The 144,179-nt window shown below is 38.6% G+C and overlaps 1 protein-coding gene and 2 non-coding genes across 4 annotated transcripts; all 3 read left to right on the top strand.

The window, feature by feature from the left end:
- Positions 1 to 30,825: 30,825 nt before the first annotated feature.
- EFEMP1 (EGF-like fibulin extracellular matrix protein 1) lies at positions 30,826 to 95,659 on the top strand. Of its 2 annotated transcripts, none has more exons than XM_037047952.1 (11): positions 30,826 to 30,940; positions 32,181 to 32,268; positions 37,453 to 37,501; positions 37,672 to 38,082; positions 80,333 to 80,455; positions 84,243 to 84,362; positions 85,337 to 85,456; positions 87,224 to 87,343; positions 91,899 to 92,022; positions 92,106 to 92,301; positions 95,036 to 95,659. In XM_037047952.1, the coding sequence occupies exons 2-11, from the start codon at positions 32,188 to 32,190 to the stop codon at positions 95,195 to 95,197; spliced, it is 1,506 nt and encodes a 501-aa protein (XP_036903847.1). In that variant the 5' UTR covers positions 30,826 to 30,940; positions 32,181 to 32,187; the 3' UTR covers positions 95,198 to 95,659. The 2 variants fall into 2 exon arrangements, with proteins under 2 accessions (XP_036903847.1, XP_036903848.1); XM_037047953.1 differs by having other exon boundaries at positions 32,142 to 32,268.
- Positions 95,660 to 109,241: 13,582 nt separating this feature from the next.
- On the top strand, positions 109,242 to 109,386 carry LOC118989058 (U4 spliceosomal RNA). Its single transcript, XR_005066940.1, has one exon. It is a non-coding gene; the product is annotated as a U4 spliceosomal RNA (small nuclear RNA).
- Positions 109,387 to 112,125: 2,739 nt separating this feature from the next.
- LOC118988989 (U6 spliceosomal RNA) lies at positions 112,126 to 112,232 on the top strand. The gene has a single exon (XR_005066893.1). It is a non-coding gene; the product is annotated as a U6 spliceosomal RNA (small nuclear RNA).
- Positions 112,233 to 144,179: the final 31,947 nt, after the last annotated feature.

Genomic DNA, 144,179 nt, shown 5'->3' with positions numbered 1-144,179 from the left:
CATGCAGAGTTCAAAACAGTAGTTATAAGTCTGCTCAAGAAACTTTGGCTATCAACAGCATAAAAATGATCTAGTCAGAAATGAAGGATACAATAATGGAAATTAAGAATAATTTACAGGGAATCAGCAGTAGGATGGATAAAGCCAAGAATCAAATCAACAAACAGGAATATAAGGAATCATAAAACAACCAATGAGAACAGCAAGAAGACAAAAGAATCAAAAAACAATGAGGATATTGTAGAATCTCTGGGACAACTTCAAGTATACCAACATTTGCATCATGGGGGTGCCAGAAGAAGAGAGAGAGCAAGAAATGGGAAACTTATCTGAAAAAAGAGTGAAAAACTTTCTTAACTTGGTGAAGGAAATAGACATACAAGTCCAGGAAGCACAAAGAGTCCCAGACAAGATAGATCCAAAGAGGCCCACTCTAAAATACATAACTAAAATGCCAAAGATTAAATACAAAGAAAGGACCTTAAAAACAGCTAGAGAAAAGCAGGTACAAGGGAGCCCCAATAAGACTGTCAGCGGATTTCTCAAAAGAAACTTTGTAGGCTAGAAGGGATTAGCAATAGATGTTTAAAATGATGAAAAGCAAGGACTTACAACCAAGATTACCCTATCCAGTAAATCTATCATTTAGAATCGAATGACAGATAAAGAGCTTCCAGACAAGAAAAAGGTAAAAGAGTTCATCATCACCAAACTAGAGTTATATGAAATGTTAAAGAGTCATCTTTAAGAATAATAAAAAGAAAATCAAAACTATGAATAATAAAATGTTGATAAATACATATTTATCAAAAATCAAAGCTAAAGGACAAAATAAACAAACAAGCAGAACAGAAGCAGAATCAGATACAGAAAACATTTTGACAATTGTCAAATAGGGGGGTAGTGAAGGGATTCAAGAAAAAGGTGAAGGAATTAGGAAGTACTGATTGGTAGTTACCCAATAGTCATGGGGATGTAAAGTACAGCATAGGAAATAGAATAGCCAAGAAACACATATGCATGACCCATGGACATGGACAATAGTGTGAAGTTTGCCTGAGGGAGTTGTGGGAAGCGTGGAGGGGGACAAAAGGAAATAATTTGGGACAACGGTAATAGCATAAATAATAGAATATAATGTAAAAGAAAAAACTAAATAAAGAGTGGAAAATTTAAACATTTTTATCAGGGCTGTGGTAAAAAGGCACTTTTATTGATTGCTCACAGGCAAGTTGGTAGAATTCTGTTGCAAGCAACTTGACAATATATATATACAGATAAGTTTTAAATGTTTATACCCTAGATCCAAAATTCTCATTTTAGGGAAGTTTTTTTTTTTTTAAGATTTTATTTATTTATTTATATTTAGAGGGGAAGGAGAGAGGGAGAGAAACATCAATGTATGGTTGCCTTTCGTGCATCCCCTGCTGGTAGTTAGCCTGCAAGGAACCGGCCTGCAACCCAGGCATGTGCCCTGACTGGGAATCGAACCGCGATCCTCTGGTTCACAGGCCCGCGCTCAATCCACTGAGCTACGCCAGCCAGGGCTAGGGAAGTTATTTTTAAAAATATAGACTAACATAAAGCTTTGTGCACAAAGACATTTATTGCACCATTATTTGTAATAAAAAAGTAGGACATATTGAACATGGAAAAATAATTAAGAAAATATTAATATAACCTCTCAGCAGAATATTATGCAGTCATGAGAAATATTTACAAACTTTGGTAAACAGAAGACAAACATATATTATAGACACACACATATATATATAACATTTGCTTTTAACTATGCCTATAAAAATAAACAATTCATCTCTACATATAAAAATAAAAGGAAATATTGGGTAAAACTTTTCTTTTCACATTTTCTATATTTTCTATATTTACTCCAAAGAGCTTCATAAGGAAAATTTTTGATTTAAATTAAAAAAATACAAATTTTAAGATAAAAGATTAGAACTGAGGCTCAGTATTCGTGACCAAAATTACATTATGCCTGAGGGAGGTCAGATGTGAGGAAGGGATTTTGGTGTCATTAATAGGCATTGAATTCATTCATAATTAATTCATTCAGTGAATAGTTACAAAAATTGACTGTGGGAGGGAGAAAGGGAGTCATAGAAGTCATAGTCAAACCAAGAGAATCATCTAGTCTGCATCATGCAGGAAGAATGAACCCCAGGGGAGACCAAGATGTAATTTAAGAATTAGAATAATATAGCAGCAGAAAATTCATAGGAAGAGGAACTTTCAACAAGGGAAAAAAAGATCAGAAATTTTAATGCTGCAGAGATGCATTGAGGTCAAGTTAAATGAGGAGAGAAAAAAATTGCACTAGATTTAACAAGTTAAAGGCTAATTGGGAAACCAAGGAAAGAAATCAAATCCCAGAGGGTGAGTGGTGAGGAAATGGAGGCCATAGGTACAAAGGGAGATGAGTACGGGCTTCAGGTTAGATCAAGGGTCACTTGTCTGTCCTTTACAAAATAGAAAAGACCAGTATGAGTTTAGAGGCAAGAGGAGGAAACAGACAGATATAAGATTCAAGATGTAGAAGTAGCCCCAAACTATCCTGGCCCCTGCCTGCTCCCAGTGGTGAAAGGCTGACCACATACCTGCACCTCAGACTGTAGCTTCTAAGTACCTCTGGACCCTATCTCTAAACCATACCTCAACACAAATTGTGTCTTCTAATAAAGCCATGCTTACACTACTCCACACATGTGCCCATATGGCTCTTCCCTCCCTCTAGGTCTGTTCCTTCTCTACCTCTTTCATGGGTCCTCCTCTGCTACCCTTAAGCCAGGGTCCATCCGTGGTCCTTGTATTAGTCTCCTAGGACTGCGGTAACAATTGACTCCAATTGACTAGCCTAAAACAATATAAATATACTCCTTCACAATTTTGGAGTTTAGAAGTGAAATCAAGGTGTTGTTAGGGTCATGCTCACTGTGAAGGCTCTAGAGAAGGTCTATCCTTACCTCTTCCTAGCTTCTGGTTGCTCCTGACAATACCTGACATTCCAATCTCTCCCTCTGTCTTCATATGGCCATCTCCACTGTCTGTGTTTCTGTATTCTCTTCTTAGAAGGACATTTGGGCCTACCCTTATCCATATGACTTCATCTTAACTAATTATGTCTACAAAGACCCTATTTATGAATAAGGTTACATTCTGAGGTTCCAAGTTGACATGAATTTGGAGGGGTGGTTACTATTCAACCCAGTACAATCCTCATCCATCCTTCATTCAGAGAATAGCCATTCCAGTGTGGTGTCATCTACCCCTCCATCCATCTACTCTCTGCTCATGACTCTGGAATTCACATCCCCAGCCTGAATCTTAACTTTACTCTCTGAACCCCTATTTCCTGTTTCCCACTGGAGTGGGAAAATTCATGAGACCTTTAAGCAAAATGCATCCACTTCAAAAAGAGAGCTCATGGTGCTCCCTGAGATTTCTGTTTTAATTCATGATAAATCCATCTTGTCTCCCAAGTGAAATACCTTGGCATTATCCTCAACTTTCTTTTCTTCCTAATCTTCCTTCACATCTGATCAGACAATAGACCTATGGATTCGATCTTACAACCCTCACTCAAATTTGACCTCTTCTTTCCAGCTCTACTACTAAGGCCTTGGTCTGGGTTCTCAACCTTTCCTTAGACTCTTCAGGCAACAAAAAGGTTCTATTCAGTAAAATATTACAGAGCATCTACCATGGGCTGGTGCTGGGCATACCAAGAATGATTGAAGACAACCTTGCCCTTATGTGGCTTTCAGTTTCAGGTGGTCTCTGCCACCAGGGTGAATGGATTTTTGTGTTAGAAACCAAATCCGATAATGTTATGCTGTGGCTTACAACTCCCTTTTGACTCTCTTTTTCCTACGAAATGAAATGCAAGTCCTCCCCTAGTCATAAAAGACATTTCATAATCTGCCTCCCCAACTGCCACCCTCCCTCTGTCCTAGTCCTTTGTCACTGTCATGGGGAGCTTCTCACTTTTTGTAAATCCATGGCTAAGAGGAGTGCTTTCCTTGACTTAATGTGTTTTTCTCTTTTCCATGCCCTGGCAAGCCTCTGAGTGAAGTTCAAATGATGTAGCAAGGTGGTCTAGTTTCAGGTTTGTTTGTTGTTTTTTTCTTTTTCACCTTACCGTCTAATTTTCCCAATACCATTTATTGAATAGACTATCTTTTCCCCACTGTATGTTCTTGCCTTCTTTGTCAAATATTAATTGGCTATAAAGGCATGGGTTTATTTCTGGTCTCTCTGTTCTGTTCTATTGATCTACATGTATGTGTTCATGCTAGTGCCATGCTGTTTTGATTACTATGGCCCTACACTATAGCTCAATATCAGATAACATGATTCCTCCAACTTTGTTCTTCTTTCTCAAGATTGCTGTGGCTATTCAAGGTCTTTTGTGGTTCTGTATGAGTTTTTGGATTATTGGTTCTAGTTCTGTGAAATAAGCCATTGGTATTTTTATAGGAATTGTGTTAAATCTACAGATTGCTTTGGGTAGTATGAACATTTTAACAATGTTAATTACCCTACTTATGAGCCCTGGTACATGCTTCCATTTATTTGAATCTTCTTCAATTTCTTCAGTGGTATGTAAAGTACAGCATAGGAAATAGGGCAATAACCTTCGATACCTATGTATGGTGCCAATTGGGTACTGGAAATATCAGGTGAGTACTTTGTAAAACATGTGGCTGTCTAACCATTATGCTGCACACCTGAAAGAAATTAATACAAAATAATATTGACTTTAAACTGTATTTGAAAAATAAATAAATAAAATTAAATTAAATTAAATCAAAATAAATAAATGAAATAGTTTAATGCTGAATTCACGTTTCCTTTGTGTTTTTATACTATGTAAATAGAATGAATATTGTGCTTAAAATACATTTGTGAGAGAACAAAAAATAAATATTTTTTAAAGATTAAAAAAAATGAAGTTCAAATGACCCCTCCTTTCCTACTTCTCATCTAATCCAACGATCCCTGGGTCCCCACAGGACTTTGTTCTAATCCCTATATGATCACTGTTACCACACTGTGTTGTAATTTATCCTTTAACTTTTCTGTTTCTGTCACTAGACCATGAGCTCACAGCGGACCAGGAACAGGCAGTACTCATTTTTCTCGGTCGGATGAAGAGGATTATGAATGCAGCCATTCACCCTGCCCGCCGCTTATCTGAATCCTACCCAAAATCCCAAGCTTGACTCAATCCCAGCCCCTTCCCCAGACTTTCTCAGGCCACTGACCACAGGTCATGAGTGTCTCCCTCCTCTGAACACAACTTACATTCTGCATCACCAGCTTAGCATTTACAACATGGCACTCTGTGCTATTAAATGTCCTTCTTTGCCTCTCTTATGCACTTAGAAGCTTTTCTTTCTTTTTTTAAGTTTTATTTGTCTTATTTATGCCATTACAGTTGTTCCTGCTTTTCCTCCCTTTCCCCACTTCCACCCACCCTACCCTGCTGTGCAGAGATTGTGTGTAAATGCTCTTTGGTCAGTTCCTTCACCAGGTCTCGTCCGACCCCACCTCCTTTCCAGTAGCTGCCAGTCTGTTTTATGTATCTAAGCTAGAAGCATTTTTTTCCCAAAAGTTTAGCCCAATTACTTTGTATTGTGGTATGTGTTCCTTAATATTTGCTGATTAGTAAATCTTTTAGAGGATGAAATTTAGAGAAAGTGAGAAGCAGTGGGACCTAGGACAGGTGGTAGTTTTAGCTTCTGGAAAGATAGGGCATATTTCCTTCCATGAAACTAAAACAATGAGAAGGAAGATACAGGAAAATGATAAAGGAGAACACAAAATTTCTGTATAAAAGAGCCTTGGTCTTATAAAAATAATCATAGAAAAATAACCTATTAAGTTAAGTATACCACACAAATGTTAAATAAATAAAACAAATCAGAATTTGTAAATTATACACAGTGAAACACATCATATGCATATTTAACTTTTGTAACATCACCTCTACAGGCTTATCAGGAAGGAGAGAGTGAGAGAAAAGGAACTGTGAAGCACGGACAACTCTGCCCACTCTTCTCTTAAAGGAGCAAAGATGCTAATTCAGACCCACATCCCAGGCACCTCTCATGGGATAAGCAGCTCATGATGCTGAGGCTGACTGTCAGGTTTGAAGATACACCAAGCCAGTCTCTTCAGTGATCTGTCTGTACAGAAGAAACACTACCTGTATAAAACTTGTTAGGAGAGAGAGAGAGTGCGTCAGTATCCAATGCAGCACATATTTCTGACTCAGCGTACCAAAATTTATGGCAGATTTGAGACTTTCAAGGATATGAACTTCAGTAGTTTTTACATTGTGTGTTGATTAACTTGAGCACCTAATTCCCAAGTAAAAGATCACTCCACTGGTTAAATCAAATGTCCTCTACTGATGCTTAAACCCCCATTAGGAGCTCTTGTGGTACTTGCTGTTTACACTGCTTATTTTGACATTTGGTCATATGCTGTCTTATGGTGCTATTGAACTGCTGAGTATTCAGATAGAAGTGTGATCACCTCATCCAGACTGTAAGTCGGTGACAGTCATCATATCTTAATCTTTTATACCCCACAATGTATGCTGCACAGTACCAAGAATAAAGCAAAATATTCATTTATTATTGAAAGGTCATTTTATCGGTGCCATTTCCTCTGTAATCAAACTCCAAGTCGAAAAGAAATAACGAAATCTGTGAGTTTCATATTCTCTATTATACTTTCTAGGGTACACTTAAGCTTCAAAATGACTGAAAGGAGAGAAAAAGCCCTTGTCTTGCCCCAAATTATTTATTAAATATTAAACAACTGTTACCATATTCGAAGGCATGGAGAGGTTTAGTATAAAGGGTAACAAATAAAGGTACTGTCATCAGCATTTTTCTAGAGAGATAATAAAAGAAGCCATTGGGAAAGAGGCCTGCCTTTTTTAGTGGCCTGGGAAGGAACATCAAATTAAGCTGAGATCCAACCACCCCATTAGAGAAAATAGAAAACAACAAAGCAAAATCTCCCAGGATTCATCAACAAAATATAGATGTATGAGGAGATTAATTGGGATTTCTTCAGGTTTAACTAAACCACCATGTATCATCTCTAATTTAAAAACAACATTTTTAAAGTAAAATGAACCTCTCCCTGCTGGTTCCTGACACACTATATCCTTAAATCCTTTCATTTTTATGAATATAACTCTACCCACAAGGCAGCAGGGACTCGATGAAAGTTGAGCAATTACTGAGTGTCATGGGATTATAAAGATAAGCTATTTGGATAATTTAAATTAAAAAATAACTCCTCTTTATCTCTCGAGTGGGTTTTGGGAACTGGTTATTCGATAATTTGGCAGGTCCGCAACTCACATTATCAGAGTAGACATTTTAAATGTGCTTCTAACATTAGAAAATTATTTCAAACTATTTTCAACATGTTCTATGATGAAGGGATAGAAGGTTAAAAAGTAAGTTTGCTGCTATTTTTACTGTACTGGTCAGCTAGCTCCTTTTAACTCTTGGGTCAAAGTTTTTGGACATTAAAACAAATAAATTCACTTTGTTTTTTCAGGCATAAATGATATGCCTAATGAGCCTCAGAGAACAGAGGTTACTCATTCTGGTTATGTTTTACTTTCTTGCAAACACATACTCATGTTCAATTGAACTTCCTCCAAGTGATTTTTAAGTATTAAAGGTTAACACAGCCCTCCTTTTTGAAGGATATTTTGGGCAACTGTTGTGAAACAAAATGCAAATTAAAAAAAAAACTTATGTTAAATAAAAAGAAGTACTAGTCAAGAAATCACCCAAAGTTTAAGTTCACACAAAAACAAACTAAAATGAATGGTAGGTGAGCACCTCATAATGTTGAACAGGAAAAACATTCAGAACTCTCGACAACGGGTTCAAATTTCCTGACCTCCTGCACAACCTTCCCTTTCCATGTCTTTTTTAGATTCTATCAGGTCTTGTTTTTGTCTCCACAATGAATTGTCATTTATCTAGAATGAACCAACCAGAAATTTAAAACAAACAGGATGATGTTTTCCTATGCCCGCTTCTCGGTTAATTTACAGGTGGTTATTGAATGCCTACTGTGTCCCTAAAACTGTGTTTCACTTGCCATGGACATAAGAAATATGTCACAAATGTTGATTAGAATTGTGTAACTTCTTTCTTATGAAGCAACAATAGCAAATTCCAGACTTTTAGAAACTTAGTGTATAAAGCAACTTCCAGCACATCAAAAAGATAATTCTGATTCAATCTCTAACTTCCATGTTCAAGTATAACCACAGTAAATACTCTGATGGTAAGGGGAAAAACACTATAAAATCTGGATGCTCCTAAGAAAGTCGGATCCTTTCATTCCACTTTTAATTTCAAATGTATTCTATTACTGACTTCTAAAAAATGTAACTAATAATTTATATGTCCTATCAAAAAATAACCTACTACCCTACATTATAAATAAACAAGAATTGAAATCTCTTCTTATCTTATGCAAAAACAAGCATGGGATCTTGAAGGATCAACATATAAATGCAAATCCTCTGGTATTTCCACACAGGTCTGTAGACCTGTGAGCTGTGAATTCTAACTGGAAGTTTAGTTTTACATTTCAAACAGTGAATCTCTAGCTTGCATGGAAATGATTCTACAGAGGCAGAGAAGCTTGATGAGAAACCACCATTGCCTCTACAAAGAAGAGCCTAGTGCTCTTCCACAGAGGTTATACGTGCCCCCCTGTCTCCACCCTCACAGTCCACATCCCTGGGGAAAGAAAGGTTCATTTTTCTCTTCCAGATTAATGCGTGTCTGTTTCTAATTCTCCACTAGACCACCAATAATTGTGCCACAATGGGGAATTTGATATATGCAAGATTCTGATTTTAGAAAAACAGAAAGAATATGTACATGGGGTCAGCAAAACTTTTTAGCTCCCCAGGGTTTCCTATTCTATTGCCTTATTTTAGAGTATCCTGAGAATTTTTAAGAGAAAATGATATCTTGCAAAGTAGGTACTGGCAAATAAAACCAAGGAATTAAAAGTTCTTCCTCTTTCCAAAAGTACAAAGAAAATTAAGGTACTTTCAACAGCACAAAACCATTTAATAATTGGTTTTCAATATTATGGAGCTAATAAGTATGATTATAACTTCTATTCAAACATAATCATTTTCATTGGTGATATTAACTTCAGCTTTTATTTTATTTTTTGACAAATTACTTAGATGATGGGACAACAAGTGAACTATTGGAGAAAAAATAAAATTAGAGTTGTAGTTCTCATGTGTCATCAAGAAATATTCTAAATAAATTATTTATTTCAATATTACAAAATGAAAATATATGTGGATATTTGAATACTCTTGAACTGGAGCAGGACTTCCTAATTTCAACACCAAAAACAAATCCCATACAAGGAAATATTGATAGACTTGACTGTGTAAAAATTTTAAATTTCTAGATTTATAATTTCATAAATATATTACACAACAAACAACAACTTTGTGCTGGATACTGAAAATTCTGAACAAAACATTTTTTAAAACCTTTTAGAAATATACTTTAGATGGCAAGAAAATAAAGAGATTCTTCAGGAGCAAAAATGACTTAAAGGATGGAATCCAGAAAGTTCATCAAGTTCTCAAATGTGTAGTTGCCTAAAGGCCTTCACTAATTTTTGCTGATTTCTGGAAGTTCAGAGATTTCAGTAAGGAAGGTAGGAAAGAACAAAAGAAGAAAGGAAAGATGATCCAATAGAAAAATAATGGAAAGACGTGAAAAGGCACTCCTCAGAGAAGCATCCACAAATGACCAATAAACTGATGTGCACCTTATCAGTGATCAGCAAAATGCAAAATACAACCACAATAAGATACCATTTTTTAGCCACCAGTGGTTTTAAAGTCTGATAATATAAAATATTACAATATTACAACAATAATATGGAACAATAGAAGCTCTTAAACTCTGGTGGGACTATAAAATAGTACAAGCCCTTTGAAAAGTAATGTGGCTATTTTTTTAGCAGAATATATGCCTACCCTGTGACCCAGCAGTTTGAATACTAAGAATACACTCCTTAAAGCACTGGGAGATATGTACAAGAAGATTTAAAGTAGCAGTCTTTTAATAATAGCAAAAAAACTGGAAACAACAGAAGAATGAATAAATAAACTGTGATATGGCCATATAGTAGGACACCATACACGCATTAAAAATGATGTGTTAACATTGATGATTCTCAATGGATAATGTTAATTTAAAAAAATAAAAAGTCACAAAGAATTCATAAAGTATAATTCTAGTTAACATAGTTCAAAACTATACAAAATTAAATGATACATTAAGAATTGTATATATGTGATAAAACTATAAAGAAAACAAAACCAAAATTAAGGAAATTGGTTATCTCTGGAAAGAAGAGGAAATGTACTATGATAAGAGCTCATAGAAACTTCAAAAGTTTTAGAAAAGTACTATTCTTCAACTGGAATGTAAATACAGGGTTACTTGCTTAATGATTATTATTCAAACAGTATAGATAGATACTGTTTGAATAGTAGATAGATAGATAGATGTAGCATTTATGTATTCACTTATACAAATATATTTAATTTTTAAAATAAAAGCTAAACATTTAAAATATATATCAAAAAGATCACAAACACTAAAAGGCCAATGACAAAGTGAAAAATCTTTTATCAAAACTAATACACAAAGAGTTATTACATTTTTTAAACTCTATAATATATCTAATCAAAGATCAAGCTAAACATTGAAACAGAAAATCCATTTAAAAATTATAGACATGAAGCAAGTAAATACATAAAAAGGCATTAAATATTACTAGTTATGAATGAAATTAAAGGAACCATGTGATGGCATTTTCAATAGTGAGGACATCAAGGATTAAAAGAAAAGAATAGTATGGGCTCTGGCTGGTGTAGCTCAGTGGATTGAGCACGGGCCTGCGAACCAAAGGATTGAAGTTCGATTCCCAGTCAGGGCACATGCCTGGGTTGCAGGCCAGTTCCCAGCAGGGGCCGATAAGAAGCAACCAAACATTGATATTTCTCTCCCTTTCTCCTTCCCTTCCCTTCTAGAGATAAATAAATAAAAATATTTTTTAAAAAAGAATAGTATGGGAAGAAAAAAATCACTTATTCAATAGGAAGGACTAGGTATTGATGTATTATTTCTAGGGAACAATTTAGCAACAGATCCACAGCTTCACCATATGCTCACTATTTCACCTAGGAATCATGCTGCTAGAAATAAAAAGTTAAATGCATAAGACTTATGTATAAAGACACCAAGTAGAAAAGTTTTTATAAAAAATATAAAGTTGGAAACAATTTGAAAATCCAACTCACATCAGCAGCCATTAGATCAGGGGGTCCAATGGGCCACCCCTGGCTTCTCTGGGTCACACTGGAAGAAGAATTGTCTTAGGCCACACAGTAAATACACAAAGTACACAGTAAATACACACTAAGAACTGATGAACAAAAAAAAGGTCTGTGCATAATTTTCATAATATCTGCCACCACAGATAAAAAAAATTCCTCATATAATAACCTTAATTATGCAGTGGCCCTTCTGATCATCTTTTATAATCATCGAGCAGGTCTCAAGTTTGTGATCACTAATATAGAAAATGTACATATCTAAGTAATAAAACTTAGTAATAAAACTAATGTTTTAAGTAAATTTATGACTTTGTGTTGTGCCACATTCACAGCCATCTTGGGCTGTATGGGCCTGCGGGCCATGGGTTGGACACCCCTGCATTAGATGATAGTACAGATACCTCATTGTGAACAGGAAAATGTGTGGATAATAATATTAAATGGAAAAAACAGTTGTAATATAAGTGGACACAGTGTGACATCATTATATATATATGTATGTATGTATGTATGTATATATATAATGTATATATGTATGTATATATATAATGTGTATATATATATACACATACATACACAAATATGTGTGTGTGAAAACCGAGATATTCAATGATACACATCAAAATGATAATGTTAATACTTCTTACCTCTGGTTGATAGGATTTGAGGTGATTTGAATTTGTCCTTTTACTTGTCATTATTTTCTTACCTTCTACAATAATCATGTATAATGAATAATTTTTAAATAAAAACATTTTAAATGTAGTACTTAGAAAAATGATATTTTGTATAAACAGCACCAGAGGTAAACAATTATGAGTGCTTAAACTTCACATTTCTCTTTGTGATGAACTAATCTGGCACTTTTCAAAGGGAAGACGCTGAGGCTCAGGAAGTAGTGCTGTGGAATCCAACGGCAGAATGTAATGGAAGCCACTAGTTAAATGACTTTTAAACTCCCTATTGGGGCCACAATTTAATACAACAGAGTAAGGAAGTCATAAAAATTAAAATCCAGTATCAGGGAACAAACTAGAAAATCTGCAGAAATCTAACATATTTTTAAAAAGTTATCTAGAGTTCAGTGATGGTATACATTAAATACGAGAACTCTACATTTAGGATGAGGAATTTTTAAGTTGTAAATTGTTTATACATGTGCTTCCATTATGGGAGTTTGATATATCCCCTGACACTATACAGTTAATAATGTAATGAGAAGAAAAACAAAAGGAACCTAAGAGACCGTGGGGATTAGTAATAGGACGTAGGGACTTTCACCTCTAGTTCATTGCTTGGAACACAGCCTACATCAACAAACGACTCAGAATTGCAGCCTACACTTCATTCCCAGTGATTGTACGGTCCCCCTTGCCTGGAGAAAAAGTACGCAGTCCAAAGAGCAATCTACCAAGGTGGCACTTCTATTAGGACCTTGAAAATACTGTAGAAATCAAAGGTCAATCCTGATTTTCACCCTTTCTCTAAATAACTATGCATGTATTAAAAGAGGAAATGAGAGAATGAAAAATTCAGGGATACAGGTGGCTTAAATTCAAAGTTTTACCTTTCCCATAAGTGCTAGTATATTTAATTAAACACATTAAACCATGCCATAATTAGAAGGCAAACGTAATCAGTCCAAAATATTTTAATTTTTATTTCAAATTTGATGCCCTAGTCTCCAAAGTCCAAGATTTCTGTTATATTTAAAGCATGGTTTAAACCCCCTAATGAGTACCTTCAACTCATATATTTTATATTTTCATAGAAAAACATTTTCCCAATAGAGTTGAGTTTTCTATCAGATAATGAACAATTATGCCACAACTTGCTAACAAATGCTCTTTACAATTCTTTATGGTGAAGACCCAATTAGTTGTGTCGGTTTGACTCATGCTGGCTTTCATTCAGAGACTGAATTTATGTGGCGAGACCTGTTCTTTCCTAGAGATATAACTCTGGTGATTGAATAATGCTAAGTATACATGGCTAAGATCCCAAAACCTGACAAATTGGATTACTGCTTGTAGAAATCTAAATTCCAGTTGAGAGCATCTCACAGTTCCCAAGGGCCATCACAAACTGTAATCACAAATGTTGATTATTCATGACTAACTAAGACAAAATTAGTAGGTAGGGGGGTTACAGGGGCAAGGGTGGGAGGTCATTGGGAGAATAAATCTGTCAGCTGTTTTGGTTAAACATAACATTCAGAAGCAACTCATTCAGCTATAAAATGATCTGGTAAATTTCTAACAGCAGGTTGTTTTTTTTTTTTGTAATTTACAAAATGCAGAGACCTTAACCAGCATTATACAGTAACATTACATGGTGATAAGAGCCTTACAAAATTCAATTGTGTCAACCCCCTTTCCCACCAAACTTCTAAAGAAAATTTTATAATCAGAAAAGAATAAACAACAAAGATAAAATCAATAAAGTCACTTAAAAGAAAAATTTCCTAATTCTAAGTCAATTTTGCCTGATTCCAGATGTTGACTTTTTAATTTTTCTATAAATCAGATTTCAGATTTGAACATGAAAATAAACTATGTTCTATATACCAGACACTTTTTAACATACTCATATGCTAATGATGCCACAGGTAGATGTGCACTTGAAGTGCTGGGGTCCCATTTCTCGTGTGATCGTGGATGTGCACTGAGGCAGCCATGGCTCCTGATAGTTCCCTTATGACCAAGGGCATTTGCCTTTAGACATATTTCTCTATAAAGAGTTAATTTCATTCAGGTAGCAAACCTGACTGCTTAATATCGACCATGGGAACAAAGTTAAATGTAGCCTTAAGAGGCAGAGCCTGATCAGTCTCAGCATTCAAGGCCTCAGCTTCCTCATCTGTACAATGCAAACGGTAATGTTTCGAAGCATTGTTGTGAAGATTAAGTGTAGCTCCCAATAAGCCTCAAAAATTCTGGCTCTTACTAGATCACAAAGCCACAAGCAGATAAAGTAAAATGACGTAGTTGTAGGAATGCTTTGCTTTGTTGGTTCTCTACTCATTATTGCCATTTCAAATTTAAGAGTATGTGCTTCTCCCTCCCGTGGTTTACTTCTCCAATTTTCTTGGTAAAGTTCCAAGAAAACATTACAGTACAGGCAGGCTGCTTTGCCGAATATTGTGAAAGCAGAATTTTTATTAATCAAATAATTTTACATGTATAAAAGAGGCGAGGGAATCCTGTAGCTAGTGTCTTTTATAGTGTCATGAATTTTTGTATGAAATGAATAAGCTGTTTTCAAAAATTAGATTCTTGTGACCAGCTTTCTTTACAGCAGTAACTATAACTGCTTGTAAGTTCACTCAGCAAGTCCCTGCGACAGAACTTTGGAGGAATTCAGCAGATCTCAGGCAGATATACCATAATTCTTGAGTTAGCCTTGACCACAAAAAGATACTTCTTTTTGGAAGAAACATTTGTATCACCTAACATTATTTTCTTCACAATACTCTTGGAAAATAAAAGTAACACATATCAAGAAAGGTGTATGATGGTAAACCTATCATCTGTTGTTGTAGCTAACCTATAATTCTAAACTAATCCTATATGTTTAGTGACATACAAACTTCAAGTGTCTCATAAGTCAAATCAACTTCTTGAGACAGCAACCACTGTCTCTATTCTGTCATTTTTCATTCACTCTTCAACCTGCTGCAGTTTGGTATCCACTTCCCCTCCTCCCATTAAACTGCCCTCTTCAAGGTCAAATATGACTTGTTTCTAAACGCAGTCACCACGTTTCAGTTTAAGATAAATGTACGTGCAATCCACTTATACAGAGCCACACAGCCCAGATTGTCTGGTGTGGCGAATAAGAGCCTCCTGACCCAACCCCAGTTTGTCTGTCCAGCCTCCACTCCCCTTTTCCTACCCAACCTTGCTCTCTCTACTCCATTCCGACTGAACTGCGTACAGCACCCCTGGAAGCTCACTGAGCCTTTTGTGAAAAGCCAGTTCCTTCATGCCCTGCCCTGGCTAACTTGACACCTAAGAACTTGTCTTAGACGTCCTTCCCTCCAGGAAGCAAGACTCTCTTGGCCTCCCAGGGTAGAGTGCCTTTTCCTTGCACTCTCTGTGTGACTCCATCCCATGGCATTGTCACTTCCTGCTTACACGTTTGACACCCCTCAGGACTGTGATACCCTTAGGGGCAATAGTGGGGAACTCAATGCTGAGTACATGGCAGGTGTTCTACAGATATTTGTAGAAAAACTATGGGATCGATACAATTTTTTAAAACAATATTTAAAAATAAATAAATTACACACATCCATACACACGAACCATCCAGATGATTTTACAGAGACATTTGGCTGTTTTACTTTCTATCCATAAAATTCAATTATAGCAACCAAGCATATTTAATCATTTCAAATAAAATGCATTACCAGTTAATCAGCACATAATCACCTAATTAAAACTAATTACCAAATTAAACACTTCTATCTTTGTATGGCAATAAAGCCAATAATTTAGTGTACATTACTGACCATAAATGGTTTGGTAACTAGTTTTATTTCTCAAAGAATTTATTGACTTAGCAGACTATTTGAAGAGCATACAGTCACTGGTTTTATGGTGACTTTATAATTCAGGAACAGTCTATCAGTCAGTTTTAAATATATGACTGAGAGCTTTCTCACATACATGTTACCTCCACAGAGTGGAAGCTAATCAGACTTAATGCATTACCACTTACAAATAATAGAAAATACACATTCACTTTCATTTGCAAAGGACTTTTGAGTTGGGTGGTATCTTAAACATTCTGTGTTTAAATCTCAATTGTTATCTAAATGAAATCATGAAATAAAAGACTAAAACACAAACCTTGTTTTCATAAATTTGTGCTTTAGACATTCTAATTGGAAAGATAAAAACATATACAAATGAACCCTACTGTATTTCCAAGGTTCACTGAGCAAGCAGTCTCTTCAGGTTTCTGGACTTCTGCCAAGATGGAGGTGTAGGTGAAAACACTGTGCCTTCTCCCACAACCAAGTTTGAATACAACAAAGGTTTAGTAAACAAAGACACAGCCAAAGAACAGAACATCGAACCATACGAAAGTCCAACAACAATGAACCGTTCACCAGGACAGGTAAGGGGGGTGGAGCCAGCAGCAGAGCAAGGTCAGGCAGGAAGGATCCCCCTACCCGGGCATGCAGGCAGCCGGGGTAGCGTCGGGTGGACCCAGTGAGGGCACAAGGCGGCAGGTTGACTTCGGTCACACATTTGTGCACAGATAAACCAGCAGAGCAGTGAGCAGTGAAACAAACTGAGCAAGCCCCAGCGGCAGACCCAGCGAGGACGTAAGGCAGTGGGCTGACCCCGGTTGCACGTTCGTGCGCAGTGGAATGGACCATGCGGGTGCGGGCCTGGTGGCGGCGGAGGGAGGCAGCAGAGGGGACTGCCATTGTTTTCCTTTGGCCCTGCCCCCACATACAGCGTCACAACCCAGCAACTGAGTTGCCCCGCCCTAGTGAACACCTAGGGCTCCGCTCCTCGTATGTAACAGTCACGAACAGTCCAAATTGTGGCTCAAGAAGAACTCAAAGCTCCAGAGCCGATAACTCTAAGTGAAAAAGAAATAGTGAACCTCTCAGATGCACAGTTCAAAATACTGGTGATCAGGATGCTCACAGAGCTGGTTGATTTTAGTCACAAATTAGAGGAACATATGAAGGTTGAAATGAAGGGAAATACACAGGAAACCAATAGTGATGGAAAGGAAACTGGGACTCAAATCAATGGAATGGACCAGAAGGAAGGAAGAGATGACCAAACAGAAAAAAGTGAAGTTACAAAAAATTCAAAAAAATGAGGAGAGGCTTAGGAACCTCNAAAAGAAGATAAAAATATAAACAATGAAAGGATAGCCAACTCACAGTTTTTAACAACCACACCTAAAAAAAAGCAAACCAAGAGGACAGCTAGATCAGGAGCAGAACCATAGAAATGAAGAACACATGGAGGGTTAGCAACAGGGGAGTGGGAGGGGGAGAAGGGGGGAGAAGATACAGAAAATAAGTAGCATAGATGATAGGTAGAAAATAGATAGGGGGGAGGGCAAGAACAGTAGGGGAAATATAGAATCTAAAGAACTTGACACACGTGCTCATAAACTAAAGGGGGAATGGTGGGGGAAGGGGTGTGCAGGGTGGAGGGGAATGAAGGGGGGAAACAGAACAACTGTAATGGTATAATCTATAAAATATATATTTAAAAAAAAGAAAATCATAGCAAAACAGAATCACAATAGGTAGCTGCTATGCATTCTTTGAAGAGAATCACTCCTGACCAGAGGGTGGCAGGAAGGGAGCCATATTCTTCAGAGCACCATCAGGGTGTTCAGTGAGATTCTTCAGCTAAACCACAGCTTCCAAGAAAACACTATTTACTCGGTAATGTATCCAACACACTTTTGTTGGGAACCTACTCCATGGCAAGCATGGGCACAAAAGCAAAAAGGTGCAAAGCAGCGCCTGCCCTGCTGGAGCTTGGTGTGCGTGTAATGGACATTGGACAGTAGCTTATTGCTAGAAAAAAGATATCTTCATCTCTAAACACCCTAATAATATGCTTTTATAATTTTCTTTTGTTCTTATAAACTGCTTCCAAGATCTGAACAACTATCTTACAAATATGTGGAGCATGTATCTCAAAAAATGCCTTTGATTCCTTCAAAGAGGTGTGCACATTGTCTGTCTCCCCTCCAAAATAAGGGTGGGTCGGAGACTGGACTTTCTTCTCTGTATCCCCTGACACCTATCTCGGGGCCTGCAGTGAAGCAGATGCTCAAGAAAAATGAAGGGACAAATATTATAGATAATATTTTATAGGGGTGAATATTGTATATTGTCAAAAAAACAGGATTCCAGACCCAGCTCTGCTATTAAATGTGTGTGTTTTCCAATACATTTCTTCATTTATATGATAGTGGAGGGGGATTAAAGCTCCAGCTCTGAAGTATATTCATAAAAAAATACATGAATAGTACACAAGGTCAAACAGTTCAAGATTTAGGGTCTGTTTAATGTTGCGGGACCTTTGATAAATATGAGAATATGGGAATCAGACAAGTCTGAAAAGTGATCCTTAGGCTAAAATATAGAAGACTGAAATCCAGTTCTTTTTATACGACTCTGAAATGTTTCATTTCATTTAAACTAATTATTAACTTGTTCAACTCCAGTTTCGAGGCTCTTTATGGAAAAATCAGTAAGAATGAAAAAGACAGGCCTGGCCTTATTTTCTGTGACCCTGTTGTTACCTAGTCTATGTAAATGCAATGATGTTGGTTTAAGAAATCTGGTTTTCCTACGCATCCTGTAGAAAAATAAATGAGGGACTGAAAGATGGTAGGGAGGAAAGACACAGGGTAGATGCTATGGGAAGAGAGGAAAGGTGATAGGCATTAGGCATACCAATAAGAGCTAGCCTGTAGATAGAATCGCAATTGTTCAAAGATTCTTGACTCTGCAGTGGAAGTTCAAAATCTTTCTACCTTCATTACTAACCAGTAGATCATCCTTGCAGACTAATGTATAACGTGACATAGAGATACATGTGCCTGTTTTTCACTGAAATTCAGGCATATGAGCTTGGTGAACAGGGAGGGTGGGCCAATGGGAAGGTGATTCCTAGAGCAAGTCCAAGTTTGATTCAATAAAAAAGACACAGTAGCCCAAGGAAGAAGAAAGGAGGGTAGCAGCATGTCCTGAGGTAGCATGGCCGCTCAGATTTATCCCCTTAGCCAAAGCCTCACCCTTTGATTCCTAAGGAAAGGTTCTGATTAGAGAAACTGTTTCTGCTACCAACTATTCCCGTTGTGATGTCCAGTGCAATGCCACTTTGGTACCCGTGTGGCAAAATGTGGCTCAAGAGAGGGCATGAGACATTCCCTCTACTTCTGCATGAGTGCAGGGCAGTTTCAGATCATTGGAGGCTCCAGAACACAGTTCATATTGGAACCTCATGGGCTCCAGCCCACCTGTGGAAGCTGCAGTGCCCAATGGAGCACCTCAGGCTTCATCCCCAACAGAGTTGTGCCACTTTGCAGGCTCAGTAGCTCTCAGCTGTCAGCAGAAGTGAGAAGGATGCCTTCTTGAGCCCATGTAACACACCCCCCAGCCCCTCACAACCCTTCACCCAAGCCTGCCTTTCCCAGAAGGAGAAAATTTGGCACTGAAGGTCCTGCAGTAAAAAACAGACACCAAGACTGGAAAGACTAGAAAACAGGTTGTTATTATCAGTGCAGGTGTGCTGTGGCCCACACTTACTTCAGTAACAAAGAACTAAGGAGACTAGCCCTGCCCTCCAGCAAAGAGGTCTGGACAAATCCTACTCTCTGGGACGACTTAATATCCTGGGCCTCCACTTTTTCATTTTTCTTTAATAAACACATGTGAAGAACAAACTATAGCCACTCATCTGAGAGCAGAGGATATTGAGATTAACATGATCTCAAATCCTCAAAGAGTTTTGGTCCTGTAAGCAAGACAGACATATAGGTGCACATACATGTGAGAATCATAGACTGTAAGTCAGTGTAATAAAAACAGAAATACCTGTGGTGCTGTCATAGTAAAGACATGTATTTAACCCAATCTGTAAGTGTCATAAAATGAAAAGGATCATTTTCCTGTTAAGGCCGGACTTTCAGTCAACTAAAGTGCAGCATGATTATTATCCAGGCAATTATGGCTGCCCATTCCATTCAGTGATGACCAGAACCTAGCACTAAAGATTTGTCATAAGAAAATCAAAGACAAGCTTTACAAAACATTACACAATATGAGGAAATGTTTAAAATATAATGTTGAGAAATAAAAAAAAAATATATGAGATCTCGTACATGTGTTGCCCTGGCTGGTGTGGCTCAGTGGATTGAGTGCCAACCTGCAAGTCAAAGTGTTGTCAATTAGATTCCCAGTCAGGCCACATGCCTGGGTTGCAGGCCAGGTCCCCAGTGGGGGACATGTGAAAGGCAAGCACATATTGCTGCTTCTTTCCCTCTCTTTCTCCCTCCCTCACCCTCTAAGAATAAATTAATAAAATATTTAAAAAAATAAAATCTTGTACAAGTGTATAATGTATATGCTCCAAATTAGCATCATTGTTATTTGCATATACACAAATATGAGGAAGAAAGGTTAAGAAAGAGTGAACGAACATACAGACAAATCTAGAAAGAAATAGAACCAAATGTTAACACTGGTTGCCTCTTAGAGTAATAATATTTAAGTCATTTCCATTATGGCTTCATTTCAGATTTTAATTTAGATCTTTATTTTTCCTATATTTTTAAATGTCCATATTGAGCATATATTATTTTTTATCAGAAAAAAATAAATATTGTTTATAAGAGTAATTAGAATGAAGGAAACTACAGAATGTTTAGAAAAATAACAAATTCCTTTTAAATGTTAGTAAATCACTGACAAAAAGCTGCTGATCAGAATTGTCACTATTAAGCCTGTTGTTATACTCTTTTAATACACAGGGTCCAGCAGAAGTAATGCCTGCATGAGTGTGGTTGGTAGGGTGATAATATGGGTGTAATAATCTGTGTTTTTAATTTGAACATTTCACCTAAAATGTCCTTTGGGGTTCTTGGGTGTGATATTGCTATGTTACAGAATTACATGCTCAGGATTTTGTAATAAAATATTTTGTAATAAAAAGGGGCATTATTCATGCCAGAACCTGTACTTCTACAGAAGAAAAATAAGTACTATTTTGTCTAAAATATAGCTGATTCATATATTATTTTCAAATTGCTATTTATTAGTTAGCTTCAGCCTAGAATTTCTGAGAGTGTTTGAAAGAAGACTATTTGACAGAAATTCACATCTGTACACAACACAACCCCATTTTCTTCATTGATTAGATAGTTCCTTAGAAGAGAAAATTATCTGTTAATAAAGTAAAAACTTATGTCTAAACTAAGTCTTCATAATACACAGAGAAGAGGAAAAATCAGCAGTAATTCACAGAATTTGCCAGGTATTTAAAGCAGCTATCTGAAGGTTTAAGATTAAGAGTCGGTTTCATTTAAGTATCTAAGTGTGATCAGTTTAACCATGTGTCATTTGACATCCCATGCAGTGCTTAACATCCTCTCTCCCAGCTAAATAGTCAAGAAAAAGATGAAAAGGATGAGGACAAAAATGACACTAATAAGCGTTTCTGATACTCGTTCCACAAATATCTGTTGAATGCCTAAGAAGTGTCAGGCTATCCTTGTTTCCTCAATAATACAAAGATGCAGCTAACACTCTCAGTTCCCAGGCAGGTGGGACTTAGGTAGGCATTAGTATAGTATATGGGCAGTGATCTGGAAGCTTAAAGCACAAGCAGATTTGGAGGGGTCACTTTTGCCCAGAGTTCAAGGGGCTCGGTGATAAGCTGAAATAATATAAAAGGTAATGTCTAGGAAAGATACCAAAATCCAAGTCAGGCTGCCCAGGTGAATTGTCATTCCAAAGGAGGTGGAGGCTGAGAGGGGGGCTCCTAGGAGGAGGCAACAGGACAGAAATCAAAACAGACCAGAGGATTTGTAGGAAAGAGCAGGTGGAGAAATTTTCTGAGGTAGAGTGCACTGTGCATAAAGTTTCGTAGGGCATGTTCTGCAATGTGGACTGGAAGGCAGGTGGACAAACATACCATATTTTGCCATGTATAATGTGCTCCCATGTATACTGCATACCCACGTTTTTGGCCCAAACTTTCAGGAAAAAAAATCTTTCATTTAAATTTTTTAATTCAATGTTTTACTTATTTATATTGAGAAACTAAACCACTTATTGTATTCCAGGGTATTGTTTTGCATGGAGACATCATTATTGCTGTCTAGAGTTATACTTTTAATGCATAAGCATAAATAAAAGAATTGAAAACATTTATATAGATATGAAATTAGTACTACCCATGTAGAAGGTGGTACTTATTTTCCCTCAAAAATTTGGGCAAAATGTGCACAATACACACGGCAAAATACAGTAGTCCTGCCTTCAAGAAGATCACAGCTTAACACAAGAGAGAGGTAACACCCATTTAATTCTGCACATGTACGTGTCAGCTCCACCCAGCATCTCCCTAAGCCTGGAAACATGCCCCAATCAAATGCTCAATTCGTGTTATATGGATGGCTGATGATAATGAAAGTTACGTCAAATACACAAAAGAGGCTGCAGATAGAGAGATAGGGCAGGGAAGCTGAATGCTCCAAAGATGAGGAATGAAGACACCTGGTTCTAGTCCTTGGCTCCGCCACTAACTAGGATTAACTTGGACAAGTCATCTAAGTTCCAAGCTTCATGATGGAGTTGGAGCAGATGGGTACTCATATTCCTCTTTTCTTATTTTTCCTTTTTACCACAAAATGAATTCATTTATTTTAAATCAGATCAGAAGATCCTTTCAGATTCTGCCATTCTTTCAACAATTGAAAAAATTTAAGTGTTTTATAACTCCTGGCTTTTTAAAAAAGTATAATTGAAGCATCTGCCTGAAGAGTTATTTTTAAAAACACTTAAATCTAAGCACTATCTTTGCAGTATCTCCCCTGTGGGTATGTAAACTTTTAACCTCTTACCTTAAGTAGACTTTCCACATTTACCCTATTTAATCAACAATAAATGTCAGAGATGTCATTTCTTGTACTTTTTTTCCATTAGCAGCATACTGTAATTCCAAGTAGAAAGGTGGGGTGTTGTGTGGGTTGTTGGGGTTTTTTTGCCTTTTTACATTCCACAGTGAGAAAGATGTTAATGCTAGTTTATCAAAATAATTTATACCTTAACATTCCTCTAAGAGCAGAGAAAACATAGCCTCCATTCCAGCTTAGGCTTTGGTCTAAGCAGCGCCATTAGTCTAAGATATGACACACTAAGGAAAAAATTATAAATCAATATTACTAACGCTATTACACACTTTTTAATTCTAGATTTCAATATACGCAATGTTTTTTTATTTTGTTTAAACCAATGCTTCTTAAAAAATTAATATAAATGTTTTAAAGACATTTAAAAACCAATTTTGGTGCCTATGATCAGTATCAAGGCACAAGATTAAGTATCCACAAAAAGACAAATGAGGAGGATTTTCTATTTTAATAATGATCTACAAAGTGAAGAAAAAACAATTCAAGTAAGGTAAAATAAGTTAGCAGGTAGAACATCAAAAATTATAAACGTCAACAAAACATGAAAAGATTCCAAAGTGGCAAAAGTGGGAGAGTGATCATCTGTTTATTCAAATTACATATAGAAATATAATTACTAATTTTCAGGTGTATCATTTCTAATTTTCTGCACTATAAAACAATCACCTTGAAACTCCATCAGTTTTGATTAGCCAAACAAATTTTCTGGAAAAGCTAAGTTTGAAAGGAAAGAAGGAGAAACTTGTAGCCAGAAACAAAATAAAGCTTCACATCTGTGTCCGCATCTGAAGTTCCTCTGTAAGATCTGATAACTTATTAGAAAGCAATTTTTTTGCAAGGCAGTGGATTTACATCATACGTTTTATCTCTCCAGGGAAATTCTAATTACTGGTTCCAATCATTTCTGATTGATTTGTTTTTTATTCATCCAAGGTATTCTCTGTGCTATGATGAAATCAAGCCTTCAATAAAATTCCAAAAATTTCAGAACAATTTACAAGCTCCAGATGACTGAAAGTTTTCTCATGTCCACTTGGCATTCAGGAATAGAGTTTCATCAAATATATTCAGAAGAATACATCTGGCACTCACTAAAACAAAGAACTCACCAATGACATGCTTGAGGCAAATTAATGTCACATAAATGCAAATTTGCCAATATTCTTTGAGGCCAAGGCTGTGATCCAACCTCCATGTTTTTCAATGAGTCCTCTTGTAAGGCCCAGGCCACCAGTTACATGGGTTAATGTTTGGGGCTATTGTAGAAATCAGTTTAAAAATAAACATTACCTTCTGTGTACAGGTTTATAATGATGTGTGTGTGTACGTTAGAAAAGACTTAGCATCTTCAGAAAACCGACTTAAATTCATCTTTTCTCTTAGCCTTGTGCTGACTCCAATTCAGTGACAGAGACAAAGAATCAAAGAATTTTAGCTCTAAGAAGAATATTAGAGGCTACCCTTCCAAGGACTTATTTCAATAATAGCAAGTAAAACAGAAATTGTCATGTAAAGTCACCAGAAGAAATCTTCATGGATAATAATGGTCAACTTAGTTTTCAAAAGTATTGAATTTTTAAGTTTTAATATGAAAGCAGCCCAAGAAAATGATTTAATAACATTATCCTTACAAGAGTGTGTTACAGAGCTATAATAGTCAATGATCATTTTTATCATCTTCCTAAGAAACTAGTATTTGACAAATAAACACTTTCTATGAAAAGCAAAGCCAATTCTGACACCATCATTGGCTTCTCATTCAACAGCTTCATAAGGGAATATACTTTTACAAAGCAACTATACCGAAATATTGCCTAGTTGGCTACATGGCCAGCAATTGTAGGCTAATTCTGTGATTCATAGTTTGGTTTCTAGAACGCCAGGGATACGCAAGGAGTCCAGTTAGCCTGCACTTTAACCCACCACTCTTAGAATTGAGCCACGTGATAAGATATCTTTGATTCAGATACACATTTCAACGCATAAAGAGACTTAAAATATAATGAACAGCCATCATCATCTCTGAATCTCTTCTGAAATTGTGATTTTCCCCCCCACCAAAGAGAATTTCAAATCTTTAAAATCTCGGTTTTTCCTGAGCTCACAGCAATTTAGCAAGCTGGATTTATTGCAATCTCTAACTGCAGTCAGCTCAATCTATGCATCAGTTTGAACCTCTGTAGTTGTACTACATAGAAGGAATCATTCATGCTTCTTTTCTGTCCCTGCAATCCTAAATTCAATTGGTGGTGGGGAAAGAATAACAGAGAGGAGCATTTCCAGCAGGGGTTCTGGCATCAGACAGCCTGCTGTGGCCCCGCCCCACTCTGATGGTCACTGGCTGTGTGGCCTGGGCAAGTTACTAAACTGTTCTGTGCCTCCATTTCTTATTTAGTAAGATAGGCATGAATAATATTAGCATTGAGTTGTCACATATGAAGTACTTAGATCCTGACACAGTGTAAGCACTACATTAGTGTTATTTGGTACCATTCATAATCAGGAAGAAAGTATAACGTTTATAAGCCACTTAATATTCAAAAATTTAGGTATCCTGGAGCTATTTTATTCTAAAAATACCATCATCTCAGGAACTTGTTCAGTATGGCGTCACACATTTCTACAGCCCAGTCATCAAACTGCAGCAAATTAAATGTCCAGACCCTGCTTCTTCCTAAAATCCCATAAACTAGAGATACGTATGACCAAAATATGAAGAAAACTTTAAACCTTAGTAACTTCTTTTGTATTCTACAATGACTCTGATTGACTAAACTTACAGCATAAACTGAGTAGCTCAGTGTGATTAATAATAACAGCAGCAGCAATAGCTTTATGCACTATGGGCTTTACATGTGTTATCGTATTTAATGCTCACAAAATCCTCTATGAGACAGGAATCATCCTCATTCCTCATTGAATGGATGAGGAAACAGAGGCCCAAAGAGATTAAGTAACTTTCCCAAGGCCCCATAGCCAATGAGTGACACAAGTAAGACTTGATTGATTTGTTTTTTATTCATCCAAGGTATTCTCTGTGCTATGATGAAATCAAGCCTTCAATAAAATTCCAAAAATTTCAGTAAGACTTGAACCCAGGCTCCCTGGATCCAGGCCACACACTACACTGCGCCTTCCCTGGGGGTTATCTTAGGGTAGAGCTACTATTTCTAAGCAAATCACTGTGACTATAGGAAATCTGATACTAACAGCAGAACCTGGGCCACAGGCTCACCCCCAAAAAGTCAGAGGGAAAATAAGCTCCATACAAATCATATGGACCAGATATTCTCTAAGTCAAGCTGTGGTGTCTGGATTCAAGGACAGTAAAAATCAGTGAGCAAAGGACATAAATGAAAAAGGGGCTCGGGCAGATGCCCCAGCTCCTGGCCTGCCTTGTAGTTCACAGGCCTAAATCCTAGAGTCTTGACAACTCATGCAGAATAGGTTGTCTTCCAGTCAGGGTACTCTGTATATGTCCAGTCTCATGAGCACATGGAAATGACCTGAACCACTCTAGAAGACAGTAATTCTGTCACATTGCCGGCCCCAGTTGCCAGGTTCTGGGACTTGACATTCTAGTTGTACTGGCACTGGTACATTTCCACTTATTTTTAGGACCTAAGAGTTTTTTCTTTGGAAAACTTAGGGGCATTCTATAGGCAGAGCTGGTCATGGCCGGCCACCATAAGGGCTGGTTTCTGAAGAAAAACCTGGATATTTATTAATAGAAGAGGGAATGAATGAGGAACGGGCAAAAAGAATGTGGTAAATGAAGGGTAAGTTACAATGTGATAACAAGAGATAAGTACAGTATAATAACTACAGCTAACTGTGTCACCCCAGTTAATGTTTATGTAGAACTGACTCAAAGAAGTTAAGCCACTGTCATGGTTACTCAGCTAGGGTACAGCAAAGTCTAGGCAAGAACTCCTGGCTGCCTATCCTATTTTCTCTCTACTATACCTTTCCTATGAACATTTAAGTTCGCCTAAAACTGAGAGGTTTTGCAGAACACAGACCCTTCACTGAAAAACTGGAAAAGCGCTAAAAAATAAGGGCCACATTACGAATTTCATGGTACCCTAGGGAGCTTTGCCATCATGGGCCCTTTCCTCCATTAAAAAAAAAAAACATTTTGTGACTACAATGGTAAAAAAAAACAAATATAACCCAAGCTGGATGATATCTACTTTTTTCTTCTGACTTTAAAAGAAGTAAAACATTATGGAGAACCCCTAAAAGTATCATGGGTCTCAGGGTCAGTCAGGCCTGTGAACACACCACCCGAGACCCAGCTTTTCTGCATGTGTTGGCCATGCACAGCGTGTAGTATAACTTTCGTGCATAGGCTGGCTTACCTCTGCATTGCAACGTGGCTGCCAGTAGCAACTGAAGCAAAGGGCTTCATTGCTCCCCTCCACTGTGAGCTTGGAAAGCCTTTCCCCTAACTGTGGAAAAGAAATCTTCCCTTCAGTTCTGATTGGTCTGCAGGGGAACCATGGCCTGCCCTAAGAGCTAGAGAATGCATTACTGACTTTATCATCTTTAGACTCATCAGGAAATACTCTTTGTTAGGAATAGGAATATACCTAAACAATATTCAGTTATGTTATCATGCAGGAATGGCCTACTACAGCCTCTCATACCATAGGTTCCAATATCTAAGAAGAATCATTCACATGTACTGGATATTTGCCATGAGTTTCTCACTCAGTTCTCACAACCTTAAAAAGCAGAGTGATATCTTCCCTATTTTACAGAAACAGGAACTGAAGTTGAAGATTTATTTATTTATTTAGAGGGGAAAGAAGGGAGAAAGAGAGGGAGAGAAACATCAATGTGTAGTTGCCTCTCACATGTTCCCTACTGGGGACCTGGCCCACAACCCGCATGTGCCCTGACTGGGAATCCAATCTGTGACCCCTTAGTTTGCAGGCGGGCACTCAATCCACCGAGACACACCAGCCAGGCAGGACCTAAAGCCTAGAGAGCATAAAAGATTTTCCTAATGTTTTTAATAGTACATAAAAAGAACAACACAGAATTTTAAAAAATAATAACAAGCCCTGGCTGATGTGGCTCAGTGGATTGAGTGTTGGCATGTGAAGCAAAAATAATAATAAATTAGACTTCATCAAATTTAAAAATGCTTGCTCTAAGAGACAACATTGAGAAAATGGAGAGACAAGGTAAACACTTGAGAGAAATACACAAAAAATGTATATCTGACAAAGGACTTACAGGAAGACTATGTTTTAAAAACCGTTACAACTACTAATAAGACAAAAAATAAAGAAATGATTTAAAGATTTGAAAGGGCTCTTCACAAAAGATCTATTAGTGGACAATACATATTAAAAGTGTTCAATATCACTACCCATCAGAGAAATGCAAAATAAAACCAAAGTAAGATGCCACTTACACACCCTGAATAATGGCTCCCATTATAAATGACAGTACTGGGTACATACGGGCAAGGATGTGGAGCAAATGGAATCTCACACATTGCTGACAAGATAATAAAATGGTAGTTACTTTGGGAAACAGTTTGACACTTTCTCATGAGGATAAACATACCCCTACCACATGGCCTAGCAGTTCTACCCCTAAGCATTTACCTAAAAGAACAGAAAACATGTCCATACAAAGGTTTCTACGTGAATGTCCATGACAACTTTATTCCAAAACAATCTAAATGTCCATCAACGGGTGAACAGATAAATAAATTAGGGTATGTCCATATAATGGAATACTATTTGGCAACCAAAGGAATGAACTTCTGATACATATAACAGCAAGGATGCATTTCAAAACATCCTAAGTGAAGAAAACCAACACAAAACAATACACACTCCAGAATCCCATTTCTAGAACTCATGCCAAGGACAGATTGCAGAGGAGTAAGGGTATAAGCAGGGAGACCTAGTAGGAGGCTGTTCGTAATCCAAACGGAAGGTCATGGTGGCTTAGACCATATTGCTCACAAAAGAATTGATGAGAAGGGCCCAATTCTGGATGTTTTGAAAACAAAGCCAGTGAAGGTTTCTGGAGAATTGAATGCAGGGTGTGTGAGAAAAAGAAGTGAAGGGATAACTCCATAATACTGGACCTGAACAAATGGAAAGATGAAACTGCTTTTAACTGAGATGGTGAAGCAGGTGGGGAGAGCAGGTTGGGAGAGAGCTGAGAGTCAGCAGACCTCTACAATCTGAACACCCAGCAAGTGTCCAGATGAAGATTACAAGTCAGCAGTTGGGTATACTGGAAGAGTTCCAAGCTGGAGATAGAAATTCGGGAGGTTTAACCCACTATTTCTGACCAAAGGATTGAGACTAGGTAGAAAGAATTCAAAAGAAATCAAAGAAAATGTCTGGACAGGTCTTTTCACTGTATAAAATTAAAGATCCAGTTTTGTTTTTGTTTTTGTTTTTTAATTTGGAGCTCATTAACGACTAGGAAATCAAACTTACTCGCATTTTGGTAGTAAAAATCTTCAGTATTATTAGCAAAACCTCACATACTCAAGTAAAGTTCAGGGTCGTGAAGCTCCTCTGATCTTGCCCAATATTGTATGGCTTGCAACCAGACTGGCAAGGTGTGGGCAACCTACCGCATACCCCAAAGATAAGGGGAGAAGACAGACTTCCACCTGACAGCCGGTCTCTTGCTCTGTCTACCACCTTCCCTGCAGCAGAAAAGGAAAAGGAACAGTTCCCCTACCTCCCACCCTCCGCTTCCAGCTCTGGGTCGAAGCCCTCACTTAATGTCTTCAGTTTACAAACTGTCTTATTAATGAAATTGTACTTGGCTCTTTGACGGCCTTAGAAGCAAACTATTAATCTGATTTGAGAGCTGAAGGCTTTAAGAGATAACTTCAGACTTTGTAGTATGATTTGAAGAAGCCAGGGAAAAAAATGTTTTTCTCTCCAGATTCTTGAAATTCCACCATTAATACGAAAGGTGAGAGTGAAATGCCCAACTTTGAATGACCAGTATTGGGCACTCCCACATGTGAACCAGTGCAGAGAAGAAAGGCAGTAAGTGTGTGAGGAAAGGGGTCCATAAAAGAGGGAGGTTTGAGAGACCAAAACAAGCCCCACCTCACAATTGTGAGAGTTCCACTTGGGCAATTCCCAACACCTGGAACACAGTAGGTCACACATATTTGTTGAATGAATGAATTATCCTTTTGCTACATTTGAGGAAACAGACCCTCCTTCACTCTAAACGATCAAATAAAAAGCATCTGAAAGAAAAGTCAAAAGAATTGGTTCTCTGAGTGGGATTAACTTTTTTTTTTAATTCACTAATGGGGGGTGGGAAATTAAGCAGTTTCCCAGGACTCAGAAGCTCTCCTCCAGAGATGTTTTTCCCTCCACAAGCACCAGAAATTGCCCGGTGGCCGGCATCACTAAGGCTGATTCAAACCCCATAGCCTATTCCAAATGTGCCATCTGCAGCCTGGGGTTCAGAGTGTCTGGGAACTGGGGAAGAGAGGCTGGCAAAAAAGGGCAGGTGGCGTGGCGGAGAGAGACCCCGCGGAGGGGCGCGGACCAGCCCCGCAGCGCGCTCTCCCGCCGGGCTTGCAGTGCTTGGCTCAGCCCACGCGCCTCCCTCAGCCCTCTCCTCCGCCCCCCTTTGCCCTCCCCTTTCCCTCCCTTTCTCCTCCTCCTCCTCCTGCCTCCTGCCGCTGCGGCTGCTGCCAGAGCTCGCCAGTTGAGACCCACGGGGCTGCCCTCCCCTGCGCTCTCCCCTCGCTGCCCGGGCCCGGAGCGCAGCGCGGCCGCGCAGGTAGGAGCCCCCGACGCGGGGGTCACACCGTTGCACCCACTACTCGCCGGGCCGAGCACCGGCGAGTAACTGGGTGACCTGAGGGGTGCAGTGTACCCGAGAACTGCCCCAGCCTGTGCAGGATGTCTCAGGCAAAGAGGGAGGTGGAGGTGTGCGGTCTCGGAATGCGATCTGTCAGCATGTGCGATACCAGGGTGACATCTGTTTGTATGGGCATGTGTGTGCGCGCCAACAATCATCAGACAGGGTTTTGCCCATAAACGTGGTTTTGAAAATCTCAAGGGGCCAATGTGAGAGATTTAAGACGCACCTGGATTCCAAAGGAGCTGGGTAGAAGCTGGAGCGCTGAGCAGCTCCCGGGACTCCTGCCTGTTCGCCTACTGTTAAGAAAAGGGACCTCGCTTCCCTGGAGGCTCCAGGCTGGCCACCTCAAAACTGGTACCTCGGACTTCGGTGTGGTCCCCCGGTTCCGGCCCTAGGAAGCCCCAGTCCTGAAGGTAGCATGTCGGAGACCGAGGGACTAATAAGGCACACGGGAATCAGAGCTCCTCCACGCAACCTGATTCTTTTAAACAAAGCTGCGCGCAGAGAACGGCGTGGAAATAGCCCTTGGAGAGTTTGTGCTGGGGATGCGAGAAGGAACCCTGAGGGGCAGGTATTTTAGAACTGGGAGGAGATTCCTCCCCGCCTTCCCCCCAGGTTTGTTTCGGTGTTTTGTTTCACTTCTTACGTTTGAGGCCAAGGTAATTCGTACGGCTCACAGGTATTTCTACTGAGCTGTGCAAAGACCTTAAGTGGCTGGAAGTGAACTTACAGAGGAAAGCTTCAACGTTCGAGGGAAGAGAGGGTTTACCGCCCCACTTCCATTCGCTAAATAAATAAATAAATAGCCCATCTCTTTTGAAATTAGTTACCCTCTATTCTTCCGCCCCGTTCTGGAGCCTGTTATGTAGGTGCAGTATAAAAGGTACGCCGTATATCTTTTATATACGTTGAGCACAGCCAGATGGAGTGGAATGAAATGTAACTCCGCACCCTGGTTGCGGACGCTCGGTGCCTCCTTTGGCCGCGGGAAGGTTGAGGAGGGGGAGGGGAGGGGAGAAAGTGGCTTGCGAGTTGGTTGTGGTGGAGCCTCAGCTTCCCCCACCCTCCCTTCCTCGCTCATGACTTCACAGCCAAAGTTTTGTTATTTATTCCGCAGCGGATCCTAAGCATCAGTTTGTCCTGTGTTTTCTTTGAGATTCACGATGTCGAGAGCCCTTTTCCTAACTATGCTGACTCTGGCACTGGTCAAGTCACAGGACACCGAGGAAACCATCACGTACACGGTAAGGGGTGATGGAATATGAGATAAGTGCGGTTCAGCGGGATCTTGTGACACAGGGGGACTTTATCCCCTTCTGCCTGGGTGTGCGGGGCTGCACTCTGAGGAGGGCAATAAGTTAACGCGTTGGCATGGCGCGCGTTTAAGATGCCTTGTAAATTGCCAGTGGTACTTTCAAACGTTCATTTAGGTCACCAGTTGAGATAGGGACCAAAATGTAACGATTTCTGTAAGGCCCCAAAAAGGGAACCATTTAAAACAAAAACCAAAGTAAGCTACATATTTCCAACACATTCAATAAATTAATGGGTGTAAGGAATTGGAAAGCTTGGATTCCTGTATACATGCAGATGAAACCAAAACCTGCAGAGTAAGACTCAAGTCAAAAAAGAAAGTTAAACATCACAAAAGCACTTTGCCTCATCTGTGCATGCAGCTTCTGCTCTCAGGTAAGTGGCCTTTCCTTAGTTTATAAAGGTTAATATTCATTTACAGTGTAACTGATAACTCATATAAATGCCCTTGAGGTAGACTGTATGTGTTGCCAGGACATGGTGTTTGCTCAAGTGGTTTCCGAATGCATTGTGTGAAACTTGATTTTGCATTTTCTAGTTAGTATGTCATATATCCAAATAATACTTGATGAATTAGTGAATAACCTGGGCATAACCAATGCTTACTAAGATACTGAAAACACCATCTGACTCTCCCACTGCCGGGAATGGAGGTGGTGAAAACAGAGGGCACTTCTGGGGAGTTTGTGCCTCTGTTTTCTGTTTTCTGCTCTTTAATCGGTGTTGTGAGGAAAATGATATTTGTCCTGGGTCAGAGAATGAAAGACATATTTTTTTACTTGTTTCCAATTTAAAATTAAGTAATCCTGCTTAAAAGAATGTGCAACATTTTTAAAAATGAAACTCAAAACTGAGTTCATGTCACTTACTGATAATCGACATTATCTCACTTTTTTGGTGCCATACGATCCCCAGAGTGTTAGGTATTCGTCTGGCAAATGTGCCTTGTTGTGGTTTAGATCAACTCTAAATCAAATAGTGTTTAATATACATACTTTGTTAACTTCATGGTAAGTGTAATTGCTTCCTCTGCTGAAGAGAAATAAATACATGCATTGTTTATCTTCAAATGAACATGTTTTGTTATTCAGGCTAAATTTACTACCTTCTTAGGGAGGTAAAATTAAATTAGTGACACACTTTTATATTCATCTAATAAGAGATGTTATGGCTTTTATAATTGCTTATCTTATAACCCCTTCCCTTTGCTAATCACCTAAATCTGATTCATCTTTAGCAGAGAAAGTTCCCTATGGATTAAACACTGTTGTTTTAAAACTACGAACTAAGGTTCACTATTATGACAACAGATGTCCCAGATCCAACATCCTGCTAAGATTAGGTCTATTCTCTCTCAAATTGTGTGTGCCTCGTGATTCATGGTTAAAGGACAAGATGTAACTATTTTTTTAATATCCCACTGTGGAGACATTATCTCCTTTCATTCTCACAGCAAAGTATGAGGTAAGTGGCGTCAAATTCCTTTTGCTTAGTATAGAATTGAAGGTCTGACTGAGTAGCTCACTTGCTTAAGGCTACACAGCAAGTGGTTAAGCTTAATTCACTTTAGGCTTGTATAATGGTAGATCCATGTTAAAGGTACTGGAACTAAATACCTAAAACAAACTGGAAGTCCTTTCTATTAGCATACAGATTATTATTCAAGTGAACTGTCATTGGAAGACACTTTCTAGAAGGACAGGCTTGTATCCACAACATAGCATTCCCCTCTATATCAAAGACAGGGTCCGTTCAGTTGTTTATTCGCCAAGTATCTGCCACATGCACAAGGACCTCTCATTACTCTCAAACAGTCTTATTTGGATTTTTTGTTTGTTTCTTTTTTTAAAGATTTTATTCATTTACTTTTAGGGAGAGGGGATAGGGGAGAAAGAGAGGGAGAGAAACATCAATGTGTAGTCGCTTCTTGCACACCCCATACTGGGGACCAGGCCTGCAACCCAGGCTTGTGCCCTGACTGGGAATCGAACTGGCGACCCTTTCATTCGCAGCTCACGCTCAATCCACTGAGCTACACCAGCCAGGGCTCAAAAGATCTTATTTGTTTACTAAGAAAATTCAGACCTTAACCTCAGAGAATTTATCCTGGGAAGATAATATTGAGAATTACGAAGTTTCTAAACAAGTACAAATAATATTATTATACACATTATTCAAGTTGCTAAAGCAGTAGAAAAGGAAGGAGATAATGAATGTCAGTGCTGCCATATTGGAGGAGCTAGAACTCTGTGCTGGTTCTTGATGGAAGGAGTGATTTTGAATAAATCTGGAAAGGCTGAAGAGGCACCTGAATCAGAAAAAAAAAAAAAAGTGACATAATCAAAGTCTAGAAGTCAAAACAACCAAGACAAGTCCAAAAGGTGACAAGGCCAGACGGGCTGGAGCTGGGTAGTAGGGAGAACTGGAAACTATAGCCATGGAATATTAGGGGACTGTGGGCCACTGTGACTGATCTCCTGGATGGAGAAACAACAGCACCAAGGGAGCAAGAAAGGTTGCCTCGGAGGCTGTGTGCAACCACGTAGAGATAAGGAGACCAGCTAAGGAGCCTTGCCTACTCATGAGGCCAGGAAGGCTTATACTGATTCATAGATACAGAAGTGAACACAAAGTCAGCAGAACTGAAGGAAAATAATTGGGAAAGTCAATGCTGGTGTCAAAACTGTAATTCTGCATCCTGAGAATGGTGGTAGTGCCTCAAACAGTGTTGGGAAACTAGGAAGAGTGAGTTTGAGAGAGTGAGGTTAGTGTTTGCCCTGTGAGGTCTCAGATATCAGTAAGATATCNTGCTGGTTCTTGATGGAGGGAGTGATTTTGAATAAATCTGGAAAGGCTGAAGAGGCACCTGAATCAGAAAAAAAAAGTGACATAATCAAAGTCTAGAAGTGAAAACAACCAAGACAAGTCCAAAAGGTGACAAGGCCAGATGGGCTGGAGCTGGGTAGTAGGGAGAACTGGAATATTAGGGGACTAATACAACTGGAATATTAGGGGAGAACTGGAATATTAGGGGACTAATACAACTACACTTGCTGTGTAGCCATGGAATATTAGGGGACTGTGGGCCACTGTGACTGATCTCCTGGATGGAGAAACAACAGCACCAAGGGAGCAAGAAAGGTTGCCTTGGAGGCTGTGTGCAACCACGTAGAGATAAGGAGACCAGCTAAGGAGCCTTGCCTACTCATGAGGCCAGGAAGGCTTATACTGATTCGTAGATACAGAAGTGAACACAAAGTCAGCAGAACTGAAGGAAAATAATTGGGAAAGTCAATGCTGGTGTCAAAACTGTAATTCTGCATCCTGAGAATGGTGGTAGTGCCTCGAACAGTGTTGGGAAACTAGGAAGAGTGAGTTTGAGAGAGTGAGGTTAGTGTTTGCCCTGTGAGGTCTCAGATATCAGTAAGATATCTACACTGATCCCTCTGTCTGCATTCAGCTAGTCACTTGCCAAGTGTCTATTGTGTGCATAAGTAACTCTCAGCTCTATCAAAGAAGTTTGTTTGTTTTTTGTTTATACCTCCTAAAGCATCTTTCTTCTTTACTCAAGAAGTAGCCCATGCTAAGTGAAGTAAGCCAATCACAGAAAAACAACCACTATATGATTTCACTTACATTTGGAATCTAATGAACAAAACAACAAACAATACAAATAGACTCATAGATACAGAGAACAGACTGACAGCTTTTAAAGCAGAGGGGTACGGGGCAGGATGAAAAAGGTGAAGGGATTAAGCAAAAACCAAAAACCCATAGGCAGACAGCATGGTGACTATTAGAGGGAAAAGAGCCAGGGAGGTAGAAGAGGGTACAGGGAGGATGAATGGTGGTGGAAGGAGTCTTGACTTGGGGTGGTGACCAAACAGTGCAATACAGAGGTGGTGTATTGTCGAATTATACACCTGAAACCTATCTAATTTTATTAACCAATGTCACTGCAACAAATTCAATAAAAAATAAAATAAAGTAAAATAGAAAGAAGTAGCTCATAGATGAACTGCATCAGAATCACCTGGGGTGCTTGTTAGGAATTCAGATTCCAGGCCTCCTACTCAGAACTCGATCTTTTGGGTGGAACCAGGAACCTGCATTTTAACAAGCACCATGGTGATTCTTAACCATATCACAGTTTGAAATTCACTGACCTTCAGTAAGAATTCAGTTCCCATCTGTCCCAAAGAAAAGCTTCCCAGATTTAGACCTACCTATCTCTAACCTCATCCCTACCCACTCCAGACTACCTACAGCTCCTCCACTCTTTAACGAGTTCATCTTGTAAGTCCTCATTCACTTGTGGTCTCCCTGATAGTGCCTTTCCTTCCTCCCTGTTCAGCCCATCCACATCCCTGGGCAGAGTCCGCCACTTTTTCTACATGCATACTGGTGCCATGACACCTAACATCTTGCTCCAATTTATCTACCCATCTGTCTCCTCTTCTGGCCTATAAGCTGCTTGAGGACAGGGACTAGGATTCCCAGGGAGTAGGATGGTGCCTTGTGTGAGAAGGTACTTGACACGTGATTCAGCGAGTGAACAACAGGAGCTGTGGGGACTGAAATGAGGAAGCAAGCCAATGTGTGAGGGAGGCTGTGGACTCGGCCACATGGGAATAATAAGGAAAGCCAGGCTCTGGTCTGCTCTAAAAGGACTTAGGGAGAGAAGGAAGAATCAAGGGCTGAAAAAAAAAGAACTCTGTCAAAAATATTTTCTTTTGTGGAGTGGGGGATGGCAATTTACAATGTGAGAGAAGAGGCAAATAAAGCAAAAAAGAGCAGAGCAGTCAGAGAGATGGGAGATTAGTATCAAGGCAAGGAAGAATTCCAAGATGGTCATGGGTGACCCTACCACACACAACAGCAGAGTTGAGCCAGCTGGTGATTGAGAAGGGATGCCTGAAATAGGACAAGGTACAGATTTGTCTTTAAAAAAAGAAAAGAAAAACTAGATAATACTAAACCACTTGTCTCATCATCTATCTGGGACTCTAGCGCAAAGATTGTTGCCATAATAATGAAGCTTTTAGACTGACTTGCTAGGGACTGGATCCACTAACTAACTGTCTCCTGGGCCCATCCTGGTGTTTTCTTCACAGCAATGCACAGATGGATATGAGTGGGATCCTGTAAGACAGCAGTGCAAAGGTGAGCCAACTTCAAAGAACCCCCATCTGAACATAGCTTTCTGTGTTACTCTTCGTCTCCCATCCTTCTTCCTGTCTGGTTTGTATTACACCAAAAAGGCATGAGCCTATATGTACATGTTCGGTTTCCCCCCTAAGAAGATTCCTGACTTCTGTTATTACTGACCACAGATATTGATGAATGTGACATTGTCCCAGACGCCTGCAAAGGTGGAATGAAATGCGTCAACCACTATGGAGGATACCTCTGCCTTCCTAAAACAGCCCAGATTATTGTCAATAATGAGCAACCTCAGCAAGAAACACCAGCAGCTGAAAACATAGGTGCAGCTGCAAATGCAGCCGCAGCCTCGGTTACAGCTGGGGGCGTAGCAGCCAGCGGCATGGCGACCAGTGCAGCAGTGCCTGGGGCTGGTTACATCGTCAGTGCTGCTGCAGTGGCAGGCCCAGAAGTGCAGCCTAGCCGCAATAATTTTGTCATCCGTCGGAACCCAGCTGATCCTCAGCGCGTTCCCTCCAACCCTTCTCACCGGATCCAGTGTGCAACAGGCTATGAGCAGAGTGATCATAACATCTGCCAAGGTAAGCATAGCTTCTTATACTAACGCATGCAACCTCGCGGTGAAAATAACAACTCACCAATTTTGGACAGCTTCCTACATGTGCCAGACATTGTGCTAAATGCTTTGCCTGCATTATCACGCTTTGTCATCACAATAATCCTAAAGGGAAGTTGCTGCCCACATATGCATCGTAGTACCAATGAGGAAACTGTCGCTCAGACAAGTTATCAGTGGTTCTCAACCTTAGCTGCACATAGTTAGGGTCACTTGGGAGCCTTCAAAACTCCCCTCTATCTAAGCTACACCCCAGTCTAATTAAATAACAATCTCAGGGGTCGGTTCCAGGCATCATTATTTTTTTTTAAAGCTCTTCATGTGGTTCCAGTGTGCAGCCAAGTTTTAGAACCAGGGGTCACATGGACGGTGAGTGCAGAGCCAGCCTTCCAACCCAGGCGGGCAGGGCCAGAATCACAGCTGTCCAAAGGAGCCGTTGGATTATTCGTGGGAAGATGAAATTGTTCTGTCGAGCTACTCCATAAATATTCCCTTTTGAGTTCTCAAGCTCTCTTTTCATTGAACGTACCACTGACATCTTTTCCTTATTGTGGACTAAAGAAATGGGGTTCCTGCTTCTCAGTACCTTTAAGGGAGGGGAGTCTCAGCCTCTCACATCATGTCTTTTAAAGCTGTCATTGAACACATTTCATTCACGTCACTTGCACCATGGCACCATCTGCCTGAGTTTTTCTGTTTATTTTCACAAAGAGTACACATCGCTCTGTATTCTAGAAACAGCTATAGACTCATGCTAGCAATGCAGTTAAGAATCTTGGGCTTGGAAGACATGTAGGATATTAGCTAACTGGACTGTGCCTAGGGCATCCTGTTTCCCTCTTCCTACTTAACAGTCCCTTCCAGACCTGTCCGACCTGGAGATTGTGTTACTGAGATAAGCCATAGGCGTCCCAGACTCCTTTTTCACGTCAGAGTCGACTGAGTAGACCCCGTATCATACCCTAATGCCTGGGACATGCTGGTCCATGGAAAGGGCCCAGGAGTTCTTCCCTTCTGCCTGCTCCTGGGTGAGGAAGAGAGCCCCTTCCTCCCTCAGCACTGAGGGGTTCAAGTGAGATCACCTGGCGGCTGCATTAAGTGAAAAAAGCATCTCTGGTCCCCTGGGCTGCTGCCCCTTATTTGCCAGTGTTGAGTTTTATCTTCCACATAGTAGACTTTAGACAGCTTATAAATGAAGTAAGAAAACCTATCATGCTATGACTTTTATTAGTTTATATTTTGTGTTCAAATTTTAAGTACCCCACAAGAAGCGCTAACCCACGCTGCCATGGTGTTACTTTTCAGAGAGCCCATCTATATTAGCATCTGTTTCATGTTACTGTCATGCATCAGAATTCCAATATTGGTGATGAATGCCTCAGCATCTGCTTAATATTCTGATGTTTAATTTAAGGCTATGTCAAGGAGATAACTTCCTGAGGTTACTTTGTATATGTATTTGAGTGAATATTGATAAAACTTCTTGATTATTTTAAGATACCAATTTTTAATTGTTATTGAAATATATAATTATATTGGAAGGTTTGGTGGTATTTTCCCTGAAACTGTCATGTTTTAATTAAATTTTTAATGTATGACTTTTATATACTGAATTATTTTTTACACTTCAGGTGTTTATTTTACTGGTTCTTAGGAGGGAAAAAACTGTAAATGGATGGGTTATTTCTCAAAGTTGTTTATGGTCCATCATTGACAATTGAGGAATTCAAGAATGATGCCTATAACCAAGTGAAAAGGTTCTAGAATAAAATATATTCAGGATTTACAACATTTATGGGTTGCTTACAATAAGTATTGGTAGATACTGTATCATAAAATGTGAATAATATCAATGAAATTCTGTTTACTTTTTCTTAAAAAGATTCAGACTATCCTACAAAGCAAGTTACTTTTCACATACTAAAACATTTGTAATTCTTCTCTGGGAAATTTTTGTAGTTATAAGCTACAACTGTTAGATGCCTTGCTCATTGTAGATGCTGCATGTGTACTTATTGATTGCACACAAACTGTTCTGCATAATTCAACCAATTTCTAAACCTTGGTCAGGGGCAGTCTGCATCACTGGAAGCAGTGTTAAAAGTGTTTTGGATGACTTCAGGCTTAAATTGGATTTCTTCCCACCTCACAAGTTCACAGAGTGCCCACAAGTGTGGATTTACTTCATTGTTGATAAAAGGGGGTTCTTTCACATGATAACAGGATAATCTGTCTAGGAAATCTGACTAACATAAGTCACACTTACGCCCGTGTATTACTGAGCGGATCAAACACGCAGTCCAGCTTCTTCTAATTGCCTACAGATGCGTGACATTCTCATTCCAGGCCAGCAGCACAAAGTCATGTCTTATAACCAATGTTGAATTGTGGGGACCTCTACTTAAAACAGTAATGCGCTCCAAGAACCTCAGTTACTGACATCATTGTGGGGTTTGAGGAGCCTTCTGTTTTAATAAGATCTCCACTCCCTTTTAAAGGTTGAATACTTGAGCCCAATAATCCAAACACATTTACCACAGCCACTGGACTGGAATAAACGAATGCCTGCAGGTGCCATATTTGTATTAAAATCATTTCTTTTTTTCCACATATATTTTTCAACAGGTACAGTTTATTGTTACATAAACTAAAGCTGAGAACATCTTTATGTAATGGCTGAAATCTGTACTGTACTTCAATGTTAAAGTCAACTGTGCCTTTAAATCCACTATTACCAATCATAGATGGCACCTAATAATGTAAATGCCACTAGATATTCTTAAATATGTTCTCCTTTATTAATATATATTTAATTGGTTCTCTGTGCTTTAACATTTAGTGAAAATATGATCCTTTTACTCCTTTTCTTACGTTTTTCCAGAGTTTCTCAATTTTATACAAAAACAAGGGGTTTAAAATGCAACATAACACCCATGTATCAATTCATAGTGAGCACTTTTTTCTTCGGGTAATTTTTGTTAACTTAGGGTAATGCTGGGGAAGCCACTCACACAGAGAATTCCAAATGATAGGTGATAGCTATAAATTTACATGAAGACCATACCAGTGTTACATACATGGAGTCATGTATAAATAAAGTTGTATAGACTAATAGTTTCTCCATGAGCTATCATCGGCCTCAAAGCCAACAAATATTCATCTACCCCAAAAGAAAGTTGGATGAATGGGAAATATACCGTAACCCACTGATGGCTCACTTTGGTTTTTGACATCTTTAGTGCACAGCCTCTGTGAAACCTTCCTCAATAGAGATGGAGTAAGAGATCACTAAGCAAAGTTGGGAAAGGATTTTTTAAATCACACATAACTTTCTGAGAGGCCCGTTCTCGTAAGAAGAAAAAACCATTTGGGAACTGACAAGAGCAAGCACTGATTGCCCATTTTGAAGGAATTTGTTCGTGTAATTAAACTTTTGTAAAATCAAACATAGGGTATTTTGTATGACTGGTAATTAAGCCATTACTAAACGCATTCAGGATTTGTAGGTATTATTACTAACTTGCTAAAGAAACTGTGCCATCAAAAAATAAACTCAATACAAGTGCTTAATGAAGCTGACTGTGGAGCCAAACCCACAATGCAGTGTCTGGCTTGTGTTATATAACGTAAGAAATGTGAAAACATAACCTAGAGTTTACAAACATCTTTGTCTATCTGAGACTGTTCTGGTTTGAAAATGAAAGCCCCATGACCCTGGAAATACCCGAGTCCTGGGCAATAGGATGGTGACCACCCCAGCACTGCCCCAATAACCAAGTCTCCTGTACCTCACAGCTAAGACTGAGAGAGTTCAAATATTAGAGCCATTTTTTCCCCTCAGGTTAAGGCATTGTTTATCAATGGGGCTGTTTTCTTTTTTTTTTTAATCTGTTTAAATGTTCAAAGTCTAACCCTCATTGACTTTTATGTACCTAGACAGAGCCTTTCTTTTGAGTTGTCAGGATCCCACCAGCCAGTCTGTCAGTGAGCTGGTTTCCACATCATTCTAGACTGCACGTGTAGGGTCCCTAGACATCTGCATCTGCTACTGAGATGCCTGTCACTGTCACACCAGAGTTACCTCATCTTGCCACATTACTACAAGGAAAGGTATTTACCGCACAGCCAGATTTAATACCATGCTTCAACTATAAAGTTTTGTTTGCCAAAATTTTTGTTTTTTAAAATTTTTAGCTATAGTTTCAATGCTTTTATTTTATTTTTATCTTTTTTACCTATGGCACAGGAACCTCTGAAATTTTTTTAAAAATACCTTTTATAAAGCCTAAAGGAATCAAAATTTATACTCGGCTAAAAAAACCTACACAGTTGGGAGCTATCTATTATCTTCCACACATTTGTTTATAAACATAAGGATAACCAAAACAGTATTTCGAGTTATTACCTATACATCTACTTTAGAAAACAGAAACTTGAACTAACACGTACAGATTCTCAGATGGTAGGGACATCTTTCTTTGACTTCTTTCATTTGAAACTTAAATGATCTCATATCCAGAAGAGGATTTACAAACTATAGTGCATTTGAGTGGCTTAGCAAACCGGCATTGTCATTACCAAACACCTTCCAAACACCACCCTTTTTCTGATCCTCACTAATGTCCTTAGGGTCTCTGCTTGCTTTTGTTAGTTTGTGAGGAAATGCCTAATTTTTGTTACATATAATTATATAGTACCCCCCAAAAAAGACTTTGATCTCAGAAAATAGATATTTTGCAAAAAGAAAGACTATAATTGAGTAAATTATCATATTAACAGAAATACATCAAGCAGAAAGTAAAATGGGTATTTCGCCTGCTTACAGTTCTTCATTGTTAGTAGTTGTTAATTGCCTTTGAATATCTAAAATTTTTCTAAAGCCACATCAATAAATAGGAGTTAAGTTTATAGAGAAAGGTTAATTACTTTTTAAATAAGCCGATGCAGGATAATAGAAATGATTGATTTCCTCCTGAAAAATCTAACAGTGTTTCATAATTTAACTTTCCAAAACCATAGTCATTGAATTTCTAGTTAACCTAAGACTCATTTTTAATGCACACTTGTGAACAGCATGTATAGGTATCTGATTCATGCACAGTCAGAAAGTGTCCTTAAAATGTCTTCATAAAAATTGAAGACAGCTATTGGAGGTGGAAGGATGGAAGATATCAGTATGATCACTCTTCAAGCAAAGACTGTGCTACATAACTGCCTAAATTAATGATTCTTACAGTGTGGTCCCAGACTAGAAGCATTGGCATCATCCGATAACATATAACATATGTTATATGTTAACATCAGATAACATATGCAAAATCCTGAGGCCCATCAGACCTACTGAAGCAGAAATTCTGGAGATAGGGCTGAGCAACCCATATTCTAGCAATCCCACAATTCTGATCCCTGCTCAAGCTTGAGAGCCAGTGTGCTAATTTACTTTTAATTTCAGGAAGCTGCATCAGCTACCAATATCAGGGGGCAGGTTCAGAATACCTCACATGGAATATGGCAAGTGGTGGAGAGAAAACATCAAAAATATATACTCTCCTTTCAGATAGAATATTTCTAATCTACTTTTCTCATCTGTCTTCAGTCCTGGTTAGGACCGTATCTCTGAACCAAGGACGTGATATGTGCTATCTGGGGGAACAGGAAGACAGAAGACAAAAGATCTTATATCTCTCTATAAAACCTGCAAATGTGCAATACTGTAACTGACCTTAAATTGTCAGCAGGGGAAACTCTAAGTTATGTTATGGGTATGGTAATATGATTGGTGCTAAGAGATACGTATACACTCCATGGTATAAACTTGTGAGACAAGGCAATGCTGTTTGGAGGTTTAGTTCATGAGTCACAAAAAAGAAGGTTGACTCAAACTTTGGTCTTAAAGCATCTTTTGGTTATCAGAATACCAGAGGCACAGCTGACATCTCATTCTATTTAGGCTCTATGGATATCATCAGATAGTAAAAGAATATTCACATAAGTGTCTTCTCTTCAACTGAAACTTGATCGAAGATTTACTTCCTATCAAAGACAAAAAATTCTTGTTAAAACTAACACTTAATCCATGAAATGAATTTCCCTATCCCCATAGAAACAAAAAGAAGCGGATTGAAGTAGAATCGCAAGCCTGGGTAACTTCAGGAATGTGCACTGGTACTGGCTCATTATTTCTTTCTCCAGCAGAAAGTCTCAAGCTCTATGCTCTGAAATCAACAAGTTGCTCCATTTGTAAGGATTGCCTTTGCACTTGTTGAATTACTGGCACAATGTTATTCTTTGAAACCAGAGTAAACAAAATTTGCCCCAAAAGTGTTTGATTTTGCATGAATGTACAAATAAGCAATTCACGCCACATCTGAAATTCATTAGCCTGCTTCTTTTTCCAGGAGGTAACTTTAAATTGCACTCAAAAATAAAACTGATCAAGAAAACTGCATGCAAATATTGGCAGAGGAAAATGGCTGTCATTGCAAGCATTTAGCCACAATTGCAGGCTTGTAGCTTGAACCTAAATGATCTGTAAACATTTAATAAAGAAGTGAAGAAATGATGCGAAAGGAAGGCTGAGTGCTAGGATATTGGCGGCAGCATGGAAAGCTTATTGCCTTCAATTTCATATGACCACAGATTTTAGAAAGGGAGACAGTGAATCGGTGTTATGTAAATGAATACTAAATAGTCTAAAAATTTTAGAATTGGGCTAACTCAAATTCTAAAACTTGAACTTCCTTTCAAATAAGTGTGTATCTATACTAGGCAAGGGTAACTAGGTAATATTGCAAGTGAAGTCGATCAAATAGAATACAAAACCATTCCATTAATATTCAATAAACTCAATCAAGTTGGAGAACTACTTTCTGTTGTAAGGCACTTTGATAGCATCAAAGGAGAAAGAAGTAGTCATAATCCTTAGGGAACCTTGTGCTGTTGCCCCATGAGTTATCAAATAACGCTAAGAGAAACAAACAGTTCCATAAAGTATGCACATGGTACATCACAAGAAGTACATGATGAATTGGCAAAAATAGAAGTAAAAGTAGTGCGTGACACAGGTAGCCTTACAATTTACTAAAGTCCATATTTGGACAGAGAAAAAAATATGTACCAAGAAATGTGGTCGAGAGCAAAAGTCAGGCTTCTCCCTGCAATGCCCAATTTAGGAGAGAATGATGAGGGGAAATTAAGATCCACAGAGCACAGGGAGCAGTCAACCTGTAGCCAAGCAGAATGAGCACAAATCAGCATTGTGTCCATGTCCCTTAAGTCTTACAGTGATTTCCCAGGGAAGTCCCCCTGAAGTAGCGAACTGCTGACAGGAATGCTGACAAAGCAAGGGTGGGGGTAGGTAGAGGGGAACGAATCAGAGAGTTCACAGGATGCGGAGACACTGCACAGCAAGCATCCATTACTGGTTCCACCTTCAGTTCCTAACTCTCCCCAGAAAATATCGATGTGTTCCACCAGCTCCATCTAACTATCCTCTGGAACTGTGTCTCATTTTACTTATTAATGAATAGGCACTAAGCAAATGTTTGGTGTGTGTATGTACATGTGTGTGTGTGTGTGAATAAATGAATGGTTTTTAATCATCAGAGAACCTTAGGCTTTAAGTTTATTCTGAGTTCTGAAACTATCCTTGAAAATGAACCATAACATAGCATATGGATATAAAGTATATTTCCCAACTATAGATGTTATCAAATTTCTCATCAATTTTAGAGGGCTTAAATATTTTGTTCCCATTTGAAGCTTTAAGGCACTTGAAAGAAGAAGCTATAATGTCTATAATTTATATCTTGGATTGTTAGATTTTTAATAAACATTGGTGAACAAACAGATTACTGTTATTCCTAGAGCAAGATTAGTAAGTGGAAATACTTGAAATCTGTTTACTTTCTGGCAAGACATTTAACTAATGAATGCATCTCTGTGTCAGATATATGCTTCTAGAAATCTAATGGTGAATAATGATAATCCAGTTGAATTTAGAAAATATTAATATTTATGATATTTATGAATTTATAAAAGCTGGTAAATATTAATATGAGCTGTCAGATATTGTGACTATCCCAAGGCACTTGATGAAGCTCTACACAATAAGAGTAAAAAAGGAAGAAGAGATCAGAACAATCCATCTTGGTCATTTCCCTCTACTGCAGGCCAAAAATTATCTTTTTAAAATTTGCTTTGTTCAAATGATACAGGGTGGAATACAGGAATGTCTCTTAGTTGGGTGTAAGTGACTTAAACAAAGCTCTGATCTGGTCCCAGAGTAGGAAGAGCTGAATTCTAGAGAAGTGAGAAGGAAATCCTTGGATCCCATGAAGAAAGAAATCAGCTCATTGAAGACCCATCGGGAGCCAATAACTAGCTTATACTTGAACTGTAGGTGAAATAAGACTAGTAATTGGAAATACTTAAAATCTGTTTACTTTCCGACAAGCCATTTAACCAAGGATGCTTCTCTGGGAAGTAGGGAATGGAACTAGACACAACTATAAAAGTTGTGTGTATGGCTTTACCTGTGCCCAGCTAAAGTGAGAAACATGATGGGAACTGGAACTGTCTTGTACATCTAGTGAGATCTCAAAAAGCTCCAGGGACTGTAGTGAAGTAAGTTTTGCACTTTAAAGGTCTGTGTGTGCTGCACAGAATCTAATCCCACCTCCTTGAGTGCATGTGCAGAATACATTCTAAAATGGGAAACAACTCAAGAGATCCTGTTCCATGTCCACCTGGAGACCAGGTCTATCACAATCTGGATTAGGGAATCATTTTTGTTCAATGGGGATCAGTCAGATTTTACTTGTGAAATATTTTGCAGGCAAGCGCTTCTCTCATACATGCACTAACAAAGTGAGTCTGCCACTAAATTGTTGTTGATGCTTTTACTGATCACTGAAAAGCTTAAATATCTCTATCTTTTAATACTCTGAGATTACAAAGAGCAGTATAAATCCATTTCTCAGAGTCTACTGTTGAATCCTGCAAATTGCTGTCGATTTTAAGAGGCTTCTTAGAGAATTAGATCAAGTTTTATCATTCTCCTAAAATATGTGAGCATTTAGATATCCAGCATTATTCAATTTGCAAACCTCACCAATGAACTTTTTGCTAATCACTGCTTTCTGTAATTGAAGCCTAAAATGGCACTGATCTGTAAGATGGTTTTCTTCCTTATCCATGTTCTCACCTGGGCAGATTTGTGATGTCAGATATACATCATCTAAAATATAAAAGGACATCCCAGGAAAAGATGTTAAAAGACACCTTAGAAACCTGTCTATGCAAGCTAAATGCACCCTTTCTTGCCTAGATTTACTTTATTCCAGCTACTTAATTCACACACGTGCATGCATACATATAGTCACTAAAGTTAATGCCCGTGTATACACAGGTGCATAAGTATAAAATGCGCCATTTTTCAGGGGTTGGAAAGTAACATATACCAGAATTAAACTGATCAAAGTTGATAAATGCTTCTAAAATGATCCAGGACATAGTTCCCCTCTTATTATTTTCATAAAATCCACACTGGAAACTGCTTTCTAAATTCTACCTCTCACAAGAGAATAGGGCACCTTGGACAGCTACTACACTAGTAAATCCACAAAGAATTTTGTCAGGTGGAATAGAGAAAGGGTCAACAAAAGAAGTGAAAGTATCAAGGCCTAACCGCCCAGGCTCTACAACCTTACACTTCTGCAGCATCTTGGCTGTTTCTTTCCTAATCTTTCTTAGAGACTTACCTGGATTCCATCCTGACCCACCTTTGTATTCCATAATAAGCAACTGAATTTTTAACAAAACAAACTTTTTAAGATAGATCATCATAGATTGGATTAGAAGATGACTTATCTGGGACTGACATTGAATCCCCAAGCTCTTTTATTCTTCAAACTTCAGTAAATCATATAGTCAGAAGACAGCCAAGCATAAAACGCCATTTGACATGCAAAGCAGAAAATTCCAGTCATTCATGATTAATTAAACTCTCCCAGTAAAACTGTGGACCTCTTTCTAGAAAAAGAGCTTGGGCTATTTAGTTGTCACTGTAAAAACATGGCCACAAGCAGTCCTCCCACGCAATCTGGCAGAGATCCGGGGCTTTGTTCTGAATGTCAAGTGCATGATCTCCCTTCTTTAGTGAATGAAAAAATGTAAGCTAATGATAAAAAGAAGCTAAGTGAAAGAAAGAAATTAAATTGTAGTGCAATTTAACCAGGTAATAATTGTTCTGAAAAACTAGGAAAGATTATTTGGTAAAATAGCTCATTCAAAAGAATGTTAAACAGCACAACCATTGTAAATTAGGGGTCAATTCTAAGTAAACTAAAAAGTCTTATCATTGATTTTTCAATATTAGCAGAAAAATGGATTGTGTAAAGATGCCAGAATAATAGTTTCAAATAAATTGAGTTGTCACAGATGGTTAATGCCTTGAATAGACTATCAAGATAACACTTCTAGAAAAAGAGCTTGGGCTATTTAGTTGTCACTGTAAAAACATGGCCACAAGCAGTATTAGGGTTCTGATAGAGAGTTTTAAAGAATTATTGGAAAATATGACTATCATATCAAAGTCAGGAGTAGGCAGAATTACACATTAGCAAGAGTATTATAATTCTATTACAGAGTCATTTTAGCTGTATATTTTTCTTGGTAAAATACACAGTTCCCTGATCTCATCTTAAGGGAACAGTTTATAATGACAAGAGAAAATAAGGAAAACCTAATAAGGAAGATTGCATGAATTATTTGATTAAATCTGAATGGTGTTTTGAATTTTCTTATGAGCTTAAGAATTCACATAAGCAAAACTACCTGTAAGCAACAGCTCTGCCTATTCTTCAGTGCAGATCTCAAATTAGAAAAAGAAGAATTTGTGTAGACTCAAATCCACACTGAACCTTAGCAGGTGATTTGCAGAACTGCATTTAAAGATTATTCTAATAGATGACATATCACTTTTGTATCAACTGATTCAGCAGAAAGACAACACCAATTTCCCTCTTCTCTGTTACAGTTAGGTAGACCTTTTAACCACAAAGATTACAATTGGGTAACTACAGGCACTAAAAATTCATGATTTAAATTGATTGATTTTCAATTTATGTGCCACATATTATTAGGATGAAACTGTGAAGCCAGTTATGGGACTTTTCTGGCTCCTCTGCCTAATGACCCCAGGGAAAATGACACTCTCCCCACAGGACCACCTGCCATCACCACACACCAGTCAGTATGGAAATCAGTCATCTAAGGAAAACAGCAAAATGCAGCGAACACCTGTTAGGGTAGAGGCCAAGAGTGTATTCATACACTTGCGAAGAAAAAAAAGCAAAGGAGAGCAAACAGCTAAGCCATATCTTTCTCTTCCAGAAACTAACAACTCTTACCCTGAGAGACAGGAGCAGCTAGCTGTTATAGGAATGAGAGGCAGGAAAATAAAAATAGATGCAGAATGAAATTGGAAGAAAGATACAAAAGAGAGCAAGAGAGGAGAGTAGAGGACATTGAGCAAGCGTAAGGCTGTACTAATGGAAAACAGGTTCTATTGTAGTATTTCTTAAAACAGTATTATAATTACTCTGTACATATGTATAAATGCATTTTTCCTCAAAAGACTGATGAAGGAGAAAAGAAAAGGTGACACCTGAATACATCAGTTTTGCTGTTTTTTATAAAATTGGCTGTGGGAGTCTTAGATTGGGATTCATTGTCTCCTATGTTTTAGGAAATCTCCTATATACTATGCGTGACTGACCAATGTTTCTCAAAGTTTAATGAACATACCCATTATCTGGAGATCCTATTAAAATGAAGATTCTGAATCAGTGGGCCTGGCATGAAGCCCAAGATTTTACATTTCTAACAATCTCCTAGATTTAGCTGATAACGTACAGAGCCTATCATCCAGTAGCTGACAGTTTGTTCTTCCCACCAAGAGGCTGTTAGGTCTAGTGATTCTTCATTCTCTATATTCTGCAGTTAGCAAAACATGGTATAATTTGGGTGGATTTGCATGTAGTGTTTTTCCCCCCAAAGATATTTTTCTCCTCTGGTTACATACTGTTTCTCTGATATAAATTCCATTGTAACAGTTACAGCTATAATGCATAGATATCTACCCTCCTTCTTATTTAACAGAATTTTTTCATGCAGTGGAATGTTTTCAATGCTTGAGCGCTCAGGAGGATCCCAGGAAGTAGTGTTTGGCAGCAAAGAGTGGCAGAAACCGCATAAAACTCAGCAAGAGACAAAGGTCCCCATCTGAGTCTTTCCCTAAGTGACTCTGGCCATTTAAACCAGTTAACCTGTCTGGGCCTGTTTTCTCAGCTGTTAAAAATAAGTTGTCCTTTCCAGCTCTTATTCAACATGATTTTAGTAGAGAGAGAGGAGAAGAAAGAAGAGAGAGAAAGAAGAGGGGATGGGAGGGGAGAGACCACACTTTGTCTAGGTCAGGAGCCTTGGAGGTATGGTTACTCTATGGTTCTTGATTGATACCGCCTGGAATTTAAACGATTTCCATTGATTGGAGTTATTCTTTGTCTCTCAATGGCATATCTATCAGGAAAACATACCAGGGCTTGTTGAAATCTGCCCGGGGAAGAATGCAGGTGCATTCTGTGATTATAATAGCGTTAATGACTCAGAAACAAAAAAGCAGACAGGCCTAATGACTTGACTCTTTATTGACAAAACAGTTCACACCTTGTGTTGGTTGTTTGCTAAAAGTCTGGACCAAATCACTGAAGCTTTAAAAGCTAGATCCCTGGAATCTTTTCCCCAGGCAATGACATGGGCAATTATGATGGTTCATGCCACAGCACAGGACTCCATTGCAATCCTAGCTTAGAAAGGAGTCATTTTAATTTTGATCCATAAATATATTTCTCATGTATTAATATAAACTCCCTTTAAATGTAAAGGTGCCAATACTAAATGTTATAGGCTATTAATTATTTCCTTGATTTTGAATTTATTTCCTACCTTCATTGGGGAACATGCATTTTTTTCAGCAAAGAACAATCTGTTTAAAGTCTACGAGTTTGTTCATCTTACATTTTGGGATTTTTTTTCACCCTCAGATTCAAACCATGCTCACAGCAAAGCAATCAGTCTTTCCTGCGCTTATGCATTATTACTCACCACATAAGGAGTTCTCTAAGCCAGTTATCTATTGCCATGTCACAAATCACCCTAAAATTTAGGGGCTTAAAACAACAAACATTTATCTTATGGTTTCTCTAGGTCAGGAGTCAAGGTGTGACTGGGCTGGGTCCTCCTCGGGCTTTGGGTCTTTCCCAAAAGCACAGTCACCTCCAGGCTTGACCTGGAAGGATCCCCTTTCTAGCTCACTCACTAATTGTTGTTGGTGGGATTCACTTCCGGCCACCTTCCCCTGTGAGTTCTCAGTACCTTGCCACATACCCCTCTCCAAACAGCATCTTTTCAACGTGGCAGCCTTCTTCACTAGAGTAAGCACGTACAGGGCAAGAGAGAAAGTACTAATAAGACTGAAGTCAGAGCGTTTTGTAACTTAATCACCGAAGTGGCAGCTCATCACTTTTGCCATATTCTGTTCATTAGAAACGAGTCACTAGATCCAGCCACATTCAAGGGCACGAATGCCAGGAGACTGGCATCACTGGGAGTCATGTCAGAAGCTGCCTACCACAATCTGTGACTAAAACACCCCTGAATTGATTCCAACCAAACCTTTAGAGTTAAACCTAGGATTTTAAACAGTTTCTAAATGCAAAATATGAGTTAAAAAGCAAAATGTACCCACCACCCCTGGCATGCAGGAGACTGGATGACTCATTCAGATATGCAGCCTGATGGGTGTGGTTGAAATGGGCCAAGTACTGTCCAAAAGAAGAACCTTGCTGCCTCTAAGAGCTCCTGTTGTGTGAATGCACCCTTTTCTTCTCCATGGGCTGGGGATTTCTAAACTGCTATCAATCCTTTCCAAAACCACTTGTAAATAATTATAACTATATCCTTTGATTTTAAAACTTCTTCTTATTAAAGTCCTCCTTTACTCCACTTCACAAATAAACAATATCCATGAAACAAAAACTTTATGAGCAAACACAAAACTCCCTTTATTTTTGCAGATTAGCATGTACCCACATGCCTGTTACATAAAAGAAATTTAAACTGTTCTTGCTTCATGTTAACTTTTGGCCTAGACATCTGTGATATTTTAGTTTGTTAGGGAAACATGGAAATGTTCCCCATCTCTCCCATAGAAATCTTTGTTCTGTTTTGCTCACATTTTTCTTTCTACAACCTATTCAAAAGCCTGCTCCTAGAATCATCATTTTTATGTTTAAATATGTTTACCTCTTTTCTTTTGCCTCAGAAGTCTACTTGGAGACATGTGCTGAACATAACCTGAGGTTATAATAAATACATTGTATAATAGTTAAAAATTCAGAAGCCATAAAATCCAACATGAGCTTTCTTGGGATTCTGAGGAGTAGGTATATGGATAAGAGGCAAAATAGTGGCTCGTTTTTTCAACCAGAAGGCCATCAGGAAGTAGAATAGCACTTTAAGGGCAAGGAAAAGATAAATTAGGAAAATCAGTAAAGATGGAAACCAAAAAGTTGAATCATGTATAGAAGGACCTATGTGACAATGCAGGGAAGGCTACTAGCCACATCCAATTTCCCCTAGAAGAATATTCTAGTAGCTAAACTGTGAATTAACCAGAAGGAAAGAATAAAGTCTAATGTAGCTATAAAAAGGAGTAAGTAAAATCCAAAGGAAAGGTTTTTTTCCTTAAAGAACATGGAAATGGACCAAATGTTCTAAAGTTGATTTTCAAAATACATAATGCAGCTCTGTATGGAGTGTAGAGTATTTTCTCCTTGGTTCACTCCCCACTAAGAATTAGTTTCCAGATTTGCACAGGTGTCTCTGATGCCAATAATAAAACCTCTGTAGGCCTGCTATGTGGGTAGTAGGATAAATGGATGCCTCAGTAGCCACATAGAAGTCAGTCTTTGGTCTCCAGCCTGGAGCATCCTGGGGAGACTGGTCTGGCCCATGAAGCAGGCAGTGAGAGCTGGGGCAGCCCCCCAGGAGGCTCCCAGTCATATCTGGTTCCCTTTACTGTGAAGTCCAGAGGGAAAAAAATGCATTATGCTCATAAGACTCCATCATTTCCAGCCATCCATTTACTAATAATACCTTCTCTTGACATAAGTAGCCCCACTAAATTCCTCTTTCCTCATCACTAACTCTCAAATGACAGCTTAAGGATTATCTTCTCTGCCACTTACCATGAAACACGGCTCCAAACCAGTGTGTTGTAGGTTTCTGAGCTTAACCACATAGCTCGCAACTGAGTGGATGATCAATCATTCTATGATTGAATCCATCTGGAACAAATCTGAAGAAGTGGCCATGTAGGTTTATTGTGAACAAAGGAAAATTGAACTGAAACCAGAGCTGATATTTTAAAAGGTTCAGAAGGAAAAAAAAACATATATATATATAACTCAGCAACGACTTTCCCCCCCCAGAATTGGTGCATGCCCTCTAAGTAAGATCGAATCTGCCTTACCCCCATTCTGCATTTTACCTAATCTGTCAGACAGGCAGATGCTTTGGGGGAAAGTCCACTTCTCAGAGAATGAGGTCATGACCCCTCCTTGGGTAGAAGGAAAAGGAGACATTGTGTGGCCAGATTTTCACCATAACTTCGTGCTGATCTTAAATTATCAAATACGCAGGGTTCGAAAGAGGAATTATGGAACCAAAAGAGTCTGTTTCCAGAATTCTGGGTGGACCCACCGCCTTTTGTCCTGTAGGCATTAAAGGATGATTTCCACATCAAGAGCCTTGGCTTTCGAGTACTCCACCTTTCTTTCCCTCACTAGACCCCAAATTCTTAGTGTAAATTTAGGATCTGTTTTTTCCGTGAATACTCTGAAATCTGCACTACTCATGCCTTCATTTCATTTTTAGCCACTTATCAATTCATGCTTCAGTGCATTCAGTTAATATGTGTTCAGATTGCTCTAGATGCCTACACACCACTTTTCTGTGCAAGGACTTTTCGATTTATCTGAAGAGGTTGGTTAAGGTCATATTTTTAAAAATTAAATAATTTCTGGACAGGCCGGCTTTGCTGGGTATAAACCCTGTTTACAAAATAATGATGATAGTATTGTGTCCTTGTTTGGAGTGGGGGAGGGGGGCTGCTGTGGAGCAGCAGGAAACAAGACAGGAAGAATCACTGGAGGCCTGGCCAGGTGGCCCAGTTGGTTAGAGTGTCATCCCACGCACCAAAAGGTTGCTGGCCAGGGCATATACCTAGGATGAGAATTCGATCCCTAGTCATGGTGCATAAGCAGGCAACGTATCAATGTTTCTTCCTCATACTGATGTTTCTCTTCCCCTGCCCCTAATTCAATAAAAATATCCTTGGGTAAGGGTTTTTTTTTAAAGTCATTTGAGAACAGTTATATAGAACCCTGAATTCTTGGACTCTTGCTTAAGCCTTTTAAATTTTGTACCGTCATAACTAGTGAAAGATTTTGAGCAAGAAGTGACATAATGAAAATGCTACTTCTAGACAGCTGTAAGATGAAGAAGAAAAGTGAGTATACACATATGGTTAAAAGTGTTAAATCATCCTAACAGACTAGGGTGCAGAATGGGGATGGAAAGGATATATGTTAGTCTGATTTACCCAAAGGTCAGTGAGTTTCTCAGGAAAGAATTGTGTTAACTTTCAATTCCTGCATATATAGTAACATAGTTAATAAGAGGCATAAAAATTAAAGATTGAACCACAGGACTATGTTCGGGATTATAATAATTTGTTTAAAACTATTTTTAACAAACATTCATCATTTTTGCACGCAAGTGCTTCTCCTATGTCAAATGGTGATAATAATACAAGTACCTCTCTAAGGAGGGTAAACAGTTTATAATGTTGTGTATCAATATATTATAGGTATTACAAAGGTTAACAAAAATTTCCTTTTTATTTTTATTTTATTGCATTTTTTCATAACCATTTACAATCACAACCCTGTTGTCCATGTCCATGAGTCCTTTTCCCTGTCTGCTCAGTCCCTCCATCCCCTAACCATCCTCCACAGCGGTCCACCTGCTCTCTGTCTATGAGTCTGTCTCCATGTGGCTTGTTAGTTCGGTTTGTTCATTAGATTCCACAAATGAATGAAATCATATGGTATTTGTCTTTGGCTTATTTCACTTAACATAATGTTCTCTATGTCCTAAATTAATAAGCCTTTTAATAATTTCAGGTCCTGCACCCTATGAAATAACCAATTAGGAGTAAGACAAGCACTTAAATGATCTTCTGAACAGCCGGCCTTTCTGCCTCGTGCCCACATGCATTAAATTGTAGAGTGTTCATAATATGTGACTGAAGGAATACAGAACAAGTCTCTAAGCATAAACTATGTCTAAACAGACTTTTAATAGCAGTTACTCTTATTTTAACATGTTTAAGGCTGTGACACTGCAAACTATAATGAATACAACCTAAGCAGAGTCATGCCCTGGTTATAATAAAGTTTATGCAATTATAGGAAATTACAGTAAGAGGCAATTACCCATAGGCCCACTTTCCCCTATAAGTCCCCACCATCTAATTTGCACATGAGCATGAACTAAGCGATAATCTGATTATAAGTAGAGGAGAACAAGTTTCCCGATCTGTTGAGGGGAAATGAATTTTCCAGTTAAAAATTATTTTTGTTTAACAATAAGAATTTAAGTAGAGTTTAAAAAAGAGGAATGGCAGTTTGGGAGTAGGGGTATGGCTGGACAGCTAAGCTAATAGAGCAAGGACATAAGAATATATATATAATTTAGTTTATAGAATAACCCAAAGGAATTTTAACTGGATTTAGCTTCTCACTTTGCTGTTATGATACTAGTTTTTGTTTTATTGTTTGTTTGTTTGTTTTTGATGACCCGTCCACAGCTAGAATTTTGCAAAGAGAAAACCTGGTCCGTCTATTTATTGATCTATTTGTTTTCATTCTGGAACATTCCATAAACAAGTCATGCCTGTACTTTTCCTTCTCAAGAGTGGGGTCTGCAGAGATGACATGTCAATTGTCTGGATTTACTTTTTTATTTTCTACTGGATGTAGGAATTATAAGATGAGAAAAAAATTTTAACATTTGATTTGTTATTTACAGTTTGGGAGATAGCACAAGACCACAGACTAGGTATCCTGGAGCTGGATCCCTAAATGTAATTTTAAAGTGTGAGCATATTCAACAAACCTGAGCTGAGTAACTACTGTGTGCAAAGCACAGCAGGTCCTGAGAATATAAGATAGAAACGTACAGTGCCAGCTTTCAGAGAGGTCACAGTGTAAGAGGAAGTGGACAGTACCTAGAACGTGACATTTTGCATTCCATTTTAGAGACTTCCCAGAGAAAGTGACAGCAGGCCTCTATCTTAGAAAGTTGTGGAAATTAGCCTCTAACAAACTAGAAGAATAGAAAGAGGGAAGGAAAAAGAATGTTCCATGCCAGAACATTTACTAAAGTTGTAAGTAGAAGACAGAGAAGAAAGGAATGTGTGTTCTGTATGATTCTGTGTGCAACATAAGAGGGTAGGCAAGACTCACATCATGAAGGGTCCCCACATGTCACGTTAAAGAGTTTGGATGCCATCTTGAAGATACTGGGAAGTGACACAATCACAGTCCCTCTGCTCCAGGTAAAAGGTGCCCTCTACCAATTTGAAATTTACTTATGCAAATGTGCATGAAGTCCACCCTTTTTGTTCACAAAAGAGGTAAATCTTTTGCTTTTAAAACTTATTTCTGAATTCTAACCCAGTAGGTAATTTTATTGTAACTACTTAGGAGTGGTTTTATTCTCCATTTATAACAGTGCTTCAAAGGCATATTAAGTATGACTTTAATTCTACAAATAGCGCAGCTCTGTTTGTAAGCTTAAATTTTTATCCAATATAATGCTGTGGAGAAAAGATCTTAGCTCAGGAAAAGCTTTAAGAAAGATTCAAATCCAGCCTTAAAAATCAACTCAGCATTTAGTGCAGCATTCCAGACCATTAAGATTTTACCCACACAGAATATAACTAACTCTTAAAGGATTTTTACTTCTTGGGGTTTGTTCCACCTGAAAGTTCCTACTAACTTATTGGGAGACTAGTTTGAAAGTAAAGTGGTAACTCAGCCTTTGCAGAAGCTACAAGAGGTTGTACACATTCACTGTATTTAATAATGTGTTGTAGTGACAATATAATTGTATAATTAATATGAAAGCTTTGAATGTTATTTATGTTAAGTGTTTTGCCACATTATAACAGTGATAGAATTTATACATCAAACCTAATGGAGAGCTCAACTGGTTCCTTCAACAAACTGAGGCTATGAACTTACATAGGCCACTGATGTGTGCCCAGGCTTATCCAGCTGCTGGTTTCCTAATGGAGAATGCCTAAATTCGGTAGTCAGGGCAAAGCTTGTCGTGTTTAGGACCCTGAGCCAGACAAAGTGCCAGGGACAGCCTTCCATCCTCAAGGTGGCTGTAGTTAAGGTGAGGTAGGGAGAAGGCATCTGAGACCTCTCCAAGGCAGCTGACTTTCCAAAACCAGCAAGTTTTCTGCTAAACCTCTTTCTTAACAAAGATCACTTGTGGAAACAGCTGTCCCAAAGCGATTTTCTGGACAAAAAAAAACAGCTGGACAAAGCGATTTTCTGTAGTGATCTTACATTGGCCAAAGGAACCTGGAAACAGAAGCATAAAGAAGGTGGGTGTGAGCTAGACCTTGAAGAGGAGCCCCTCCTGTTCAGGTAGAGGGTTGCAGAGAGGCCCCCAGAAAGGCAGACTAGTGGTAGCCTGTGTGTTGCACGAGGCAGTGTGTAGCCTGGCTGATGAGGGAGGTCACATAAGATGGCATTGATAAGTTGGAATCTAAGGAAAAGGCTTTCTTTTAAATGAAACAACTTTTTATGTCGCAATGAGGTTCAAACCAATCATACAGGACCTCCTGCATTTTATAGATATCTGTGTGCGTAGGCACAAGATTAGCTGGCAGGTGTTGGAGTCCTGAGGGCCTGGACAGCAGCCCAGCCTCACCAAGGAGATGGAGATGGCAGGGGAAGCCCTGCTGAGCTCCCAGTGGTTGGGGTGCACTGAAGGGCCACAGTGCAGAGCCAGGGAAACAGCACTCCCAAGCCACCGCCAAGGTGCCCAAAGCCTACGGACGGGTGGGGAACAGTTCTCATACTTCCTTGGCTGTAGCAGCAGTCAGAGCTCTCACGTTAAAGAATGGTCTGCTCAGTTAGGGTGAAGTTGACAAAGGACGAATGCAAAATCAAGTATTTAAGTAGAAAGGAGTCAGAAATGCAGGATGGAGACAGACAAACAGCTTAACCACCTGCTGCTTTGTCATTCTGTCACCAAAAGCCCAGTGCTTTTCCTTGACTTTCAATTATTCCATTTTCTTCTTCATTCTCTGTTATCCCCTGAGTATGGGAACAAGAGACTGTCATATACACATATATCACTCACCTAAAAGAAAGCACTTGAAGGAAGTCATTTGGTGTTTAAAGAAACCAAAATTAGTTTTCCAAAAGAGTGGCTCCCTAATGTGCCATGGTTTTACTCTATTACTAGCATAGATGACTCCAAATCAAACTCTCCTGTGTAATAACATAGAACGTATGCCTCATTAGCTGCAAATGATGTAGATTACCACTAGGGTTTGTGGAAACCCCCTGGACTTGCTCATCTGAGAGGCCAGGCATCCAGTCTTTTCATCTTGGAGTCCAACTCGGAGGCTGGTCCTTATAAACAAACACCCAGAAATATTTGACCTGACTTTACATGCAGTTATCTCCCCTAGATTTGAAAATATTCCCTATCTGCTCTCTAGTTCCGATTTACAATTTCATCACTGTTGGAAAGATAGTGATCATTCTGTCCTTGACATAGTCAACATATTGAAGAAACGTTGCTGCTGAAATTTACATTTCCATAGCTTTATCACAGGTAGAATTTGTTCACACAAAAGTTCTGTCTCCGAGTTACATAGGGCTTCTAATTAGATCACTAGTTAAGCCCTGCTCGCTGAGTAGTCTTTATAAACATTAACACCCTATTACTGTAAAGGGATCCTATCACCACCAACTGTCCTTTTATATCACAACGTATTGTTAAAAGAGAAAGACATTAGATTCTTTTGTTTTGCCAGATCCCTTTTGTTTCAATATTTGCAGTTTCTCTAATGAAAAATAACCTTAAAAAGAAAGGCTGATTTCCTGCTGTTGAATCCATTCATCCGGAACACTGCAGAACAAGGGAGATGGTTTAGTGCTATGGTGTCCCCCCAGCTGATCTCAGTCCTGGTAGACCACACTCAAAGTCTGACACTGAGCAAGTTAACGGAGTTAGGATGTGTACTCATACTCAAGCAAGGATTTTCCCGATCTGGGAAAGAATTTTCAAGAATTTTCTAAATAGAAAATTCTCTTGAAACATCTGACTGTCTGCAGTTTTCTTGCTCCCTTCCATCTGTATACAACAGAAGTACCGACTTGCTGTACCAATTTAGCTACCTGAGTGCATAGTGTCACCAGGTACCATTTGGTTTTGTATTATTTCAGTTAGTGCTCACAATAACATTATGACATGGGCATTGTCCCTACTTGACAGATGTGATGGTGAGAACCTAAAAGGCTAAATAATGAACTTTTCTGAACACATAACTAAAATGTGGTGTAGCTTGAACTGGAACTGACACCTACTTGACTCTAAAACCCATGATCTTACCCACTTCTCTGCCTCAGTCATACTTCATATCTTCCTGTCAGTGAGTTGCATAAGAAAAAAATTATTCTGTGGTTCTCAGACTTTCTCAAAAGATCAACAAGTTCTCCCATAAACTCTAATTCCTGGTATAATAAATTCCTGGTGTAATGAGGCTAAGAAAAAAAAACAGCATAAGCAACTACAGAGAGATACAATCTCAAATAAAATAATTCAGAACTTAAAAAGATGATGCAGTGAGAAAGTAGAATGATTATTCTAATTCTGAGTGCCGTAGGAAGAGACCCATAGTTGAAGATCACTACCAGAGGACCCCCTTACACCTCTCTGGAGGCCTCACAGTCATCTCCACATCCACCGCATGTGCCCCCAAATCATAGGTTTTCATTTAAAGGTTTCCACCAACAAATGATTGCATTTCTAAGGAAAAAATAATTCTAGGCTAATTTTAAAGTTAATAATATGAATTGCTCAATTTTTCCATTTTCTTCTGAACTGAAAACTTGGAACATGATAGACCCCATGGATGTGCTTCATGCAGTGACCATTTTAAGCGTCTACAGCAGATTTAAGAGCATGGACTTTTTTATCTGTGTTTCTTCATGCAAAGAACTTCTTTAAAGGCTGCCTTATTTTGGCGTCTACCTCTAGCACATCAACTGCATAACTGGCATGGATCCATCTCTTTTTGTACTCCACAGACATAGAAACCATGTACAGGGCGAGTTCCCCCATGAGACTTTGAGAGTTTATGCTGCCAAGCAGGCATTAAGCGACCCTAAATTCCTAACAAGTATATAACCCTACAGGTACACAGTAGTGCATTCAAACATTGAGGAGAACTTTCTATTCATCTCACTCTGCCAGCAGAGAGCCATTTAATCCTGTCCAGAAAGATGAGTCCATTTTAGACTCTCCTTTGATTACAAGTTAGAAGAACGGACAAGTTAGTGCTGAAAAATGAAACAGAAGAAAAGATATAGAGACCTATGGTTATAGTCCCCCAAAAGCAAGAGCATGTTATTCTGGTTTCTCGGGATTCAACATTTTAAGTTAAAGACAGCAGAAGACAAAGTGAGAAAATGAATACTTGTTACAACAGCATTCAGGAATTCAGCAAAGTGAGTTTTAATCTTAGATTCTTAAAGCTAAAAGAGGTCTTTGAGTATATGAGGTCTGTCCAGAAGGTATCCAGCCATGTCATATGAAAAATAGAGACATTTATTAAAGAGACAGGATACAAGAAACATTGTGCATAGAACAATGATGCCTCGGTCCCCTTCAAAGTAGGCACCTTGGGACTTCACACAGTTTTCCCAATTACCATCAGCTGCCCTGTCATATTTTCCTGAATCTCACTGATGATCTGAAATCTCTTTCCTTTTAAGGGTGATTTTAGTTTTGGGAAAAGCCAGAAGTTACAGAGCACCAAATCTGGGCTGTAGGGGGACTGAGTCATCTGGGTGATTTGATGTTTCACTCTGTGTGAAACGTGATGCATGAGCCAGTGTACTGTTGTGGTGAAGCTGCCAGTTGCCAGTTGCCCATAGCTGTGGCCTTCTGAATCATCCAAATAGTTTCTGCAGAGGAATGTTCAAGTTTCATGCAAAATTTGATGCAAATTCGCTGCTCTCCTCACTCGGTCATTTTGAATGTTTCAGCCACACATGTACACATGTTCACTCAATGGCCACTACCTCCCCCACTGACTAGTACGGTGAAGTGGTCATTGTTCACACATGTGCATTCCAGTCCACTTTCCTTGGTTGCCTGGTTACATCAATGTCATGAAAACCATTCTCATTATATTAACAATGGCTGGGCTTTTTCCAGGCAGACCATAGAGTCCAAATTTATTTTTGCTCCTAATGGAAATGTGATGTTCAAGGCCCACAAACTCATCTAAAATCCCAAAGACTAATTTATACATTAGCTTGAGAAATATTTAGGAGTGAAACCCTCACAGGGTCCATAATTTTAGTAAACAGTATTTTTTCATCTCCTATTGCCTTTAGGTACTCCTTGAACCAATACTCAGGAGTTATTGGAATGCTCTTCCTTTACAACACTGAAAGAGTTTTAACTCAGAAAAGGGTTGGGGGTGGGGCATCCCACAGCCTAGGTATGTCAAACACAATTTATCAGCAAATTAAATTCAAGTATAAATGGCAATTCATGAATAACTTAGGGAAAATGGTAATTATATTATCAATTTGAAAAAAACAAGAAATCAACTCTCATTTGGTTTAGTGGTATATTAAAGATTTGGGCACAAGATATTTGCTCACATTTAACAATTTGATCACTAAATAATCATGTGCCTTAATATGATGAAGTCTGCAGCGTCTTCCTTTCCAAAAAAATTCTTAACACAGGACAAAGAATAGTAAGTCTAGGATTTCTTTTTTTGAAGGTTGCTAATCAATTGACTTTATTTTAAATTGAATTTATTGGGGTGACATTGATTAATAAACGTATAGGTTTCAGAAGTACAATCCTATAATACATCATCTGGATGTTGTATTGTGTGTTCACCACCCCGAGTCAAGTCACCTTCCATCTCCATTTATCTGCCCTTCACCCTCTCTGCCTACCCCACACCCCTTTCCCTCTGGTAGTCACCATGCTGTTCTCTGGGTCTGTAAGTTTCGTTTTGGGTTTGGGTTTTGTTTTTGTTTTTGTTTTTGCTTAATTGCTTCATCTTTTTCACCCAGCCACTAACCCCCTCTCCTCTGACAGCTGTCAGTCTATCTCTGTCTCTATGAACCCGTTTCTGTTTTGTTTGTTAGTTTATTTTGTTCATTGGAATCCACATGTGAATGAAATCATATGGTACTTGTCTTTCTCTGATTTATTTCACTTAACACAATTCTCTCCAGGTCCATTCATACTGTCACAAAGGGTAAGATGTCCTTTTTTATGGTCGAGTAGTATTACACTGTGTAAATGTAGCACAGCTTTTTTACCCACTCATTCCCTGATGGACACTTGGGCTACTTTCAAATCTTGGCTGTTATAAATAATGTTGCAGTGGCCACCAGGGTGCATATATTCTTTCAGTTTAGTGTTTCAAGTTTCTTCAGATATGTTCCCAGAAGTGGGATCTCTGGGTGAAAAGGCAATTCCATTTTTATTTTTTGAGATATCTCCATACCACTTCCCATAGTGGTTGTACCAGTCTGTATTCTCACCCACAGTGCACAAGGGTTCCCTTTTCTCCATATCCTCACTGACACTTGGCGTTTGTTGATTTATTGATGATAGCCGTTCTGAGAGGCATGAGGTGATATTGTGGTTTTAATTTATATTTTTCTGATGATTATTGACAATGAGCATGTCCTCATATGTCTATTGGCCATTTGTATGTCCTCTTTGGAGAACTGTCTATTCAGGTCTTTTGCCCATTCTTTAATTGATTGTTATTTTGTTTTGGTTTTTGGTGTTGAGTTTTATGAATTTGTGGTAAATTTTGGATGTTAACCGCTTATCAGATGTATCATTGCAAATATGTTCTCCCATCCAGTGGGTTGTCTTTTCATTTTGTAGATGGTTTTATTGGCTATGCAAAGACATTTTAGTTTGATGTCATCTTATTTGTTTATTTTTTCTTTTGTTTCCCTTGCCTGAGAAGCTATATCAGGGAAAAAAATATTGCTATGAGAAATGTCTGAAAATTAGTTGCCTATGTTTTCATCTAGAATTTTTATGGTTTTGAGCCTAACATTTAAGTTTTTAATTTTGAGTTTATTCTTGTGTATGGTGTCAGAAGGTGGTCTAGTTTTGTTTTTTTGCATATATCTGTCCATTTTTCCCAACACCATTTAATGAAAAGATTGTCTTTACCCCATTGTATGTTCTTGACTCCTTTGTCAAATATTAGTTGGCTATAAAGACATGGGTTTCTTTCTGGGCTCTCTATTATGTTCCATTGATCTATCTGTCTGTTTTTATGCCAGTACCATGCTGTTCTGATTACTATGGTTTTCCAGTGTAGTTTGATATCAGTTAGCATGGTTCCTTCCAACTTCACTCTTCTTTCTCCAGATTGATGTGGCTATTCGAGGTCTTCAGTGGTTCCATACAAACTTTTGAAATATTTGTTCTTGGTATCTTGATGGAAATTGCACTGAATCTGTAGATTGCTTTGGGTAGTATGGGCATTTTGATGTTAATTCTTCCTATCTATTAACATGGTATATACTTCCACTTATTTGTATCTTCTTCAATTTATTTATTTAGTATTCTTTAATTTTCTGAATACGGGCCTTTTACATCCTTGGTTAAATTTATTCCTAAGTAATTTTAATGCACTTATAAATGGGATTGTGTTCTTAGTTTCCCTTTCTTTTTATTTATTTTTTAATTTTAATCCTCAACTGAGTATGTTTTTTTATTGATGAGAGAGAGAGACATCGATGTGAGAGGGAATAATTGACCAGTTGCCTCCTGTATGCATCCTTTCCGATAGTTCATTATTGGCATATAAAAATGCAACTGATTTCCAGATATTATTTTGTATTCTGCTATTTTGCTGAATTCATTTATCAGTTCTAGTAGGTTTTTTGTTTTTTGTGGGGGTTTTTTTGTGTGTGAAATCCTTAGGGTTCTTTATATACAGTATCATGTCATCTGCAAACAATGCCAGTTTTACTTCTTCCTTTCCAATCGGAATGCCTTTTATTTCTTCTTCTTTGTCTGATTGCTGTAGCTGGGACTGCCAGTACTGTGTTGAATTAGAGTGGTGAAAGTGGACATCCCTGGATTGTTCCCAATCTTAAGGGAAATGGCTCTTGTGTTTGCTCCTTGAGTACAATGTTGGCTGTGGGTTTGTCATATATGACTTTTATTGTGTTGAGGTACAATCTCTCTATCCCCACTTTGCTGAGAGGTTTTTATCATAAATGGGCGCTGGATTTATTAAATGCTTTTCTACATCTATTGACATGATCTTATGGTTTTCATCCTTGTTTCATTTATGTGGTATATCATGTTTATTGATTTGTAGATATTGCACCAAATTGCATCACTGTAATAAATTTCACTTGATAATAGTGTATGATCTTTTTACTGCATTGCTGGATCCAGTTTGCTAATATTTTGTTGAGGATTTTAGTGCCTATATTCGTCAGGGACGTTGGCCTATAATTTTTTTTCTTTGTAATGTCTTTATCTGGTTTTGGAATTAGGCTAATGCTGGCCTCATAAAATAACTTGGGAGTCTCCCCTTCTCTTGAACTTTTTGGAATCGTTTGAGAATAATAGGTGTTAGTTCTTCTTTGTATGTTTGGTAAAATTCACCTGTGAATTTTGTTTCAATCCAGGACTTTTGTTTGTAAGGAGTTTCTTTAATTACTGCCTCAGTTTCACTAGTTGTAATCTGTCTATTCAGATTCTCTTTTTTTCTGATTCAGTTTTGGAAGATTGTATATTTCTAGGAATTTATCCATTTCTTCCAGATTGTCCAATTTGTTGGCATGTAACTGTTCATAATATATTTTTACAATCCTTTGTATTTCTTGGTATTAGTTGTTAGATCTCCTCTTCCATTTCTGATTTTATTTCAGTCCTCTCCTTTTTTATTTTGAGAGTACATTTATTAAAACTGGGACAGTGAGGGCCTGGCTGGTGTAGCTCAGTGGATTGAGCGCAGGCCTGTGAACCACATGATCTCGGTTCGATTCCCAGTCAGGGCACATGCCTGGGTTGCAGGCCAGTTTCCAGCAGGGGACTCATGAGAGGCAACCATACATTGATATTTCTCTCCTTCTCTCCTTCCCTTCCCCTCTAAAGATAAATAAATAAAATCTAAAAAAACAAAAAAAAAAACAAAAAAACACCTGGAACAGTGAAACAAGGAAGGGCTTAGGATAGAGGAAGCAACATGAGAGAGCCTAGGTGGGCTGCTTTGGTTCACTGGAAAGTCAATTAAAAGAGATCCTCAGAGACAGATTCAAGGGGTTGTTAGCTTGGGATGAGCTCCTGCTGCCCATTACTCTACTGATTGCAAGTCTCCTGGGGACCCTTACAGTTTAGGAGATGCACAACTAGAAGGAAGAAAGATGTGGGCATGCTCCTGGAAGGGAGAGCACATTCTCTTGTTTTCTTGATGAATCTGGTTAAAGGTTTGACAATTTTGTCTATCTTTTCAAAGAACAAGCTCTTATTTTCTTTGATCTGTTATATTTTTTAGACTGTTTTATTTACTTCTGCTCTGCTCTTTATTATTTCCTCCCTTCTACTCACTTTAGACTTTGTTGTTCTTTTTCAAGGTCCTTTAAGTGAAAATTTAGGTTATTTACTTGAGATAGTTCTTGTTTATTGAGATAGGCTTGTAATGCTGTTTATTGAGATAGACCTGAAATGCTATTAATTTTCCTCTTAGGACTGCTTTAACTACATCCCATTAAATTTGAGTTGTTTTGTTCTCACTTTCATTTTTTTCAAGGTATCTTTTGATTTCTTTCTTGATATTATTAACCCATTCATTGTTTAATAACATGTTATTGAGCTTCCATGTCTTTAAGTGTTTTTCAGATTTTTTCTTGTGATTGATTTCTAGCGTCATACCATTTTGGTCAGAGAAAATGTTTGATATTATTTCAGTATTTTTAAATTTATTGAGATTTGTTCTTTGTCCTAATATGTGATCTACCTAAAAATTGTTCCATATGCACTTAAAAATATATATTCTGCTGTTTTAGGGTGAAATGCTCTGATCTAGTGTGTCATTTAAGGCCACTGTTTTCTTGTTAATTTTCTATCTGGAAGATCCACCCATTGATGTCAATGATATGATAAAATCTCCTGATATGGCTGTATTTCTGTCAGTCTCTCCTTTATATCCACCAAGATTTGCTTTACATATTTAGGTGCTCCTATGTTGGATGCATAAATGTTTACAAAGGTTATATCCTCCTCTTGAATTGCTCCCTTTATCATTATGTAACATCCTTCTTTGTCTCTTACTATAGCCTTTGTTTTAATGTCTATTTTGTCAGACATAAGTATTGCTACCCCACCTTCTCTTCATTTCCATTTTCATGAAATATCTTTTTCCATCTCTTTATTTTTAGTCTGTGTGATCTTTCATTTTAAGGTGAGTCTCTTGTAGACAGCATATATAAATGAGTTTTATTTTTTTATCCATTCAACTACCCTATGTCTTTTGATTGGAGGCTTTAAGCCATTTACATTTAAAGTCATTATTGATAGGTATGTATATATTGCCATTATATTCTTTTAACTATGTTCCTTTGTGTTCCTTCTTCTTCTTAGAAGGCCCTTTACCATTTCTTGTAATACTAGCTTGGTGGTGATAAATTCCTTTAGCTTTTTCCTGTCTGGGGAGCTCTTCATTTCTCCTTTAATTTTTTTTTAATATTTTATTTATTTATCTTTAGAGGGGAAAGGAAGGAGAGAGGAAGGAAACATCAATGTATGGTTGCTTCTCGTGCATCCTCTGCAGGGAACTGGCCCCTGCCGGAAACTGGCCTGCAACCCAAGCATGTGCCCTGACTGGGAATCAAACCGCGATCGTCTGGTTCGCAGGCCCGCACTCAATCCACTGAGCTACACCAGCCAGGGTGTCTCCTTTAATTTTAAATGATAGTCTTGCTGGATAAAGTAGTCTTGATGTAGGACATTGTTTTTCATCACTTTGAATATCTCATGTCAATCCCTTCTGGCCTGAAATGTTTCTGTTGAGAAATCTGCTGACAGTTTTATGGGAGTTCTGTTATAGTAATTAACTCTTTCTCTTGGTGCTTTTAAAATTCTCTGTCTTTAACCTTTGCTGTTTTAATTATGATGTGTCTTGGTGTGTGCCTCTTTGGGTTCCTCTTGTTTGGTACTCTCTGCACTTCTGGGCCTTGTGTGTCTTTTTTCTTCAACAGGTTAGGAAATTTTTTGGTCATTGTTTCTTCAAATCAGTTCTCCATCCCTTGCTTCCTCTTCTTCACCAGGAGAAGGTACCCTATGATGAGGTTAGTATTATACTTCATGTTGTTCCAAATGTCCCTTAAACTATTCTCTTTTTTTATTATTATTATTTTTCTTTTCAATGGTCTTATTGGGTACTTTCTTCTACTTTTTCCTCCAAATCACTGATTCAGTCTTCTGCTTCTTCCAACCTACTGTTTCTTCTTTTCAGTGTATTCTTTATTTCAGCTATTATATTCTTCATTTCTAGCTGGTCTTTTTTATGGTTTCTATGTCCTTTTTTTCATGCTGTCTTACTTCTCACTAAGTTCCTTGGGCATTCTTATAATCATTTTTTTGAACTCTGCATCTGATAAATTGCTTGCCTTCATTTCATCTGGGTCTTTTTCTGGACATTTCTCTTGTTCTTTTGTTTGGAGCATGTTTATTTGTCTCCCCATTTTGGCTACCTCATTGTTTTTGTTTCTATGCATTAGGTAGATCTGCTATGACTCCTAGTCTTCCTTGGGTGGCCTTATGTAGTAGGTGTCCTGTGGGACCCAGTAGCATAGTCTACCTGATCACTTGAGCTGAATGCTCCAGGAATGCCCCTTTTGTGGGTTATATGGGCCACAAATGAGTTGTAAATGAGTCTTGATTGCTATTGACATGTTCATGCACGAGGTCGACCCTCAGGCTGGTTAATTCTGAGGATCCACCCTGACCAGTATACAAGCTGCTGTGCAAGTGCTGACCACATGAAGTGAAATTCGCCTCAGCAGGTTGTGGTGCCTGCCAAGTTTGCCCTTTGCATATGCCTCTTGTGAGATGAATAGGATCCTGCTCTGATGTTGTCTAAAGCTAGCCTCTGGGTGTGTTGGTTCTGGGACTCTTGGGAAGGACTCTGGTGCAGACCATTTTTGGTTGCAGACTTTGGCCTTGGGCAACCTGTTTGGAGCTACAAAGCAATCCACTATTTGTGGGTGCCTCTGCTGGACTCAGGTGTGTGCAGGAAGGACCGAGCTGAACCCCAAGTCTGGCTTTTACCAGTATGGGACTCAGGAGAAGGTCAGCAAAAGTCCCAGAGAACCTCGAGATCCACCTTTGCCTGTCTCTGTCTGCCAGCTGCCTGTTCGGCTGTTGCTGAAAGAGCCTCCAGTGGTATTCCAGTTATATAAGATAGGTTCTCAGTGAGTCACCAGGTAGGGGTGAGTGGTGTGCACCAGACTGATGCAGGTTCAAATTTGGTGCCAGTACTGGATCTGAGGCCACTCAACAAATATCCCAGGGTATATCAAGATTTGCTGCCACCTCCTGGTTGCTTATAGACCTTTGTGGTAGAGTAGGATCTCAGGGAGTTGTCAGGGTGAGGCCAGCAGAGTTTATTAGGCCCAAACAGACCAAGATTAGGCCATGTGAAGGAGGGCTCTGTACCAGTTGGGTGTGCAAGGGGAAAATGTCCCCTGTCCTAGAACCACATAACAAGGCTGTCCCAGATTCTGCCTAGAGCCCAATTTCAGCAGGGCTGAGCCTCTGGGAATCTGGGGGTGGAGCTAGTGGATCTCCCCTAAGAAGGAGGTGTCAGTCAGGCTTGGGGGAAGGTAAAGGGAATGGACCCCACCCCAGAGCCATACAACTCAGTCACTGACACTACCTGAGTCTTCCCAGACCTCTACAGCCTGGCTCAGGCAGCTGATTCCTCAGTGGGGCAGAAGCTCCACAGGGTTGGGTGACAGCGCGTCAAAAGGGCAGGGCTACTGCATTCCCTCAAGTGGAGCCCATATGAAAGGGAGTGCTCCATCCAAGGAAGATGGCATCTACCAGGAACTCAGCTCAGGGATCCTGGTGGTTGTCCCTTCAGCTCTCTCTCCAGAGCCACAAACCTCAGTCTCTCTTCATGTGACTCTAGCCTGCTCTGCCCTCTCTCTGCTGGAACCCAGGGTGTGTGGCTGGGAACAAAATTTTGTGCATTGGCTTTTTAAGAAAGCACCTGTATCTACAGAAAACTTTCATCTCTTCCTGGCAGACTGATTTTCACAGTCACATATTATGTAGGTGCTTCTTCCCGGCTCTTGTGCTTTGATGATCCTGGTGTGGAGTTGAGATAGCTTGCTCCGTGAGGGGGACTTTTGCAGCTGAGGTTTCCCTCTAGAATCTCAGCTGCTGTCCGTGGGAACAGGGACAGCCCTTTCACACTTCCATCCTTCCTACCAGGTCTTGGTGTGGCTATAAATTCCTGGTTATAAGACTTCTCTTCAGCTAGTCAGGGTGATTGTTTTATATTTCAGTTGTAATTCCAGTTTGGTCCTGAGTAGAGGTATAGGTAACATGCACTTACTTACACCTTCACCATCTTGGATCCACCAAGTCTAGTGTAGGGGCAACTTTGCCCTCAAAGTCCCCTAGTCTGCCACGGGTGAAAGTTAACACTACCAAGACATGATCTGCTTGGGGAAGAAAGGTGGCCGATCCCTCAAAGGGGAAAAGCCAAGAGCCCCCTGCTCAAGGGGCTTTTATTGGGTTCCTTTGCACAAGAATACAGGTAGGGATCAAACAATAGATAGCATTCAAAGAAGTATGAGGGCTTATTCTCAGTCAGGGTCAGATAGCTAAAGAGCCATAAAACTCTGAGGAACAAACTTCTTGCTTGGACCCTTATCATTTAAATGAGAGCATTCTAAACAAAGCAGGTTTCACAGGATTTTACATATTCTTTCTTAGGCCTGATCACCTGGGGAACCCGCCCTTTCTAGCACAGGGTTGCACTGCCTTCCCCATCAGAGGCTTTTAGGCTTTAGTGGATTAGAGCCAGGAAGCGCTTCTCCCAGAGGACATGGGGACTCGGCCTTTATCTTGATAGCTGGGGGATGAGGGTCCATCGCTCCCTCTTTGTCACAGCCCCCCCCCCCCCGGNCATCAGAGGCTTTTAGGCTTTAGTGGATTAGAGCCAGGAAGCGCTTCTCCCAGAGGACATGGAGACTCGGGCTTTATCTTGATAGCTGGGGGATGAGGGTCCATTGCTCCCTCTTTGTCACAGCCCCCCCCCCCCCATTTCTTCCATGATGGCCTCCCAGTTGATTGTGTCTGGCTTAGATTGCTCCTCCTCTGAGAGGCTGTGCCCGCCAAGGACATCGACCATGCTTTGGAGCCTGGGGACAAGCTTTGTCTCCTTAGGCTTGTATTCTGAAGGTCACTCACTCATCCTTAGCCATGGGGGACAGTTATAATTCCTGAAACCAGGCACAGCAGTCCCCAACAGTCTAGGATTTCTTAATTGCTTCCTTGCTCAAGGAAGAGGATATTTTAAAAATCCCTTAAGATGAGATCTTTCCTTGTGCACTTGTAAAAACTGTTACCATCAAGCAAGATGTTCAGATGTTGGAGGATAAATTATACAAGTAATCTTTACAACTGTACAAAGATATATGTGTATGCACCACATAGCTAAGAAGAAGCCTCAGATACTAATTCTGCTATCTTCTTTAAACTATAAATTGTATTGAAATGTATGTCTTCCTTTCAAAAATAAGATTTTTCTAGTTTTATTGTTGTTGCTGTTGTTGTTTCTATCACCTTCATTTTAACTTACCATTTACCAGTTTATTATAAAAGGATAAAATAAAGGATACAGGTGAACCTCCAGCTGGAAAGGTTGCACAGGCCAAGGCACCCAGGAGAAGGTGCAGAGCTTCCGTGACCTCTCCAGTTGTGCCGTCTCTCCTGTTATTGTTTCTGTCTTATTTACCTTATAGTTACAGAATAAAAACTGCATGTTGTCATTTCTGAAATTTGTTTAATCTTACCCTAAGCCAGCAAATAGTCATTTTCTTTCTGTGTTTCTCTCAATACTTAAAAAGTCAATTATTTCAAAATGTTTCATCATGTCATTCATACTTTCTACTCCCTTCTGAAAATGTACGCTTATTCTGTTACTTAATTGAGAAAAGTGTGTTAGATCTCTTACTGCAATTGTGTTTATCCATTATTCTTTTTAGTTTTATTCACTTTTGTTTTATCTATGTTGAAGCCAGGTGATTAAGTGTCATTAAATTTATAATTTCTATACTTTCCTAGTGCAGTAAAACTTGTATCATTACATAGTATTACTTTTCCATTCTCTAGTAATCTTTTCTCCTTTAAAGTCAACTTTGTCAGCTATTAATATCGCAAAGCCAACTCCTTTTGGTTAGTGTTGCATGGTATATTTTTTACCTTTTTTTCTTTATCTGTGTCATTATATTTAGATTGTGTCTCTTGAGACAGCTTACATAGGTGCTGTGTTTTTAACCCTCCTGAGAATGTTGGGGTTGCAGGAAGAGCATTCGACCCACTCGCACTGAATGCGACTATTGCCATGGTCAGGTCTGAACCACCAGTCAGTGTTTGCCTTCCGTGCACTCAGTGCATGTTAGTTGCCTTTCTTGCTTTTCTCACCTTCACTCTAAAGTGATGGAAAATTGTGTATTCTGTCTTCCCCTGTAGTAGTTTTGTGGTCTCATTCTTTTTTATTCCTCCTTAGTGTTTTCCCTGGAGATCACCTAAACATGCGTCTTTGACTTACCAAAGTCTGAAATTAAATGGTAGTTTTACCTCTTACCAGACACTGCAAGGACCTTGAACTACTCCACTTACCCTCTGACAAGCTATATGCTATTATTCTCACATATTTTCATTCTGTAGATATTATAAACCCCCACAGACCTTACTTTTCTTGTTTTATGTATTCAGTATTCATTTAGATTTACAAACATAGGTATGCTCTCATTGCTTTTCATTGGGATGAAATTTTAAATCAAAAAGAGAAAATAAAAAGGTATCGTGCAAATTTGTTGAGTAACCCCCACCTCATTCTCCCTGTCTGCTCCATTTGGAATTCAGAAAAACATAAGAGCCCTGAGGCATATGGGGAAACATTGTACAGAAACATAAGTAAGATGTAACAAAATGGGCAGGAAAATACACACAAGAAGGTAACATGTTCTAAAGGCAAGAGGCACAAAGATATACTTTATTTCAAAAGCCTTAGGCAGTTAATGATTTAGAGAAGTATTGCCAAGTTACACTCAGCAAATTTAGTAGTATGCCTCAATTTAGTGAGCACAAAAGCTGTTTATTGTTGAATGAACAACAAGTATAATGTAATTGGTCTCATACGATTAGGAGGTCACCAAGCCATGCTTGTTATAATTGGCATTGCCATAGCTGGGGGCTTATGTGACCTCAAGTGATGATTGGCCTGAAGGAGTAAGCCAGGAATGTGTGTACTTTGGGCTAAAGAGACTGACTAATCTGGCTGTAAGGACTCAGGAAGAGGGGCCAGGAATCAAATCGCAGGACAAAGGCAGGGCATGGTGGACTCAGTTGAATGCAGTCAGTCTCCATTCAGTTCATCTCTTTCCGGGGGTTTGATCTGGAGCTCAGGATGGGAGGACATGGGAGGTTCAAAGTGAAGTAGTGGAACACCAGGGAAACACAATTGAAATGTCAGTGCAGAGGCATCCCATAATAAGGGGGGATCCTAATTCCTCCAAAGGCCAGGTCCACAGCTTGTATGGGATGGGCTTGAATTTTCACACCGAGGGTCTCTAGTTCCTGGTACTGGAGCTACCCTGGAACAAAGCCTGGTAAAGCTGCTTGTTTCAAAATATAGGTTTACCTCCACAAGGTTGTAGATGGCTGGTTGTAATATCATCCCCAATACTAGGATCATCTTTTAGCAAATATTTGCATAATGGATAATTAAGTTTAAGAATAAAAAAGGGAGGTTTTCTGGATATAACATTCACAGAGATGCCAGAGAGCATACCTAGCAATTAATTATTTGTAGAGAATGCTTTTTCTTTAAGATTCCAAAAGCAATGAGCTTCACTTTGCCGGTGTGCAAAAAGACCTGAAAATGAGAATTAAGGTATTTGTTTCCTTGCTCATTCCCCTGTTTTAGTGTATGACTGACTGGTTCATTTGGTTTGTGCACAATACAGAGGAGTCACAAGTTGAGTGTCCCAACGCATCAGTTGGTTTCCTGCCCCACATGCACGAACCCTGTGTCTAACCTCATCTAGTCATCTTGCAAATGAACACCACTAACTATAGGGAAGACCAGATTTGCAGTGCAAATCCATCATTGTTGCTGGAAAACGTAGCTTCAAGAACATGCGGCATTTTTTTCTGTACAGGAACAGCATAGTTCAAGGTTGTGATAGAACACAGTGCAATGGTAAGGACTTCAGGACACGTGACTCTCCAACTTCACTTTCTAAAACAATAACATGAACTGTCAGGGAGACTGGTATTTGTTGACTTTGGTGATATTTTTGTTTATCATTTAAAGCACACTAAATGATTAACAATCTGTTTTGCCAGAACAGATAAGAATCTAGAACTATAAATCTACTGTGGACCATGGATGAAGACAGTCTTCTTTTGTTACTTAATATCGGTATTTATTTTCTCCACTAGAACTGCTTAGCTTGGGTGAATTCTGGTTGATAATTTCAGAAGGGTGTAAAGCTAACTAGAGCTGGGCGTTTGGCCCAGATAAATCTGATTCCAGTGCTATGAAAGAAGCAGCAAGGGAAATAGAAAGTCTTTGAAAAAATTGTTGATAATTGGCTAAGGAGTGGGGAAACGGAAGACTTGGAGGGCCATGAATGTTATTCTAACATAGAAGAAAGACACGAGGGAGGAATCACGGCACTACAGATTAACAATCCTCTCTTCAACACTAAGAAAAGTTAAATATGTATAACCACAATAAAGCTGCTGCTATCTAGAACTCTTAGGAAATAAATCTTTCTGGAGGCCTAAAATGCAGAGGCAAAAATGGGAATTTGGGGTTTGAATTTCTGCTGTCTGTGACCTTGGGCAGGTTACCTCACCAATCTACATTTCAGGACATACTTCTGCCTCCCCATAAATTGTGGATGATGTAATCACCTGTTTATTCCACAGGGCTGAGGTTAGGATTAATTCAGAGGTCTGTAGATCTGATTTCCTAATCAAATAATAGGTGCTTAGAGATTGCCAAGCATTTACCTACTTTTACACCAATTAATTTTACAATGTTAACAAATTTGCATAGGAAGCTATATAAAATACTATATACCTTCTTAATTAGATTTCAACCAGCATAATGTACTCAGGTTATTGTTACCAGTAGCCAGTACTGAATGAGGCCGCAGCAGAACAGCAATGCCCTCAGCGCTTGTTGAGATAGTTCCCACTTCCAGGATTATACTGAAAAATAGGATGAATATTTAAATAACTCTAAGATCTTCACCCAGTGAGTCCCTTTTACTGAACAGTCCCTTTTAAGAACTAATTTACTGTCCTGTCCCTAGAGAAGATTAGGACCAGTCACTCTGAGCAGATGGGTATCTATCTAAATCGTTAAAAATGTGAAAAAAAAAAAAAAAGAAGGAGAAGAAAATGAAAAGTCCAGGGCTAAAGTAACTCCTTCTTATAGCAAACCCAAATGTTTGACCTTCCCCCACGCCAAATTTACTCCCTTTATAAGATTAGACGGCATGACTGGGAAAAATATAACAAAGTTTTAAGTCCATACAGATAAAGAATTAGCAGCAACTTGAATTTAACCACTACCTTTTCTTTAGCTACAGGAGTTCAAGGGACAGCACCATCAACTGATCTTGCCAAAGCATGCATAGTGTCTACTTTACTTAGAGTAAAATAAAGTACACAGTCTCGATACAAAAAGATACATTTTGAAGATTCTGAACAATTTTTTTTTAATCTGTAGAGTATCATTAGGGATAGACAGTGTATTTTACAGGTGGAGAAGCAGAAAAAAGATACCAGGGCTCTGGATCACACAGGTGGTGACAGAATCAAAATAATTCCAATCCCCTTCCTCCTATTTCAGTGTATTCTCATCACTCCTTGAAGGTAGCTTATTCCAAGGTAGCTCTGAACTATCCCTTAAACCTAAAGCAGCACAATTTAGAAAAGTCTAATTGGTAATCTACAGCATTTAAGATACGGAAAATTTTTGCCCATGAAACACACTGATTCCATGTTGTGGTAAATTATCAAATTGTGGAAAGAACATTACAGAGATTAAAATGTTGCATAAGAGAGAGAAAGCTGCATGAGTCAGGGGTTTGGGAAATATGAGTCAGACTCAAGGGAAGGAGCCAAAAACATAGAGAATGAGGGCCTAAGCAGGGACTTAATGGACACCAGGAAGACATGGACATAGTTACCTCCACTAACTTTGAGAGAAAACTAAATACGCAGTCACATAGACTGGGAGTCAGTATGGTAAAAAGGCTAGGAGTACAAGCTGAGCAAAGATCAGACTATTATTTAAAGCAACGATAGTGCCAAAGTCAGCAAGAGAGAGACCTGTAATAGTATAAATCACTAGGAGGGAGAACATGGGCACATTTTTGAAAAATGAGGGAATCACCAAATATTGCCATTAGCTATTCTTAATGCATTAGAATGATGAAATGTGAGTTGATTTACGTGTTGTGATATTTTAGGGAGCACACTCTATTATTTTGTTCTTTAGTGATGTTTACATTAGGCTCTGTCCACATGGTTCAGAGCTGTTCCCTGTGGTGTTCAATCCAAACTCTAACCTCACCTTTAAGGCCCTGAATTTTACTCATGACTCGAGCTACCAGTTGATAGCACCTTCGCTCAGGTGCTGCACTAGGCTCCTCATACACAGCCCCTCCTCCAGGTTCACGACTGGGCTGTCAGCCATCCTCATGCAAATCACTTTTGTCTTCTCAGTGTTTTCTAATGCGACCTGCTTTATGCCTGGTAAGAGCGTCCTATTTCTGTCAATCCGTGTACCTCACCTTCTTCAAAATGCCATCCAAAACTCACCCTCTGGCAGACCATCCACAGCCGCCCTTCTCTGATACTGCCTTATTCTTCGTAGCATCTGCACCTTGCAATGCCCTTGCTTTTCATCCTTTGTCACTTCCTGACATCTTGCTGATCTTGCTGTTTTTTTCTCACATCTTGCCTGTTAACCTGTCTTGTAAATGTTAAATTCCATGAGCTAAAACACTGGCCCTACTTTCCTTCAACTCTAGACCTCAGTTTTTGGCAATCATCATTCATTCACCCACTTATTAACATGTATTTACTGAAAACCCACCATGTTTTATGCATTCTGCTGGGCACTAGGAATACAGAGAAAAGGTAAGACAACAGGCCCCTCCTCCAAAAGTGTGGGTCCCAGGTCCAGGGAATGCATTAAGTGGCGGCCTGTCAAGGAAAAATTATAAATGGACTTAAAAAACCTACAAAAACTCCTCTTCCCAGAGTGTATTTTCTTAGATTATCAGGAAAATCGTGGCTGACCTGCATACTTTTCCTTCTGAATAAAGTGTTGCTTTTGCCGCAACAGATTATTCTCACCCCAGAAGGTTTTCGTAGTCACACCTGGGAGGGCCTTCCGGCACATCTGCACGAGGGTGGACCTTCTGCTTGAGTGTTTGACACAGATTTATATTTTAGTTGTTCTTTTTCTTATCACATTGAACTTTCTAACATTTAAGGCAAATCAAAATGCATAGACGTGGAAAAGAGAAGCATAAAAGATTTTAACAGTGTATAACAATTCTAATATGATTTTGTATACTCTCATATAACTTTCTAATATAACATACACTTTGTGAATGCCATAACAGAATCTCAAAGTGCAACTTTCAAAATAATAAAAATTGTTTCATTTAAGTAAACTAATAAATTGACCACAACATAAAGTCACTTAGTGTGTTTATGGGCAAAATTTTTCTGTATCTTAAATATTGTAGATTACCAATTAGGCTTTTCCAATTAGTGCTGTTTTAGGTTTGAGGAATCATTCAGAACTACTTCGGAATAAGCTCCAATTGAAGATAATTCATAGAAATTAGATAACCTGCTAAGAGCAAAGGAGAGGATAAATATTCTAACCTTGAGTCAGAGAAGCGAAAATGAAAACACAGTCAGTTCCTATACCAGCAGATGCAGCTCTGGTGTGTGATGAAGCATGCACTCAACTCCTTTGGATTAATTTCTCAAAGGGGATTTTGTACAACTGTATTTTATTGCATTTCAGGAGGTTTCCCCCATGAAAGAATTAAAAATAAAAGTGAATCCAGGTAAATAGAAAATGTAGTAAAAATATTAGCAGTCAATCCTAGGTGAGGTGAATCCTACTGCAGTTTTTATTGTTTGTTTGTTTTTTTGATAGAGAAGGGGAAAGAATAGAGTTGCAGTGGAGGTAGTGGTATTTCACTAGGTTTTCTGTTGTTTTTGTTTGTTCATCTTTATTAAATTACTTTCACTCACCCAATATTTTTATTGAATAATCCTTCTCAGAAGATAAATGGACCTGTTCTTAAGGAGGAGTAGATCCAGGGAGCACAGATTTTATGTATAAAATGTATTTAATGATATGTTAATTCCTCTAGAAACATTACTCTATTTATCAAAGAGACTTAGAACTGATCGACAAGAAAGTAGGAAGGAAATTGTAGGACACCAGGAACGCAGCGTGGGGTGGAGGCAGTTTGCAGTTGTCTCAGAGAGAAGCCTTAGTCGCTGGTGAGGCCTCCTTTAGAAAGTGCAGCAGCCCGCCAGTCCCTGGTGGTCTGCCGCATGTACTGAGGAAACTTGCCACATCTGAACCTCACATTGCAGTATCTCTCAGGGCTGTTATCACTGCAAATCCTGGCAAATGTTCTTGACATAAAACAATAGGAATTCAGCTGTCATTTCTGCATTAGCAAGTCATAAAGCTCTGAAGAAACCTCAGTAGAAATGTTTTCATCAAGTGCATATGAGAAAATAATAAAAGACACAAAAGAGAAAAGATAATCTCAAAGCAAGATTGCTGTACCTCTGCATAGTACCTAAAAAGGACAGAGTTGTCATCACTGGTTTGAAATAATAATAATAAATTTCAAAACAAAAATAGAAAACAATAACCAAAAAAAATCCACCAAAACCTAAAAACCAGGTTGAAAGAATTATGTAAGTAGTTGCTTTAATAGGTTATTATCCAATAACAGCCACAAATCCCTCGAGTATTTTTCATGTCCCCTCCCTCATTCTTTTGGAATCTCTGGTATCATTTCCACACCCAGCTCACTGAAGCCCGTATCTGAGGACAACCCTCCCACAGCCTGAACTTCCTACATTATTACACTGGGTAGTGTAAGTGCAGTAATTCTCCTTGGAAATATTAGAAAGATCAATGGCAACATTCTGAGCTTCTTACAGAGAAGGGCAAGAATTGGAGAATAAATTCCAACTGATGGCTCATTTTTTTATTATTGATTCTTGGCCCAAAGTACCACCCTGGATCTACCGCAGTGATGTTCTAAGACCCCCCCCTTAAGCTTGTCACAGTTTTTATGCTAACTTTGTCATCAAGGAATTACAAGGCTATATTTTTTAATGACACTTAGAGTCTTAAGTTGCTGAAAAAGTGCCAACATCACATAATCCTTTCACTTGTGCTATTTAACTTCGTAATGTGAGAGAGGAGAAGCAGAGATCTAAATGAATGCAAAGGTGATATAGATAAGGCAACATTAAATATCACTTATAAATTATTGGGTAATATAAATGTACACTCACATATTCACATCACATTTTGATCCCAAAGAAATTTATTATAACATGTTTATTATATTATGACTATGCATTTTTTTTACTTTTCTAAATTCATAACCTACCTAGTCCTTAAGTCATCTTTACTCTATTACTCCCAGAATAGAAATGCTTTGGGAAAATATGTATTTTACATGACACCAGCCTATCTCTCCTGGAGGAATATGACCATATTAAATCCTTTGCATTCTGAAGTTTGCAATGAAAGATTTACACACATAGTCACGTTACCCTAAAGTTTGAGCATGCCCACAAACAGCAATAGGGAATGTGTATTATTGAAGTTTGATTTATCCTCTGTTATTGGGCAGATTTTTAGATATTTATCAATAGAAATTATTTCAAATGCAATTTATTGGATGGAGAAAACAAATATAGTATAATTTATTTACATTTTAAAACACACAAACTAATACTATATATTCTAAAGGGTGCATCTCTATATATTAAACACATAAAAGCATCTCAGGGAAGGGTTCACACCTTCCAGGACAGTGGTCGGTGAGTAGGTAAAGGGATGAGGATGGAGTAAGGCTTTAGCTGAACCTGATTGATATGTTTCAGTTCTTAACAAAATCAAGTGAGCTGAGGCAAGCAGAGCAAATTACTAGTGTTGGTTAAATCTGAGTGGTACACACTGGTATCTATGAAATTATTTTCTGAACACTAAAAATAATTTATCATTTTAAATATTTCCAATATAACAGTGCCACGAAGTAATGGTTGAAAAAAATAAAAATTCAGGTTTTTTAAGAAAAGTATTATGACAATATGAAGGAAGTATTAACATCTTCACAACTAAGTCAAACCCATTCTGTGTTATGCATCTTTAACAGACATAGATGAGTGCACTGCCGGGACACACAACTGTCGAACTGACCAAGTGTGCATCAATTTGCGTGGCTCCTTTGCCTGTCAGTGCCCACCAGGGTACCAGAAGCGAGGAGAGCAGTGTGTGGGTAAGTACAACGGTGCAGTCAGCAAAGTCCTATCTTGAACATTGTAATTGTTTAAACCTCGGGCATTCAAAACAAAGCGCTCATGTTTATGTGGAGAATGATAGCCAACAACTGCTTATCCTTCCTTTGAATGCCAATCCACTTTTCACATTAGCAAGAAAGAACTAACCTTAAAGGTTGAATATATTCTGGACATCAAAGTGTTGGTTACATGTAGACTAAGCAAAAGCAGAAATTTGGAGTACGAATGGGACCATAAAATCAACTGAGAAAATAATTTTAAATTAGCTATTTGAGGGCTATAACACATAAACACGAATGATATGGGGTTTATTCACTGGGTTCAGCATGACAGTTTATAAGGCAAATGGTGTGGTTCAAACCCCACTACCACCCCTAACTCACATTCAGGCCTGGGGTGAGTTCCTGAAATTCCCTGTCTCACTTTTCCCTGTGTACTATGTAGATAATGCTAGCCCCACTTCAGAAGCTCATGTGTGGGAATGCTCAGGACAGTGCCTGGTCGTGGGCTGAATAGCTGTATGCTGTCACTATGCAGTGAGTTCACATACTAAACATTCTTTATGCTGCAAGCCAGTGCAGTGGGAGGAATGCAAAGCCAAGTGCAGCATGTGCTTCTACTTGAGAGCTCTATTTGAGCTCCCTCAAAGCAGAGGCCAGGTCTGGTTTGTGTCACTGCTGTCTCAGTCCCTGAAGAGTGCCATCAAGTAGATGCTCCAGGCATGGTTTTTGAATGACTGGAAGAACACAGTATGGGGAGGCCAACTGGCAAATAAGAGACAAACTCAAGTGTTCTGGGTTCATTTATGAGGCCCAGCACTGTGCATGAAACTCTTTGACTGACTCCCACTGTCCATTGATTTGCATACCACCCTTTATCATAGAAGTGAAGAGTCCTTATTTTCTCTGAGAAACAGAGGATCAGGACGTGGAGACAGGCAACCAGCATCCATTTTCACCTGAGAATGTGAGCTGTTGATGTCAGATGTCAACACTGAACTCCTGTCCTCATGGGCCCCAGTGGAGTTCTGCCCGCCACAGGCTCTTCCTAGAGGCTGGGGTTCCTGCCCGGCCTCCAAGGAAGGCCCAGGCTTTGCAGTGACTGAAGCTGTGGTTGAGGAACACACTGTGTGGAAAACTCCACAGACACCAAAGTTTTGTCCACTGTATTAGTCAGGAAAATAAACAATTGAGAGCATAAAAAGTATAGAAAAAGAACTAGCCCAAACTACCGCAGAAGAACCGAAGAGAATGGAACATACGGTAATAACTCTTTATGATATAGTAGGAGGAGACATTCTTAAGTTTAGTCTCATCATGTGGTGTTTCTCTCACCCACAGAACCATTTCTACATTACTCAGCAGAGCATAAGAGGTCTTCTTTAATCTGATCCTTGCCCAACTCTGAACAACCCTCTCCCCCCCGCCCCCCCCAAAAAACCCTCCAGCTTTATCTCACATACTTCACCCAGTGTCACACTTTGGTGCCTCTACAACAGCTCTTTCAGCACCAGGAACATGCACTCCTGGCAAACTCCCATTTAACTGTCAAATCCCGGCTCAGGATCATTTCTTCTTGGAAGTTGTCCATGATCTACCCCAACATTATTAGTCACTCCCTCCTCTAAGGTTGTAATTCTCAAATTTTGATGGATCCTTTTTGTAGATTTCCTATCTGTTGCATATTAATTCTTCTACAAATGACAATAAAAATGTTGTACTGACACCAAATTGCTATTTCGAAACAACTACTCTCATTTTCTATACTTATTTGTTGCAGACTGGTCCAAATAGTCCATGGACTAGCCTTGGTCAGCAGACCACACTTTGAGTAGCACAGTGTTCCTTCTGTCCCCTATACATCTTCCTATTGTTCGTCTCATCATCCTATGCACTAAACTGTTTTCATGCCCATCTTCCATACTAGATAGGGATAGAACATGTACATATTTATCATCATTATAAACATGCAGTGCTGAACACAATGCTATCAAATAGCAATGGCTCAATGAATGTTAACTGGTGGTAAAGACACACAGCATTTACTCATCAAACATTTATTGAGAGTTGACTATCTGCCAGGTCTTGTCTTAGGTGCTAGAACATCTTGCACAGAATCACAGCCCTCATAGAACTATTAGAAAGTACCATGTATATATATCAGCTATTGAGACTTGCACCTGGGTATAATACTGGGTACTAAGAAAAACTATGATAAAATTGCTCTTAGTTGGTATGATGTTTCCATTAATTCAACTAATGTTTATTGAGCAACTACTATGCCAGGCCCTGGCCCAGGTATTAAGCGTACAGTAATGAACAAACCAAAAATACTCCACCTCTGCCTCAAAAGGAAGAGATAGATCTTATCTGCAATGCATTATCGTGAGGGAGACAGACAAGAAGCAAATAAACACATAACACAATGTCAAGGAGAGTCAATGGCTACAAAGAAACACACACATATAGGGGGGATAGATAATGCAGAAGACGTTATTTTATAGGGATGGTCAGAGATGATCTTCCTAAAGAAACCTTTGAACAGACACCTAAATAAATGAGAGGGGAAGTCATGACAAATCATTGTCATTTGTTTCACTATTCAAGTTAATAGATTGTATAACTTATCAATAATAGCCCCCCATTTATTTCTACCTGTTTTGTGTAAAGAAGTTTGCCTACATTATGTCACATAATCCTTCCAACAATTCTACCACATTGTTGCACAATTACTTACAGAGGAGGAAATGCAAGCTGGGAGAGGTAAACGCCTGACTAGTAATTGCCAGAGATTCAAACTCAGATGACCCTGAGGCCACTTGAACACAATGTCTCCTACACTTTTAGTCATTAAAGTACCACAAGAGCTGGGCATAAAGCTTTGTTTTCACTCTGGTTTTGTTTTTTGTTTTTTTTTTTTTACTATAATACAGTGTCACTACATAGTCTTATCTTTTCCATGCATAATTGTTATGTTTAATTATGCATGCCATGTCAGATTTGTCACAACGTGTACAGTCACGAATTAATGAAGTTTTATTATGCTTCTAAGATGTTAGTCCTACTCTGCAAGTTCTCAATTGAGCGGTTTATGGTTGGAAATATTTGTAAGAGAAGGACACTGCTGGAATGCTTCATCAATGTGTTAGAAGGGCACTTTTGTTTAGCATCCTCTTCCTTCTGTGGTGTTCTTTCGTTTGATGCTCACAGAAACATTGTAAGATACATATAGCAAGCATTACTATCCACATTTTATAAAAGAAAGAACCAAGATACTGAATGTTTAAATGCATTTGCCAAAGTCACCAACTAAAGAACAACCTACTCCTTCTTTCTCTTCATTCTATGCATCTCACTCAATTCTTGGATAGTGCTTTTATACTGCTATCTTTATAAAGGTTTTAGTCTTCAAATTGACATTCTCATATATATGTGAAATAGTTCTAACTACTTTTCTCTCTTTTAAATCCTAACCCGCCCAGCCAGGTTTATGTAGTCATTGTCCTTAACATCTCTAATAACTGCAGAATGCAGACCTAAGTATATTTAAAACACATCTACCCTAATTTTTAAAAGAACAGAATTACTTTTTAAATTTCATCTTGATTGTATTTTCTTCCATTGCCACTTAGTCCCCTATGCCCTTGCAAAGTGAGGTCCTCTTTAGGCAGGTTTTCTAGAAAATGTTCTTCTGAGAGCTTGAGAGCAAATAGCTGTGGATAATCAATAACGCAGTTCTCTTTGTGGTGTGTGCCTGGTGACCTAGATATAGACGAGTGTGCGATGCCTCCATATTGCCACCAGCGATGCGTGAACACGCCAGGATCCTTTCACTGCCAGTGCAGTCCTGGGTTTCAGTTGGCTGCCAACAACTATACCTGCGTCGGTAAGCCCTTTGGGAACCGCCATCCTGACTGACTGATCTCTCTCTTCAAAAAACCAAACCATATGCCACATTGCAGTAATTCTAGTCTTCAATTTTGTTGAGCAAACTGGTTTCCATCAACTTCCCTGAATAAAGCTGAAAAGACAGCAACCAATCTGTTTCTTAAAACACTTCAAGATGTGAATGGAAAACTTTGTTAATCTTGGTTTTAGTTCTCATCTGTGGTGTATAAAAAAATACAAATCCATTGATATACACACACCAATTAGTCAACAGTGTGTGATATAAAAACTGAAGGTGCCAAAGGGGTTACAGCAAGTTCAAGTACATAAACATTCCTCTGAAAGCGCATCTGATTTTTCATGCTGCTTCTCCCCTTTCAGAATGCAATGTCACAGTACACAATTTCGAGACTGGCATGACATGGAAAGAATCTAGTGCAGGAAAAATGCCTTTTCACAATACTTTTGGTGCCTTAGAGCATTGCAAAACTCTGTATGGGTCTCAAAGGCTTATGTTATAATTGCAATGGAATTTAACAGAACCCATTTAAAAAGTAATAAATAGCACAGATAAATCTTCACTACAGCATGCTGAGAGACCGTATCAGTATGAGTGTCTTATATTAATTATTTATAGACTTGGCATTTTGCATCTGAACAACAATAAAAGAAAATAGATACTGGAATGTGTATTTATTAGGATCATTAAATTCTTTTGGAAAGATTCATCAGACCCCAAAATAACTGTCATTCTCAGCAAAATAACTGTCATTCTGGTATTTCTAAAAGAAGGAAGCAACAGATCTTTGATGTCATTTCAACAAATATGAAACCTGAATGGATATTTTCCAATGAGCTTCTGCAGGGCAAAGAATCCAGCTAAGGAATTACTTATTGAATGACATGAGTACAAAAGAGCAAAGATATGTTTAAAGACATCGATATACAAATGTATATAACTTCTCCTTTCAGACATCGATGAATGCGATGCCAGCAATCAGTGCGCTCAGCAATGCTACAACATTCTTGGTTCATACATCTGTCATTGTAACCAAGGATATGAGCTAAGTAGCGACAGGCTCAACTGTGAAGGTAAAATATTTTTCCAATAATTCTTCATAAGACTCCAATTCCTTTGACTGCTGTTCTTTTATTTGATTATGTATCTGTTTATGAAAACAAATTTTTATCCATGAAAATTCTATCCTAAAGTCCAGTTAACTCAATGGCAACATGGACTTTTTAGTACGTTATCAAGAAAAAGGAGAAGAAAAAAATGACTTAAATGTTAAATGCAAGGTGGGTGTCATAATTAGAAGCATGCATTAGTGTCTTGCTTCTCAAAGTGGGAGCCAAGGGCCAGCAGCATCAGCACCTCCTGGGAGCTTGTGGAAAATGCAGAGTCTCAGGTCCCAGTCCAGACCTACTGAGTCAGATTCTACATCTAACTCTGGGTAACTGGTATGCACATTTAAGTCTGAAAAATGCTGACTGCAGGTCAGAAACATTAGGATAAAAACCAAGATACCTGGCCCCTAGTCTTACTCCTGTTGGTGCGTACCTAGGGCACACATCTTAAGTTGCCTAGGCTCCTCTTTCCACATAACTAAAGAAGGCCATTTAACTGAAGGGCTGGCCTTCAGAGTCCGCTGCACATGCAAGTTCCACTGTGTAATTTAAAAGACATAAGACATCCTGAGGAAGTGCCAATAACACTTGATGCGCCTGACTTCGTGGACCTTCCCTACTTAACTTGGGGCCACAAAGGTCATATACTTCACCCAGAGATGCCTCACATCCTGCTACTGTGCTCACAACCAAAAGGGACTGGCTCTGGATACCTGCCTCTACCCTCTAAGCAAATTATAGGGGGCTCACTATTGAGAAATGTAAATCCTTTTTCTCCTGAATGCCAGAGTCTGCCAGGATGTCACCTCCAGAAGCTAGCACAGCAATGGGGCTTAAAGTTCGATGATCAGATGAACTTGGCAGTGCAGCTGCCCAATTTCTAAGAAAACAAATATGAATCTGCATCTTTGGTGGGTCTGCAGAGCCCAAAGCGAAAAGTATCAGCCATAAACCAGTTCATTCACTCTGCTCAGCTATGGTCAGGTCCAGAATTTGACCAGCTGTCAGCAGTGATTGAGTAGAACTGATGGCAAGAAAAACTGCTGTGGAGTGCTAGAGAATCATTTCAACCGGTGTGCTGCAAGAGGCACACTAATGTGCCACAGAAATTTTTAAAACATGCAATACCTGACTATTTTGTCAGGGGCACTGATCCTTTCCCTTAGATCACAGGTGGCAAACACGAGGCCCACAGGCCGAATCCCGCCCTCCACCTTGTTTTATCCTGCCCGGAACCTTGTTTCTGCACGGCGGCAGCGCCAAGCTCCTTGCCCCTAATTAAGGAGTAGTTACATTTACACAGCCTATAATTACATTCAACCCTGTAAAGGCAACTGGGAGGCTGATGTGGCCCCAGTGAAAATGAGTCTGACACCCCTGACTTAGACTGTCAAATTAAAAAAAAAAATGACAGCCAGTACAACAATAGCCGTCTGGTGTGAATGGATAAAATTATACATAATTTTGTCAGATCAGCAAAAAATATAATGTATTTTTGGCATGCCACAGAATTTTAGTAATTAGTTTATGTGTGCCATGAGATGAAAAAGGTTGAAAGTTGCTGTTCTAGATGAAATGAGTCAATATTGTTAGAATTTGCCCTTGAGCTGGTTATAAAGTATTGTATTTCTGTTTCAGAGTTTGCAGTGTTTTTACTTTCTTACTTCATCTAAAAAAATATCACCAAAGTAGTTTTGAATTTTGTGTCCTTACTCTTCTCTGATTCAACAGACATTGATGAATGCAGAACCTCAAGCTACCTTTGTCAATATCAATGTGTCAATGAACCTGGGAAATTCTCATGTATGTGTCCCCAGGGATACCAACTGGTGAGAGGCAGAACATGTCAGGGTAAGTTTATTGTTTTCATAGCTGCTATTTTCAGTTTTAACCAGGAAGAGCAGAGAGAAATTATAGGGTTCTCTACAATAGACTTTTTATTTTTTCCACCTGGAATATACAATTTGAGCTCTTTTTGTCCCCTGTTCATTATGAGATATGCACATCTCACAAAGAGGGTATTCACTAAAAAAAAAGGAGAAGGATACTTACTATTAATACCTACTTTCCTTGAAATTTAAAGTAATTGTTTTGTTAAATATAAATAACTTTAATAAAATATTGATATCCCTTCTATATAGCCTATGTAATTTCCATGATATGTATCTTCCAAGCATCCACCAGAAAAGAATCAATTATTAAAATAGTTCACCATGAGTTTGAGTCCAGAACATCAGCTTAATATGTGGGTTAGGCATACTTTATACCAGTCTTGGTTCTCTAACACACTAAGATTACAAATCGGGTAGTAATTTAGATGTTGAGAAAATCATCCTCATGTGTATATTGAAGTGTGCTTTAATTCTTTGGCAAAAAAACTATTGATTGAAAAATACCTAATGTCATTAGTCAAAGAACATATATGAATGACCCATGGACATGGACAACGGTGTGGGGATTTACTGGTGGGGGTGCTGGCTGGAAGGGGGGCAAAGTAGAAAAAAATTGAAACAGTAATAACATAAATAATAAAATATTAAATTTTAAAAAATAGCTAATGTCCTTGGATCCTGTTTTGAAACAAACATTCGAGTGATCTTCACACACAGACACACACACACACACACACACACACACATAGGTGGAAGAAGCAACTCTCTACCTTGTGGGATTTTAGCCAGGGTCTCTTGTGAAGATCTGAAAGTATGCACTCTCTTCTTACTACCCTCAATGCTGCATGTAGCTTACAATTTCTTTCCTAAAAGGGAAAAGGCTGCTCAGGTAAAGCACTGCTCAGATAAAACCAAAAATGTAGATAATCCTGGAAAAGCTAGTACAAACATATTTAATAAAGCAATGAGAAAATGAAATAAATGGCTGAACTTGAAGACAGAAAATCTGTTTGAGTGCTAGCTGTACTGCATTCTATCTGTACAATATTGAAGAAATTATCAAATATCTCAAGAGTCAGCTTTCTCATTTGGAAAGGGAATTTAGGGAGGGAAATGGAATACCAGTAATATACATAAAAATAATTTGTATGATGAGTAGCAAATCTTCTCTAGAGAGTCCTTTTTAATCAAAACTGATAGAGGACACAAAGGGAAAGGAAAAGATAAAAAAGGAGACCCTGGGGATTCTCAATCTGTATCATGACTTTATGGGAAAATAATAACTCAGAGGAACATCCATTGACCTGGAATTTATTAGTATTCATGTGATTATTCAACTAGATTCCAGCTTAATATGCACATCTCACAAAGAGGGTATTCACAAAGAGTTATCACAGTTAACATTACAGAGTCTTTAGTAACCTGGCAGAATGTCATTGTGCCCCTTTCCAGGTTACTAAAGACTCTGTAATGTTAACTGTGGAAAAACTTTGCATTTCAATGATTTTACCTTCTGAACCCTAAGGGGGACTTTAACATGAATATCTTAACCAATTTCCCTGGAGTTCTTCAAACACTGTCTATGTGTTCCTCACCATAAATGGATTTGCTACTTAGCAAAAGACAGAAGCAAATAACATACAGTGGAATCTTACCTGTCTAGTCTGTATCTCTGAAAACATTAACATGTTATAATTAAAAGTGAAAATGTACTGAAATTTCAAATAAAGGATTCATGAATGTTATACTTCGAAGATATACAGCTTCAGAATGTGTGACTATGCCAACTTTTAAAGCACAAAGCAATTGGTTTCCCCCACTTGAAACCATTTCTTCCCAACCTCATCCACAGACTAAGGTAAAACTGAAAGAGTGGATTCTTACATTCCTCCAAAAGGTTTATTTTGAAGTTGAAATAACTTTTGTCATTCCTATGGTCTTGCAAAAATAAAAATGGGGTGGATGGCAGAAGAGGGAGAGGAAGACAAAAAATTATAGACAGAATATACATACACATATATATACTCCTCAAGTATTTTAATAATATTAATAATTTCTGGAAAACCTTCCAAAATGATTAAGATGTCAAAGATGTCAATTATGCTAGTATCTAAATTAAACTACTGAAATATATGAAATTATATCTTGTTATTTAAATATTCAATTGCTTATGTTATTACAGTTTTCCAAATTTTTCCCACTCCCCCACTCCACCCAGTCCACCCCCTATTCCCACAGTCCATCCCCACACCATTGTTCGTGTCCATGAGTCATTCATACACGTTTTTCGACTAATCCCTTTGCCTTCTTTCAACAAATGCATGAAATTACTACATAAAATTTATTTTTGCTGCTGTTGGACTCCACATTACAAACTAGTCTTATTTTTCTCTGTAACTAAACAACATCTTTATTTTTTTTTTAGTGAAAAATATTGAAAAGACAATTCAATTGTGATTTCTTCTGAGGAATTTCAGTTCTTTCTTTAGCCATAGCCAGTTCAAAAGAAGACACTTCTTGTAACTAACTCTTGGAAACCCCAGAGCTTTTCCAGTCTTCTTTTGAGTGCCAGCTACTTTAGCCACTTTGGAAACTAAAAGAAAGTTCATTCTTTCTCTCTCTTTTTCTCTCTCTTTCTCTCCCCCCACCATTGCAAAAAATAAGACAAGACATGGAATTACTCTCATTTAGAGATTGCAGCACCTTATATGGAAAGTTGCCTGTCACTCAGTGTATGAACTTAGATCAGCTACTTAACCCTTATTTGTTTTTTCTCCGTGTCAAATAGAAATATCTTTCTCACCTATCTCCATGTGTTTTGTGTGAGGAGCAACTGAGTTCACTTTAATATATTTCTTAAAAACTCATGTGCCCCCAGTTGTGATATATTTAGGTGATAAAGAGATATAAAGATGTGTTTGCGAGCTCTTACCCTCAGGGAGTTTACAAGATAATAGAAGGGTAAAGACAATGTATATTGCTTTTTTGAAAAAATTATTTTATTGTTGTTTAATTACAGTTGTCTGTATTTCCCCCCCCCCTCCAAACCCACCCCCCCCTTGCTTCCACCCTCCCCCTTGGTTTTGTCCATATGTCCTTTATAGTAGTTTTTGAAAACCCTTCTCCCCACTGTCCTCTCCCCTCTGGCTATTGTTAGATTGTTCTTCATTTCAATGACTCTGGTTATATTTTGTTTGCTTTTTTCTTTTGTTGATTATGTTTCAGTTAAAGGTGAGATCATATGGTATTTGTCTGTCACCACCTGGCTTATTTCACTTAGCATAATGCTCTCCAGTTCCATCCATGCTGTCGCAAAGGGTATAAGCTCCTTCTTTCTCTCTGCTGGGTAGAATTCCATCGTGTAAATGTACCACAGTTTTTTTATCCATTCATTTATTGATGGGCACTTAGGTTGCTTCCACCACTTGGCTATTGTAAATTGTGCTGCTATGAATGTTGGGGTGCATAGGTTCTTTTGGATTGGTGTTTCAGGGCTCTTAGGGTATAATCCCAGCAGCAGAATTGCTGGGGCAAAAGGCAGTTCCATTTTTAGTTTTCTGAGAAAATTCCATACTGTTTTCCACAGTGGCTGCACCAGTCTGCAATCCCACCAACAGTGCATTAGGGTTTTCTTTTCTCTGCATCCTCTCCAACACTTGTTTGCTGATTTGTTTATGTTGGCCATTCTGACTGGTGTGAGGTGGTATCTCATTGTGGTTTTGATTTGCATCTTTCTGATGGTTAGTAATGCTGAGCATCCTTTCATATGTCTTTGGACCTCTGTATGTCCTCCTTGGAGAAGTGTCTGTTCGTGTCTTTTGCCCATTTTTTAATTCAGTTTTTTTGTCTTCCTGGAGTGGAGTCATATGAGTTCTTTATATATTTTGGAGATCAAGCCCTTGTCTGAGGTATCATTAGCAAATGTTTTCCCATATGGTTGATTCTCTTTCCATTTTAATGCTGTTTTCTTTAGCCATGCAGAAGCTTTTTATTTTGATGAAGTCCCATTTGTTTATTCTTTCCTTTATATCCCTTGCTCTAGGGGACATATCAGTGAAAATATTGCTGTGTGGGACATCTGAGGTTTTCCTGCCTATGTTCTCCTCTAGGACTTTCATGGTATCATGACTTATATTTAAGTCTTTTAGTCATCTTGAGTTTATTTTTATGTATGGTGTCAGTTGGTGATTGAGTTTTATTTTTTTGCATGTAGCTGTCCAAAAAACAAAAATCATAACCTCCCTGAGGTCAAGTGGTGTCTTCCACTTTTATATAAGCAGCATTTGACTTTGAATTCAACATATAAACAATAGGTGCTTGATAACATATCATGAAACACATATATCAGTCTGTCTACAACAGCTCAATTAAATGCAATGAATGCAGGTCCCATCCAGTCTTGTATCTAATAACGTAAGTCCAGATTTCCAAACACCTCCTTCCCTGAAAACCCGGATCCGTCACTTAACCAATTTACTTAGATCAGTAAACTCTTTGACCCTATGTCTCTACAGATATAAATGAGTGTGAGACCACAAATGAGTGTCGGGAAGATGAAATGTGTTGGAATTATCATGGTGGCTTCCGTTGTTACCCACGAAATCCTTGTCAAGAACCCTATGTTCTAGCATCAGAGAAGTAAGAAAATGAAAACTTCAGAAAGTGAGAAATTCCTGGTCTTACCAAGTCAAGTTGTTGAGTATTTTCGTTTGCCTTTTCAGCCGATGCATTTGCCCAGTCGCCAATGCGTTGTGCCGAGAACTTCCCCAGGCCATAATCTACAAATACATGAGTATCCGATCTGATAGGTCTGTGCCATCAGACATCTTCCAGATACAGGCCACAACCATTTATGCCAACACTATCAATACCTTTCAGCTCAAATCCGGAAATGAAAATGGAGAGTTCTACCTAAGAGTAAGTATCCTGAGGCAGCCTTAGCTGTCAAGAAAGGTTTAAGTTTGTGGTGGTTGTTTGGTGGTGTTCACATGGAAAGAAAGCTAACATTTGAAGAGTTTTGATATGCATTATCTCATTTAATCCTCTTGGTAACAGTGTAAGATAGATATTAAATGTGTACCTCTATTTTTTTACAGAAGACAAAAGTAAGACTCAGATTAAGTAGTTTCTCTAAAGTCACTCGGATCACAAGCTGCAAACTCTAATGGAGTTGTCGTGACCACCAAAGCAAGTGCGTGCGCACACTCACACACACACACACTCCAAATAGATACTACAAATTAGTGATAGGTATTTAATTGTACCCAAGAAAAAAAATTCTTGGAGAGCTTTTCAGAAATCCTGAATTCCTTATGGTTACATTCACAAGGTTATTTACACTTTTGCAAACTAAAAGCAGGAAGTCCCTGAGAAGTGATCCCAACCACCTGCAACAGGCATGCGTGTCAATATTGTGCCACTCTTGCAAACCTCCAGGTGGGCAGTGTGAGGTCACCACTGTGGTTTCCCTTTCTCTCATTGCCCATATGAGATCTTTCTCTGAATTCTGCCATTTATTGCTTCACTGTATCTCCTGGGTTATTTTTGCTTCCCCAGGCCCCTGATTCTCTTCCTCTAAACTTGCTCTTCGCACCACCCCCAATCTCTCCAACGGATTCCAACTAGATTTCCCTGACTCTAGTGCCTCAGCCATGCAGTCCCCCTGCCCCCTGCACAATCTCAGCAAGTTTATTTTAGGTTAAAATTCTGACGTATTTTAAATATGGCTCACCACTTCATCTGAAAATGATGGCACCCCACCAAGCAGTTTACAGGGTTACGGTAACTGTTTCACACTAAGGATGTTATTCATCCAGTTTTAATTTTCTCAAAACTCCTTTGGGCACTCTTCATTTTTAATCAAATTTTAAAGTCAATATTTCAGTTTAAGAATATGAAAAGTAAATTGGGAAATTCATCCCTGTGGTAAAGTTTACAGATTTTTAATGTTTATACATTTATGCTGTTCTTTGCTATATCAAGTTCTGTTCCAGCTCCAGAATTATGTGATTCTGTTTCTTTGCCAGTAAATTAGAAATGATTAATTTCTCACGACCAACTTCTGAAGAGAAAAAACAAACCCAAAATACAATCTATAACTATCCTTTTTTCTAATAGCTAAGAATAAACTTCTGTAACATTTAATGCTTTAAATTTGAGATAGGCTAGACAATGTAAGAAGTTTACTTTGAATGGATTTCACACAGTGAATTTAATAATTCTAGCACAAACAAAGAACATTGTTTGTAATCCATGGCAATAAAGTAGGTTCATCCAGAAATCTTCTTTAAAAATCATTTTCCATTTTAAACTTTTAACTATAATTTAAGAAAATAAAATTTCCTAGCAGTATCAACAAACAGTGAAGTAAAATTCCAGCATGCTTGTTCCTTGCAATAAACATGGCACTCTAAAAGTTTTACAATTCATATCAGTGCATTTATCGAGTTGATGTTTTCAAATATAGTTATTGTTTCTCTCAAGTAAAATCCTTGTTTCGAATGAGTGATCTAAAACAGTGCCAATTTTGATAATCCTAGAGTTAAGTAGTATTACATTATTTGGAAAAAACTATTTAAAATAAAAAGACATTTCAAAACTATTTCTTACCACATAATTTAAAAAGTTGTTGAATCAAACTCTACAAAACTTCTCCATTAAAATTCCATTTGTACAGCAGGCATTTACTGCCTAAGAATCAATGAGAAGGTCTTAAATAAGCCTCTGTTATGCTCAGCTCCATGCTAGTTAAATGTTATAGATACTTCCTTATTTCAAACAGCTTTAAATATTACTATGTGGTAAAAATTAATATCTATGAGAAAAGGAGGGGGAAAGCATGAGTTTAAATCCATGGACCATAAATTAATATATGGGCTGGAATAGTCAAAGAATATTTCTTGACAGTCATGAGGCTGGACCTAAACCTTGAAAGGATCTGTGGTATACAGGATTTTATTTATATTCCTTTTGGGGAGAATACTGAGAAAACCTTCTTCCCTAGAAAAGGGGAGATATTGTAAAGAAGTATTACATGAAATTCAAGGTGGAATACCATCCTCCTCCCATCCCATCCAATATCTGTCCTCCTTTACTGAGACCTATTTTTCTTTATAGCCTTTATCAACACTTGCATGTCTATTGCATTACTATTCATTTGTCTAGGTCACCCACTAGAGTGTGAGTGTAATAAGAGCAGAGACTTGAGCTCTCTGTTCACTCTCTGGGTACCGCTCATAAAGTGGTACCGTCCAGTGGGTGGTACCGCTTCATCTACTAGAATGTAAACACATCCACAATGTTGAAAAGTGTAAGACAATGACTTTGGTCACCAGTTCATGTTCTCAGATTCTCATCTGAACTCCAGTCTCTATAAATGCTGGAAATACTCAACAAAGGTGGAGCGAACATTAACAGAGAGGGACAAATAGAAAACAAAGAAAAAATCAGGCTCCTGTAACTTGGAACTAATGACTGTGGACAAAAGGTAAGATGCAAGAATTGGAAGCAGGAAGAGACTAAGGAGTAACTTTTATCCCACCCTCAAAATTCTTCCCCTATTTCTTACAGGAGGTATACTCACACACAAAAAATAGAAACGTCAGTCCAAGAAAAATTGTTTTCTCCCTTCCTCTTTTTTCTTTTACTTCAGCCAACAAGTCCTGTCAGCGCAATGCTGGTGCTGGTGAAGTCGCTATCAGGACCGAGAGAATATATCGTGGACCTAGAGATGCTGACAGTCAGCAGTATAGGAACCTTCCGCACAAGCTCGGTGTTAAGACTGACGATAATAGTGGGTCCATTTTCATTTTAGTCTTTAGAAGAGTCCACTTCAGGCATTTAAATCAGCCAAAGAATATTGTTACCTTAAAGCACTACTTTATTTATAGACACATCTAGTACATGTACATCTATACACTGTACACTCACCAATAATCCAGATAATTACACCATGCTATAAAGTGGGCATGTAATCTGTAAAGATTCAGAGTTTGTCTTTATTACTGTATGTAAATTAGACATTAATCCACTAAACTGGTCATCTTCAAGAGAGCTAAGCGGACTCCATCCAGTGAAACTTGGAATCTTCTCTGTAAAAGTGGGACCAAGCAATGATTATCTTCTGTGGTGCTTAAGGAACCTTGCTATGGCCCCACTGAGCCTCGCAAGGAGGCAGCCATGATAACATTGAGTAGCAAGACCAAGAATGAGTTTTTTAACTGCTTTGTAAGAAAATGGAAAAAGGCAATAAAGATATATTTCTTTAGAAAATGAGGATCTACCACATTTGTGTTTATTTTCATGATCGGTCTCAACATGGTTGTTTATTACACAGTAATAAATCATTATTGTATGATATGCTGGTTTCTGTAGGGTATTTTAAATTTTGTCAGAAATATTTGACTGTGAATATAAAAACACAATGAGCAAAATTCCCAAAATGAATAAGGTATCTCCTAGAAAACTATTGTATTGAGAAATCTATGGGGAGGAGATAAGAAAACAAGTACCTTCTAAACCACCTTGCAGTTAACCTGAAGAAGCAAACATAGTATCGTAGTTGGAGCTGCTAGGACGAATTATAGCCTAGATGGCTTATAAACAACCGAAATCTATTTTTTACGGTCTGAAGGCTGGCAGCCCAAGATCAGGGTGCCAGCTGGGTTACAGACTCATAATGTGTCATGGAAGAAGATGGGGGGAGGGCTCTGAGGAGTCCCTTTTATCAGAGCACTACTCCCACCAGTGTGGCTTTCACCTCATGACCTCCAAAACACCCCACCTCCTCCTTCCATGACATTGAGGGTTAGGATTTCAACATACGAATTTTGAGTGGATACAAACATTTAGTCCATAATACCGAGTAAATATAACATCCTTGAATTTGGCATGTGGAGCAAAATGAAAAAATGGTATTTTACTGAAGAAGCTTTAATTTCTGAATAAAATTAAAACCCTAAAACTTTACTAACTCACAACTAAAATTCTCATCTTTATATTTGATGCTCCCAAGGAAGAAAGTGGTAATGGTTCTTTTTCTTGGCCTCCAGAATGACGACGGTGAACGTAAAGCAAATTACCCTCCATCCCATTCTGTGAAAAAGTTTCATATCTTCTTACTGGTTTAAATGTAACAGCTTCACTTTGCTGTATCATAGTTTTAAATAAAAACAAATACTCTTTTAGAGGATCACCCAATCTTTGGAGGTTTTTTAAAGGTAACCTATAACAGCCAATATAGTTTTTATGTCTGGGGAAAAAATTAGTTAGAGCTGCCAGAACAAAAATAACCATTTGATTTTTTAAATTAATCTAGGAGACAGGAAACAAAAAGACTGTTAAAATCATGCCACAAAAAGGTGTTCAGCCAATTTTCTCTTGCATCCTGTTTCAAAATACCTATGAATAAACCCTGACACCAGGTAACCTTTACAGTGAAACAAACGTTCCTCAGGCGTGGACTAAATGGGCATGATGGTCAAAGAGAAAGGATACCCAAGAGGCCAAAGACCAAAACACAAACGTCTTGGGTGCGCAGAGCAGGGGATGGGCTTCTAAAGGTGTGAGGGGCATAGAAACAATGACGAGAGCAGGCCTAAACAAGGACCGACCGGGAAGCAGAGGAGACAGCCAGCTACAACAGGACTATGCAGTCCAGAAAAATCAAGACTTAATCTAAACTCTTCCATTTTTAATCAGTATAGTGATTTTTCTACTTATAGACACAGTTCTCAAGTCAGAGTTAAAAATGGTAAAAGCTTTTATTAAACCTAAGACCTTAAGTCTTTTCACTCTTATACAAGAAGACAGGATCTTGTCTATAACTCCACAGAGGATTGTAGAAGAAACAGGAATCTCTATGAAATTACTATACATAAACCCTGACTGCTAAAAATATATATATTATAATTATATAGAAGATAATTATATTATTAAAGAATTATATAAATACATGTATGTATGTATGTATGTATGTATGTATGTTTTCTGGATCTAAAGAAGCCATTAACTTCAGACAAGGTGGTTGTCCCTTAATCCCAAAGCCTGGTTCTATTCAAAAATCATAGACACATGGAAAGGGTGGATGTACTGAAGTGTCACTGGTGATTTTTCTTTTTTATTGTAAAATTCACATAAAATTCATTTTAAAGTGTACAGCTCAGTGCCATTTAATACAGTGCAATGTTATGCAAACATCACCACTATCTAGGTCCCTAACATTTTTATCATTTAAAAATAAACTCCATACACATTAGCAGTCATTCCCCATTCCCATCTTCCAGAAGCCCTGGTGAGAGTTACCACTAACCTACTTTTTGTCTCTATGAATTTGCCTATCCTGGACATTTTATATCAGTAGAATCATACAGTAGGTGGTCTTCTGTGTCTGGTTTCTTTAACTTATAATGTTCTCAAGGTTCCTTCTTGTTGTAGCATACATCACTGCTTCATTCCTTTGTATGACTGAATAATATTCCATTGTGCAGGTATATTACATTTGTTTAACAATCCATCAGTTGATAACCAGCAGTTGGTACGTTGTTTCTCCCTGAAATTCCTTTTTACCTTAAGTGTGTCAAAGAGGAAATTGATTCCTAGACTAATTTCACAAGCCTAAATTACCTGTTTTTTAGTTTCATTTTCAACTAAAAAGAATAGCAAGTTTAAAAAGTGTTTTTTTAATTCACAGACACAAAATCCTGGAAATGCGTGAGTTCACTTATAGGTACAACCATTCTCAGTTAACACAACAACCGTATGCTTTCTATTAATGTAATTTGAAATTCAAAATACAGTAACTATCATTTGTAAGAACCTACCAAAGCAATAAGACAAAGCCCTGCTTTGTTTTCAAAATACATATGACTCCCACCTCTCTTCCTCCATGAGAATCACTGATTTAAACCAGCTCCCAGAGATGAGAATGAGAATAATTCAACATCAGTCATTATTATTCAGCAGCAAATATTTATTAAGCAACTTTTATCAGCATGATGTAGTCTAGGAGAACCAAAGTTCTAGTCTCACACCTAACAATCAGCTCTGAGAATTAGCTTTTTTGTGGTCTTTACTTTTTCATTCATAAAACTGGGCCATCCAAATGGTGGGGGGTGGGGTTCAGCTTAATAAAGTATAACTAGTCCCCACCTCAGTGCTGCATTGAGGGAAGATGGCTCTATTTGCCAGTTTTACGCATCTGAGTATTCTTTCACGCAGAGGCTACTCGACTTTGGTAGAAGAGAAAACTAACAGTTCCCTCCCCAAAACAAGTCTTCATAATGTGATTTCATTATTGGGGCCAAGGATGTGAGAAATAACCCAATTTAGCTATAGTTTTTTTTTAAATATAAGTTAAGAATTTTTAGAATTCATTGTGTTAAATTATGAATGTTTTGGCTCCTTTCCACTGATACTAACTGAAATATATGATTAGTCATGTTAAATTGGAAATCGTTTTACCTTGTTTTACCAGTGAAAAAGTCCAGCTAAGGGTTCCCACACTTCAAACATGCTTCTAGGAAAATACACATTCTTACTAAGTAATGAGAACTGAACTAGTCATTTCCATCCCTTCATTATTCTAATGTCCATGCCTGGGCCCTGAGCCTTCCATCAACCCTGGCTAAACAGAGTTATTTTCTGACAATGGTTAGGAAAGCCCTCTTGGTTGTCAAGACTTCTCAAAAGGAGAAGGACTTCTCCCAAGGAGAATAACTTTCCTTCCACTGTCAAATTTCCCTCTTAACTAGTTTATTTTGCCACTTGCAACCTCTATCCCCTCCAAACATAAAATCTCCAATTATGTTTTTTAACAATAATAGGATCCTAAACTTAAATGTTACCTCATCAAACCACCTTATTTTTAAGACTTGCTCAAGGATACAGTTTGTGAGCAAGAACACTATGCCAAGAATGCAGGTCTTACGACTTCGATTAGAGCTCTTCATTGTCCACACTCCCAGTTTCGACATCAACCACTCAACCTTTTCCTCCCAATCTTCTTCCTGCACAGTGTCCACCCACATCACGGACCAGCCTTGCTGGTTGCCATGACCAGTTTTCACCACTGCAGATACTTTCGTGCAGTGAGGTTGAAATAATACAAATACAACCTGATTGCTATTTACTCGCTTAAACTTCAGCTGACTTGTNCTTGCTCAAGGATACAGTTTGTGAGCAAGAACACTGTGCCAAGAATGCAGGTCTTACGACTTCGATTAGAGCTCTTCATTGTCTACACTCCCAGTTTCGACATCAACCACTCAACCTTTTCCTCCCAATCTTCTTCCTGCACAGTGTCCACCCACATCACGGACCAGCCTTGCTGGTTGCCATGACCAGTTTTCACCACTGCAGATACTTTCGTGCAGTGAGGTTGAAATAATACAAATACAACCTGATTGCTATTTACTCGCTTAAACTTCAGCTGACTTGTTCTGTTTAAAAACTCCAGAGAGCAGAAGTAATTGTGTTACACAAAATATTGTTAAATTCTAGAGACTGAAATGCAAGAGCAAGTCATGTAGACCTTACTGTACGTGAGAGGACAGCAATTTCCAGAAGAAAAAATGCCTATCACTAAAGATCCAGATGGAGCTGTGGGCATGGGGGAAATGAACAAGTCACAGCAGTAAAGATGGAGCAGACTAACCCTCTCCTAGGTCAGAAACTGGATTAAAGAGCACACAGAGTCCTTCCTTCCAAAGGAGTAGTGTAAGGCAAGGGGCTGATGTAAGGATCACTGCTATTCCTTGATGATGGGGAATACTCATTAAATGATTTTTGAAAGGGCAAACAATGAATATCATCACCTCAAGGAGCTTTGCTTTAGAGGCCTGGAATAAGATAAGATATATTTCATTAACACCTCAGTTCTCAGTGGGGCTTTTAGTTCTTTCAGAATATGTTTAAGTGAAAATGGCAAGAATAAGTATGAATTTTTTAATGTGATCTAAAAATATAAATATTGGAGGGTAGAAATCAGCCGGAAACTAGTTCCCATATCTAATAAATGTAGCCATTCCTGCACTCTGTCTCTCCAAAAAGATGTTGTAGTAAATCCGAATGCTGGAAATAGATTGTTCAGTGCCCTCAGACCACCTGAACGCAGTCCAGTGGGATTATTATTTGGGGAGAAGCCTCACAAATACAAGTTTATTGTTGAATCTTGTTTCCATGACTCCAAGCAATTGCTTATGTTTTGAGTACCCATGAAACCTTCTAACTTTCTAAATCTTCTTTTAAAAATATAGAACAGCTGTTAGCCTGCTCATATGTTATGCATAAGAAGCCCACAAGGGATAAAACCCTTCATTAATATGTTGAATTATTTTTAACACACTTATATTTCTATCCTGAATCATCATCTCAAAAAGATGGCAAGTTTCCATCTTCCCAGCTGGGGGGAGCACCTGCAAAATACAAACCCATACTGTGACACATCTGGTACCAAAAAAACAATCTTGTTTCATCTGGCTAGCAGACTAAAATATCAGAATCATTGAACAGAAACAAGGCAAAAAGTTAACTGCCTCGTATGCAGTCAACACAGATGTCTAGTTAACCTGTGTATATTGTAAGCACATGTATATGTTAACGGAGCACAGAGCTCTTTAATAAGCCAGAGTTGGAATATAAATGCAAGAGAATTTTAAAGACCTGAATGCAATAATTCAGTTCTTTTTTTTTCTTCCCATAGAAACTAAGTTACTTTTTTCAAGATCTCAGCATTCTTTTTAAACAGATGCGTATGACTCAAACAAATATTTTGTTGCATTTGTGAGGTATCTCCAAATTATTTATTTTCTTTAAAAACTGTATTTCATGTTTTTCTGTTTTAATATTTAGGTTATGTTTCTTTAAATGGCAAATTACTTACTTAACCCAGGTGTCTTGGTTTGTGTTACCTCAAAAGCAGGCTCTGACACAAGGACTGAGTGTGAGTAGTTTGAGAGGTTACCTCGGGAAGCATCAGAGAGGAAGTGGGGAAAATGAGTCAGGAAAGGAACAGATGCCAATAAGTGAGTGAGGTAATGAACTGGTCATTTCTGTGGGCAACTGGCACTCAGTTTCTCTGGAAATCCTCTGGGAAATCATGTAGAACTCACCTCTGAAGCTGCCTGGACCAGTCCATTTATCCACCAACTTCCATCTTTGTGGTGAGGGCTGCCCCAGGGGCAATAATGCTATACCCCCTTTGTAACTGCCTGCAGGGGGCAAGCCCGCTAGCAGTGAAGAAAGTCCTCAGGCAGAGAGGAGAGAGACACTGGCTTGATGCAGGATGCTGTCACTGAGCTAGAAATTTCTACTGCAGCCCCCAGTACACTCAAGCAGCTGAGGGGATGCGTGGCAGGCATCAACATTTGCTGACTGATCGAGGTCAGCACACTGTGTGATGAGCCTGACACCCGAAGTAAGAGTAACTAGCCTGATGTCTTCATACCATGTGAACCTCTTCCTTGACCTTTTTCCTATTGGTTCTCCACTTTTTTCTCTCTCTCTTCTCTCTTTCTCCTCTTCTAGTCTAGTTTCTTCTCTGAATATCACTCACTTAACAAATCAGGTGCCAACCATGTCTATGACACATGGATCTCAATAATACCAAGATACATTAGCTATTACATAAAGTGGCATCTTATAGTTAATACTACGAGCTTATCTGATTCCAGAACACATCACAAGTCCAACACAAAGTATTGTATATAATCAGATGACCTTCAAAGGTGAATTTTCAGAAAAGCTTGTGAGGATAAAGCTTCAAGACTCTTCCCTTATAGCAGTTGCTTCCAAGGCCCTGAAGAGACCCTAGAAATGTGTCATATGGTCGTATTATTTTTGTAAAGTTTGCTAAACTAATACATTTTAGTTGAATGGTTAGAATCACTCTGTCCTTTTAGGTCCCTCCTTGCCCCTCCCCCCTTGTCACAGCACACTTCTCATGCTGGATGGCACTGAAGTAATCACAGTATTTTCAGGAATCCAGCACACAGAAGTTGAGTTAAGAAGGTACATTTGGAAAACAAAAACTTCTGATCTGGCCCAGATGGAGGTGTAAGTAGATATGCTTCACTTTCTTGCACAATCAAAAGAAAAATAATAACCAATTTAAAAACAAAAAAACAATCAGAACTGCCAGAATATTGAACTGTATGGAAGTCCGACAACCAAGGAGTTAAGAAACATTCATCCAGACTGGTAGGAGGGGCAGAGACAGACAGCCAGGGATGGAGAAGACACGTGGCAAGGTGGCAGCTGGTGGACCAGGATATCCCATGTTTGCCTGTGGATAACCTGGGAGGAACAAATGGGAAGTGAGACAGATCACACAACCTAGGGTTCCAGCTCAAGAAACTAATGCCTCAAAACCTCTGGCTGTAAAAATCATGGGGGTTGTAGCACAGGAGAAACTCACAGTCTCACAGAAGAGTCCGTTGAAGGGACCCATGCAATCCTAGAACATACACAAACCCACCCACCCGGGAATAATCATGAGAAAGGGCACAATTCTCTGTGGGAAGTGGGATAAGTGACTAAAAGTAGAGTGAGAGCCCATCAAGCAGCATTGTTCCCTTTCAGACCCCTCCCCCACATACAATGCCACAATGCAGCAACATGGGTTGCCCTTCCCTGGCGAGTACCTGAGGCTCCACCTCTTACAACTTAACAGGTAAGCGGGGACAAAGAAATATGGCCCAAATGAAAGAACAAATCAAAACTCCAGAAAAAGAACTAAGCAACGAAGAGACAAACAACCTATCAGATGTAAAGTTCAAAATACTGGTAATCAGGATACTCACAGAAATGATTGAGTACAGTTGCAAAATAAAGGAAGAAATAAAGGCTATACAAAGTGAAATGAAGAAAAATGTATTGGGGACCAACAATGAAGGGAAGGAAACTGGGACTTAGAACAATGGTTTGGAACAGAGGAAGAAATAAACATTCAACTGGAACAGAATGAAAAAACAAGAATCCAAAAAAGTAAGGAGAGGCTTAGGAACCTCCAGGACAACTTTAAATGTTCCAACATCCATATCATAGGGGTGCCAAAAGGAAAAGAGGAACAGTAAGAAATTGAAAACCTATTTGAAAAAAATAATGAAAGGAAAGTTCCCCAATCTGGCAAAGGAAATAGACATGGAAGTCTAGGAAGCTCAGAGAGTCCCAAAGAAATTGAACCCAAGGAGGAACACACCAAGACACAGTATAATTAAATTACCCAAGATTAACAATAAGGAGAGAATCTCAAAAGCAGCAAGAAAAGAGGAGACAGTTACCTACAAAGTAGTACCTGTAAGACTATCAGCTGATTTCTCAACAGAAACCTTACTGACAAGAAGGAGCTAGAAAGAAATATTTGAAGTCATGAAAGGCAAGGACCTACATCCGAGATTACTCTATGCAGCAAAGCTATTATTTAGAATGGAAGGACAGATAAAGTGCTCCCCAGATGAGTAAAGTCAAAGTAGCTCATCATCACTAAGCCCTTATTATATGAAATATTAAAGAAACTCATCTAAGAAGATCAAAACTATGAACAGTAAAATGACAACAAACTCACAACTGTGAACAACTGAACCTAAAAAACAAAAACAAACTGAGCAAACAGCTAGAACAGGAACAGAATCACAGAAATGGAGATCACATGGAGGGTTATCAGTGGAGATGGGGTGGGAAGAGAATGGGGGAAAGGTACAGGGAATAAGAAGCATAACTGATAGGCACAAAATAGACAGGGAGAGGCTAAGAATAATATGAGAAATGGAGAAGCCAAAGAATTCATATGTATGAACCATAGACATGAACCAAGGGGAGAATGCTGGTGGGAGGGGGTGTGGAGGGTGAGAAACACTTGTTATTCTTTACAAAGATTATCTCGCTTTATGGTATGGGCATTTCCATTCCGTTTGAAAGATGAAGAGGCTGAGCCTCAGAGAAACACACGGCCCAAGTCACATAAGCAGAAAATGGTAGAGGTAGGTCTACAAACCAGATCAGTTTGGCTCCAAAGCTCATAGTCCTAATCACCTCATTTCTGCTCAGTGACCATTGATTTTTATCTATGCTTCACTTTAAAAACCTGTCATTACCCTGGCTGGTGTAGCTCAGTGGATTGAGCGCGGGCCTGCGACTCAGATGACCGCGGTTTGATTCTCAGTCAGGGCACATGCCTGGGTTGCAGGCCGGTTCCCTGCAGGCCAACTCCCAGCAGGGGGCGCACGAAAGGCAACCATACATTGATGTTTCTCTCCCTCTCCTTCCCTTCCCCTGTAAAGATAAATAAATAAAATCTTTTTTAAAAAAGTGTGCCAGTCTTTAAAAAAAATAAAAATAAAAATAAAAAAATAAAAACCTGTCATTAAACCAAAAACCCTATCTACCAGAGGTAAGTCTAGTAGATGCCATGGGTGAATAAATTGCATTAAGATCTTTGATCCCTATTAAAGAAACATTACTAATAAAAGACAATTACATATTTGAAAGTTACTAAAAGGGTAGATCTTAAAAATTCTCATCACAAGAAAATAATCTGTAACTATGCATAATGATGAGTGTTAACTAGATTTATTCTGGTAATCACTTTGCAATATGTACAAATATTATTGTACACCTTATGTTGTACACCTGAAACTAATGTAATGTTACATGTCAATTATATCTCAATAAGAAAAAACTATATGAGAGTTAATTTGGGAAATAAGGAAGTCTCAGCACCCTTAACATCATACCACGGGGTCTGGACATGATGCTTCTTCCTCTCTAGTCAAGGCATTTATGGAAGAAATTAAAAGTTTATACTAGGGATGTTCAAGGCAGCTTCCAAAACTAGGCTAGATTCAGGAAGGATCCAAGTGGAGTAAGGAAGGCATTAAGCAATTAAAGTTTCTAGTTAACACTGAAAACACAACACACAGCCCTTGTGTGGTTCTTCTGTGGATCACTGAAACATACCCACTTTAGACCAAACAGCTAAAGGACACTTTACTATATGTCTTTTTTTAAAAAAAAACTTCATGGTGCTGCAAGCATTTTTATGAACTGAAAAATAAAATCAATTATGCAAGGTTGAACAATGAATAAAAAGAGTATTCTTTTTATTTGCTTCCTTTGCTTGGAAACAAAAGAGTACCCTTTGTTTGCTTCTTAAACATTAATGTAGAGCTGTTGGATATCAGTTGCAACTAATAACATGTTCAAGTGTTTTTTTTTAAATAGTTCAAGAAATACAAATCTACTTAGCTCTGCCAGATGCTTCTGTAGCAAACAGGGATCCCAGCAAGTCAAATTCACGCTCTGTTATCTTCCCAGTAGCTTCAATAATGAACTACTTAATGTGGAAGCTTCTTAGGCCCTGGCTCTTGACAGTTTTATAGCCCTGGGTCAAAGTTTTCAACAGCACTGGGGCAGGTGTGACTAAGCAGCTAGATTACACATACTGACTTTCCACTTGCAGATACACAATGTTTATTTTTCAGGGTGAGCCTGTAAACCAGCTGACCAATTAGGCTGCAGATTCTCCATGCCTCATGAAACTAAGCAAAGACTGTGAATATAAAAGCCTCAGAAACACATGCAGGCTGAATTTTCTTTAATGTCTTCATATAATCTATATGAAAAAGAACTCCCAGCCGGTAGTCTCCTTCTACACCAGAGCCCCAGACACACCTTCAGGCAGTAGACAGGATCAAACTTCAGAAACAGAGGCAGAGTTTACAAGAAAGCTTCTGAATTCCTCTAACATTTCTGCCACTCACCCTGTCATTCAAACCACTCCACAATTAATTTGCCAGCTTTTTAAACAAAAATTTTCTTCAATGACTCCTCTCTTCTGGCCAAATTGCTCTTCTCATGACCTCTTAAAGATGTGGTGTGTATTCCGACTTCTCTGCTTCCACTCAAAGCATCACCCCTCGTTTAGAATGTCATCATTCCTCCCTCCCTATCTCTCCTTCTCAAAAACAGATCCCACACCTCCATCTGGATCCCACCCAGAAGGAGCCACCTGCTCCATGAAGACTTCTTCGCCACAGTGATTTCTCTCTTCTCTGACTCCTCTTAGCAATAACTGTTTATATATCCATTTGATACTCATACTGCTGCATGACCATCTCCATATCATTATGTAACTTTATTTATGTGTATTTGTCATCCTGAAAAACTTTTTAGCCACCTGTAGGTCACTTCTACTTGAGCGGCTACCATCCTGCAAATTCATCCAATCTATCAACAAGCCTATATTCTTCTTAAACTTCTTTTATCAGCACCACCACTCTTAGATTTAGCCAGGCTCCAAGCTTTGGAGTCTCCTGGGAGTCTCCTTCCTCTTTCATGTTTCCCGTATTTGATCATGGCCAGGGCCTGTGGTTTCTAGCATTGTCGTATCTATTGCAATCAACTTCCTGCCCTTTCCACTTCCACTACCAACACCCTTGCTTGGGTCTTTATTTCTTTACCTGGACTATTTCAAAAGTTTTCCACAGTCCTCTCTATCTCCAGTTTCTCTATCTCCAATTCAATCTAAACACCTAAGACAGATTGATCTTCTAAATACAGATCTGAATCATGATACTTCTCTACATAAATACCTTCCATGGCATCCTAAGACCTACCGAATAAAGTATAAAATTCCTCAATCTGTCATGAAGTATGCCCCGTGCCATGGAGCTGTGGTGTGCCATTCAGATCCCCCTTCAGCACCAAGGCATTCAGTCGTCCCGATGCCACAGGTGGCTTCTGATAGGCAATGGTTAAACTCCTCCCCGGAAATTGCTTGGGCCAAAAGGAGCTGTTTGGCCCAAGTTTTGCTCCCTCTCTGGAGGCAGCCCACATCGAGTGACTGATCAGTACAGGTACACAATGGCCCAGCCCCGTTGTCTCAATTCGGACAACTTTGTAGGGTTATCCTAGGTTCTGCGTGCCCTGTGGGATTAGTTTAGAGCTCCATCGCAACTTCATTTTAGTCCAGCCTCTCTGTCTGCCAAATTCTGTCTTCCTAAATCCTCTACAAGAGTGGGCCCCATGAGCATTCCCCAATAAACTCCTTGCACTGAATCATTATCTCAGAATTCGTGTTCGGGAAACCCAACTTGATACCTAACTATCTTTCACCTCTTCCACTCCTATCCTTCATATATCCTACATTCCAGTTGAACTGTGTTATCTGCCAATCCTTAAAGATATCTCGTACAAACTCGTACATCCACAAAAATATCTACTGAATATCTAAAATGTTCCAAACTGTGTAAGAGGTATTGACTGACCTAAGGGGATATAGGCTAGTAAACAGGCTATTAGTATGAACAGTGATTTCCCAGCTGAAGCCATAGAAAGAGCAGGGAAAAGAACATGCTAGACAGAGAACAGCATGGACAGAGAACAGCATGGACAGAGAACAGCATGCACAAAGTCCTAAAGATATGAAAACTCAACTGGTGAGTCGGTGAATTGCAAATGCACATCAAAAGGGCTGAAGTTCGGTGGCAAGAGATGAGGTAAAAGAGGTCAGCAGGGCCAAAACAAGAGAGGCAAGGAGCCCTAAGATACTATCCTTAGGCCAAAGGAGAGCTAGTAGAGGGCTTTAAGGAAAGAAACAGCACAATGATTATATTTTTGTTTTAGAAAGATTCATTTGACTACAATGTAAAAAAAGTATTAGCTGAAGAAAAGATATAATATAGATGGCTACTACCATGACCCAAACAAAAGATGATGGAGTGATGACCGGAGGAGGTGGTAATGGAAATGGACAGACCTGGACGGATTAGGAGATATTAAGAAACTATGGTATAAAGGGCACAATAGTTTACCCCAGGGAGAGGGAAGACGGAATGAAAGATTGTACCATGTTTCTGACTTGAATAACTGAATGTACATTATTTACTAAGATAAGAAACATCGAGAAAGAAGCAGAACTGGGGAGAAAAATAATGACTTCAGTTTTGGACATGCTGCACTTAAGATACCTAAATAAGAATTGGATATGTGAGTGTGGACAGGAAGTAATTAGATACATATGTCTGACCTTTAAGAGATCAGCCTGGCCAGAAGCACAGACCAGACATCACCAGCATCTACCTGGTCAAAGAAACCTGGTGGTAAGACTGAGGGGAAAAAAGGGGGTCTGTCAGAAAAAAGGAGGAAACCCAGTGGAAACTGGTGTCAGAAAAGTCAAGAGAATTCTTCAAGATGAAGCAAGTGGTCAACAGTGTCATACATTGCTCAGACAAAATAAAATAAAGACCAAAACAGTGTCCACTGACTGTAAACACAGCTATGCTTTTCAACAAACTGTTGCCTAACCAGAAACCATAGACACTTTTTCACCTTTCAAGGATCCACTCAAATTGCCTCACATTTGCTTAGTGATTTACTAAACACCATCACATGTTAACTCACTTACTGCATATACTTTTTGAGGGTTAAAAGCACCACTTACGTATCTTGGCACCCTCCCTAGCTCATTAAAATGTGGATGCTGTAGATGCAGAAAAGGAGCCAAATTTGCAGAAAATGATTCATAAAAGAAGAAACTCTAAAGACAGGAAGAGCCAGTCCACAAGCCAGAACTATTCCTTATGTCACAACTAAGATAAGACCATGTCATGTGGAAAGAGTCATCAAAAAATGCCCTCGATTTTTCAGGAAGGAACACTGAGTCAGTCTTCATCCTTATATATAAACTTGATGACTGAAATAACAGTGATGAGGCCATCCTGCCTTTTCAGTGTGACATTAACTTCAATGACCAGTTTAGTGCTAGGTCTATAGCAAAATGGCCACATGTTCCAGGCCCTAATTGCTCTCACTCACCCCAAAAGGGCAGCCATGAGCAGCCACTGATAAAGAGGCATTTGCCTAGCTTTGTGCAGTGGCAGTATCGTAGCCAATGAGGTTTATCCCAGGCTCAATTATTGCTAATTGAAAGAGGCATTCATCTTCTGACTGTTCTTCTTTTCTAGAGTGTGAATGTCTAAAAAATTTTAAAAAGCCTATTTGAATAGGCACAACTGCCAGCTTCACTTATCCCTTCAAATTTAATGAGCCTATTTTGTTTTATGGGTGCTTCAAAAGAACTAACAGAGAAGAGGTGGCTATAAATGGAAAACATGAAGCAACTTGCTGAGACCTCATGGTGAGGTCGATGGCTTGCTTCGTCATGCCTTTGCAGACCAACATTTCCAGAATTCCCTTTTCAAACACAGATCAAAACTCAAGTGAGAAAAAGAGAATTCTCGTTCTCCAACGTATCGACCTAAAAGAATATTTCAAGGCAGTTTGAAATATTGCAGCCACTAACATAGCAACAGTTAAAGCAGTAGAAATGTGGGAATTTTTTTTTGGAGACATTCAGCCCAGATTCCCAGAGCCAGAAATTATTCTGCCCTACCCCTATCCCTGCCTAAGCAACATTCCTCCTAAGTTCTCAAGAGGCGCTGGCATTTAGAACATTTGCTAATATTTATTCAACATCCAGAAGAGTACCTTTAAAATGGCAGGTCCTTGATGGTGGTAACTAACACTCAACACCAGTACCAAATAGCTGTGTAAGAGGTAGATTTTTATAAACAGTAAGAGGGCAGAACAGTAAAGCTGAAAATTAAACGTAAAAATTCATGGCAGCTTGTATCTGCAATATGTTGCCTAAAGAAATTCAGCTCAGTAAGATGTTAATAAATTCCTATGAAATTAAACAAGCCGAGACATGAGGAAAGGTACTTTACTGAGGTCATGAAGTACCTTCTCAGAATTAGTTTAATTCTCTCTGTGCTCTTACTGTTTCAATACTGCAATATTAGACTCATGTCACAATATAATAGTATGCTACAGTTTATAATCTTAATAACCCTAAGCGCACACACACACATGCAGAGCCCACAACTATTTTGGAGTTCTTCATGAAGAACATGGATATAGATAGTGGTTAAGAACGATTTAAGTTAGAAAGAACATTTGCCAAACACCAACTATATATTAAGTTGAGAAGAAAGCTATTTGGACTAAACCAGTAAATTCTCTTCTGAAGCTAATTATGATTATTATTAATAATCATAATTAGAATTTTAGATGCATTATACATCTGGCATCAGCAACAATTCTGTGAAGTGAGATTATTGTTTTCGTCCCATTTCAGAAGTGAGGAAATCAGGGCTCAAAGAACTTAAGTAATTTTTCCAGTTGTTCATAGGTGCTGTGGCCGATAAGTGAGAAAGCAAGGATTTGAACCTCAGCTGTCGGGCTCCAGAGGCTATGACCCCAACCACTATGTTACACTGCCTACATTTAGGCTCAATATACCCCACCATAAGCAACAGGCATGAGACTGATTTGCAAACAGACTTCCCAGAGCTTAAAAAAAAAGAGTTTCCCTCTACCTATGAAATTTGAGATATTTCTTCTTTCATAGTATGTCGTGGAACTGCTGACCTGAAACAGTAGAGTAACTCAACACCTCCCAGTTCCCATGCTGCCCATTCCACTGACATGTTGGCATTTCATTCAGTATTTATTCATTTCATCCATTTTTATGACAAATTAATGTAAGATTGTGTCCAGTGTAACAACTACAGCTATGCACAGATTTTAATAATTTTCAAGAACTTGGATTTTTTTCCCAGAAGCTTGCTTTTTTTAACTAAACATTTAACATCTGTATCTTTTGGTAATCATTTACTACTTGTTCCAGTTCTCATAATTATTAGTGGAGATTGTGTTTGATTTTGGAACAGCCCAAGCAGATTGCTAATGGGGTTCCTTTCCTCTGTTGGTAAATGAAAGATTCCAATAGTTACTACATATTTTACCAATAGCAAATTAACTATAACTTCATGTGCACCCTTTTTGAAACAATCTGAATTTTTTTAAAGCTCATAATAGGAGATGACTTCTTTTTCAAATAATTACCTCATACTTTTAAACTGATCCGTATTCTCCAAAGTGTCAAATTATAAATCACTGTCATAAATTATAAATTAACTTCACTATCAACTTACAAAATAATTTAATTCAGTAAAAATAATTAAATAGAATTTATTAGGTGACTATAATGTGTCTGAATAGTCAGTAACAGTCCAATACAAGGGTCCATATCATTTACAGACAGAAATAAAAGGAATATTTATTGATTAAATGTAAAAGTTCATCCTCTTTTTAGCTCTTCCATTCCAAGTAGCATATGGTGCACAACAGTCCATTTTTATTTATTTGTTTTCCAAGTAAGATATGCAGAAATTTGATTTGAAGAAAAAGAATGAAAAAACTAAGCATATTGAGTATGGTACATTACTTCAGTAAGGTATTTACGATGAACAAGACCCTACAAAATATGCTGATAAGATAGATAAAAATGTGAAAACAGGTCTAAAAGTAAATTTATCTCACACATTTGATCTAGTTATTTTCATTCTGTATTGTTTTGACCACATTTTTATGGAGAAAGATATACCCTAAAGAAAATTTTACTGAATCATTGTAATATTTTGACCAAAGTTCTATGTATATATAAAGTGTTTCTAATTTTTTCATTTTTATTTTTATTTTATGATACTATTTTTGTGAAAATCAATCCTTTTTTGTGCTAAATTCTACAACAAAGATTTTATCACTTAGGAGGTTTTCATCTAGATCGAATTTTATTGATTGTGCCTTCACCTATTTTGTGACAATTTTCTCGTGCCAAATAAAATACTGCTACCTAAATTACCTGAGGAATACATAATTCTTCTGTTAAATTTGATAAATAACGTGCTCGCTTAAACAGCACATAGACTAAAATTGGAACGATACAAAGAAGATTAGCATGGCCCCTGCGCAAGGATGACATGCAAATTTGTGAAGCATTCCATATTTTTACACCAATCCAAAAGAACCTATGCACCCCAATGTTCATAGCAGCACAATTTACAAAGCCAAGAGTTGGAAGCAACCTAGGTGCCCATCAGTAAATGAATGGATCCAAAAGCTATGGTACATTTATACAATGGAATTCTATGCAGCAGAAAGAAAGAAGCTCCTACCCTTTGCAATAGCATGGATGAAACTGGAAAGCATTATGCTGAGTGAAATAAACCAGGCAGTGAAAGACAAATACCATATGATCTCACCTTTAACAGGAAGCTAAACAACAAACCAAATAGGCAAGCAAAATATAACCAAAGACACTGAAATACAGAATAGGCTGACAGGGACTAGAGGGGAGAGGGAAGAGAATTTCAGGAGGAAAGGGGAAGGATTCACAGGAACAAGTATAAAGGACACATGGACAAAAACTAAAGGGGGGGTGGAAATGGGAGGGAGTTGGGGAGCACTGGGGCGGTGGGCTGGGATGGGAGTGAAAGACAGAAAACTGTACTTGAACAATAATTAAATTTAAAAAATGCTTTTAAAAATTGGTAAATAACACATTGTATATGTAAAGTTTTCATTATTGTCACTGTTATTTCTTATTATTTACACTTGTGATATTCATTATGATCTTGGTTAAAAATAACTGATTATTGGTTCATGATAACATTAATAGTAATTTCTCTCAGATAGTCCAAGATTAACCTATCCTTAAGGGTTAGCCAGTTGTATGGTTTGTATACTTCTAATCACTTTTGTATTCCATGTACTAACTACCCACATTGTTGACTAAATGATCTTGGTCAAGTTACTTAACCTATCTGACTGTTTCTCAGTTTTCTCATTTATAAAATTAGAATTAGAATGGTATATACTTAATTAAATTGTTAAATTATAAGAGAATAAATGTAAAGCACATAAAAAAAACCTTGGTGTCTAGTAAGCACTCAGTAGATATAGCTATGATACTTTTCACTATTATTAGTGGCAGAGAAAAGAATACATAAAAGTATCAAAATGGCCCTGGTGTCAAAATGGTGAAGTCAAATGACAAGATCAAACCAGGAAGATCAAAGATGAGACCAAAATATCCTGTTTTATTTACACATAGTATCAACTCATTTACAAGTCCACCCTGAAATATATAAAGAAGAAAATTTTTATTACACTCTATCATAATTAAGCAACCATTTTGCTGTTTTAGTAACACCTCTATGAGGGGCGACACAAATAACACAGAAGTACCTTCTGGAGGGTGAGCCCCTTGTAGTACAGGCTTCCCCTAGATGAGTGTTCTAGGAACCCATATGTATCAGTGTACCAGCCAGCATTGTTGTAAGGGGCTACATTTGGCTTCAGTGAATTTTTTTTTGAAAACTTTCAACACCTGTGCTCACCTCACTATGGGTGACTTACAAGCACACCTGTCCCCAAGGCACTGTGTGTTCAGGACTTTTTGACCAATAATGGCTCCTGTGCCCCAGTTCCCTATTCACCAAATCTCACTGAGTGATTTTATGTTTCCCTGAATGAAAAAAGTCCTCAAATGGAAACATTTTGCTGATGTTGAAAAGATGAAACAAAAAAGGCAGAATTAAAAAATATCAAAACCAACAAGTTTAAAAACTGTTTTGAGCACTGGAGAAAACGCCTCGTTAGGTGTATTGTACTGAATGAAGGTACTTTAAAGGTGAGTGAATAAACATATAAGAGTCAACACACAAATTTTTATAAACAAATTCCATTTTTGAGTCCCCCCTCATATACTAAGTTCATTTAGGTAAAGGTATGATACAACACCATGTAATTCATAGCAAGCCTGCTACTGCCTCATGTCTTTTCCTTCTTTAAAATTCTTACATGTTTATTTATTTTTAAGTATATTTTATTGATTAAACTATTACAATTGCCCCAATTTTTCTCCCTTTGCTCCTCTCCACCCAACACCCCACCATCCCTCAGGCAATCCCCACAACTTTGTCTATGTCCATGGGTCATGCATATAGGTTCTTTGGCTACTCCATTCCCTACACTGTATTTTACATCCCCGTGGCTGTTCTGTAACTACCAATTTGTACTTCTTATCCCATTCACCTTTTCACCCATTTCTCCAAACGCCTCTCTCATCTGGCAGCCATCAAACTGTTCTCCATATCTATGACTCTGTTTCTGTTCTGATTGTTTTCTTAGTTTGTTTTTTAGAGTCAATTGTTGATAGATATGTACTTATTGCCAATTGTATGAAAACTCCCATTGTTCATAGTTTTAATCTTCTTTTACTTAAATAAGTCCCTTTAGCATTTCATATAAAATGGTTTGGTGGGGAGGACTTCCACCAAGATGGAGGCATAGGTGGAAACACTGTGCCTTCTCCCACAACCAAGTTTCAATACAACAAAAGTTTTGGAGAACTAAGACACACCCAGAGACCAGAAAACCGAATTATACGGAAGTCCAACAGCTACGAACCGTTCAATGGGGACGGTAAGAGAGGCAGAGTCAGCAGCGGAGCAGGGTCGGGAAGGACAGACCTAGGAGGGCAGGCAGCCTGGACCTAGTCGGGGTGGGGGGCAGAGTGACCACGTTCGCACATTCGTGCACAGTGAGACGGACCACGCAGGCCCCAGGGGGCGAACCCAGTGATGGAGGGCTGACAGCGGTGGCACACTCGCATACAGTGGCGCGGGGCGCGTGGCCCTGGTGACGGTGGTGGCTGCAGTGCTGGTGGGGGTCGCGGCGGCGGGCACCGGAGGGAAGCCATTGTCCCTCTTTGACCCCATCCCCACATACAACGTCACAACCGAGCGACTGAGTTGCCCTGCTCTGGTGAAAACCTAGGGCTCCGTTCCTGCTACTTAACAGGCACGAACAGCCCAAAAGATGGCGCAAGAACTCAAAGTCCCAGAGCCAATAACTCTAAGCGACCAACAGATTGCCAGCCTCTCAGAAGCCCAATTTAAAACACTATTTATCAGGATGCTCACAGAATTGGTAGAGTACAGTCATAAATTAGAGGAACATATGAAGGCTAAACTAATTGAAATGAAGGGAGAGATGTCCAGGAAACCAATAGCGATGGAAAGGAAAATGGGACTCAGATCAATGGAATGGACCAGAAGGAAGAACAAAACATCCCACCAGAAAGGAAAGAAGAAATGAGAATTCAACAAAATGAGGAGAGGCTTAGGAACCTCCAGGATATCTTTAAACGTTCCAACATCTGGATTATAGGGGTACCAGAAGGGGGAAAGAAACAGCCACCAGTGGAACACTTATTTGAACAAATAATAAAGGAGAACTTCCCCAGTCTGGCAAAGGAAGAGGAGGAGAGGGGGAGAAGGCACAGAAAAATAGCATAGATGGTAGGTAGAAAATAGATAGGGGGGAGGGCGAGAATAGTGGGGGAAATATAGAATCTAAAGAAGTTGAGACACATGCTTATAAACTAAGGGGGGAGAAGGGTGGGGGAGGGAGTGTGCGGGTGGAGGGGAATGAAGGGGGGAATAGAACAACTGTAATGGTATAATCAATAAACTATATTTTAAAAATAATAATAATAAAATAAAATAATAAAAAAAAATAAAATGGTTTGGTGGGGATGAACTCCTTTATCTTTTTCTTGTCTCAGAAGATATTTACCTACCTTTAGATTCTAAATGATAGCTTTGCTGGATAGAGTAATCTTGGTTGTAGGTCCTTGCTTTTCATCATTTTGAATATTTCTTGTGCTTCCTTTCCAGCCTGCAAAGTTTCTTTTGAGAAACCAGCTGACAGTCTTGTGGGAACACCCCTGTAGGTAACTACCTGATTTTCTTTTGCTTCTTTGAAGATTCTCTCTTTACATTCAACCTTTGGCATTTTGATTATGATGTGTCTTGGTGTGGGTCTTTTTGCATCTATCTTGTTTGGGATTTGCTGTGCTTCTTGGATTTGTATGTCTATTTCCTTCACCAAATTAGGGAAGTTTTATTTTATTATTTTTTCAAATAGGTTTCCAATTTCTTGTTTTTCTCTTCTCCTTCTGGCAACCCTATGATGCAAATGTTGGATTGCTTGAAGTTGTCCCAGAGGCTCCTTATATTATCCTCATTTTTTTATTCTTTTTTTTTTCTTGCTGTTCTTGTCAGTTGTTTTTTGCTTCCTTATGTTCCAAATCATCGATTTGGTTCTTGGCTACTGTTGATTCCTCATAAATTTTTCTTTGTTTCAATTAGTGCATCCTTCACTTCTGCCTGGATCTTTTTTTTTTATGCTGTTGAGGTACTCACTAAATACCTTGAGGATTCTTATAACCAGTGTTTAAACTCTGCATCTGAAAGATTGCTTATTTCCATTTTTTTAGTTCTTATTCTGGAGTTTTAATCTTTTCTTTCATTTGGGCCATGTTTCTTTGTCTCCTAGTTTTGGCAGCTTCCTTGTGTTTGTTTTTATGTGTTACATAGAGCTTCTATGACTCCCTGTTTTGGTAGCATTGCCTAATGTAGTAGGTGTCCTGTGCGGTCCAGTGGTATAGCCTCCTCTATCGCCCAAGCTGGCTACTCAAGGTGCACCCTCTGTGTGGGCTGAGTTATCCTCCTCTTATAGTTGAGACTTAATTGCTGTTGGCAGATAGGGAGGGACTTACCTAGGTCAGTCAGATACAAGGACTAGCTATGACCACTGACCACCAACCTCCTCCCTCTGTGAGGAACAGCTGTATAGGGGGCCAACTCCATGGAGCAGGGCTTACTTCAGCAGGACCCTGGAGCTCACTTATGTTCTGCTTGGGGCCATAAAGTTACAAAGTGATCTGCAGCTAGCTGTTTCTTGTGCTGGGCTTGGAAGTGCTCTAGTGAGGCTAGGCTATGAATGAAGGCCACCTGCTGCTAGTGCCAGGCCTGGTACCACTTAGCAAGGTACCTGGACTCACTGAGGCCAGCTGCTGCTTGTTTAAGAGGACTTAGGAAGATCAGAAGCATGAGTCAAGACAAGCCATTCATAAGGAAAAGCCACTGATAACCACTTGGTTGGGCCCCTAAGTTTGGTAGGGCAGAGTCTCAGAGAATCACCAGGGTGGGGCAAACAGTGTGAGCTAGATTGATGGAGTCTCAGATATGGTTCCTGCCATGCTCAGTGGCTCTGTGTGGGGAGGGCTCACACAAGAAACAATGGCCTTTCTGTCTGGGAGAAAGCTGCCCCCCATATTTTGTCCTGATGCCAAATACTTCAGTTCCTCCCTGTATGCCACTGGTGCTTTTCAAACTGCTGCCCTGGTGGAATTCAGCATATGTGAGTCTGAGTAAGTCCACATGCAGGCTATTTAAGAAGAATAGCTTGGGAATCCAGCAGTTTCTTCCACGGACTCAATCTCCACTGGTTTTTATAGCCATAAGTTATGAGGACTTGTCTTCCTGGCACTGGTATCCTGGGCTGGGAGGTCTGGTGTGGGGCTACAATCCCTTGCTCCCAAGATGTTTCTTTTGATTTATATTCATTATATGTGGGTATGGTACCAGCCCATTCTATGTCTTCGCATTTCCACATCTCTGCCCCTCCTACCAGTCTGGATGAATGTGGTTTCTTTTTAATCCCTGGTGGCAGAACCAACATTCAACTCGATTTCTGTCAGTTCTGAGTGATGGTTTTTCTATAGTTTACTTGGAACCTTGATGTGGTTGTGCTAGGAGCTGAGCTGTTTATCTATGCTGCCATCTTGGAGATCTTTCCTTTTTCTTTTCCTTTCCTTTCTTTTTCTTTCCTTTTCTTTTCTTTTTTCTTTCTTTCTTTCTTTCTTTCTTTCTTTCTTTCTTTCTTTCTTTCTTTCTTTCTGCTGTAATGACTGCCCATCATTCCTAAAAATTATAACATTTATGGTAACTTGCTTATCAACCTGCTCTTCTCAATGTTTTCACAATTATTGCATCAATTAAGACTCATAACCACTTTGGAAAGTCTATTAGGCCATTATACTGGTACAATAACTGGGCCACAGAGAGAATATAAGATTTGTCCAAGCAACACAACTACCTAGGAGGTGAGCAAGAACTATAAATTAACCCTTCAAAAATACCCCGATACAAAAGTCAGACAAACACATCACAAGAACAGAAATCTAGCTACTGACCAACATCCCTGATGAATATAGGCTCAAAAATCTTCAATGAAATACTTGCACACCAAATCCAACAGCATAGTAAAAGAATAATGCAACACATCCAAGTGGAATTTATCCCTGGGATATAAGGATGATTAGACATATGAAAATCAATTAACATAATATACCACATCAACAGAATAAAAAATAAAAATCATACAATTGTCTTAACAAATGCATTAAAAAACTGATTGAAAAAAATAAAATCCTTCCAGAACAACTCTCAGTGAACTAGGAACCGAAGAAAAAATATCTCAATATAATTAAAACTATATATGAAAAGCCCAAGGATAGTATGTGCAATGATAAAAAACTGAAGAATGTTCCTCAAACTGAGAACAAAACAAGGACACCTATTCTCCTACACCTGTTTAACATAGTACCAGAAGTCCCAGCCAAAGGAACTAGATAAGAAAAATAAAAAATAAAGGACATACAAAATAGAAAGGAAAAAATAAAATTATCCCTGCTTGCAGATGGCATAATCTTAAATACAGAAAACTCTGAAGATTCCTTTAAAAACTGTTAGACTTAATAAATTTAACATCAACATACAAAAATCAGTAGCATTTTTATACCCTAACAATGAACTATCTGGAAAAGAAATTAGGAAAGATTTATATACTGAAAACTACAAAACACTGATGCAATAAACAAGACACAAACAAATGGAGATAAATCACATGTTCATAGAAAGACTTAATATTGTTAAAATGTACTTATTACTCCAAGTGATCAACAGATTCAATGCAATCTCTCAACAAATCCCAAATGCATTTTTTCAGAAATAGAAAAACAATTCTAAAATTCATATGAAACCATGAGACCACAAAGAACCAAACCAATCCTAAAAAAAAGAAGAAGAAACTTGAAGGCATTATATCCCTTGATTTCAAAATAGATTATGAAGCTACAGTAAGCATTATACTAGTGTAAAGGCAGACATATAGAGCCATGAAACAGAATAGAGCCCAGAAAGAAATCTACACAGAGTCAATTGACTTTTGACAAGGGTGCCAAGGATACAGAGGTGGAAAGAATAGTCTTGAAGAAGTAGTGCTGGGAAAACTGAATATATTCATGCAAAAGAGTGAAAGTAGGCCTTTATCTGATGCCATTAACAAAAAATAAGTTCAAACATAAGGCTTGAAAGTGTAAAGCTCCTAGAAGAAGACATAATGGAATACCTTCAGGTACTCTTGACAATGACACTACGGATATGACACAAAGGGCACTGGCAACAAAAACAAAAATAAACAATTGGGACTACATCAAAATAAGATTCTGCACAGGAAAGGGAACAATCAACAGAGTGAAGAGGCAACCTACAGAGTGGGAAAAAATATTTTTAAACCATATACCTGAAAAGAGTTAATCTCCAAAATATATAAGGAACTCCTACAATTCAATAACAAAAAACTAATAATCTGATTTCATAAATGGGCCTAGGACTTGAATAGACATTTCTTCAAAAATATACAAGTGACCAACAAAGATGTGGGGGAAATTCTCGTTGTCACTAATCATCAGGCAAGTGCAAATCAAAACCACAATGCAATGTCATCTCATACATGTCATAATGATTATTATATATATAAAAAAAACCCGTGGCAAGTTTTGGTGAGGCTGTAGAGCAGGGGTGTCAAACTCATTTTCACCAGGGGCCACATGGGCCTCGCAGTTGGCCCTTCAAAGGGCCAAATATGATATTAGGACTGTATAAATGTAACTACTCCTTAACAAGGGGCAAGGAGCTCAGCGCTGCCACTGCATAGAAACAAGGGGCTGGGCCAAATAAAACAAGGTGGAAGGCCGGATTTAGCCCACCTGTAATATTTGGCTTACCTGTAATATAGAGAAAATGGAACTCTTGAACAGTGTTGGTGGAAATGCAAAAATGATGTCGTCACTATAGAAAATAATACAGAGGTTCTTAAAAAAAATAAGACTAAAACTATCAAATTATTCAACTTCACTCCCATGTATATACCCCCCAAAATTAAAATTGGGATCTCAAAGAGGTAATAATACTTCCATATTTATTGCAGTACAACAGCTAAGGGATGGAAAATACATAAACATCCATTGATGAAAGAATGGAGGGAAAATGTAGTATATACAATACATACAACAGAATGCTATTTAGTCTTTTTTTAAAAAAGGAAATTCTGTAAATTCTGTAATATTTAATAATATGGGTGGACCTTGAGGACATTATACTAAGTGAAACTAGCTAGACACAGAAAGACAAATACTGCATGATTCTATTGATATAAGGCATCCGAAATGATCAAATTCATAAAATCAAACACTATATGGTAGTTACCAGGGGCTGTGGGAAAATAAGAAGTTATTAATCAGCAATCATAAAGTTTCAGTTAAGTAAGGTGAATAAGCTCCAGAGATCTGCTCTATAATGTTGTGCCTATGGTCAACAATAACATACACTTAAAATTGGTTAAAAGGATAAACCTAATGTTGTGTTCTAATCACAAGTTTTTTTGTTGTTTTTAATATTTTTATTGTTGTTCAAGTACACTTGTCTCCATTAATCACAATAAGTTTTTTTAAAAATATATATCTTAGTTATAAATGGTTTAGTTCCTCTAATAATTCACAGGATGCTTATTATAATATCTAAATAACATATTTTTATTGCTTCCCATTACCCTTAGGATTAAAGACCAAAATCACCCACAATGTAGCCTTTGGGTTCTGGATGATCTGGCCCCTGCATTCCGTCCTCATATTGCCCTCTGCTGCTGCTGCCTCATTCTCACTTCATTCCAGCTGCACTGGTCCTCTCTTTCCATCCCTTCTATCACAAAGCTTTGACACTTGGCTACTGTCTCTGGGGAACTACTCACCCCTCTTACCAACCAAATAAATCCTCTTCTTCCTTCAGAGAACCTCCCATTTCACAACTATGTCAAACCCACCCATTCTGTACTCTAATAGTTCCATGTACTTCCCTTTTTTAGCACTTATTACTGATAACATTTAAAGTATACTTGTGTGATTATGTGATTATTGTCTGTTGTTCCCACTGATTCTATATTCCATGATGGTGGGACCCCCATAGGTGGCTTTACTCCCCACTGTTCAGTTTAACAGTTTGCCTGGAACAGAACAGACACACTATTGAAACAAATGAACATATTATTTTTCCTCAACAAAATAAGTAGATTTGAATTTATGCTTATCACTTGGGACATACAACTCTTCAGCTTTCCTTGTCAATAGCTCGCATATTGGACATGGTCCCATTAAAGCGGGAGCTTTTCACCCCAGATAAAGCCCTCATCACAGAAATACAAGGCAGGGCATGGAATGCTACAGATATCAACGACCTCTAGTTCCTTTGGGAATATTAAATAATAAATAAATAAATTTACCACACAGGTAATGAGAGCCAAGGTGTGCCAGAGAAAGACCTGCTACCTGCATTAAGAATTGATCACTCCATGCTTACTCTTCTTTCTGAAAGTTAACCTCTCAGACACTATAAAGATTTCTGACCATCTGACAAGACTGATCTTCTGCCCTCTTTGAAAAGAGCCCAGTTTTTTATGGCATTTTTAATAGAAATTTTTTGTGTTTATTTCTCAGCTCAGCATAACTTAACTCCAAACCGTATTACCTGAGCTGGGGACTCCTAATGCACAAAAAGACTTCACCTGCTCCATCAATCCCAAGAGTATCTTTTCATGGAATCATGGCATCCTAAGGGCAAAATGGATCTAAGAGACATCATAGCCCAACCCCTTTCACACCCACAGTTCCAATTCTTTCCGTGCCTCTCACTGGAGTGTTTCCTTGAGCTAGGTAATTTGTTCCACATAGTTTAAGTACACTTGGAACAGAACCTAATGGAAGTTCTGTGACAAGAGAGCAAAGAAGGTTGTATTTCCCCACAAAGGTCTATACAAACAGAAAGAAATCATAGAGAAAAGGGAAGGCATGTGGGAACAAGAGTTGGGAAATGAGTAACAAGAAAAATAAGAATGAAGGGAAATACTGAAAATGAAAAAAAAATTCTGGAAACAAGCCCAAATTGAGATAGCCCAGGATATGAGTCAGAAGACATTTGGGGCGGGGGAGAAGAAATAGAAAGACAACCAAAGAAAAATCAGGAAAATGAAGTTGGTTTTGTTAATTCTGTCATTTTTATTCTCTTACAGACATAAGTTTACAGTTACTAAATAAAGCAAAAGTTAGAGTTGTTATAATGTACTGTATGTGTAGGCAACAAAATGTTGAGGTAAAATATGGTAGTCCAAGGATATATGCAAGTCAGATTAAAATATTAAAGATAAAAAATAAAGCATACTTTATATTTGTTTTAAACAAATCACATTGAGCAGCTAAGAAGATCTTTTCCAAAATGTTTAATTTTCCTTTTCTTCACCAGCTTCCTCAAAGTGTATTTACCCATACATCCTGATGTTAGTGGCATATAAATCAAGTTTTCCATAAAAATCAGATATAAAAAATGTGTGAGCACATGAGGTTCCTGATATTGGCAAGACTCCCATCCACATACACTACTGGGCCTGATCCACTAACATTTTTAATTAAATTTATTGGAGTGACATTAGTTAATAAAATTATATAGGTTTCAGGTGTACAATTCTATAATATATCACTGCTGATTCGCTAACATTATGAAGTCAATTTGTTCTTACTTCAGTAATGTGAAAGCTGCTACCAGCCTTAATTTACATGTACTAATGTACTCTTTAAAAGGAGCAAGATGTCTCCAACAAATTCCTTAGAATTGTCATGTGAGATATTACTGCTAATTGTGCAAACTCTTTCTGACTACCAATTTGCTACCAGAAGTATCAGAAGATACTAAAGTATCCGAAGATTTGGAAGTATCAGAAGTATCAGAAGGGACTAAAGTATCAGAAGATTTGGAAAATCTAGCTCAATATATATGGTCTGGCACAAATAACACCCCTTTTTTATTATAAATGCTTTTATTACAAATCATAAGCATGTAATTCTGTAACATAACAATGTCACACTCAAGCATATCATATGACATCTGACATCAAATTAAATATGATATCAAATTAAAACTATAAATTATTACTCCCATATTATTACCCTACCAACCACTCAAGCAGGCGTTAATTCTACTGGACCCTGTATTTTCGACCAACGGCAGTGTCAGAGCTTAGGAAGGGATGTACCATTGTGTGGGTAGGACATCTGTAGCAGAGAAAACATCTCAAGACAAGAAACTTGCATGCCACACAAGACACTTGGCACCTCAAGAAGATCTAGTGCTGATCAATTAGAAAGCAAATAATGTTTCTTTCCAAACAAACAAAAACTCCTTGGAAGGGACAAGTTTCAGATCATATAGAATAATCTCAGCTTTAAAAATGTCGAAAACGAAGCTCTGTAACTCTCTTTCTGCCAAAGTCTGACTCCCCGGGAGCGGCTCCCAGAACAGTCTTCAAGTCTGTTGACTTGTGTTTTTTTTTTTTTTCCCAAGCTATTAATGTAACTTGCAGCTACGTTGGTTTGTTTTGTTGTTGTGACATGGTCTCCATAGATGTGCATTGAAATTGTGCCCAGCTGCACTGAAGCCAAAAACCATGCAATCTGGAGGTTGTGCAAGCGAGATTACAAGGCTCCAAGGTATCCAGTGCTTGCACTGCTCATCTCTTCTGCTTACCTCGAAGCTTGGCTTGTCCAGCCTGGGCAACAGAATGCTACATTGGCACCAGATCCAAATACTTGAGGAAAGTGGCTACATTTGCAGAGATTTATCTTCACATCAGGGCTTTACTTGCTTGCATATCTAGGAATGGTCAATGATAACCAGGACCAGTTTGACGCCTGTTTGTTTTTGGCTTTCCTTTTTCCTCTCTGTAGATAGCCCAACTTGCTCATCTTTTTCTCAAGTCCATTGCCCTCATGTTTTTTAATCCCCTGTCCTTCTCAAGAAATTAATTCTCAAGAAATCATTTGATCAGTTCATTCACACCAGACTTAGCAAGTAAAAATACAAGATAACCACTTCAATTTGAATTTCAGATAAACAGCAAATTACCTTTTAGCAGAACTATGTCCTATGCAATATTTGGGACATACTAATACTAATATTAGTAATTTTTTATTGAAAATTCAAATTTAACTGGTTGTCTTATATTTTAGGTGGCAATCCTATACTATAGAATAAATGACTTGTGATGTTTTTACCCCTCTTAAAGTATTAAACTTAGGGCCAAAGTACCCATTGCTTAAGGAAAATTAATAATTAGGAGATTTTAGCAATAAACTAAAAGAAAAATATATAAGATAACTGATCACTTATGCTTAGCCATACTTTTTTTAAAAATTGCCAAACACTGTAACTCGGAGACAGTAATCATAGCTTAATAATTACTCACTTAGACTTAAGGTTACTGATCAACATTTACTTCAAATCACACATGATTGTTCACACATGTTAATCACACATGTTAATTAGCATTCAGTTCTTCTAGATGCAGAAACTATGATTCAAAGGCGCAATTCTCTGCCCCAGAATATCCATTCCCACCGTGTCTTGAGTGGCTACAGGTACAGGTAGTATCAGCTGAGTATGCTAGGCCTCAGCTCACATCCCATCAACACAGACTTTCCACACGTCATGTCTATTGACAAAGCCAAGCATGAAATACATTCAAGTTCTCAGGAAACCTACAGTTAGCATCAGGAAAAGGGAATAATGGCTCTCAATGAGAAAATAGAGAGCAGAGTGGAGTAAAAGAAACTTGATATTTAAAATGTAAATGGAGAGGAAATAAACTCCATATAAAAAATGTAAACAGGGCCCTGGCTGGTATAGCTCAGTGGATTGAGCACGGGCCTGCTACTCAGACGATCGCGGTTCGATTCTCAGTCAGGGCACATGCCTGGGTTGCAGGCCAGTGCCCTGCAGGCCAACTCCCAGCAGGGGACGCACTTAGGCAACCATACATTGATGTTTCTCTCCCTCTCTCCTTCCCTTACCCTCTAAAGATAAATAAATAAAATCTTTAAAAAAAAATGTAAACGGGAGCAAAGGGGACATTTGGACCAACCCCAATTACCTAGAATATGTGGTTAGTCCACAGTATGAATTGAGGATTTCTGGAAAGAACCCTGTAGAAGATATTAAAGATAAGGCCATTCAACACCTATCCCAACCTCCCTCTGGGATGCCTTCCAGTATATTACGGAGGCTGGTAAACTAAAAACTGGTTTTTCCACAGTTCCTTCTAAATAGGGCTCTGGGTATGATGCAGGCTCCATCATCATCATACTCACTTTCAGAACATGAACTCAGACTGAGTGAAACAAGGAGGTAGCCTGGACATGAGGCACCGCTCTGCAGCTGTACATGGAGTGTTGATGCTCCAGTTGACCAGAAGCGGCTTTCTGACCACGGCTTCCCCGTTGGACAGGCAGTGACCAGATCAAGGCAGCAGGGCAGTTCCTTTGATGGCTCAGTTGTGGTGTGGCTTCAGGATTCATTTTTGGAAGCTCACCAGCCCAGAGTCTGTTCCTTCAGCCCACAGAGCAGTTCCTTAGACCAGTTAACACATTCCAGCTTACGCCGGCTAGAAGGGGGTAAGTTCTAGGGGTCTGTTCTCTATAACTGAACACTAACTGATACGTGCCGTGGCTCCCAAAATATCTATTTCACTAGCCTAATGGTTCTCAACTGGGGATAGTTTTTCAGTCTGCCTAAAGGACACGTGGCAATATCTGGACATATTTTTGGTTGTCATAGCTGGAATTGGACAGTGGCGGGGGGGGCATGCTGCTGGCATCTAACAGAGAAAGGACAGAGATATTGCTGAACATTCTACAATGCTTAGGACAGCTCCACCACCACCACACCAAGACCTGTCCAGTCCAAAATGTCAGCAGTGCCAAGACTGAGAAACTCTTCCCTAGCCCAGAATGCAATTTGAAAATTCATCATTAAAAATGCAATATTTTGGCCTAGAAAATACTCTCTTTCACAAATAACCCTCAAAAACTACAGGTAAAGCTTTGCTCTCAGTCAGTATTGTATTAAGAACCGTAATCTCTTTATTCTAACATTTACATGCTTTTCAAATTTTAATATTTCTGAAACCATGTCATGGCCTAACATTAAGGTGTGTTTTCATTGTGGTGATGTTTTTCTTGTTTGTTTGGTTTCTTTAAGATCAAAAAGGTGTTATTAATTCTATAGCTTATCTTAGAACTGATAGTATCTGCAATCAAGGAACTAGGGCAGGTTAAGTAGGTACTGTCCTGAGGGCAAACTTACCGAAATGCATGGGGAGGAACACCACTGAACGCAAGCAGGGGCGCCATAGTCTCAGCCCTAACAGTACGGCAGAGTCACTGCAGAGCTTTTCATAATGGTTCGGGCACGAGGCCCAGACACCAGTATTTTCTCAATGCTCTCTAGGGTCAAAAACCACTAATTGGGGGCACTTTGAAGAATTTGGACACCTGAAGATGGAGAAAAGGGGACAAAAGAGGTGCCATTAGTAAGAAAGATAAGCAAAAATGTGATGGCGTATAAGCAGACAAACTTCGAAACCTCACTCTTCTGCCCAGGACCAGACCTCATTACTGTTGCCAGACAATTTGCTAACACTCCAGCCTTGGAATTGTTGAGTAACTTTCACAAGCTCTCTGGGACCCAAAGAAAATCACAACCAGAGAATTCAACTAGTAATGGATTCTGACAAAAAGAAATGAAAGATGCTTTCATCTACTCCAAAATGGAGCACATATTAAGAAGGGAAGTGTATCTTACAAATACATTTCCCTTAAACTTGCAAGCATTTCATTCCCCTATAAAGTCTAGCTCCTGTCTTAAATGAAGAGGTGCTAGGTATTGTCTGAACTGAATTAAGTCCACTGCCTAAAAGTGCTACTGACTTAAAAGGTATGGGGAAGAAAAACAAGCCCCTTTTGAAAGGAAGAGCAAGAATTCAAGAGACAACAGTCATAGGAGTCAAAGAAACTCTCCTACTCCGATACCTTCTCTCTCTAGCAGTGGGAAGAGACCTACACTGGTCCCAAGAAATGTTGCCTCACAAATTTGCTGCAAATCTAACAACCCTATTTCTTTGTTAATTTTTTTCTTAAAATCAGCCCTGGCTGCTGTGGCTCAGTATATTGAGTGCCAGCCTATGAACCGAAAGGTCGCTGGTTCCATTCCCAGTCAGGGCACATGGCTGGCTTGCGGCCCAGATCCCCAGATGGGGCTTGTGAGAAGCAATTGATTAATGTATCTCTCTCACATAAAACTTACTCTCCCTCTCTTCCCCCCCCCCTCTCTTTCTCTCTCCCTTCCACTCTTTTTCAAAATAAATAAAAAGGAACAGTTTTCAGGAACATCTATAAAGGACACATGGACAAAACCAAAGAGGGGTAAGGGATCATGGGTGGGAAGTGGGGATGGCTCGGATGGGGGGACGTAGTGGGGGGGAATGAAGACAACTGTACTTGAACTAGAATAAAAAAGTTTTTAAAAAATTAAATAAATAAATAAATAAAATCTTTAAAAATTTTGTTTTCTTAAAGTCAAAATTGACACAATAAATTCTACAGTGTCCCCAACTTCCTCAAGATCTATAGACTTCTAAAGCCAGGTCCTGAATAAGATCCTAAGGCCATGCTGCTATACCCAAAAGGTGTGTTTAGGTGACAGGCCATAGCAGAGAATTAATCTTCAGCAAAAAAAAATCTGAAGCCTTAATCTATCTCTTTAGAAACAACCACTCTCATTATTCCAGCAGAGTCAGTTTTCCCTTATTTTAAATTTATTTATTCAGAGACTTCTAAATATATGCAGGTCTGTTGAAACAGCCTCTGGGCCCAAGTACAATAAAAACATTAATTAAAACACATGATTAGAAACACCCAGCAGCAAGCCTGGAACAGCTTCAAATGAGCTCTGCCATTCCGTGTGGGTCATAGAAGATAAAGCCACCTGCAGGTGACCTGTACTGTGCCCCTTGGCTCCCTCGTGGATTCCTGACCAGCTGACGATAGGTGGGTGCTCTCTGCCGATAGATGGCCACACCCCATTATTCCACTTCTCTCCTAGCTCTCGATTTGGCACAGCCTCTATCTGCCTCTCCTTTCATTCTGCAATGGACTAACAAGAAATTCACAGAAACCTCAATTTTGGCAGCGATCTGGGCATGGGAACCTTACATAACCATTGGGCTTTGGCAGGGTAGGACTGAAGGGCCGGGTGCCCTCTGCTGAAATGTGCCCTGCACTTTGTAGGCAGTGTAACTCTCCATGAGGTGGTCTGTCCTTAGTTCTGGCTCTGAATACTTCATTTGCAGAAGTCACAAGCGAATGAACACAAAACACACAGTGTCAGAGTCAGAGGGAGCCCGTGGAGAAGAGCATGGATTTCAGACAATGTAGACACTGCAAATGGGGGTTGGGCCGGGAGGGCGGGTGCAGGAAACCCATCTTCAAAAGAGATGATAAACCTTCACTCCCTTGTGACATAGAAAATTCCCTAAATTCCAAATTTGTTTACACAGCTAATTAGGCATGAAAATTTTGAGTCTAGCACAGGCCTGTTAAGAAAATCTTCTTAAAGGCAGACATCTTCTGTTAAGGGCACGTATCCAGTGAGGGATGCCACCAATGGGGAGTGCGAATTTACCATAAGTTCTACCCTTTTCTTCAAGGTTCACAAGTAAAACAGAAACAAAAGATCTTGGCCTCCTTCTTTTATGTATGATTTCCCCACAAATCTCCCATCTTAGAAAAACAAGAAAAGAGATTTGAAAGAAAACAATAGCAGATCAATGTTAGGTAGGAACAGTATTTCAAAAGCAGTGGGAATATATTATTTGCTGTTCCACTGAATTCTGTATTATTCATTCCTCTTTTTTTTTCTTTAATGACAAATCTACCCATATCTTATTACAAAGTGGCTACCTCCTAGGAAGATAAAAATGCCTTTTATTAGGCATCTGACCCAAATTACACCTCTGGAACCCCTCTACAATCAGCCATAGTGTTTTTCACAATTTTCTGATGTCGCCAGATTGGCTGAAACTCATGTGCTGCCTGCTACTACATTCTGAAGTGCCAGGCTGGTACCTAAGAGGAAAAATAACATTTTCCTTTACTCTTAACCCACATTCTGACTTCTCATGTTGAATTCAATCCCCAGCTAATTAGTTCAAGAGCAAGCAACTTTAACCAAGATTCAGTATTGCTTTCCTGTTTCTGAGAGCTGGGCTTTCCCCAAATGTAGCTCTCTTGTTACCCTTTGCATTTTAAATAAGCCATTTTGGAGCATGGCTCTTGTTTTTTCTTTAATATATGCACACCTTGGGACTGCACTAAAGCTTGTGATGGCTCTCTGCCGGCAGTCAGGGCCATAGAGTGTCTACAAGATCAGGCTTTGTCCTGCAGTAGGCATCCACTGTGCAGGGAGATTGCAAGTCCATTTTCTCAGAAATGCAGGGTCCCTGGTATTCTGACATAGAGAGGCCCAGAGCACATTGGTTCCTCCATTTTGTTGGTTTGAAACATGCTGGAACATTTCCATAATTGATAGTTCCTAGAACAAAGTATTCCACAGAAGTCAATTTTCCAGACAAACGGAGACTTTTTAATGTAGTTTAATAGAAACGTTCTAAAAAGTTCTTTTAGATCTCAAACAAGATATGGTAAATGTATTTGATTTTTTGTTAATGATTTAGAATCCTCTTGAAACTATCAGTTATTAGCCTTGGCTGGTGTGGCTCAATAGATTGAGTGCCAGCCTGCAAATCAAAGGGTTGATGGTTCAATTCCCAGTCAGGGCACGTGCCTGGGTTGTGGGTCAGGTCACCAGTAGGGTGCATGCAAGAGGCAATCACACATTGATGTTTCTCTTTCTCTCTTTCTCCCTCCTTTCCCCTCTAAAAATTAATAAATAAAACCTTTGGAAAATAAAAATAATTTAAAAATCAGCTATGTTATTACATTGGGGTATAAAATAACATGTGCATGGAGTTATTTGCCCCTCCATTAAATAGGCCACTATCCTTAGTTACTTAGACACATTTTTATTTTTATTTCTGTTTTTCCCATATGATCAAAGAGTCAGTGGTAATTTTGCATTGATTTTCATGTCAGCCTCTAGAAGCAAACTTTGGATTTATTGCTTTCAGCTTTCAGATGGCTAGAGATCCAAATAAGTTTGTTGTAACAACATCTACATTAAATGCAAATCAGTTCTGCACCCTGAAGTGCATCCTGAAGCTTAGCCTTCTGATCTAAGTGCATAGGCATCAGCGCATGAATGTGAGGCATCAATTCTGGCTGCCGAAAGTCCTTTGAGCTCTGCATCAGCTCTTTATCCATACCTCACAAAGGAGGGATTACCAGATACTTGTTCTGGGGGTCTGCCTAGTTGAATTCAGCAATCAGCAGTCAATTTGCTCACTCTAAGAGTTAGTTCTCTTTCTTTCTTGCTCTTTCCTTCTCTTCATCCCTCTGATTTTTCCTGTGAGCCATTTCAGTAAGCATTAAATCAGCCACTATAAGAGATAATAAAAGGGGCAAACCTCTTTTTTTCTTTTTTAGTTACAGTTGACATTCAATGTTAGAACAGTTTCAGCATAGTCGTTAGACATTTATGTAACTTATGAATGGATCCTCCAACAAGTCCTCTAAATCATGCAAACTGAACGCTGATTTCAGGAGGCAGAGGGTTGGTGAGAGAGGATGAAAATACATCAGAATGAAAGATTTTACTTCTTAAATTTGCCTCTCATGAAAATGGAAGGATAAAGTTTAGCTACACTCACACAGGCACCTGCCACTTTTATATGTACCCATCTTCCCCGGTCATAAAATCTCAACCTCTTTGTCTAAAATCCCAACAACTATTTGAAATTCCTATTTCAAACAGTTGAAACACCACATCATATGATATTGGCACTGGTTTATTTGCTGAGGACCATTCTCATTTTGAAACCCAAACTCCCACATCCGGGGAAACTTCTTGGTCCTAAGCAACTCGGGACATTTGGTCACCCTAGTGGGAGATGATCCCTCAATGGCTTCTCATATTTCCCCCCAGGTGGTCACATTTACCTTCTAAGCAAAACTTGTTATTCTTATTTTAGCATTTCTGAGAATTTAAAGAATTCTTCCCCTTTTCTCCTGCCTAGGCAGTCTAGGTAATTCTTTCTTAGTAACATGTCCACCATCACTCTCCTTTTTTTATTGCCAACAACTTGGACTTTATCACCTATTTCTGAACCACTGTAAAACTTCCATGAAGTCTCTGTCTCCACTCCAATGTGTGTGCCCCTCTCAAATTAATCTTTTCGAAACCCTGTTTTGCACAAGGTTCAGTTGAAGTCCCACCTCTCCACGAAGTCTGGTATCTTCCCTGGCAGGAAGGACCGCAGGAGTAGGAGAGGGAACAGGAGTGGCAGGAGGTGTCAGCTGCTCCACCTTGGTAGGAGTGCTGTAGCGTCAGTGCAGGCTGTTACCTCCACAACAAGGCAGAACAAAATCAGGACAGGTGCAGAGGGCAGAGACAGGCAAAGCACAGAGGTCAGTATCCAGAAAAGGCTGTCTGAGAGTCAATCACCAGGCCAAGGAGGCCCAGCCACAAGCAGAAAGCTGTGTTCATGGGATATCCAAAGGGCAGGCTGTGCTGAACTCAGCACACTAGAAGCAAGAGTTTAACACCAAGCAAATCCCTGGAACAGCAGACTTTGCCCTTTAGCTAGTTCAAAGCAGGGCTGGCTATATGAGAAGGGAACGGGAACTACAATAGCAGGAACTGCCTGGGCCGTTCTTTCTGCCATTAGCAGGTTCTAATTTGGAAAAGCTGTTAATATTTATTGTATTCATCCTTTCAGTGTTAACACTACATCTTATATCTCTCTATATTCTCCATACCTAGCAAACTATGTAGACAATAAGTATTTGATTTAAATAATAATAATAAAATATGCTCCCATGTTCTGAAGGCCATGTGCATAGGACACCATAAGAAGGTTATAGCAACTCCACAGCTCTTCAGGAATTCTGGAAGTCATCTGCCGGGCTTGGGTTTAAGATGCACTACTCAGCAAGTATTGAGCAGACACAAATCCTCCCTTTTCCTTTTTTAAAACTTCAGAGCAAATCATCAACTCTCCAACTTCTTTTCATGTCTTACTTCAAACCCTAAGCACCAAAATTAAGTAAATAAAATAACAAAACAAGCTACCTTTCACCAAGGCTACAAACCAAGCCCTGAACTGAAAATATCCTTATTTCCATGCTATCGTTTTTATTAGTACTTGAGGTTCAATCAGAGGGAATGAAAAATTGACCTAGTTTAGTTTCTCAACCTGAGAGTTCACAGCACACATGCTAAATCACTTCTTGAGCAAAAACCATGGTGTGCTCATGCTGAGAATACCTTTAAAATGGTCAAGTCTTAAAAAGACATGGCTAAGAATACATTTTTCATTCAGTAACAGTTAGGGATAAAACCCAAGTTAAAATGAAGGCTTATTATGTTCACTTTATAAATGCAATCACCTTCCTTTATTCACTGATTTATAAAGTTCCTTGAGTAAATGGGGAAAAAAGTGATAGTTAAGATTTATAAATGATGTACTATTGGGAATGCCTCCAGTGAGAGCCTTGTTTTAAGTGCCAAAGTAAACACCTGCAACCATAAAAGGGGGCTGCTGTATTTTGTTTCCTATCAAACAAAAAAGTGCCCATTGTGATTTTGGAGAATCCCTAGGGAAACCGAAAGGAGGCTTCCAAATGAGCCTCTTATGAGAATCTACAGGAGATACCTAACACCAGAAGCATTATTCACCTAAATAAAGTGAGTACCCTAAACTTTATAAATCATCTAAACCACAGCTTCTCAAACTTATGGCTAAACAATATATAATGTCTTATATCTTCAATAAAGTATTTATGTTTACTCAGTTAATTGTAGAATTTACTAATTGACCTTTTGGACCAGAGAATTATTTGTTATGGCAGGCTGTCCTGTGCACAGTAGGATAAAGCAGCAATTCTAGACTCAGCCTACTAGACGCCAGTAGCAGCCCCCCGACTACCACCACCACCACCACCAGTGGTGACAACCGAAAACACTCCAAACACAGCCAAATGTTCCCTGCAAGGAAAATCTACCATAGTAGGGCACCACTGATTTAAACCAAAGAAACTTTTTTTAAAAGTGAAGGATCTTGAAACAACAGGTCTGGTAGGGCACAGCAAAGAATCAGTGACGCCCAGGAAACTCTGCACTAAACAAGATCATCACCTCAGACAAGCGACAGAAACAATGCGCAGGACTAAACACCACGGAACCGTACAGCCTAACCTGCAAGAAGGGTGGTATAAAGAAAACCAGAAAGGCCAGCACTGGTGAAACGTCAGAAAAATATTTTTCTTAAATTTCTATCTAAAAAAAAAACTATCTGGATGGAGAAAGTCAGTTTCACTCAGAAAGTCCGCAAAGAATGACAGCCCCCTCACCCCCCAAAAATTATACTTTCAAGTATTTATTATTTTAAAAAAATAAGATTTCACAAACTTCCAGGCAATCAGTACTAGTTTGAAAAGCTATTGATATTTTTATGTACTCATCCTTGAATAAAAAGTCTAGCTTAGAACTCTCCTTATCCTCCACACTTAGCAGTATGGGAACTCAATAAATATTTGATATGAATGATAATGAAATGTGCCTTCATGTCCTAAAACATAATAAGAAGACATTTGGAAGTGTCACAGTGGTAATGATATTGGACCTCTTACCTGAAAAGAAGAAGAGCTACGTGGAAAAACCCAGACAAGGTTCACCTGAAATATGAGTGGGAAAAGCAACGGTCAGAGAGTTGGAAAGACCTGAATTAAATCCTAGCCACACTGGCCCTGGATATGTGAGTGTGGTTCTGTTTACTCTGTTGTACTCTGTAGAATGAGTGCAATAATCATACATAAAAGGGCAGTTAATATTATGGTATAAGATGTAGTACACACAGCAAGAAAAATATATCAGATTTCTTGAGAACTACCTCTCCAAGAAAATGAAATTCCACATTAACCTTTCTTTTTGAAATCAGAAAGAGAAAAGTCTCAAATCATTGGTGACCTCAAAGTCAAAAACACCAAAAACAATAATGCAGAAATCATCAAGGAATGTGAAAAAGGTGACAGACACTTAAAAATAAGTGGATAAAATGTTAACAGATTACTATCAATACAAAGTCAATTATAAGTTTGGTAATATTTCATAGAAACTCTAAGATATGAACAGAAAATTAGAGCACAAATTATTTGTTTATTTAGTTAATTATAGAAGTTATTAATTTTTTAAAAATCTATATTAGTGCTTTTTTATAAAAAGAAGATTGATTAAGCTGAAACATGTTTGGTTAAAATGAGCTTCCAAGTTTGTTTTAAAACCTTTTAAACTGACGGTTCTTTATGGGGTTATGAAAACACTCTATTTCTAATTTGGCTATTGGTTACACAAGTATATATATTGATGATAACTAATCAGTTGCTCATTTAAGATCTTGCATTTTACTATATCTGAAAAGCATATTATATGTATATTTATACATATATGTATATTTGTGTACATATCTAAATTTGTGAATATATTCATATATGTATTTGTATATGTATATATTTGTATATATATTCTATATATATAACTTTTAAATTTTTTGAAAAATATAGCTGCAAAATTTGTGTGATCCAGGTCTTTTTCCTATACCTCAAACTGGTCTATTTTTATAAACCAATTTTAATTGTCAAAGTAATAAAATTGGAAAAAAGAAAGAACATTGGTTAGTTCACAGAAGTAAAAATAAAAATAACAAAGAATGATCACAATAGCCTTAACTCACAAGACCACCAGCTATATTATAAGATTTACTTTTTAGTTTTTTGTTGTTATTATTATTGTTTAGTTTTGATTGTTGTCTGCAAAAGAAACACCTCCAAGTTACATTAATTGTGTTTCTCATGTATTTGGGAATTAGATTAAGGACTGTTTGAGTTAAGGTGGAAAATCCATTAAAGCATATACAGAAATATTCAGAATACAATTCCAGAAACCTTATAGGCTGGAATAAAAATCTTTCAACTATAAATTACCAAATGGCCAAAAGCCTGTTATGTCTGTATGACATAGAGAAAGATAGGTTATTATCTTGGTAGTCAATAAAGGTGACTTCTTAGTACACATTATTAATAGAAATAAAGTTACTATGTGGTGAAAATACAGACTAACGGGACTTCCACCAAGATGGAGGCATAGGTGGAAACACTGTACCTTCTCCCACAACCAAGTCTGGATACAACAAAGGTTTGGAGAACAAAGACACAGCCAAAGAACAGAAAATTCATTTATACGGAAGTCCGACTACAACTAACCATTCAACCAGGACGGTAAGAGGGGCGGAGCCAGCAGCGGAGCAGGGTCGGGCAGGACAGATCCCCCAACCTAGGTGCGCAAGTGGCCCGGACCCAGTCAGGGTGTGGGGCAGACTGACCGCAGTCGTACATTCCCGCACAGTGAGACGGACCACGCAGGCCCCAGGGGACAAGGGCTGACAGTGGTGGCACACTCGAGTGCAGTGGGATAAAACTCATGGGCCCAGTGACAGTGGCAGCTGCGGCACCTGTTGGGGCCACGGTGGGAGGTGGCAGACGGGACGCCATTGCTCCTCGTTGACCCTGCCCCCACATACAGCGTCACAACCCAGCAACTGAGTTGCCCTGCTCAGGTGAAGACCTAAGGCTCCGATCCTGCTACTTAACAGGCATTAACAGCCCAAAAGATAGCGCAAGAACTCAAAGTCCCAGAGCCAATAACTCTAAGCGACCGAGAAATTGCCAGCCTCTCAGAAGCACAATTCAGGACACTGTTTATCAGGATACTCACAGAACTGGTTGATTATAGTCACAAATTAGAGGAACATATGAAGGCTAAACTAATTGAAATGAAGGGAGATGTCCAGGAAACCAATAGCAATGGAAAGGAAACTGGGACTCAAATCAATGGAATGGACCAGAAGGAAGAACGAAACATCCGACCAAAAAGTAATGAAGAAATGAGAATTCAAAAAAATGAGGAGAGGCTTAGGAACCTCCAGGACATCTTTAAATGTTCCAACATCCGAATTATAGGGGTACCAGAAGGGGGAAAGAAACAGCCAGGAGCGGAACACTTATTTGAACAAATAATAAAGGAGAACTTCCCCAGTCTGGCAAAGGAAATAGACTTCCAGGAAATCCAGGAAGCTCAGAGAGTCCCATAGAAGTTGAACCCAAGAAGGAACACACCAAGGCACATCATAATTACATTAGCCAAGACTAAAATGAAGGAGAGAATCCTAGAAGCAGCAAGAGATAAGGGGACAGTCACCTACAAAGGAGTACCCATCAGACTGTCAGCGGATTTCTCAAAAGAGACCTTACAGGCAAGAAGGGGCTGGAAAGAAGTATTCCAAGTCATGAAATCCAAAGACCTACAGCCAAGATTGCTTTATCCAGCAAAACTTTCATTTAGAATGGAAGGACAGATAAAGTGCTTCTCAGATAAGATCAAGTTCAAGGAGTTCATCATCACCAAGCCCTTATTATATGAAATGCTAAAGGGACTTATATAAGAAAAAGAAGATGAAAAAGATGAACAGTGAAAGGACAGCAAACTCACAGTTATGAACAACCACACCTAAAACAAAAACAAACCAAGAGGACAGCTAGATCAGGAGTGGAACCATAGAAATGAAGAACACATGGAGGGTTAGCAACAGGGGAGTGGGAGGAGGAGAAGGAGGGAGAAGGTACAGAAAATAAGTAGCATAGATGGTAAGTAGAAAATAGATAGGGGGGGCAAGAATAGTAGGGGAAATATAGAATCTAAAGAACTTGAGACACATGGTTATGAACTAAGAGGGGGAGAATAATGGGGGAGGGAGTATGTGGCGGGGGGGAATAGAACAACTGTAATGGTATAATCAATAAAATATATTTTTTAAAAATACAGACTAACAATAAGACCTGGTAATACTGTGTGCATCTGCAACTTCAAAGCAAAAGCATACATAAAAGAAAACTTAACAAACTAAAGCAAAAAAAATGAAATAAAATTATAGCTACCAGACAGTCAAATAAATTATTTTTAATGTAAAAATAAATAATCAAGGGAACGATAAAGAATGTGAGATATCAGTCATATTTAAAAAGTAAACATTAGTTTAGATTTGTGTACTTTCTTTTCAAGAGAGAGAAGAAACAAACTTAAAGTTTCAAGTGAAAATTTTAAAATCCCAAAGAGGCGATACACAAAATTGAAAAGACCGATAGATAGTTGGCTGCTTGAACATAGCCCTTCCCGACCCCTCTCCACTCACCTCATCAGCCTCACTGTCTGTTGCCCCAACCAAGACAAGGGACCCCAAGCACCGAACTCCTTTCAATGCCTTACTTGTATTTTTTTAAAAGAGAGAGGAAGGGAGAAAGAAAGAGAGGGAGAGAAATATCCATGTGTGGGAGATACATCGGTCAGTTGCCTCTCACACACCCCCAACTGGAGGCCTGGCCTGCAACCCAGGCACGTGCCCTGAGTGGGAATCAAACTGGTAACCTTTTGGTTCACAGGCCTGCACTCAGTCCACTGAACTATACCTTACTCTTATCTTTGTTTGCTATTATTATCATCTTTAAGATAAGAGTAAAGGCAATGCCTTACTCTTAAAGATAAATAAATAGCCAAAAAGTTCCTGATACCCAAAAGAAAAATTAAAATAAAAAATAGACCAAGACAAATTCTGAGGGAAAATAATTTTAACCATCTACCTATGTGAGGGTAAAATAAGGTCATTTCCAGACATGCAAATAGTCTCATGCAAACTCCTACTTACCCTTTCTTTGGAAGCTACTGAAGAATGTGCCCCACTAAAATGAAGAAGTAAACCAAGAAAACAGAAGATTCAGCACCATGGTGTCAGAATGAATCCTAGTAAACAGATGTATAACAGCTATAAAAAGCAGCCAATCCTGAATGAAAAGGGAAGATTAAAGGTGACAAGATAGAATTCTCTAGAAAGAAAATAATATAAAACAGATTATCTTACAGATTTTATCATGTGGAAGGCTGTATTGAGAGCCACTTTATAGAAAAGAATCAGTCACAGTTCAAAATATATAAAAAGTAAGCAAATTAAAATATAAAATAATTATTAGCTCCAAAGAAACTAAGAAAGTATATAAGAAATATGATTATAACCCTGGCCAGGTGGCTCAATTAGTCGCAGCATCATCCCAAACACAAAAGGTTGCAGGTTCAATTCCCAGTCAGGGCACATACCTAGGGCAACTGATCAATGTTTCTCTCTCACATCAATGTCTGTCTGTCTGTCTCTCTCTCTCTCTCTCTTCTTTCATCTCTCTAAAAAATCAATAAAAAACATATTCTCAGGTGAGGATTAAAAAAAAGAAGAAATTCAATTATGTAGTATAAACTATATATTCATGTAAGTTTTAGTATGTTTAAACTGTATACAGTATATGTACACTATATATATTCATTAGTATATAATATAGTTTATAGTATAATCTATATAGTATAAACTATATAGATGTATTGACTAAATAATATAGTATATATAGTATAAACTATAGACATAGTATGTTAATGTAACTGTGTGATTGTACATACACAGTTTGAACTGTCCTATATATATCACATATTCCTACAAACTATATACTACATAACAGATATAATAAATCACTGAAAAAAGATTTAACTAAAAATTGTGACCCTACTATTCTGAAAGGAATGGAATGGGAAAAGGAGTTGTAAGTAAGTCTAAAAATGCTGAATCAAACAATAGTAACATATGCATATTATTTTGATATGAGAAGTCAGTACTGGGTAAAGATCTCGAAAATGTTTACCTCAAGGAGGCAGTGGTAGCCAGAACAATGAGAGGCAAAGGAGAGTGGAGGAATAAAGAAAATACTGGTTTTTGCTTAAGTCTCTTAGCATTACTTGACTTTAAAACAGTATGCACATATTACATTAATGAAAAAAAGGAAAAGATTAATCTTATATAAAAAGAAAGGAGGAAAAAAGAATACAGTGATTGCACTTAAGATAGATTTATATACATACTGTAGAAATCTAAAAATATTTATGCAGTTGTTCTAGGTTCTGCAACTCTAAAAAGCAACTGCTCCCAGCTTTTCAGTTAATAAACTCATCCTCATTGTTAAGGTATTTAAATTCAAGTTCAATCTAAGTGATCATATTAATTCCAAAAACACCAGTTGGTGGGTCGCAGGAAGGAACCCTGGCCAATGAGGTTTTAGTTACAATTACTTCCTGTCCCATATGCTTCATGAAGGCTTGGGTCACGTGTTCCCAAAGGGACTGAGGACCTAGGTCACATCTACTGCTTTGGCAGCTCTCACATTGCAGTATACATAGTAAATAATCCAAAATTTTAATTACAGGGACAGGAAGGTTTAAACAAAGCTATTTAACTGATGGGGATAAGAAAATTAAAATTAGTATCTTATTCATAGGGATACAAGAAGAAAAGCTATCATTCATAAAATCAAATCATCATGAGCATTCCTAAGGATGAGTAGGCATGCTCACTACCAGTAATCCAGAAGCAAAGCAAACCCTCTGTTACACAACTCCTATTTTACATTTCTTACTCTTTGAGTAATTAACATTGAAAAAGTATTTTCTGGGCTAGTCCACAGATAGTTTCCCAGCAGAAAGAGACAAGCAGAGAGGCCCAAGCATGTGATGGACTTGGAAAGCTATGAATCTTACCAAATTTGAAGTGGAATTGTTGAACTGCTAATACTGCAGAGTTAAACAGGAAAGATTTGGGTGGATAAATGAGGTTTTGTTACCTTTGCTTCTTTACTAATTTTGTTTGTTGGCAGCTGCTTGTTGCCATGAGCACCAAAAGTTTTGACACTGCAATTCACACTGAATATTTTTATTTGGAAAATAAGGTTTTATTTACATAGTTGAGGTTCATCAACCACACAAACTGGGAGTGGGGCATTTATACACACACCATAGATTTATTTGCTCAATTGCTGATCTTGTGTATTTTTAGATGAATTACAAAATGGTACTCCTTCAGTTTATAGAATCTTTTCGCTGATTTATTCAATGAATATTTGTTGCATACCTACTTACTACATACTCTGTGCTACTATGTACTATGTGCCTTGAGCTCTGTGCTAGGGGCTGAAAATACAGCAGTGCAAAACAGAATTTACAATCTAGTAGGTTAGTTAGACAGTTAGGCAATTAAATAAGCAATTATAATAGGATGATTTAAATGCTTGGAACTCACATAACAGAAACACTCAATATATCCTAGGGCTCAGGGGTGGGGAGGACTTAGTCAGGAAAGCTTCCTAAAGAAGCGACTTGGAGTGAAACTTGAGGGATGACAAGAAGTTATCCACGCCAAGCAGGATGAAAATGAGGCAAAAACACTGAGGAAGGTCAGCAGCCAAAGATAGCAATGAGGAGGCCACTTCCTTAATGGAGGGAGAGATGATGGTGGCCTGAACTTCGGTGATGACAGTGGAGTTAGAGGAAGAGAGATGGATCTGAGAGCTACTAAGGAGATAGAATTGGTAGCATTTCATGATTTATGAGATGTGAGAGATGAGGAAGAACAAGGAATGAAATGCAACTCCAGGCTTTTGGCTTCTACAACTGGGTACATGGTGAGTATCATTCCCTGACCTAAGGGAGCACAGATAAGGGAGGTAGAGGAAAGAGATAATGAATTCAGTTCCAAAAATATTGTCTTTGTGGTATATGGCAGACCTTCAGTGGGAGATTTCTAGCAGGCATTTAGAATAGAGCATCTGAGCTTTGGATGTAGATTTGGAAGTCATTATCTCAGAGTAGACAGTTGGAGCCACAGGTTTAGATTAGATCATCCAGAGAAAGTTTATGGAGTGAAAAAAGTAGGGGCCAAAGGAAAGGCCCCTGGGAACTGCTCACAGTTAGGGAATTAGACAAGGAACAAGAGCAAGAAAGAAGCCTGCAAAAAAAAAAAAAAAACCAGGAAGAAGAGAATTATAAAGTATCAGATGCTACAGAGAGGTCAATTTAATTCAATAAATATTAACTGAGCACCTGCTATGTGCTACTGGGAAATTAATATAGAACAGTGAGAAACACAGACCCAGTCATTATCATCAAAAGGAGAAAAAGTGGCCATGGGATTTGGGATTGTAGAAAAGCATCATTTTGGAAAAGGAATTTTAATGGAGAGAGGAGGTAAGAGGCAGGGTTACAGTGCATCAGGGAGGGACTGAGAGGTAAGGAAGTGTAACTGCAAGTGGAAGGAACACTTTCAAATAGCAAGACCATGAAAAGAGGCAAGAATAAAGGACAGTGAACAAAATAATATCAAATGTACACTATAATTTTTAAAAATTAAACTAAAAACAGTAACCAGAAGGGATAGGAAACTAAAGTCGAGGAGTCATTTTACTAGTTTTGTTTGTTTTTTAATTATATGAATGACTTGAACATGCTTATATGCAGAGAGCGTGCCATGAAGAAGAGGGTAATATAAGAGTTCGGGGAAAAGTGGGGAAGGGGTTGTTGAAGTTGATCCCAGGGGAAAAATAGAAAATGGGATAAGGAAGTATGTAGCTCATCTTGCAAGCCTTTCCTGTAACATCTCAACTCCTGCACCATCCTAGCCCCATGCCATCTCTGAAGGGAGCAACCAACAATGTACTGACTGCAAACTGACCCCCATTCATGCCTAAAATCACTGACCAAGAGCTTTAAATCCCTAAACCAGTAGAATCTGGAAATAATCAGTAGAGCTCTCATGCCTCAGAGTCAAAGATTCGGGCGCTTCCATGGTGCCATCAAAAGGAGACCTTCTTCCCCATTCTCACCAATCTGTAAACTATAAGGTGCCCAAATCACTTTTCTTCCCTTCCTTCCTAGCCTCTCTTTTGGGGTAGAAAAGGTTCCTCTGTCTTTCTCAAGTCTACTAGGGCACTAGTACAAAGAGTCAGGCAGGAAGGGGAGGAGAGAATTCTGCCTTATATCCCAGATACCTGATTAGGCACACACACGTGTATCTTGGGTCTGGAACATATCCTATTCCCCTGCCTATCTTATTTTGAGACTGGTTTCTAATATAACCCTGCTTTGCCTGGTTCCTTCACTGTTGCTATTCTGCAATTTAAAGTCGTTTCTTGTGCCAGGCCCCCATTAAAAGCTCCCTTTGGGCCTCCAGTGCCAACCTAGAGCTAGACTACATTTACCTTGTTCCTGCTTGACCTTCACGCACCCTTCCTCTAGTTTCCTCCTCCCAGGTCTTGCTGTCCTGGGTTCCCCACATGCCTCAAGGCCAGGCTGTGTGGTACCTTCAATGGGATTCTAGAGATGATAAGGAAGTTTGCAAGGCCTTGACTCTGAAGTCAAAATGTAAAATAAAGATCAAATGAAATCACCTCCTTTTGCTAGCCTAAAATCTAGATTATTACATACTGTCTGTGTTGGTAATATTCTGAGACTTATTAATTCTTAAAGATATAAAGGAAAGAACACCAAATCGACTACAGCTCAGGTTTCCACTTGCCATTTAGTAATTCTGTGGGTTTTGGCAAATTGCTCAAGTTCTTTCACTTTTCTCATCTGAAAAGTGTGGATGATTACAGCCAGTATTTTGTGTTTATGATGTTCTAAACATTTTACAAATGACCTCACACAATCCTCACAACAAGCTGGTCAAGCAGGCTCTATCATTAACAATTAATACTTGATGATGAAGTTTAAACCAAATAGCCTTATTCGAGAGATTGCCCCATTAACATTGTGCTCTACTGAGCTGATAATACATTGCCTCCCACATTTAGAGAATAGCGTGAAATATTATGAAATATTGTATAAGAATACAACATATTATTGTTCATGAGTACAGAGTTTTAGTGTTGCAAGATGAAAAGAGTTATAGCAATGGCTGATGGCAATGGTTGTACAACAATGTGAATATACTTGTTATTACTGAAATATACACCAAAATTGCTTAAGATTGTAAGGTTTGTGTTATGTGTATTTACCACATTTGGGTTTTTTTAATTTTTAAAAAAGAAAACATTTGGTAGGCTGTTAAGTGCCACGCATATGCAAACTATTAATATTTTAATTATTTTTCACTTGTAAAGCAGTAGGTTCCCCAGAAGAGAATTTTATGTGGCTCACTTAATCCTCTTCTAAATATCTAGAATAAATAATGAAAAAAGGGGAAGCCTAATGCAAAATGTCAGTGTTTGTACTTCAAAAGCCACAAGAGCAGAATAGAAATGAGGTGGGGGAAAGTGGGTCAAAGTTGGTTTTTGCATAACAATCTGAAAGTTCCAAGCCTGGCTGCAAATGCATTCCCTGGCCACCCTTTGTACAGTCCAACTAAGAATAGAATATGCTTTCAAGAATTAGAACCATTTTCCAAAGGGAAAGACCAAAGCTGAGGCTAGAGAGATCACATCAGTGACCAGGTTCATTTCTCTTCAGACTGAGTCCAAGAGCTCCTCCAAGGACTGACAGAGTCACTATGTGGGTGATTCTGGGTGCACACAACTAGTGTGCACATTCCCTGCCCTCACCTCTACCACAGTGGTCCTTATGTCACTAATTATGATTATGCCATTGTATTCCCTGTATGTCTTTCCTTTCTTATAAAAATAATTGTTTCATTACAAAAAAAATTTAAAATATAAAACTCAAATTTCTTGACTAAGTATT

The sequence above is a fragment of the Sturnira hondurensis genome, unplaced genomic scaffold, assembly GCF_014824575.4.
Source record: "Sturnira hondurensis isolate 20B ecotype Veracruz unplaced genomic scaffold, ASM1482457v3 Scaffold0006413, whole genome shotgun sequence".
NCBI classification, from domain to species: Eukaryota; Metazoa; Chordata; class Mammalia; order Chiroptera; family Phyllostomidae; genus Sturnira; species Sturnira hondurensis.
The sequence above is the reverse complement of the archived record's forward strand: the minus strand, read 5'-3'. Positions and strand labels throughout refer to the sequence as shown.

Bases quoted from the DNA above. Each gene is read 5' to 3' on its own strand.
- EFEMP1 (XM_037047952.1), top strand. From the start codon at position 32,188: ATGTCGAGAGCCCTTTTCCTAACTATGCTGACTCTGGCACTGGTCAAG. The intron at 85,457-87,223 runs GTAAAATATTTT...CTGATTCAACAG, and splicing joins CGACAGGCTCAACTGTGAAG to ACATTGATGAATGCAGAACC. The intron at 92,023-92,105 runs GTAAGAAAATGA...TTGCCTTTTCAG, and splicing joins TATGTTCTAGCATCAGAGAA to CCGATGCATTTGCCCAGTCG.